Source organism: Microtus oregoni, unplaced genomic scaffold (assembly GCF_018167655.1).
Source record: "Microtus oregoni isolate MIOR12 unplaced genomic scaffold, Mior012 000006F_ref0000085, whole genome shotgun sequence".
NCBI classification, from domain to species: Eukaryota; Metazoa; Chordata; class Mammalia; order Rodentia; family Cricetidae; genus Microtus; species Microtus oregoni.
In genome coordinates, this window is record NW_024543065.1 from 38,740,887 (window position 1) to 38,853,583 (window position 112,697).

The window sequence follows — 112,697 nt, forward strand, 5'->3', positions numbered from 1 at the left end:
AGATATGTCAGCTATTGGAAAGTCCTAGCTCCTTTAGGGCTTGGGCAGTTGAACTTTTTTTTCACCCTACAGGTAAAAGAGATCCTGAATTCAAAATGTCAGTACTTAGTACAGGTACTTTTACCTGTTCCCAACAATATAATATAATGGGGAATTGGATAATGTGTGCAAAAACTTTAATTTGGGATGGGGCAGGAATACAGAAGGAAGAGTGGGAGGATGTGGTTGTTTTAACAGAAATGGTCCCCATAGATTCATGTTTTGAATACTTGACTATAGGGAGTGGCACTATTAGGAGATACATTTAAGTCAGAATTAAGCTTGTGCATATATGCTTAGTAACACTGTGCTATAAATGAATGGGACATTGGATAATGTGTGCTAGATATTAAACTGGGGATGGGGTAGGAATAAGTGAAGAAGAGTAAGGGGGTTAACCAAAAGGAAGGATGTATGAAGAAGCCTCTTGAAATCCCACTGTCTTACAGGTTAATAGTAAATATGATTTTAAAACTTTGAACAGAGGTGTCCCACATGTGTGAATAATTCTGCTTCCAGACGCCAGGGCTACTAAATGAAACTCCTTGTTCCAGATACTCCTTATCTGCCTAGGAATTCCTGGTCAGGGAGGCCTGAGAGACATCTGGAACAAAGCAGCGGCCAGTGTTCTTGCTTTGGCACCCTAAGAACATGGTGTTGCTGTAAACACCAAACACTTTGGCTTCAAGAGCAAGAGAGAGCAACTTGAACTTACCAGGAATTTCTCCCAACTGGCTCCCTTTCATAGAACTGTAAGGTGATGTGAGGGCTGATGGCAAAGAAAATAAGTTAATATTCTTACCCATGGGCTCTACATCGTACAATACCAACCTATTGGACAAAATGTGTATGCAATACTGGCACAACTGAAAATTGGCATAGCCCACCACTCTTCATTGGATTTGAGTCATGCTCCATAGAGAGGAATTCATGCCTTTCACAAACCAAGGCTTCGAAGTATATGTCCAAAGACAGAAACTATGTTTTATTAATGATGATATTGTCAATCTGCCACCTAAATATTCATATCTATAATGATCAATTTTTCTACTCTCAACTTTGAAGAAAGAAGTCTCCTCTTGTAGTAGGTACTTGGTAATGCAGAGACTCATAACTGTTCAAGAAGTATTAAGAAAAAGTAACTGTGTAAAATTAGGGCAATTAAAATTTCATCATGACTGGGGGATGGTACCATGAGCCTCCTTTACCTCCATGAAGGTCTGTTGACAGTAAATGAAAGCTATGTCATTTTCTTATTTGTGTCCAGCAAATACTTTTCTTCAGTAGTTCAAAATTCATGCCCCGAGGGATTTCTTTCTTTCCTTTTTTATTGCTTTACTCTTTCTTTGTATAGTCCTTGCTCTGTTGGGAATTGCACTGTGGACCAGGCTGAACTCAAAAAAGATCCACATGTTTCTGACTCCACAGTGCTGAGATGAAAGGGATACACCACCAAGCCGAGTCTTAGAGATTTCTAAGCTGTTTTTGATAAGCCTATGATGTCACAGTCAGAGCCTATCTCTTTACAGTTTCTCACTTTCTTGCTACTTGTAAGGTTTCAGTCTTAGTGTAAAGATTATTGAAAGTGAACAAAAGATGAGACTGAATTAGAACATTCTCTTTCAAGCTGAAGTTGCATTGATGTTGGCAATTTCAGCAATAGGTAAAGGATTTATCAAATTCAATTTATTTGGTGGGCAAAATTTCCAATGAACAGAAGATATGGGGATTACATATGGTATCCCTTTACATGTTTTCTCAGAATTATGAAATTTGTGGTATACGGAACAATTAGAGGTCTTTGTCACATTTTTTGAAAAAATAATCAGCAGCATTTATTCCATTCATGTCATGCACTACTAACTCATTTCATTGCATTCATCCCTGCAGTGAAAACCCAACTAGCAGTTATTTTCCTTTGTCTCTGTTCCCAGGCTCTGTCAAGTACTAACTCATTTTCCAACCCCACTTATTTTTTTTTTTTTAAGATTTATTTATTTATTATTATTATGTGTACAGTATTCTCAGTATTCTGTCTGCATGTATGCCTGCGGCCAGAACAGGGTACCAGATATCATTACAGATGGTTGTGAGCCACCATGTGGTTGCTGGGAATCGAACTCAGGACCTTTGGAAGAGCAGGCAGTGCTCTTAACCGCTGAGCCATCTCTCCAGCCCCCCAACCCCACTTATTATAAATATTTTATTTAAAGAGAACAGAATACATGATGTATTGTTTCTGAATTTTCACTCAGCATATCTTCAAGTTTTATCCATTTTATTACATATATTAATATTTCATTTCTTTTTCATCTTTGGATAGTTATAATTCTGCTACTCATATTAACACACCCATTGTTTTTTTACTGTTTATTTATTAAAGATTTCTGTCTCTTCCCCGTCACTGCCTCCCATTTCCCTCCCCCTCCCCCAACCAAGTCCCCCTCCCTCATCAGCCCAAGGAGCTATCAGGGTTCCCTGCCCTGTGGGAAGTCCAAGGACCACCCACCTCCATCCACATCTAGTAAGGTAACACACCCATTGTTTTTTGAATACTTGGAAGCATTCTTAGTACTATTAGAATGCTAGGTCATGTGGCAACTTGAAATTTTACTTTCTAAGAGATTTTCAATCTTTTTTATCATAACACTTTTATTCTGCAGGTTTAAGGATTCTAGTTTCTTGGCATTATCACCAATATTTTGCTATTTTATATTTACTAATATGATTGCCCTTCTATAGAGTAGCAAGTGATATCCCATTGCCATTTTTATTTATCTTTTTATAATGACATTGTTCATCTTCCATTTGTATTTTTTTAAAGTTACTAGATTTTGTCCTTATTATGATTTATTTTACTTTCTTAAAGACAGGGTTTATGTATACCTGGCAGTCCTGGATTTCACTATGTAGACCAGGATGGTCTCAGACTCTTAGAAATCTTCTAGCCTCTGCCTCCTGAGTGCTGGGGGAAAAGGTATGCATCACATAGTCTGTCTTTATTATGAATTCTTAAATGCAGAACATTTTTTTTTGTTTTGTTCTTTGAGAAAAGATTTCACTATGAGCCTGGTGGTGGTGGCGCACGCCTTTAATCCCAGCACTTGGGAGGCAGAGGCAGGCTGATCTCTGTGAGTTCAAGGCCAGCTTGGTCTAGAAGAGCTAGTTCCAGGACAGGAACCAAAAAGCTATAGAGAAACCCTGTCTCAAAAATCAAAAAAAGAAAAGAAAAAGAAAAAATAAAATTTCACTATGTAATAGCCTTAGCTGTTGTGGAACTAGCTGTGTACACTAGGCTGGCCTTGAACTCACAGGTATCCACCTGCCTGTCCCCTGAATGTCAGGATTAAAGACATGTGGCACCACAACACGCAAAGATAAGTGACGTTATTATTGCATTTCCCAGGAGCTGGAGCCAAGGTAGTTCTTAAAGAGCCCTGGTGCCCTTTTAGAGGACTGGAGTTCGATTCCTAACACACACTGAAGAGATCACAACTATCTGAAAATCCAGCCTCGTGGAATCTTATGTCCTCTGCTGCATTCCCAGGCAACTGGCAAGCATGGAGTTCAGAGAAAGATTAGCAAAGCAACTCTTTACACATTGGACAAAGCACCCATACATGTGAAAAAAAATTCACACTGTTACTATGGTAAAATTTTTTAAAATATAAACATGGTGATATCTTCTAAGATTTAAAACTTCATAACAGGTTTTCACAAGTTTCTTATCTCTATGTTTCTATTTATTGTAGTTTGTCTTTTTGGTTGGACTTTCTTTGGACCCACAGCACCCAAACAATGACACAATGACGTATTATAAATTATGAAACCTTGACCTTTATGTTTGTTCCCAACTAGCTCTTATAACCTAAGTAACAGGTTTCTATTAACCTACATTTTGTCAACTGGCTCTTTACCTCTCTTCCATTTTGTACATCTGATGTCTCCCATGTCTTTTTGGCATCTGCTGCCACACCAGATTCATCCCAAGTTCCTTTCTCTCCTGAGAAGTTCTGCCCATTTTTTCCCACCTAGCCACTGGTCATTCAGCTCTTTATCAAACTAATCAGAAGGAACTTTGACAAAGACACATCTTCACAGTATACAAAAAATTATCCTGTAGCATATTATATATGCTGTTAGGCTTATAGGCAGAGAACACCTAAAAAAATGCTATGACACATTATGAGAATGGTGTTTTTCTCTCCAGTGCCAACTCTCTGATGTGTTTTAAGATTTGAAAGACAGATATAGGGTATGCTAGTCATTGTATTTGTTGTTTCTCTCTAGTATGAATGTTCTGATGGGCTTTGAGGTGGGAGTACCTAGTAAAAGATTTGTCACATTCCTTACAACTATATGGTCTCTCTCCAGTATGAATTCTCTGATGTGTTCTAAGATGTGACATGTCAATAAAGGATTTATTACATTCCTGACATTTGTGAGGTCTCTCTCCAGTGTGAACACTCTGATGTCTTCTAAGAGTCGAAATACGGAGAAAGGACATGTCACAGTCTTTGCATTTGTGAATTTTCTCTCCAGTATGAATTTTCTGATGTTTTCTGAGGTCCGAGCACGTAGTAAAACATTTGCCACATTCCTTACAACTGTAAGGTCTCTCTCCAGTGTGGACTCTCTGATGCGTTCTAAGATATGAGTTATGGGTAAAGGATTTCTCACATTCCCTACATTTGTAAAGTTTCTCTCCAGTATGAATTTTCTGATGTGCTCTAAGAGTTGAAAGTCGGGTAAAACATTTGTCACATTCTTCACATCTGTAAGGCTTCTCTCCAGTTTGTATTCTCTGATGTACAGTGAGGCTTGAGGCTGCACTGAAGTATTTCCCACATTTCCTAGATTGGTATGCTGTCTCTCCAGTGGAGAATTTTTGTTGCAAGAGACTGTAAGTAGAGGTGAAATAGTAATCATATTCTCCTTGCCTGTGTTCTGATCTTGCAGTGTAGAGTCTCTGATCATGAGTAATGTTGGGATACAAATTTAATGATTTCTCACAGACTTTAGATTTGCAAGGTTCTTCTCCAGTGTGCATGATGTCATGTCTATCTGGGTTTGATGAGTCAACAGAGTCATCCCTGTGATTACTGCATCTGTAGTTATTAGAGTTTTTTGTAGTTTCACTTGTTCTATAAAGTGCACATGTGGATGGGTCATGAAGCATTTTTCCAAGGTCATTATACTGAGAAGACTCCTTTTCTGTCTTCACTTGTTGATAGACAGGATCACAAATGCAACAGTTCTCTGAAAATGAATACAATTCAGATTAATAGGGCTTGATACAACACTAAACATTTGATAAATGGCTGTCTTCCTAAGTTCTTTCTAAAGATAAATGAATCAGAAACTAATTAGGCATTTATCTTCCATCGTAATTGAATGTATTCTCACAAAAACAGACAGACAGGCTCCAAGGGTCTGAGATATAGCAGATACCTCATCCTTATCGAAAATGTCTAATGGCAGAAGATGGATCAGGAAAGTGAGGCATAAGCAATTTGCTGTGGGACAGCGCTCATTGACTGATTATATTAAGAATACATGTCTCTATTTTTAAACATTTCATCTCAGAAGATTGCTGATGAATACTGTTAAGAAGGGCCAATTCCTTTAAATATTAAAGTCTTACTTAAAAATATCAAATGGTTTTTCTTTCTAGAAAAATATATTAGATTCTTTCAAATTAATGGATGGAAAGCTAGTATTCTGCCAGACAGCAGAGGCTCAGATCATTTGATGCAGGTTTGAAATGGACAGCTATTGCTTATTTCTACCTTTCCCGGTCTTAGCTTCACATACTACTGTGTTTCCTAACTTTCTTCATATGCTTATTTCCAAGTCTATTCAGCCCACCGACTTCTGAGAGGGTGTCTTTGTATTCTCCACTGGACAAAATATGTAATATGAAGACAGACATGCAAGGAAGGCAATTTCAGACTAATACTAATTCATGGATTCACATTAGGCTTATAATTTGTAAAATTATTCCAATCTGATATCAGCATAGTTAAATAAAATGCATTTTGTGCCCGCCGGTAATGGCACATGCTTTTACCACAGCACTTGGGAGGCAGAGGTAGGTGGATCTTTGTGAGTTCGAGGCCAGACTTATTTACAAGAGGTAGTTCTAGGACAGGCACCAAAGCTATAGAGAAACCGTGTCTCGAAATACAAAAAAACTAAAACAAAACAAAACCAAAAAATTACATTTTGTACTGATATTAAGTCACCATAAATCAGGTGCAATAAGACACAATACCTTGTAACAGTTACAACAGGCAGGATGCATCTTGGGACCAGAATACTCCACTAAGTTCAATGATGAGGCATTCTTTCAAATGGAATTGAATATAGCAAAAGCATTCTCAGCTCTTGCTTTCTCTTTCACTGGAAGCCATCACTGTTGTCCTGCTTATTCACAAGCCCACCCTGGTTTTGACTACTCTCTCTTCTCCACATTCCAGGGCAATCTCATTTGCTCAGGACAGGAGACCAGGCCTATCTTGCATACAATAAGCCACATGTTCTGTGAGGTAGCCAATGACCCATGCTAGAATTTTTAGAAAGAATAGAGACATCAAACAAAATATTGTGCTCTGTACATCAAGAGAACATAAAGTAGAAGAAACTAGAAATGATTTCCAATTGCTACTTCTTGCCAGAATCTTTTAGCATATTTAAGGAAAAATTTCAGATCGCCTATCCTGAGCTTTTTCTCACAAAACCATGAGAGTTATAACGATGGAGTTGAAGCTTTAAGATATATATGGAAATATATATGGAATTTATTTTGGAAACACAGTGAGGTTTACAAGACACCATTAACACGGAAATGAAATAAGAGTCAAATTCCATGAAAAAGTTATTTCTAGTACCAAACTTTCCTGCCTTCCATTGTTTCTAGGACAGCTTAACAGAGTTTAAAGGTCAGTATATACAAAGAATGATTTAGGAATTCTACAATAAAAATGCTCTCACCCACAAAAAGCAGGCTGCTGTAATTCTCCAACATCACATCAATGTACAAAGCCCTCTGAGCAGAGTCTAGGCATTCCCACTCTTCCTGGGAGAAGTCCACAGTCACATCCCTGAATGTCAATGGACCCTGAAACACAAAAGTACAGTTTGACCAGGTGATCCCATAAAGAGGCTTTCCTTGAGATAAGGAGACTTGAGGAAATTAGGGATGTAGATGAGTGAATACAATTACTCAAAGCAATGATTTCTGATATAGTCACACATTATAATGAATGTTCCAAGTCTTTGAAATCAAGATGACAAAGTAGTTTCACAAGCACATCCATGAAAAGAGACACACATTTAAGGTCTGGACACAGTTGTCTACTTGGTATGGATGCTGTGCTTATGTCCCATGGATTACAGTATATATGTCTCAGAAGGCAAATGGTGATGAGGAAATGTGCTAAAGTACCAACAGTGAATCAATCCTGTGCAGTTTTCAGTCTCACACGATTGCATTCCTAACATGCTCAGTTTGCATGTTTAAATTCCACCAACTCCATTCCATTAAAGAGAAAAGGAATGAATATGGAGGACAGAATTCACAATTGAATCTATAGGTAAAGAGCTGTTTTTCCCCCACAGTAACAACGAGTGTAACAGCAATGTATACTGTCAATTTTAACATTACAACATAAGTGGGATTACTTTTATCAGAATATCTGAGTTACTGGCAAGCCGATAGAAAAATGTACATCAGCCATATTTGATATAATCTAAAATTTTACTCAAGGATAGGCATAAGGCAACTAAAACAAATAATTTTAGAAGTTCTGGGGACTATTTCACCCACAAAGAGTTATAAAAATTGGGGTAAGTCCCAAACCACATCAAATAGTTTCTGAGTAGCAGCTAAGCATGTACATGTAAGTATAGTAACTATGGATACATTCAGAAGTGACATAGATTTCCTGAGAAAATGATTATACTAAGTTCTGTGAGAATTACAGCCACTGTTCAGTGCTGTGCAAATATAATAGAGCTCAAAGAATGGCTCAGGAGAAAACTTTAGCTACTGTATCTGAATTTTGTGGTTATCTGCATGCTCCCTTTTAGTACTTATGCTGTACTGCTTATCACACTTTAGGTTAGTAGTGTTCATGATTCTTCCTTTGTTTCTGTGGAAATAAAAAGTGTTAACATAATCTGTCTGAGTCATGAGTCAGGAATAGAAATACCAACCAGAGCCCTTTTCCTAAATCTCTACGTTAAAACACTGCAGGTTCATGGTAGGGGAGCCGAGCCATGACTCTCACAGGAACAGACTAGAGGAAAAGAATCATGAGGAAAGGTTCTGCATCAAATATGATGGGTTATGCACACCAATTAGTCAATGCCCTCCATTCCTGATGAATTCCACAATAATGACTCCCAACCAAAATGGCTGCACAGTGGGATCCTGTATTTTGTGTGTGTGTGGTGGCGGGGAGGTTAGAGAATAAAATATACTGATCTCTCAGGTTTAGGAAGCTACCACTGAACATCCTAATCAAGTAGGTGATGTGATCAGCAATTCTCCTGAGACAAACAGATATCAGGTGTCAACAAACACATGGACATGTCATCACTGTTGTGATATTAAACACCAAAGAGAAATATGGGTAGAGTACAATCTGAATCTACGCTCAAGAACATCAGTTTATGGCAACATCAACCCATGTTCTGCACTGTTGAGTGTGCTTACATTTTTAGTAGTAGGATCCAAGTTTTACACAGCATTAAAAATCAAGATATGTCTCTTTCAATTCCACACACTGCTAAGATGTTGTGACAGCTATTCCTTGTGATTCAATATGTGCTTTTCATAACCATGATTCAAGGAAATGTGACAGACCTCACCAATGGAGCCTACATAGCACAGGAGTCCTACACATTAATATATAAAGATATAGTTCGATACTCTAAGGCAATTGGGCTTCAATGCATATTTTGTTCATGCGTTAGAGTGGATATATTTTCAAAATCAAAGATCATAAGTTCATGTGGGATATTTATCCTCAAATAATTGGGGGAGAGTAAAACTGAGAAAAGTGCTATACAGGAGATGTAGACATATTGAGTTACAGTGTACAGGTGTAATCATAACAGAATACTAAGAGGCTCCAGAAAGAATACTGTAAAGCCATGCCCACTAAATATTTACTAATGGAGGCAAAAAGATAAATTAGAATAATATGGCCTTTTCACCAGATGGTGTAGGCACACCTGGATCCAAGTAGGTGAATGAAATTAGATTCTTATCTTTCATTTGTAAAAAAAAAAATCCATTAAAATGGATCAAAAAATCTTATTTGAAACAAGAAACAGAAACCTAGAGAACATAGGGAATATCCATGAGGATATTGGGATGGGCAAGGACTTCTCGATTAGAAAGAACAGCAACAGCATAGGATTTGGTTCCAGAGGATTAGCAAGTAACCCTTGTTGGTCATGAGCCCCCACTGGGCCATATCTGGCTTAGCTCCAGAGTTTTCACTCAGTCCCTAATCCATCATTTGTGTTAAAGATTTCTTTTGTTACCCTATGTTAATCTTATCTGAGAGGTTCCCATGGATAAAAAGCCTATGTAAAACTTGGTTTAGAGAAAACCAGAAAAACCCAAGTACCTCATCAATCAGGTATTTGCACCTGGCACTGTATTTTCAAAAACTTCATTCAGTTTTTGTTGACATATGAAAATCTACTAGCGAAAGTGGAAATATATGAAAAAATAGAGGCCAAGAGGCAAAGGGAAAGTGCTTCAGTTCACCAAGACTACGCCACCTGCGGCCACAGAGGCTAAGTTCATTCTCATGTCTCTAATTCGTCATTTCACCAATCTGCGTGATCCCACATACCTATTCTGCTACACACGTGACAATTAACTTTTTTTTTTTAATTTTATTCTTTTGTTTTTGGAGACAGGGTTTCTCTGTAGCTTTGGAGCCTCTCCTAGAACTAGCTCTTGTTGACCAGGCTGGCCTCAAACTCACAGAGATCCTCCTGCTTGTCTCCTGAGTGTTGAGATTAAAAGCATGTGCCACCACCGCCCAGTTTACAAGCGACAGTTAAGTGCAGTTATATTATACAGTGTCAAAAGGAAGGAAGGAAGCACATTTTCCCTCACATGCATAGTCTAGACACAGTATGTGTCTATGGAAACAGTGTACATGTGCACACAGTAGAACATGGAGAGAAGAGGACAAAGAACATTAACTATCAGGGTTCAGTTAGGACTGAATTGAGGTAGTGAACATAAGTTATGAAAAAGGATATAAAGCTAATTTCTTTTCCAGTTTAATTCTGTCGCAGCTTTTCTTTCTTTTTCATGATTCACAAGTTCACATAAATATATTCTGTAATGAAAATATAAAATCCCTTGTGAGGCCGCAGAGGTTCTGATTCCAATGACTAACTGCATAAAAGTACATTGAGTTGCATACTCTTTGGGTCTGGATATTTTCAGTGTGTAATTGTCTGCTTCTTTGTCTGCAAGGTTTTTCATAGTAATGTTAAAAAAGATAACCAGAAGCACAATTTGAAGGCTTCTAATGTCTCAAACAACAACATTCCTATAAAAAAAGGGGGGGGTGAGACATGAGCACTGACCTGGGGCCTGTTTACTGGAGAATCAGCCATTTCTGCTTGCTTCTCTTTTTTGAGTTTCTCTTTCAGGAACAATGAATAGATGGTTTGTTGGCCTTTTATATAAGGAGGCAAAAAGAAAAAGTTAATACTGAAAGTGGTTAAAGAAAAATGACCACTTGAACAGACCCAAGAAACACAATATGACCAGGTGTTTTATCAGTGATTCCCAAATCAGGAGAGCAGGGAATGACATTTGAAGCTTGCAGAGAAAAATCACTGTCAACCATATTGTTTTATCTAGAAAACTTCTACCTTAAAATTGATGGAGATCTAAGTGCAGTTCAAGATAATTACAAAGTAAAAGAATTAATACTGTTATGAAGACATGACTAGTGATGTCAATGAAAAGGACAGCATCACTCACATGCACACTCAAATAAAATTTTACTTGACTCCATTTTCAGTTCTTCTGTAGAACCAGTTCTCGTGCCTATAATAGGACAGTCCTGAGATCTTTCTCAGTGGACGTCTCCAGAATCATTTCTAGTGACACAGAATGTGGCACACTGATTTCATGTCCCACTCACACATTCACTTGAGTCCCTTGCAGTAATCACAATAGATTTAAACATCAGTGGGAAGCAGGAATGCCACACAATGGTACTCACATAGGAGGTTTAGTGGAAGAAGTGAGACAAAGGGCAGAGAAGGGGACAGAGAGAGGGGTCAGAGACTGGTCCCTGGGGATTAGAGTGGAGGAAGAGAAAGAACGAGAGAGGGAGAGAGACAGAGAGAAAGAGAGAGAGGAAAAAAATAGAGTGGCAGAGAGAAAGAGAGAAGAAAAAAAAGATATGGGAGGTGGGCAAGGCCCACCTTTTAAAGGGGAACTATAGGAGGGGCTCTTAGTGGCTGCAGATGGGGACCTAGCTTGTCAGGACACCAAGTATAGGCCAGTACATCTGAATACTAACAGACACCCCTTCACCAATCCCTCCAAATACCTCGATCCTGAACTACTGTCTCATCCCTCTTCACCTTCCTGGCCTCTTTGTCCCGCTGCACAGGAGAGCACATCTGGGTGATCAGTGAGCCCTGCACATGAGAAAGAGATTCTTCAGGAAGCACCTGGATTTCTAACACAGTACTGTGCTCAGTAGATGAAGAGAGGAATCTAGAAGTATTCCCCCAATTGTCAGGCAGGGTCAGAATACTGAAAACATTTAGGAATCATTTTCAGTTAGTGTGACTTGAATCCCACTTCCAGTCACAGGACAGTCAAATCTCAGCTGCAGAAATGGAACTGAAAGATTGGGATGAGAATATCACACACTAGTGACATAGACCCAACATGATGAAAGTCTCACAGCTCTCAAAGGCACAAGCGCTTTCAGAGTAAGAGAAAGACAGTCTGAAGGAGAGCACTCTGAGGAGGAGCAAGGGAGACTGCATGCAAGCAATTCTTACCCACAGCAATCAGACTGCTACAATCCTGCAACATCAAGTCTCTGCACAAAGCCCCCTGAGCAGGGTCCAGGCACTGCCCCTCCTCCTGGGAGAAAGTACACAGTCACACCACTGGCTGTCAACAGACCACGAAATAAAAAACAACAGTTTGAACAGTTGTTTCAGCGCACACCTTTAATCTTAGCACTAGGGAGACAGAGGAGGGTGGAACTCTGTGTTTTCCAGGCCAGCTTGGTCTGCTTGGTGAGTTTGGTCCAGATATAGCAACACATGAATTCAGGACTCAAACAGAGCAAACACAGGAATCAAAAAATAACAACTTGATTTTGAGCCCATGGACAGAATGTTTTTCTTTGACCAGGAAGACAAAGATTTCTCTAGACATTTTTTCTGATATAGATGAGTTATTGTAATTATTTGGAAGATGCTTTCTTTATTATGTTATACCATAATATTTTTTTCATTGCCTTTTTTTCCCCTCCTGATACAGGTTTAATCTGTGTAGATTCGGCTGTCCTTAAACTTTCTCAGTGGACCAGAATGGGAAGGAATTCTCAGCTCCCAAATGCTGGGATTAAATGGTTGTGCCACCACCACTACCACGTGGCTTATAACTCCTTTTCTAGCTGTGGAAATACTGTGATCTATAACATAAAATAGCATCCTGTCCTTTCCCGGCTCTAAGTTGCACATTAAGAACTCAGCAGAAAAACACACATTTCTTTTTTTGAGACAGGTCTCACCATGATACTCTGGCTGTCCTAGAACTCATTAGGTAAACTAAGCTGGCCTCAAACTCACTGAGAACCACCTGCCTCTGCCTTCCCAGAGGTGGGAATAATGGTGTAAGTCACCAAATCTTTCAAAGATTCTTTTAAAAGCAATCTATTTACATGACAAAGTGTCAGACGAAATTTTAACAATGGACAAAATGTTTTCTTTTAAATGTTAATGTTTTCAACCATATCCATGGAACTCTCAAAATAATATAATTTCAGATTAAATTCCTTATCCTGGTGTTCATTTCATAGCCAATATATAAAAGGTCTCTGTGAGTCAAAATCCCTAGTTCTATGTGCCATTCTCTTTAATGGCTAAGAGGTTTAGCAAGAAAGTTGGCGTGGAGGAATGTAAATTTGATGAGTTTTTTTTCCTTTCCAACACACAAAGAGAACCGACCGTCTTTGCAAACAAAATACATAAATTCAAATATTCTAGTAGGTCATTTTTATGAGATTATTTTGGCACTCAGATCATTGAAAAAATATCAGGATCGTTCGAGTTTAAGTGACCTAAAATTTACCGAAGACGGTAAGACACCACAGCCGACTTTCAGAGTCTTATGAGCAGCAGAGAAACTGCTTGCACCCCTGGTCCCTTCGCTCCGGGGTCCCAGCCCCGCGGCTCCTCTGAACCTCCTGGGAGGTTTCAGGGTTGCCGCGCTGCTGTCCGGTCACTTTCCCAAGACGCCTTTTGCTGCGACTGAGGCTCCGGAAATTTCAGATCCTGAAATACCTGCCAGGGTCTCCCTCACCCAGTTCCGTACCACGCAGCTTCCCACAGTGCAAGGCCCAGAGCACCAACAGAGAAGCAGCATTAGGCACTTCCGGCTTTGGCTCCTCAGTCCACTTCCGGGTCCTCTCCCTCACTAGTTTCCCAGCTTCTGTTTATGTCACTCCTCTAACTCCTCCCACTTGTCCATCATTCCACCTATACTCACCCAAATAAACTCTAGCACCCTCCCAACTGCTGTTCCTATTAGAGAGTCTCCGCCCATTGAACCGTCCCGCCCACTCCGTCTCAGGCCGCCTTCCACACAGCTCCAGCTGTCAAGCTGCCCTGAACCCGCTCTGCACAGCTCCCCACAAGCTTCCATGCTTGCTGCCAGAACTGGATCTAGGGAGACATTGCACTCAGGTACCTGACCCCCATTGTGAGTTCTGAAACCTTCAGTTAAAAGACAGGCAGCCTAACCTCGGCTTGACTCCCAGCCTCCAGGACTGAGCTCATTCTGCGCTCGTCTGCTCTCACCACTAGATAATGGTTTTGTGATTTTGGTAACTCAGAAACACGTTAGGTTTCTGTGACTCACGCTAAAGGTGCTTTTTAGATAAAATATAGAATTTTTTAAAAATGCAATGGTGAATTCAGAGAATATTGCGGTCTCTGATGCATAATAAAAGGAAGGTATTTGGTACCAGCCCTACAAAAGTCTCTGGGAACATTAAGGAAGAGGAGTTGAAAGGGAATTATCAGGGAAAGATGAGGAAAGGCTAATACATGCCATTCTCTAGACTCCATTTTCTAGATTGCTGTTGTAATCAGTAACCAACAGCAACTGTATTTACCTGCATTGACCTCACTCTAGACCACAATCAGTCTAGGAAAGGGAAAGGCTCACAGGACCAACTCTTTACCTCTCAAATGTTGGCTCTGGGTGGATTGTAGGAAAAGATTCACTGCCTTTAGCTGTCTGTAGTCCTCTGCTGAAAACACCAGACTCCAACACAGCTCCAAACCCACAGTCCACAGTCTCCCAGAAGTCCCTGGTTAATCACAGTTGGTCCCAAGCAAAATGAGTAGAGAGAAACAACGGGGAAATTTGTTGGAATTGTAGACCAGGATAGTACAGAGGTAGGAGTGTGAATGGGCAGTGTTTGAGGTGTGCATGCACAAACACAAACAGAATGCAGAATGTGAGCATATACATAATTGGTGTGTGAGTATAAAAAAGCTAATAATAGATTTTAATTTTTACAGCAGAGTTTCTTTGTGTAACCCTGGAACTAGCTTCTTTCTTTGTTTCTTTCTTTCTTTGTTTCTTTCTTTCTTTTTTCTTCCTTCCTTCCTTTTTCTTTTTCTTTTTCTTTTTTGAGACAGGTTTCTCTCTAGCTTTGGAGCCTTCCTGGAACTAGCTCTTGTAGACCAGGTTGGCCTCAAACTCTCAGAGATCCGCCTGCCTCTGCCTCCTGACTGCTGGGATTAAAGGCGTGCACCACCACTGCCTGGTGATCAGAATTTTTAAAAAATGGATGTATGAATCTGTAGTTTCTTTTCGGTTGTATCATTTTCTGGTGGTTTTACGTATTTATTTATCTCTCTATTTATGCATCATTTTTTCTCAAGATGGGGTTTCTCTGTGTAACAGCACTGGTTTGTCTGGAACTCACTTTGAGGTCAAGGCTGGTCTCAAACTCGCTGAGATCTACCCACCTCCACCTCCACAATACAGCGGTACTACGATGCTCATTTCATTATCTGGTGTAACATCACCTAGTATTTAGAGTCAAGAAGTCTTCCTTTCTTGTCAAGAAGTATTTTGAATACCAGCTTTGCTGTTAGTTTTTCTCTGCAGTTCTGATAGAATCCTGTCAGTCCAGTCATGGGGTTGTTTAAAGGTGGCAATTTATAACTGCTTTATTTTCATTACTTCTTTTTTTTTCTTTTTTTTTCATTACTTCTTATAGTTATGTTTACCTTATTTATTTCTTTCACGTTGTTTAAATTTGGTATGTTACAGGTTTTTATTTCAATTAGAGTTTCCAATTTAGTATAAGAGAAGTCTTTCAATAAACAAGAGATCCAGTTGATCACACCCTTCTGTCAAGTAGACTGTGCAGTTATCTTGGGTAATTGTCAAGACATGATAACAGGACAGGTCATAGTGACACACACCTTTAATCCTAGCACTCAGGATGCAGAGGCACAGGCATGTAAATCTATGTGAGTTTAAGATAAGCCTGGTCTACAGAATGAGTTCCAGGTCAGCAAACACAACACAGCAGAACCATGGTTCCAAAAACCACAAAAGAGAAAAACCTGATAAAGAAAAGTTGTGTAAAGTTTGGCAAGGCCAAGCAAGCCATTTAACCAGCACTCAGGAGGCATGAGCAAGGGGAACTAAGTTCAAGGCCAGCCAGATCTACATATCGAATCTCAGATGGCTATAAATAGAGACCTTATCTCAAAATAATTAAATTGATCCCTGAGGAATAATTTTCGTGATACCAGAAGCACCATACAAGCTTCCAAAGGAGGGAGTCAACAAACAGTCTTAGACAACTATAATGCCTATTGTGGAGGCCCAAAAATGTGAGCCTATTTCCAACTTGTCTGAAGTCCAGAAAGCTTTAGCTTGTTCAAAGTTTCTGGAAACAAGTTTGGCTAAATACCCTGACATAGGGTGTTGTTACTTGATCTTTTTGACATTCAGTAGCCCATATAGGTAGATCCACTCCACCCTGACCAATGGTCAGGAAATTCAAGCATACTTCTGCTCCTTCTTTTGAAATAGGAGTTTGACCTTGGGAATGGCTGTTTTCAGGATACTTTGTCTAGAATGGGTTCACTGCTTAAACAACAAAATGCTAATGACTTGATGCCTCAAGTAATGAAGCAAGTAACTGTTTTAGTTGTCCTTGGTATCATGTTAACGCTGTCTTTTGCCTTCTTCCCTCTGCTGGTTTGGGATATAAAAGAGTATGGAAAATTAAACGCAGAGAGATTTCAGTATTCACTAGAACTCTTTCCTAGTACTACCCTATGTTTTCTGTTTTATTTTCACCCGTGTCTTCTCCTTTACCAACTCTTCTAATCCCCATGCTCCTACCCTGATAAGTGGTATTTTTGTTGGAGCTGGTCTCTGACAGTCTATGAACCACATCAACTCTCATCCTGGCACAATAGCCCTAAGGATGTACTAGTGGCAAGCATACCATGGTCAAAACGTCTCTTTCATTGAACTGAAGACCCTCTTAACAAAATTTCAGACACCATGACTGTTACTGGAAATCCAGCTTCCTGCTATTGCTGGTGAAGACAAGAATCTTGGAGGATAACAACCACCATTTTACTAAACCGTCATAATCCCTAACAAATAACGAAACATTTTTCTTGTACTCACAAGTAAGCTTAATCTTTGCCCCTCATAAAAGAAACATCTCTTTTCAACAGAGACCATTGCAAAAATTAACAAATCATCAAAATGGAGAGCCCGGGCTCAGTAATCATGTTTGAAAAGGGGCTATCAAGATTAAAGAGGCAGAAGATCAGGAAGTTTGTTGTGAGACTGTATCTTCTAGTGTACTACCCAGAGTTCTCTAGAGTAACAGCACTTATAAAATGAACATACACATATTATATGTATAAATATATATACATACAACCACATATGTATAAATAAAATGGAGATTTATTGGATGACTTACAGGATGATATCCAGGTCATCCAACAATGGGTGACTGTAGCAGAAAGTCCCCAAATCTAGTCGTTGCTTAGACTACAAGGCTGGATATCTTGGCTGGTCTTCACTGTATGCTGGAATTCCAAAGAGAGAGGCGGCACTGCCAGTGAAGCAATGGCTGTGCTATCAAGAAAATGAGACAACAAACAGGCAATGAATAAAATGATTCCTATCTTCATGTCATTATATAAGCTTCCAACAAAAGGTGTGGTCCAGATTAAAGGTTTATCTTCCAACCTCTCACTCCTGATCAGAGGTGTGCACCTTTCAGTCTCAAGTTTGGATTAATGGCATTTGTCTTCCTATCTCAAAGTTCTAGACTATAAGAGGATTCAGTCACTTCAAAATAAGCAAAAATCATCTTAGAGGTCTTTCCTCCGTTTTGGGGATTGTAGGTCATTCCAGAGGTAAACCAGCTGACAACCAAGAATAACCATCACACCTAGCAATGACAGAAGCTTTGTTTATAAAATCTTATCAACACAACCTCCCAAACCTGTGTTGGATAAAGATAAGAACAAGGGGCATACCAAAGGCGATGGGGGAAATTCCCACAAGCCTTCAACCATACACAAAGAACTACAGGCAACTGGAGGATGCTGGGAGCAGGAGAGTCTCCCCCAGGGAAGCACACACCTACTGCTTACTCAAAACCAAATAGTTAGCATTGAAGATATGCATATATATTGAATATGTTATTTATAAACATATATGTATACATATAGACACCTTTGTATGTAATAAAACTTAATGAAAAAGGTGCCATGAATTTGAAAGTTAGCAGGGAGAGTATATGGGAGAATTTATCTATAGGAAAGGTTTGGAGGCCCAAAAATGTGAGCCTATTCCACCTTGTCTGAAGGTCAAATAGTCTGAAGTTGTTCAAAGTTGTTGACAACAGCTGTGGCTACACACCCTGACGTAGGGTGTGGTTACTTGGTGTTTTGGACATTAACATGGCCCATAGAGGTATATTCTCTCCACCCTGACTAAAGGTCAAAGAGTTCGAACTTACTTTTTTTTCAAGGTTATTGTCTGTTTCTTCCTGAGGTAGAAACTAGAGGTTCCACCTACCTAATTTTCTGTTCTATTAAAGGGCCAAGGCAGTTTCTTTATTTAACCAATGAAAGCAACACAAAGCAGAAGACTCCCACATCAAATAACCATTTATTATTCTCAATTCTGAGCTAGTGTGGGATTTCTTTTAAGTGTCCTTCTTCATCTGGTGCCCACACCTACTGGGTGGATGGCCTAAAGGCCTAGCCATTCCACGGCCCAGAATTTTTCTCAACCCTGCCCGCTTGGCTTGCTTTTAACTAAGCGCCTTTTTTTGTAGAACCCCTGCCACAGCAGAGCTTACTGCATGTGATAACTGGAAAATTTCCCAAGTGCACTCATGACTGCTACGTTCCCTGGCACAGTTTTTTGCCTCGTGGTGACTTGTACAGCTTCCGGTTTCTGTTCCCTGCCCGTGACTTCTGGGTTTCTTGCTCCATGTGTTGCTTTTAATTTGTCAAGCAAAGTATATTTCTCAGTATTTAACTGGTATCAAGTCAGGAAACTAAAGTGGCTCAGAAACGAAAGTGGCTGAGGCACATTCCTGTTGCCACCGCAACTCTGCAACCACAACATCTGCTGGACAATAAAGATTATTACATCTAAAACAATTTACTGGATCTCACAACAGGTAATTAATAAATCAACATGGCAAACTACATTAATTTTGAAACTTTTCATAACTTTTTTGCTAATACTATGGATTGTATTTTGTGACACTTATATGGTTATGGTGATACTTTAATTTATTGGGTATTGGGACTCAGTTTTTTCTTTATATTCCATCATTAAGAAAGAATATGGCACTTTTAGGAATGATACAGCCTTTTATTTTAAAGATTTATTTATTATGTATACAATATTCTGTCTGCATGCATGCCTGAAGAGGGCACCAGACCTCATTACAGATGGTTGTGAGCCACCATGTGGTTGCTGGGAATTGAACTCAGGACCTTTGGAAGAGCAGACAATGCTTTTAACTGCTGAAATGATACAGTCTTTACAGACTAATAATGAAAGCTAGTTGGCAGTATTAATATCATTGAAAATCAAAAGTTATCTGAAAAAATTAATACTATTAAAAGGGATAACATTAATTTGACAGACAAAATTTAATTCATATCTAAGGGTACCGAGAAATTATCTGAAAGAATTCATACTGTTGAATTTGATAATCAAAATTTATTAAAAAGTTATGATGGATTAGCAGGTAGAATATCTCTCTGGGAAGGCAATCTGCATGCTATTCAAGTAAAGTCCAAGGATAAGGTGTTATCTTTAAAGAAGAAACTTCAGACCTTGGAATCACATGTGCAGAATGAGGACCAGAGACTAGGTGCCTCAATAAAATTACTAGAAATATATACAGGCCAGGAGAAACACCACATGACTGGATTCAGTTAGTTTCAGCAGTCCTGGATGATGGGACTCAACTAATGTTTAAGTATTATTTCAGAGAAGAAGCAAAAATTTAGGAACAACAGGGAAAATCAAAAGGCCTTGAGACTTCCCAAGATCAAATTCTGGGTGAAGGCTCTTATGATGACCCACAGATTCAAGCTCTGTACGACGAACAAATCTTGTCACTATGCCCCAAAGCAGCCTTAAATGCTTGGGACAGGACTCAAGAACTAAGAAAATGAATTGAATCATATACCAGGGTTAAACAGGGCCAGAGTGAACACTTTAGTGAAGAATAACTAAGGCTGTACAAATAGGACTAACAGACACAGATGCTAGATGAGTACTTATTGAATCTCTGGCTTTTGAAAATGCCGGCATAGAATGCAAAAAGATGCTTGGGCCTTTAAAAGTTAGATCAGCACCTATGGATGAATGCATCCTACATACAATGAACATTGAGACATTTGGCTATAATATTGAATCTTCGGTAGGAGAAGCAATTTCCAAAGGAATGAGGAGACATCAAAATGCCAAATGTTTAAATAGTGGTAGATTAGGACATCTGAGAAGGGATTGTATACAAGGAATTCCTAGGTGTATGTGACGTATTAACCAGGCTAGCTTAATATGAAACAGCAAATTTTAATGAAGGGATAGCTTACAACACCAAGGATCCAGCGATGGGCAGGAAATACAAAAGGGGCTGGCGGGGCTCACACCCACCAGATTTATATGTAAACATTAGCCTGAGGCAAACACACTCCCCATTGGGCTGGGCTTACCCTACACCTAGGAATAATATCTCTTTTGGGAATGGCAAGAATGGGAGGACTCAGCCTTCAGGTATATGTAGAAGGTATGGCAAATGCTGACATAAGACCAATGAATGCAGATCAACAAAAGACAGAAAAGGCAACTTGATACCATCAGGAAACTCCTTGAGGGGCCTATCACAGGCCCCTATGCCAAAAGTGGCCCAATCATTCCTAGTCACTGTGGAGGATATGTCTCACCATGAAAATTAAAAAATCTAGACCCTTCTGTAAAAGACCATCCTGTTCTATATGATGGCATACTCATGGAGGATAAGGTAAAAATTCTGATAGGAAATAGGAAATGTATATTCTGGCAGACTTCTATAAATGATCAAAGACCAAGGCTAAGAGACAAGGCTAATGGCATTGTAATCATTGGTTTGATAGACACAGGTGAGGATGTGAGTATCATTATTCCAGAATGTTCGCATCCAAATTGGCCTCTTCAAAAGGCAGATGGTCAATTATTAAAAATTGGAGCCTTCTCTATTACCAAAAGGATGGCCTCTTATTGATTTGAAAGACTGTTTCTTCATTATACCTTTACAAGAAAAGGATATAGAAAAATTTGCCTTCACAGTGTCTACTTATAATAATTCTCAGCCTACTAGGAGATATCAAAAAGTATCCTCCCACAAGGAATGCCCAATAACCCTACTCTGTGCCAATATTTTGTAAGTCAGCCATTAGAAATAATACAAAATTCCTAAGTCTATAATTTACCATTACATGGATGACACTTTACTCTCTGATTCAAACATAGATACTTTAGAAAAAATGTTTGAAGAAGAAAAGAAAGTTTTGCCAAAATGGGGATTACAAATTACTCTAAAAAATACAGAGAGGAAATTCTGTCATTTACTTAGGTTATAAAATAGGTTTGCAGAAAATTAGGACAAAAAGGACACAAATTAGGAGAGACTGGTTGTGCACTCTTAATGACTTACGAAGATTGTTTGGAGATATTTCCAGTGTACAACCAGCTATTGGGATAACACCCGATCTAATAATTCATTTAAATAGGACCTTAGATGGTGATAAAACTTGAATAGTCCTAGACAATTAACAGTTTAAGCAGAAAAGGAATTGACAGTTGTTGAGGAGAATTTACAGGAGGCACATGTGGATACGGTGGATCCAAATCCTAATTGTATTCTAGTCATATCGCCTTCCAGAATTTCTCCTACAGCAATTTTAATGCAGAGGGACAATATTATCTTAGAATGAATTTTTACCACATAAACCAAGTAAAAAATTAAAAACTTATGTGGAAAAAGTCTTTGAATTAAATATAAAATGTAAATTGAGACTTCATCAATTAGTAGGTATAGACCCAGCGGAGATTATATTGCCTTTCACTACTGATGAAATAAAAAAGTTATGTGAAGACAATGAACCATGGCAAGATATTGTGCTAATTTTTGGAGAAATTAATAGTAATTATCCCAAAAGTGATAGACTTAACCTTATAAAGAGAACTTCTTGAATTCTTCCCCAAATTATATGTGATGCTCCAATAACTGGAGCCCTTACATTTTATACTGATGCAAATAAATCAGGGAAGGAAGGATACAAATCAGAAGAATTAAGTAAGGTGGAAAAAAGCCCTTACAATTCTGTCCAGAAGGCAGAATTATATGCTATTCTCATGGTGCTAATGGATTTTAAATAACCTCTTAATATAGTTACCGATTCACAATATGCAGAAAGAGTTGTCTTGCGTGTTGAAACCACTAAATTTATACTAGATGATACAAGATTGACTTTATTATTTATACAGATGCTAGACATAATCAGGAATAGGCTTTGTCCTATATACATAACACACATCCAATTACATAACTGGTCTACCAGGTCCTCTAGCACAAGGTATGCTAATTGATTAATTATTATTATTAATTATTTATTGGAAGCATGTTACAGGCCTCAGAATTTCATAAAGCACATCATGCCAATAGCAAAGGTTTAAAGAAAGAGTTTTCTATTACATGGCAGCAAGCTAAGGGGCTTATAAAGAGATGCCCTACTTGCTCTTTCTATAACCAAGCACTGCTACCTGCAGGGACTAACCAAAGGGTACTCAAAGGAATGAAATTTAGCAGATGGATGTGTTCCACTTTACAGAATTAGAAAATTAATATATGTACACCACACAATTGACAATTATTTAGGTTTTCAGTGAGCAACTGCTTTAAGCTCAGAAAAGGCTGATTTGGTAATCACACATTTATTAGAAGTTATGGCCATCATGGGTATACCTGCACAAATAAAGACAGATAATGGTTCAGCATATGTCTCTAAGAAAATGAAACAGTTTTTTTTTTTGCTTACTACAATAGTAAGCATATTACAGATATACCACACGATCCTACAGGTCAGGCAGTTATAGAAAGATCAAGTCGAACTATAAAGGATATGTTAAAAAACAGAAAGGGATGGAAAATACCCCCAGAAACAAATTACTTAATGCTTTATTAACCTTAAATTTTCTTAATGCTAATGAGAAAGGGACAACAGCAGCAGATAGAGATTGGAGAATAGAAAAGTCTTCTGAAGTAAATCAGTCAGTTTATTTCAAGGATGTTTTGACCTGACAATGGAAGCCAGGAGATGAGCTATGTTGGGGAAGGGGTTTTGGTCTTGTTTCCACAGGAGAAGAAAAACTATGGATACCATCAAAATTAACAAAGATTTGGTTTGAAAAGGAGAAACCTCCTGAGAAAGAGAAATGACAACTCATCCACAGAGGTAACAACCATACAAATGGAAAGGAAACCTCATAAGGGTTGGGGAAGGGTTCTGTTCTTGTCTTTGCAGAAAAATACACATCTTCAAAAATTCAAAAGACCCTGGATATTTGAATGCTGATAGATGAAAAAATAGCTATCCATGAAGAATCATTGATAAAAAGGAACATGATTTATAATGTCAGGTGACTGATACACATACATTTAAGCATATATATGTATAAATACATATATATATGTGTGTGTGTACATATATATATGAATATATAGAGCTGGTTTTGGAGTTGGACAACAGCTCCATCCTTCACTATATTCAAGCATGTTGTTCAAAAGAATTCAGAGTTTCTGTTTCATGTCAAGAGCTGTTTGGTATGTAACAGAAAGAAAAAAGAATTTAGAAATTTTACCTTTCTTCATACCTCTTTTTGTCTTCATCATACCTTTCATTGAATACTCAGAGACATTTGCAATTATACCAGACAGTAATGTTGAAACTTATCCATCATTTTACTTTCACCGGATTCCATAGAAAAACCATCACCCTTATGACAGATGGAATCAATTTTAGAAGACGACATCCCCTCTCCCAAAAAAGTTTGTCTTCAGGGTTAGAGACACCATTTAGGGATTGATTATAATTGTTATAGGGTGGGGGTTTGGAGGGGAAATTTTATAGGCTCAGAGATCTCTTTGAATAAAAAAGGAAAGTTGGATGGGATAATAGATTAGTGTGAGCTTACTCACGCTAATAATAATAGTGAGTAATAGAGTGAATACTCGTGAGCTATTATTTATAGGCAATTACATTGGTATAGATTCATGTCTCTTGATACAAAGTTAAATTATACTGAATATTTCCTATTTTTGTCCACCATATTTGTATACCTAGGCAAATTTACTTTGTCATATTGTATGCATGCATGCATGCATGATTGCCCAGGTAGCCAGTTGTCTCTGTCATTTGTTACACATTTTGCAAGTTGCTTGATTGCACTTCCTGCTTACTCAAGTAATACTATTTCCCTTCTCAGAACTTCAATGCGGTTGAAGACTAGATAGCGGTTGTCACTTTCCTCTCATGACTTGTCCCAGTTATTTACTATAGAAGACTTAAACTAGTTAGGGTAGAAAAATTATTGAATATATTTATTCTTATTGTATATAATTTTGTATTAGGCTTAGAACTCTCTTATTTAAACAAAAGGGGGATGTGCTGTAGGAAATCCTACAGCTAGTAGTTACCTGCCCACTGGGGCATGGGCTCTTATACTATTTATGCCAATGTTGAGCATGCGTTCGGCCTCTTACAGCTTCAGAATTCGGTTTCTGTTCTCTGTTCCAGCAGAGAATTTTGATTTGTGAGTTTACCCCTAAATAAATAACTGTCTATTATTCTCAATTCTGAGCTAGTGTGGGATTTTTTTAAGCATTCTTCTTCAACAAATTCCAAGTAGAGTGTCTTCCGTGCTCAACATTCTCTCAGGAGTAAATCGGTGCTGCTAGGAGCAATTGTGTCTCAGCTCAACAAAACTCTAAGTTATTTAAATGCTATGTTCTACAGACCTTTGAAATGGTTGAAGATGCAGAATACAATCTTTATGTATCTAAAGCACCTCAATAGTCTTACTATAACAAACATGATGACTGTTGACCTATAATACTTAATACTTCTATAACTTGAAGACAAAGACTTCTTATCAGAATATTAAACTATCTTTAAACTGTGCAGTAAATGATAATGACCTCAAAATGTAAACAATGTATAAGTATCTTGATCAGAGATAGAAACATATAATGCAATATAATATATACCAAAAATTGTATCAATATACACAATGTCTTAAACAGAGATAGAAACATACATGCATACAATCTGACAAAATAACTTTGCATAGGTGTACAAATACTTTAAACAGAAATAGGAGCATATTCAAAATAGCAAATATAATTTGAACTTGTATCAATATACAAAACCTATACTAATGTAAATTGTCAATAAATAATAGCTCACAAGTATTTACTCTGTTACTCACTATGATTATTATTATTATTAGTGTGAGTAAGCTCACACTAATCTACCTATTATCCCGTTAAGTTTTCCTCTTTTTTCATGGAGATCTCTGGGCCTACATAATTTCAAACCCAGCCCCCAACCCTATACCAGTAATAATCAACCCATAAATGGTGTCCCTAATCCTAACAAACTTTGTTAGGAGAGGGAACATCGTCTTCTAAAATTCCTTCTAGCTGTTATGGGGGCAATGTTCTTTCTATGGGATCCTGTAAAAGTAAAATGATTGTTTAGTGTCAAGATTATTGTCTTGTATAATTGCAAATAGTCTCTGAGTAGCTAATAGGGTTTTTCTGAAGTTCTTATTTAGACTTCTGGCCAGAACATTGTAAGAAGGTATACCATGTCAGCAGCTGGTATCCAAAAGCTGGTCTCATAGTAGCGCTATTAGCGTCATGAAATCATATCAACCAGATGGAGTCATTTATTGTAGGACCCTATCTTCTTCCTGGAAACTTCAAAGATTATGGTCAGAAAAATCTACTGTTCATTGTGAAAAGCTTAAACATTATTCATATAGACATATATTCAGTGAAAACTATGATATAGGCAAACTAGTCATGGAGAAAAGTAAGATATTTCCTTAAAATTTATCTTCTTTCTGTCCCATACCAGATGAGATGGCTCTTGACATGAGACAGAAACTCTAAATTTTTGTTTTAACAAAATGCTTGAATTTAGAAAATAGCCATTGTCCAATTCCAAAGCCAGCTTTTATATATGTTTGTGAAATTATTTTTTTGATGATCTGGTCTTATAAGTCATATTCTTCTTTGCTTGGTGATCCTTTGTGGATAGTTATTTTTCCTCTTTAGGCATGCAAATGTCCAGACTCTCTTGACTTTCTAAAGATGTGTATTTTCCTGTAACAACAAGAATAGAACCCTGCCCCAACCCTTATGAGGTTTTTTTTTTTTTTACCACCTGATGGTTGTCACCTCTGTGGATGAGCTGTCATTTCTCTTTTTCAAGAGATTTCTCTTTTACAAACTGAATTTTTATCAATTTCCATAGTATCCATAGCTTTTCTTATCCTGTGGAAACAAGAGCTAAACCCCTTTCCCAGTGTAGCACATCTCCTGGTTTCCATTCTGAGGTCACACATTCTTGAATTACACCAACTGATTTAAATCAGAAGCTTTTTTTATTATTCAATGTCTCTCTGCTAACATTCCAGTCTCATTAGAGTTGAGTAAATTTAAGGTTAATGAAGTATTATGCAATTATTTCTGGGGGTATTTTCCATCACTTCCTCTTTGTTTAACATATCCTTTATAGTTCAATTTGATCTTTCTATAACTGCCTGACCTGTAGAAGTGTTTTGATATAGCTATAATGTGTTTTATACTATAATAAGCAAAAAAATCTGTTTCATTTTCTTAGATACATATGCTGGACCATTGTCTGTCTTTATTTGTGCAGGTAAAGCCATGATGGCCATAACTTCTAATAAATGTGTGATTACAAAATCAGCCTTTTCTGAGCTTAAGGCAGTTATCCATTGAAAACCTGAAAAAGTATCAATGGTGTAGTGTACATATTTTAATTTTCTAAATTCTGTAAAGTAAAATACATCCATCTGCCATATTTCATTCCATTGAGTACCTTTTGGGTTACTCCCTGCAGGTAATGGTATTTGGTTATAGAAAGATCAAGTAGGACATCTCTTTATAATCTCCTTATCTTATTGCCATATAACAGGAAACACTTTCTTTAAACCTTTGATATTGACATCATGATCCTTATAAAATTATGAGGCCTTTAGTGGTGTGGGACAATGGTCTGTATTCTGTAAATTATATTTTAAATAAATGCTGACTGGCCAGTAGTCAGGCAGGAAGCATCAGCAGAACAACCAGACAGGAAGTAGAGGTGAGTCAATGAGAACTGGAGAATTCTGGGAAGGAGGAAGCCCATTCCTCTGCAGTCCTAGCCCAGTAACAGAAGAAGCAAGATGTGATTACCTCACTGAAAAAGGGACTGAGCCATGTGGCTAACACAGAAAAGAATAATGGGCTAATATAAGTTGTAAGAGTTAATAAGAAGCCTGAGATACAAGGCCAATCAGTTTATAACTAATATAGACCTCTGTATCATTTCTTTGGGACTAAATGATTGCAGGACCCAGGCAGGACAGAAAACTTCAGACAACACTTTAGCATACTTTCAATCAATAATTAATTTCTGCATTAACTTGTGCTAGAGGACCTGGCAGACCAGTTATGTTACTGGATGTGTATTATGTATATAGGACAAAGCCTATTCCTGATTATGTCCTGAACCTGAATGAATAATGAAGTCAATTCTGTATCATCTGGTATAAATTCAGCAGTTTCGATAGGCAAAACAACTCTTTCTGCAAATTGTGAATCAATAACTATATTGATAAATTCTTTAAAATCCCTTAGTACTGTCATAATAGCATATAACTCTGCCTTTTGGACAGAATTATAAGGACTTTCTTTCACCTTACTTAGTTCTTCTGATTTGTAACCTACCTTTCCTGATTTATTTGCATCACCACAAAATGTACCATCTTCATTCATTGGTGTGTCACCTACAATTCAGGGAAGAATCCAAGTAGTTCTCATTATAAGTTTAATTCTATCACTTTTGAGATAATTGCTATTAATTTCTCCCAAAAATTTAGCATAAGTTCTTTGCCATGGTTTATTGTCTTCCCATAATTGTTTAACTTCATCAGTAGTAAAAGGCACTATAATCTCTGCTGGGTCTATACCTGCTAGTTAATGAAGTCTCAATTTTCCTTTTATAATTAATTCAGAGTATTTCCCACATAAATCTTTAATAGTTTACTTGGTTTATATGGTTAAAAGATCCTTTCTAAGCAAATATCTACCCTCTGCTTTAAAATTCCTGTAGTGGAAATTTTGGAAGGCAATATGGTTAGAATACAATTAAGATTTGGATTCACCCTATCCACATGTGCCTCCTGTAATGTCTTTTCAATGATCATAAATTCATTTTCCACTTCAGCTGTCAATTCCCTGGGACTAATTAGGTCTTTGTCAACATGTAAGATTTTGTTTCAATGAATTATTAGATCAGGTATTATTCCAACAATTTGTTGTAGACTGGAAATGTTTCTAACAATCTTTGAAAGTCATTAAGAGTCTGCAATCAGTCTTTCCTAATTTGTGCCTTTTATGTTCTAATTTTCTGTAAACCTATTTTGTAACCTAGGTAATTGACAGAATCTCCACTTTGTATTATTCAGGAGCAATTTGTAATCTTCATTTAGGTAAAACTGTCTTTACTTCTTCAAAAATTCCTTCTAATTTATCTGCATTTGAATAACAAAATGTCATCCGTATAAATTAAAGACTTAGGAAATCATTTACATATTATTTCAATAGCTGACTTACAAAGTATTGGCACAGAGTTGGATGGACAATTAAGCATTCTGTGTGGGAGGACTGTCTATTGATATTTCCTAGTAGGCTGAGAATTATTGTAAGTAGGCACAGTGAAGGCAAATTATTCTCTGTCCTTTTCTTGTAAAGGTATAGTGAAGAAACAATCTTTTAAATCAATAAGTATAAGAGGCCATCCTTTTGGTAATAGAGAAGGCAGATGAATTCCAGATTGTAGAGGGCCCATAGGTTGAATTACCTTATTGACAGCTCTGAGATCTGTCATCATTCTCCATTTACCAGATTTCTTTTTTACAACAAATACAGGAGAATTTCAAGGGCTGGTTGATTCTTCAACATGGTGAGCATCTAATTTTCCCATACCAGCTGTTGTAAAGTCTTTAATTTCTCTTCTGTTAAAGGTCATTTTTTTCTTCCATATTGGTTTCTCAGGTAATCGTTTTACAGCCAGGGACATTTGTATTTCTGAAGGTTTGCTAGTTTCTTTGTGTTCTTGTATATGGTGAATGGCTGGTGACCTTTGTTTGTAATATCTTATAATATCCTTTCCAGAAAAATGAATTTTTGGACTGCAAAAATGCTAATCTTGGCAATCCTTTGCTGCAACAAGTCACAACCCCATAAATTCATTGCAATATTAACTACATATGATCTGAACTTTTCTTTCTGTCTTTCTGGCCCTATGTATTCAACCCATCTCATGCTTTGTTTCACATGAGATAGGGTTCCAATTCCCAAGACTTGAATTTTTACCTCTTGAAGAGTCCAATTTGGATGCCAAGATTCTTGAGTTAATGATTCTTATGTCCACACCTGTACCTATTAATCCATCAATTACAATGTCATTTATTAGCTGTAGTTTTTGATCATTTATAGAAGTCTACCAAATATATGTTTTTTACTTCCTACTGGTTTTTTTTTATAGATCCTCCATGTCTATTCTATCATCCAGAACATTATGGTTTTTTACAGTAGGCTCTGGATTTTTAAATTTTTCCTGGTGAGACATGTTCTCCACAGTGACTGGGAACGACTGGACCACATTTGACATGGAACCCCCAGGAGTTTTCCAATGGTATCAGGTTGCCTTATCTGTCTTTTGTCTATCTACATTCATTGGTCCAATGTTGGTCTTTGCCATACCTCCTACATATACCAGAACGAGACCTAGAATTCCTATTTTTGCCATTCATAGAGGAAACATCATCCCTAGGAATTCCTTGTCTACAATCCCTTCTCAGATGTCCTATTCTACCACAATTAAAACATTTGGCATTTTGGTTTCTCCTTATACCATTGGAAATCTCTTCTACACAAGAGTCAGTACTGTAGTCCAATGTCTCAACATTCATGGTATATAAGATCCATTCATCTACTGGTGATGATCTAACCTTTGAAGGCCCAAGGATCTTTTTCCATCCTAAACTGGCATTTTCTTTTTTTTTTTCACTAATAAATTTCTAGTTTATTCAATATAAGTGTACATGAAATTTCAATAGACAATAGAAATGTGCATGACATCTTGGCTTAGAAGTAATCAGGAACTAAACTGGCATTTTCAAAACCCAAAGATTCAATAAGTACACATCTAGCTTCTGATTGTCCTACTTGTACAGCCTCAGTTAGTCTTTGTAAAAAGCCACTAAATGGTTCTCTCTGGCTCTATTTAGCCCAAATATATGATTCAATTCACTTTCCTAGTTTCTGAATACTTCCCCAAGCATTTAAAGCTGCAGTGCTACTCAGGGACAAAGTATGTTCATTGTAGAGAGCTTGGTCCTGAGGATTGGGGTAATGGCCCTCACCAAGAATTTGATCTTGGGAAGTCTCAAATCCCTTTGCTTTCTCCGGTTGTTCTAAAATTGCCTCTTCTCTCCAATAACACTTCCAAAGCAGCTGAGGTTTGTCTTCTAGGACCATTGTACTTAATTGAAGCTACTAATGTGGGGTAGCCTTATTTCTTGAAACAGATATTTTCACCATTTCCCAAACAAATTGTGAATGTAGTCCATAAGATACTATTGCTTAATATCTTTTAGATCACTCATATGTATTGGTTCACAGATATATTCTGTGACTACCTTAGGGTACTTTGTGGCAATTGTTTTTCAGAGGGAATTACTGGATCAGTAGTTTAAGACTCTGGGTAAGTCATCCCAGAGTATGGCATGTACTGATGAGGCTAAATTCTGTCCTTGCACCTTTTCTCCCTGCTTACCAGTTTAGAAACATTCCTCAATCTTTTCAAATCTTTTTACTACTGTCTTTTGTAAAGTCTGAATCTGCTGTCCAGTGTTCTGTTCTAATGTCCTCATTGAGGATTCAAAGGTATGAAATTTGTCTAGTAAAGATAACATCTCATCCTTGGACATAATTTTGATGCTGTGGATATTACCTTCCATTATCTGTTAATCGATAGTAACTTTTCAACATATTCTGATTATTAAATTCAGCAGCACTAAATCTCTCAAATAATGTCTCAGCACCCTTAGACACTGACTGCATTTTGTCTGTCAAACTGATGATATCCATCTCCAAAATGTTGATTTCCCCAACTAGCTGTCCATTATTAGTCTGTGAAGATTACATCATTTCCCAAAGTGCCTCATTCTTGGCTGTGTTATCAAACCACATTTAATGTGATAATTTGAAAATCAAAACTAAGCCTTTGATCCAATTAAAGGGATATATCAAGAAAATCACATAAGCATTGCAAAAGACCATCTATAGCATATGCGAAATAATTATTGAACTCTTGGATAGGTATGTTATTGGTAATTTTTGTAGCTTTTCATATCTTACCTGTCATGAGTCAATTACAGTGAATTGGAGTATGTGTAATAATCACTATTGGTCAGCAGGTGTTGCAGTTGCATGACCGAGGAATGCAAGTAGCAGTGGACAATCCCAGTTTTTGGTTTTGCACATGTTAGATAAAGAAAACCCAAAGCTTCCTGTCAGTGTGTTTCATGGACTGTGCGTGCCACGAGGATCATATAGGCAGCAGTATGTGGGCCAGTGTGTAATGTACTGAGCAGCAGTGTATGGGTCATGAGCTGGGGAATGCTGAGCAGCAATGTGCTGTGTCTAAGTGCCAGCTGGAGCCATGGGCGTGGATAGTCAGTGCAGCTGGTAATAAAAAGGGTAGACTGGTTCCCATGGTTGGGCGCCAGATGAAGATGGACGCTAAAAAGAAATTCCACACTAGCTCCAAATTGAATATAATAAAGGGTTATTTATTTAGAGGTAGACTCACATATCACAGTCCTCTGCATGAATGGGGAACAGGAACTGAATCCAGCAGCCGGAAGAGAGGAAGTGTGTGTTTTATCTTAGCATTTACAGGATAAGAGACCATGTTGGTATCTTAGAGGATATTGGCTGAAGGGGTTCTTACAGCACCAACTAGCTCTTATAACTTAAAATATCAGGTTTCTATTAACCTACATTTTGCCAATTGGCTCTTTACCTCTCCTCCATTCTGTACATCTGACTCTTCCCAAGACTTGCTGTCATCTGCTGCCACACCAGATTCATCCCAAGTTCCTCTCTTTTCTGAGAAGTTCTTCCCATTTTCTCCTGTCTAGTTATCAGCCACTCAGAGCTTTATTCAACCAATCAGAGGAAAATGTGGCAAAGACCCATCATCACAATATACAAAAATTATCCTGTAGCATATTATATATGCTGATGGAATTTATAAGAAAAATATCAAAAAATGTACATTATGAGAATGGCATTTTTCTCCCTAGTGTGAACTTTCTGATGTATTCTACAATTTGAAAGATGGATATATGATATGTTAGTCATTGCATTTGTTGTTTCTCTCTAGTATGAATGTTCTGATGGGCTTTGAGGTGGGAGTACCTCATAAAAGACTTTTTACACTCCTTACAACTGTAAGGTCTCTCTCCAGTATGATTTCTCTGATGTGCTCTAAGATGTGACATGTCAATAAAGGATTTGTTACATTTCTGACATTTGTGAGGTCTCTCTCCAGTGTGAACACTCTGATGTCTTCTAAGAGTTGAAATTCGGAGAAAAGACATGTCACAGTGTTTGCATTTATGAATTTTCTCTCCAGTATGAATTTTTTGATGTGTTCTGAGGTCCGAGCATGTAGTGAAAGATTTGCCACATTCCTTACAACTGTAAGGCCTCTCTCCTGTATGAATTCTCTGATGCGTTCTAAGAGTTGAATGCCGGATAAAGGATTTGTCACATTTTTCACACTTGTAAGGCTTCTCTCCAGTATGAATTTTCTGATGTGCTCTAAGAGTTGAAGGCCGGGTAAAAGATTTGTCACATTCTTCACATCTGTAAGGCCTCTCTTCGGTATGTATTCTCTGATGTACAGTGAGGCTTGAAGCAGCACTGAAGTATTTCCCACATTTCCCACACTGGTGTGGTGTCTCTCCAGTGGAGAATTTTTGTTGCAAAAGTCTATATGTAGAGTCATAGTAGTCATCATATTCTCCCTGCTTGTGTTCTGATCTTGCAGTGTAGAGTCTCTGATCTTGAGTAATGTTGGGATACAAATTTAATGATTTCTCACAGACTTTAGAATTGCAAGTTTTTTCTCCAGTTTGCATGCTTTCATGTCTATCTGGGTTTGATGGGTCAATAGAAGCACCCCTGTTATTACTGCATCTGTAGTTATTAGAGTTTTCTGTAGTTTCATTTGTTCTATAAAGTGCACATGTGGAGGGGTCCTGAAGTACGTTGTCAAGCTCATTATACTGAGATGACTCCTTTGCAGTCTTTACATGTTGACAGATAGGATCACATATGCAATAGCTCTCTGAAAATAAGTATAATTCAGATTAATAGGGCTTGATCCAAACTAAACATTTAATAAATGGCTGTCTCCCTGAGTTCTTTCTAAAGATAATCTTTAGATTATCTTTAAGATAATAAACAACTTCTTAGATATTTTCTTTTCACTGTAATTGAATGTATCCTCACAAAAAACAAACAGACAGGCTCCAAGGGTCTGAGATATAGCAGATACCTCTTCCTTATCGAAAATGTCTAATGGCAGAAGATGGATCAGAAAATTGAGACATTAGCAATTAGCTGTGGAATGGAGCTCATTGATTGATTATATTAAAAATACATGTCTCTATTTTTAAATATTTTTTTCTCAGAGATTGATGAAGTATAGTTTAATACAATCCCAGGTTCAGAGAATTTATATTTACTAAGTGAGAGGCAATGAGTACTGTTCAGGAGACCCAATACCTCTAAAGATTAAAGTTTTAATTAAAAGCATCAAATGTTTTTTCTCTCCGGAAAAACATATTAGATCCTTCCAAATTAATGGATGGAAAACATTTGTTTCTGCCACATACCAGAGGCTCAGATCATTTGAGGCAGGCAACTACTGTTTATTTCTATCCTCCACAGTCTGAACTCCACACACTACTGTGTTTTCTAACTTTCTTCATTTGGCTGTTCTCAAGCTGGCACACGACAGACTCCTAAGAATATTTTCCAGAAGGGTTTCTGTGTATTTGCCACTGGGACAAAATATGTAATATGAAGATAGACATGCAAGGAATGCAATTTCAGAATAATCCTACTTCATGGATTGACATTAGATTTAAAGCTTATAAAATTATTCCAATCTGATATCAGCATAGTTAAATAAAATTGCATTTTATACTATTATTAAGTTATCATAATTCAGGTATAATATAACAATGCCTCCTAACAGTTACAATAGGCAGGTTGCATCCTGGGACCAGAACCACTCTGCTAATGATCAAGGCATCCTATCAAGTGAAATCGAATATAGCAAAAACATTTCCAGTTCTTGTTTTCTCTTTCACTGGAAGCCATCACTGTTGTCTTGCTCATTCAAGGGCTCACCCTATTTATAGTTACTCTCTCCTCTCCACATTCCAAGGCAATCTCATTTGCTCAGGACAGGTGACCAGGCCTATGTTGCACACAATAATCCACATGTTCTGTAAGGTAGCCCATGACCCATGCTAAAACTTTTAGAAATAATACAGACATCTAACAAAAAAATGTGCTCAATACACAAAGAGAACACAAAGTACAAGAATCTAGGAAGTATTTCCAATTGCTATTTCCTGTAAGAGTCTTTTAGCATATTAAAGAAAAAATTTTAGATCACCTATCTTGAGTTTGGTTTCTCACAAAACCATTTAAGTTACAATGTGGAAACTGTTTTTAAGGTATGTATGGAAATATATGCTACTGGGTTTCTGAATTCATTTTGGAGGCAAAGTGAGGGGTGAATGACACCTTTAACATGAAAAGAGAGTCAAATTCCATGAAAAAGTTATTTCTACTACCAAACTTTCAGGCTTCCCTTTGTTTCCAAGACAGCTTAATGAAGTTTACAACCTATAAATTAGGTACATAAAAAGGGTGCTTGAGGAATTCTACAATAAAAATGCTCTCACCCACAAAGAGCATGCTGCTGTAATTCTCCAACATCACATCAATGTACAAAGCCCTCTGAGCAGAGTCTAGGCATCCCCATTCTTCCTGGGAGAAGTCCACAGTCACATCCCTGAATGTCAATGGATCCTGAAACAAAGTACAGTTTGACCAAGTGATCCTGGAAAGAGGCTTTCCTTGAGATAAGGAGACTTGAGGAAATTAGGGATGGAGATGAGTGAATACAATTACTCAAAGCAATGATTTCTGATATAGTCACGCTTTATAATGAATGTTCTAAGTCCCTGAAATCAAGATGACAAAGTAGTTTCACAAGCACATCCATGAAAAGAGACACACATTTAGGTTTGGACACAGTTGTCTACTTGGTATGGATGTTGTGTTTGTGTCCCATGAATCACAATGTACAAGTCTCAGAAGGAAAATGGTAATGAGGAAATGTGCTTTAATTGTTATACCTATAGATCATGCTAAAGTACTGACAGTGAATCAATCCTGTGCATGTTTCAGCCTGATATGATTGTACTCGAACATTCTTAGTTTGTATGTATAAACTCCCTTCCATCAACTCCATTCCATTAAACAAAAGGAACAGATATGTATGGAAGACAGAATTCACGACTGAATCTATAACTGTTTTTTTCCTCCGCAGTAACGACGAGTGTAACAGCAATGTATACTATCAATTTTAACATTACAACATTCGATGAAGATTACTCTTATAAGAATATCCGAGTCACTGGCAAGCAGATAAAAAATCTACATCAGCCACATTTGATAAAATCTGAAATTTAACTCAAGGATAGGCATAAGGCATCTTAGGCAATTAACACTTTCAGAAGTTCTGGTGAATATTTCATTCCCAAAGAGTTATAAAAATTGAGGTAAGTCTGAAAATACATTAGGTAAGCATGTTATGTGTGGTAACTAGATGGATTCAGAAGTGACATCGATTTCCTGTGAGTAAATGAAGACATTAAATTGTGTGAGAATTATAGTCCATTTTCAGTGTTTTGCAAATAAAATATAGCACAGAAGAATGGCTCAGGAGAAAATCTGAGCTACTGTGTCTGAATTTTGTAGAGCTCAATGCATTCTTTTTAGTGCTTATGCTGTATTTTAGGTTAGCAGTTTTCATGACTCTTTATTTGTCGGACACATTCTGTCTGAGCCATGAATCGGGAATAGAAATGCAAACCTGCAGGTCCCAGCCCTTTCCCCAAATCTCCATTGTGAAACACCGCAGGTTTAGAGTAGGGGAATTGAGTCATGGCTGCCAGAGGTCCCAGCCCTTTCCCCAAATCTCCATTGTAAAACACTGCAGGTTTAGAGTAGAGGAATTGAGTCATGGCTGCCAGAGGAACTGACTAGAGCAACGCAATCACGAAGAAAAGTTTTCTGCATCAAATGCGATTGTTGATGCACACCAATCAGTCAGCACTCTAAGACTTCATTCCTGATGTATTCCATGAATTGTACATAATGAGTCCCAGCCAGAAAGGGCTGCACAGTGGGCTCCTGTTTGGGGGGTAGAAAAGATAAATAAAAAGTACTGAACTCTTCTCATTAGTTCAATGAGCTTCCTAACAAAGTGAGCAGCAATTCTTCTGAGACAAACAGATAGTCAGTGCCAACAAACACATGGACACGTCATCACTGTTGTGATATTAAGCACCAAAGAGAAATATAGGTAGACTACAATCTGAATCTACGCTCAAGAACATCAGTTTCATGGCAACATCAACCCATGTTCTGCACTGTCTAATGTGCTTAAATTTTTAGTACTAGGATCCAAGTAATATACTGCATTAAAAAATCAAGATATGTCTCTTTTAATTTGACAGATTGTTAAGATGTGACAACTAGTCCTTGTGATTCATCAATGTGCGCTTTTATAACCATGATTGAAGGAAATACAACAGACCCCACCAATGGAGCCTATATGCCACAGACATCCTCACACACTAATAAATAAAGATATAGTTACATCTTCTACAGCAATTAGGCTTAAACATATTTTTGTTCATATGCTAGAGTAGAAATTTTCAAAATTAAAAGGTCATAAATTCACGTGAGATATTTATTCCCAAATAACCCGGGGAGAGTAAAGTTGAGAAAAGTGCTACAGGAGATGTAGTCATAACTGAGTTACAGTGTACAGGTGTAGTCCTAAAGAGAGCCTGGTATAGGCAGACAATTGTACAGGAATATAACAGAATACTATATATATGTGTGTGTGTGTATACATATATATATATATATATATATATATATATATGATCCAGAAAGAATACTGTATGTCCACTAAATATTTAATAAGGGAGGCAAAAAGATAGATTAGAGTAATATGGTCTTTTCACCAAATGGTGCAGGCAAAACTGGATCCAGCAGGAAAATGAAATTAGATTTTTATCTTTACGTGTACAAAAATCCATTAAAATGGATCAAAAGCCTTATTTAAATCCATAAACACAGATACTAAGGAAACACAGGAACTACCCATGAGGATATGGAGACGGACAAGGACTTATTGATTAGAAAGAACACCAACAGGAACTGACCCAAGTATCAACAGATGGGACAACATGAAAACAAAGGGTTTCTGTACATCAACAGAAACAATCAGCAGAGCACACAGACACCCACAGAATGGGAGAGAATCTATACCTGCGACACTTGGGATAGGGGCTCAAACACAGAATTTACCAAGAGTTACAGAAATTAAGTAACATGGAAATAAAACTGCCAACAACAAATGGGCAAATGAACTGAAGACAGACTTTCAAAGACAAATATACAAACAGCCAATAATTATTGCAAAAGTGTTTAGGATTCCTAAAATGTCATTATGGGAACACAAAATAAAACTACTTTGAAATACTGCCTCACCTCAGAAAAAAGAACCCTTATTAACTGTTGGTATGTTAGGGAAAGTGTAAATCAATACAGCCATTCTGGGAATCAACTTGGAGATTATTTAAAAAAAAATGAAGAGAGAACTAAAGTAAGACTCAGCTTCTCACTCCTGGGCATTACATAAGGTACTCTGCACCCCAATTTAGAGATATTTACATCCCATGTTTACTGCTAAAGTATTCACCATAGCAAACTATTGTAATCAACCTAACTGTCAATCAACAGGTGAATGGATAATGAAAATGGTATACATATAAAGTGAAATACTATTCAGCTGGAGATGCATGTAATAAAAATTTGCAGGAATGGATAGACTCAAAATATGTGATATTAAGTGAGATAATACAGTTTCAAAAAGAAGAAACTGTATTTTCCCTCATATGCAGAATCTAGTAAATAATGTGTGGATATGGAAATAATGTATATGTGGGCACAGTAGAGCATGGAAAAAGAGAACAAGAAACATTAAGTATTAGGGTTGAGTTAGGACTAATGCAGGTAATGAACACAAGTTATAAAAAAGGATTAAATTAATTTCTTGTCTAGTTCTAATTCTGTCAATTTTTTTTCTTTTTCATGGTAAACATGTTCACAAAAATAAGTTATACAACAAAAACATACAATCCCTTGTGAGGCTGGAACTCTAACTGCATAAAAGTGCATTGAGTTGTATAGACTTTGGGTCTGGTGAATTTCAGTGTGTAACTTTTGTCTGCTTGTTTTTTGCAACATTTTTCATAATGAAGTTAAAACAATTAAAGGCTTCTGGTGTCTCAAACTATAACAGTTCTACCATAAATAAATAAAATAAATAAAAAGGGACATGACCACTGACCTGGGACAAATTAACTGGAGAATCAGCCATTTCTTATTGTTTCTCTTCTTTGTGTTTCTCTTTCAGGAATAATGAATAGATGGATGACTTGCTGCCCTTTCAAATAACGGGTCAAAAAGAAAAAAAATTAATACTGAAAGCAGTTAAAGAAAAACGTCAAAACATATGAAAAGACCCAAGGAAGAGACTACGCCCAGGCTTCTAGTCAATGATCCCAAATCCAGGATGGCATGAAATGACATTTGAAGCTTGGGGGGGAAAGTCACTGTCAATAATATTGTTGCATCCAGAAAAATTCTACCTTAAAATTGGTGGAGATAAAAGTACAGTTCAAGACAAAATACAAAGTATAGTTAGTACAAAGTAAAGCAATTCATTTCAACAAAGCAAAACCACAGACAATACACCAATGGCAAAAATTGTACGGATGAGTCGGAGGAATCACCCATAAGAACATGGGAAAATATAAATTTCATGTGAAGAATAGATAAAAACAGGAGAAATGGGAAGTAACAATCCATGTTTGTTTGCAAAATGGGGAGTTTTCTGATTATGCAGACCCCAGAGAAATAAATGTATGGTTTTGAGAGAAAACTTTGAAGAAAGGTGGGTAGGGTCATGCCATGACAGGTGAGTCCCAGTAAGAAGAGTCTTCCTTGCGTCCCATGGATTGTGGTACCAATTGGGAAGATTCTGATAAATTTCTTAACTCAGCTCTGGATTCAAGATGTCACAAGTATATTCATTGCCCTATATACCGGAGTCTATACAGAGGAAATAGGAATAGTGTGGGTTGATGAAAAAGAAATGAGATGCCAGGGTCTTCCTTTCTGGATGTGTATGAAAAGTACAGGCCTCTACGATAGAACTGAGGAACAGAAAAATATTATAATCAGCCAGTTAAATGATTATTATGAAATTTTTTTTTTTTTTGATTTTCGAGACAGGGTTTCTCCGTAGCTTTTGGTTCCTGTCCTGGAACTAGCTCTTATAGACCAGGCTGGCCTCGAACTCACAGAGATCCGCCTGCCTCTGCCTCCCGAATGCTGGGATTAAAGGCGTGCGCCACCACCACCCGGCTTTATGAAATATTTTGAACATCAAATGATTCTACATGCAACATGGTTAAGGTAAAAATTATTTCAGACTGTCTAACATAACTGCACGAGCACCTAGCCTACACACAGGCTGCACAAGTAGAGAGAGAACAAGAAAGCTGCTGAACCTCCAGATGTGCATTCATCCCTTTCTTTCCCCCTTGACTCCACACCTCCTCTTTGGGAACTGAACTCCCCTGAAGCTGTTCTTTGGGACTGCTGAGAAGACTTGACAGCCTACTCCACAGCATGGGTGAGCAAGGGCTCACCCATGTTCACTGCTGCTATACTCACAACAGCTATAAAAGGGACACAACCCAAATGTCCTTCAGCTGACAAAGGGATTATGAAAATGTGGTGTATATATACAATATGAAATCGTATTTACCTGTAAAGAAAATTGAAATCACGAGCTTTGCAGGTAAATGGATAGACCTAGAAAAGATCCTATTGAATGAGGTAACCCAGACCCAAAGACAGGCATTGAATGATCTCTCTCATAGGAAATTCCTAGTTCCAGGACAGGCTCCAAAGCTATAGACAAGCTAAAGAGAAACCCTGTGTCGAAAAACCAAACCAAACCAAAACAAAACAAAAACCCCCAAAACAAAACACAACAAATGGCACTGCAGAGCCACATAAACAACCGCATCACGGGAGTGGGAGAAAACTGACGAAACAGCTTAAAGTACAACAGTAGCAGATGCAGAACCTGTCCAATAGCAATGACCATGTGAATGTCATCAAAATACCACAAACAGATGTTTCAGACAAGGGTAATACACTCACACCAGAACTTCAGAGCCTACTTCCTTCTGAACAGCAGAGAAACTGCTTGCACCCCTTTGCGCCTTCCCTGCTGGGTCCCAACCCCTCAGCTCCTCAGACCTGGGAGGTTCCAGGGCCGCAGGGTTGCGGTTCCCGCCGCTGCGCTGCTGACTTTCCCAGGCCGCTCGGCGCCGCCACCGCGTCGCAGCGACACCCGCCTACTCCTCCGCTCCCAGGTCTGCACCTCAGGATTCCGCAAGTGAAACAGGGAATGTTGAAATTGCAGTCACTTCAGCTTGATTCCTCCCAGCTGTTCCTCCTGTCCCCGCCCCAAAATACCTCCGCTTCCGGGTACCTGGTTTCCCCCCCTAAACCCGCCTACCACGGGCATCTCTTCTAGTTTTCCAGTTGCACCATTCTTTTCAACTAATCTTCTCTGATTGACAGGTGTTCCGTCCCATTAGAGACCTGTAAACCCCACTCCGTCTCAGGCTGCTTTCCACACAGCTCCAGCTGTCAGGCTGCCCTGGACCCGCTCTGCACAGCTCCCCACATGCTTGCTGCCAGCCACAACCAGAACTGGATCTAGGAGGACGCTGCATCCCGGTGTCTGACCTCACAGTGAGTTCTGAACCCTTCAGATAAAAGACAGGCAGCCTAACCTCTACTTGAGTAGTAGGCTCTTGGTGAACAACATGCTTACACCTGAAGCGCAACCCAAATTACTTTTATCAATAAAAACCTGAAGTCAGATATCGGGAGTGAACATTGAAGGACCAGAGAAGCAGAGCAACCAACCACCAGAAAGTTCTTACATCTAGGAATACTCAGACCGAGTGGGACCGAGATCTTGTCTCCTCCTGCCTTATATTCCTGTCATCACCTCCCTAGTGCTGGGATTAAAGGCATGCACCACCACTGCCCAGCTGTTTCTCTCTTTTTGACTGGTTCTATCTCCTGTGGCCCAGGGTGTCGATGAACTACTGATCTCCCTGCTTCCTCCTTCCAAGAGTTGGTATTAATGGTGGGTGCCACCTCTGCATGTCCTCTATAGCTATCTTGGCACTCAGATCTCCACACAAGCCTTATTTGTCAGAACACAAACAAAATATCACTCAGCGTAACACCAAACCATAACAGGCTAAATTCAGATTCTAGCGTCCCATCGTGAACATACAAACATGAGAAGCCGAAACCAAATACTTCAATTTTGCCTTGGGGAGAGACAGTACAGGAACTTGAATTTTGAAAAGAATTGGGTGTCTCAAGAAGTCAGAGTTCATTGCTAACATCCCTGGGCTGAGTTCCTCCTGAGCTGTACTGATCTCACCCCTAGATGGTGGCCTTGTCATTTTACTAACTCAGAAACAAGTTAGGGTGATACATGCTAAAGGTGATTTAAGATAAAATATAGAAAAATTCTTTGAAGTAAAAAATGCAGTGGCTAATGCAGAGATTCTTGCTGTCCTGGTTGCAGAAACAGTAAGTAAGTAATGTGGTTCCAGCAGTGAAAATGTCAGTTACACCATCCTGTCTATGGCTCTGGGATCATTGACGAAGAGATCTAGGGAAGGGAATGAGAAGGAAAAGAGGAGGAAGAGGTAAGACATGCTGCGCTCTAGACTCCACACAGCTGCTGTGTAACAACTGTTGCTCAGTAACCAACAGCAACTCGATTTACCTGCATTGGCCACACAATCAGTGTAAGAAGCACGACCCTAATTAGTTTTTTTCTTTTGGATTTTCGAGACAGGGTTTCTCCGTAGCTTTTTTGTTTCCTGTCCTGGAACTAGCTCTTGTAGACCAGGTTGGCCTCAAACTCACAGACATCTGCCTGCCTCCGCCTCCCGAGTGCTGGGATTAAAGGTGTGTGCCCACCGCCTGGCTATAACACTAATTAGTATTATCAACAAATACCTGGAGTCAGATATCGAAGTAAATGCTGAAGGACCAGAGAAGCAAAGGAGCAGTCACCAGTGTCTTTTGACTTCTTCCGATCCTCTGACCGAATGGGGACTAGAATCCTGTCTCCACTTGCTTTCTATTCCTGTCTCCATCTCCTGAGGGCTGGGATTAAAAAAGCATGAGCATCCCAAGTGCTGGGATTAAAGGTGTGATCCTCCAGTACCTGATTCTTTTTTTTTAATTAGTTAATTTATTTATTAAAGATTTCTGCCTCCTCCCCGCCATCGCCTCCCATTTCCCTCCCCCTTCCCCAATCAAGTCCTCCTCTCTCATCAGCCCAAAGAGCAGTGAGGGTTCCCTGCCCTGTGGGAAGTCCAAGGACCTCCCATCTCCTTCCAGGTCTAGTAAGGTGAGCATCCAAACTGCTTAGGCTCCCACAAAGCCAGTACGTGCAGTAGGATCAAAACCCAGTGCCATTGTTCTTGACTTCTCAGCAGTCCTCATTGTCCGCTATGTTCAGCGAGTCCGGTTTTTATCCCATGCTTATTCGGATCCAGTCCATCTGGCCTTTGTGAGTTCCCGATAGATCATCCCCATTGTCTCAGTATATGGGTGCACACTCGTGCTCTCTCTCTGCTCCTAATTTGGACCTTGGGATTTCGGTCCAGTGCTCCAATGTGGGTCTCTGTCTCTGTCTCCTTTCATTGCCTGATGAAGGTTAACATCCAGGAGGATGACGATATGTTTTTCTTTGGGTTCACCCTCTTATTTAGCTTCTCTACACTACCTGGCGTCTATAGTTAACTTGTGACTAACTCCACCCTCTCATCTCCAGGCAAGCTTAATTTGCCAGAACACAAGCAAAATATATAACAAGTGTAGGAAATGGAAGGCTTATAGGGCCCAAATGTTGGCTATGGATGGATTGGAGGAGAAGAATCATTGCATTTAGCTGTAGTTCTGCTGAGCCCACCAGGCTCCAACACACAGATCCAGACTCACAGTCTTAGAGATGTCTCTGATCAGTCTCAGTGGATCCCAAGAACAATGAGTAGTGATAAACACAATAGAGAGATTAGTTGGCATTGTAGACCAGGACAGTAGAGAGGTAGGAGGTGAGAGTGGACAATGTTTGAGATACAAACACACAAACATATACAGAGTGCACTTGTATTATACATATATGTGTTTGTGAATGTAAAATAGTTAATGATAGATTTTTGTTTTGTTTTGTTTTGTTTTTTGAGACAGGGTTTCTCTGCAGCTTTGGAGCCTATCCTAGAACTAGCTCTTATAGACCAAGCTGGCCTCGAACTCACAGAGATCCACCTGCCTCTGCCTCTGAAGTGCTGGGATCAAAGGCGTGCATCATCACCGCCTGGCAAAATAGATTTTTTTGAGACAGGGATTCTATCTGTAATCCTATGTATCTTGAAACTAGTTTTATAGAACAAGTTATCCTCGAAATCTCTGAGATTTGTCTGCTTGAAGAGAGTTGGGTTTAAAGGCGTGCCCAAACCTGCACTGCTCAGAGAAAAATTTAAATGACCACATCAGACTGTAATTTCTTTCAGGTTTTGCATTATCTGTTGGTTTTTGTTTGTTTGTTTTGCTGGTTTTTTTTAAAAAAAAAATGTTTTCTCTGTGTAACTCTGGTTGTCCTGGAACTCCCTGGCGGACAAGGGTGGCACTGAACTCACTGAGAATAATCTGCTTCCGTCTCTAGAATGTGGCATGTGCCATCATACCCAGTTTATCTGGTTTAATATCAGGTAATACTAAGAGTCAGGAAATGTTGTTTTTTTATGTCAAATAGTATTGTAGTTAGCTTTGCTGTTGGTTTTTTGGAGTTCTAATGGAATCCTGTCAATCTGATCCTGATGTTTATTTAAGGGGGGCATTTTATTCTTCTTCAGTCTCATTGCTACTTATACTTCTGTTTACATGATTTGTTTCATGTTTTGAAATTGGGTATGTTATATGCACCTGCAAACTCATCTATTTCAGTTAGAGTTGTTAGTTTAGTGTAATAGAAGTCTTTAATATGAATGATCAAGAGATCCAGGTGGTTACTCTTCTCTGTCAAGTAAGCTGTAATTGTCAGGTCAGGTAGTAGTGACACACTCCTTTAATCCCAGCACTATTGAGGTGGAGACAGTTGGATTTCCTGTCCAGCCTGTGATACAGATTAGGTTCCAGGTCAGCCAAGGATACACAGCAAAACCCTGTCTCAAAAAAACAAAACACTAAGACACAATAACAAAAGTGATATATAGTTGGGCAAGGCCATGCCAGCCTTTTAACCCCACCCCCAGGAGGCATGGGCTAGAAAAACTCTGAGTTCAAGGCCAGCAAGCTCTACATAGTGACTCTTGAACAGCTGAAAATACAGAGACTTTGTCTCAAAGTAAATTGCTCCCCAAGGAATAGCATTCATGGGAGCACCAAGCAAAGTTTGAAAGAAGGGAAACAACCAACAATCCTAGCCAGCTATGCCTATGAGCCACATCAATTGTCATCCCAGCATGATAGTCCTAAGGATGCAATAGTGGCAAGCACACCTTGGTGGTAACCAACATTGGACTTCTTTCATTGGACTTAAGACTCTCTTAACAAAAGTTCAGACACCATGAATGGTACTGAAAATCTAGCTACCTTCTTGTGCTTCTGAAGACATGAATCTTGGAGGAATTACTTTACTAAACCAGCATAATCTCTTAAAAAATCTAAACATTTCGGGGCTGGAGAGATGGCTCAGAGGTGAAGAGCATTGCCTGCCTGCTCTACCAAAGGTCCTGAGTTCAATTCCCAGCAACCACATGGTGGCTCAAAAAACTATCTGTAATGGGGTCTGGTGCCCTTTCTGGCCTGTAGGCATATACACAGACAGAATATTATATACATAATAAATAAATATTAAAAAATAAAAACAAACAAAAAATCTAAACATTTCTCCTTGTACCCAGAGGTAAGCATAGTCTTCACCCTTCATTCAGGAGACATCTCTTTTCATCAGTCAGAGACAAGTACAAAAATTCATAAGTAATCAAAATGCAGAGTTGTGCAGCCCAGGCCCACTGGATACGTCTGTAAACATTTCTACACCTTAGGCTCAAGGATCATTACTGAAGAGGGTGTGTAAAGATTAAAAGAGGCAGAGGACCTGGGAGTTTGCAGGGAGATTATGTCTCGTGGTGTATTAATCAGTGTTCTCTAGAGTAATAGAATACATAGAACCTATATATTGGTATAATTATAGACTGCTGTCCAGGTAATACAACAATGGATGCCTGTAAACAGAAAGTTCAAACATCCATTAGATGCTCTGTCCACAAGGTTGAATGTCTCAGCTGGTCTTCAGTATGTCTTTATCAGCAAGCATTTGAGTCCAGGCATTGAGCATCCCACCTGAGATATTCACAGATCTCCAAGGACATAGAATTACTACCTGCCTGAGCTGCTTCTCTGGTTTTACCCCACAACACCCACGATCAGAACAGTTGAGTATAGCATAGCCCAGAACTGATAATTTAGAGACCTGGGTCACTTCTTCACTTAGAATAGTAAGTCTAACTCTAGACCTAGACCCGTAGAAACTACAGTGTCTGGTGTATGTGCTGATTAAGAGCCATCAGTTTCCCCTAGGTTGCCTAGTTATCTCACAGCCTCTAGGCATACTGGGAGAAAAGAATTGGCACACTGATTTAAAATACAATTTACGCCCTATTCATAATTTTACTGAAAATAAACCTTTTAGCTCTTTTATCTATCACCTAATAATAGCACCCTAACACCCCCCGCAAGAATCCCCTGATGATTTAATTCCTTTATTAACTAATTTTCTTCATTAAGGAGTTCACCAGACATGTACTAGCCAATCCCACAGATATCTCTCTCTCTCTCTCTCTCCCTCTCTCTCTCTCTCTCTCTCTCTCTCTCTCCCTCTCTCTCTCTCTCTGTGTGTGTGTGTGTGTATGTGTATGAAAACCCTTATCTGATTTTCTAGAGTGCAAAAGAATTCCAGTCCTAGAACCTGGTAGGGACTTGCTAGTTTTATATATGACTGGGAACATTTGTAATGGGTCGAGCAAGGGACAGTGTAAGAACAATGTAGAAGAAAGAGCAAGAGAGAGCAAGGGAGAATTGATGGAAATGAGAGAGAAGAAATAAGAATAAAGAAATATGGATGGTTGATTCCTGGTGTGTGTTATTGTTTTTGTCTTTACCACCCCTAACTCAGCTCCAGAGGATCAGACTGTTATTCTTTTGGTCTCTGGTCCTTTTAAGGGACAAGCCACACCTACTCCCAGCGACTTCTGACCCCTGCCCCCCCCCCTCTCTCTCTCTCTCTCTCTCTCTCTCTCTCCTCTAAGTAATAAATGTCCAGTTCTGATTCATATGATGTGTCTGTCACATGTCCCTACCCATGCACCCGCTCGTCTTAAAGGCAAAAACCTTTAAGGCTCTCTAAAGTGGAAGTAACAACCAGTATAACATCCCGCAATTCTACTACCCACAAACTTTTTGTCTGTACAAGCAAATAGCTAAATCAGCCACACAGTGTGGAGCTGTTTGGCCTTTTTAAAACTGCAAACCTGCAGCTGAGTTCATGGCAGCTGGTGCCTGGCTTCATCTCAGAGGCAACATGTCTCTGCACTACTGTTTGGCATGGGATTGTGAGACCAGGAAGCCCAGTGTGGCTTTGTGTCTGTGCATTCAGAAACTTTCTTTTTCTTAATTTTCTTGGGCACGATGGAAATTCAAGAGCCTCAGGTTTTCATGCCAGTTTTAACTAGAGGTTTCTTTCCTGCTTGCCAGTTCCTGAATATACACTCTGAGACTTAGATTAATTATAAAAGTTTGGCCAGGCGGTGGCGGCACACACCTTTAATCCCAGTACTCGGGAGGCAGAGGCAGGCAGATCTCTGTGAGTTAGAGGCCAGCCTGGTCTACAAGTGCTAGTTCCAAGACAGGCACCATAAGCTACAGAGAAACCCTGTCTTGAAAATCATATATATCTCGGATTTACTATGTAGCTCTTGCTCCTTCCTTCCTTCCTTCCTTCCTTCCTTCCTTCCTTCCTTCTTTCCTTCCTTCCATCCTTCTTTCCTTCCTCCCTTCATCCCTTTCTTCCTTTCTTTTCTTTTGTTTTTGATTTTTCAAGATAGGGTTGCTTTGTGTAGCTTTAGTGTTGCTTTTATTTTGAATTAACCCAGTTCTATTATTTTATTTTACAATTTTACCATGAGGCTCATGGCTTGTTACCTCACATCTTGCTTGTCTGGCAGCTGCTGGCATCTCCCAGACTCCACCTTCTTTTTTTCTTTTATCTTTGCTTGGATTGGTTCCATTGGTCTCTGCAGTCCAGGCTGTCCTTGAACTCACAGATATCCACTTTCCTCTGCCTCCCAAGTGCTGGGATTAAAGGTGTGTGCTACCACAACTTGAAGTCACAGAGGTCAATCTACCTCTGTCCCTTGAAGTCACAGAGGTCAATCTACCTCTGCCTCCCAAGTGTTGGGATTAAAGGTGTGTACCATCACACCCAAACTACTCTCTTTCTTTCTTTTTTATTTTTAAGGACTTAACCCTTTTTTTAAAGCCTGCATATGTTTTTACACAGTGTAAACCATTTAGAGTTTTTTTTTAATTTCTTTTTAATGTAAATCTCTCTTTTTCTGACTACTGAGTCTTTAAGGAGAGGATTAAAGCTGTGGCTTTGATGGCTGGATCCAGCCCATTCCTTAGCTTTGCAGCCTCATGGCAGAGGTACCGCCAGAGGCATTTTTATTGCCACAACTCTGTGGTGGTTCAAGGTCCTTGCCAGTGTGAACTGTTCCACAGTCAAATGCTCTCTCTGTAGCAGGATCTCCTGCCTCAAAGGGCCAGAGTTTGCCCTGGCAGGATGGCCCAGAATGCTGGCATTTTAAAACAATGCAACTTTTTTTTTTTTTTTTTTTTTAGTTTTTCGAGGCAGGGTTTCTCTGTAGCTTTGGAGCCTGTCCTGGCACTAGCTCCTGTAGACCAGGCTGGCCTAGAACTCACAGAGATCCGCCTGTCTCTGCCTCCCGAGTGCTGGGATTAAAGGCGTGCGCCACCACCGCCCGGCACAACGCAACAACGCAACTTTTTTCCTGCTACGGCTGAAAACCAAGAAGCATGTGGTCAGCTTTTCATCAACACCATTTAAGTGTTTTGTGGCAGGACCTCTTAAAGAGCTGCAGGGTTTTGCATTTAAGGCTGAGTCAGGAAGTCTCTCATAGATGAGAGCACTTGCTTGCCTCTAGGAAGGAGAACAGACCCGGGAAACTGCTGCTACCAAGAAAACATGCTTTACTCTATTCTTTCCCAAGCTTTCTCAGGCTTTCTGTGGATACAGTCATCACGTGGGCACCATTCTGTAACATGAAGGCCAGGCTCATTGGAGTTTCTGTCCCACCCGGTCCCCCAGCCATTTAGTCCCAGAAAAAAAATCACACAGAGAGTCTACATTAGGTTATAAACGGATTGGCCCATTAGCTCAGGCTTCTTGTTAACTCTTGTAGCTTATATTAACCCATTGTTCTTATCTACGTTAGCCACACGGCTGGGTACCTTTCTCAGCCAGGTAGGTTACATCTTGCTTCTCAGGGGTCTGGGCAGGATTCAGCTTCCTCCTTCCCAGAATTCTCCTCTACTTCCTGCCTGGCCAATCAGCATTTATTTAAAACATGATTGACAGAATACAGACAATTTTCCCACACCAAGAAATAATTTTTATGAACTTTTACCTTAATAGTGACATTATTTAATAAGCTACACCCTGCTGTTTTAGGTGTTACATTTTTATAGAATTTAAGCAATAATTTCCAGAAAGGAACTTAAGCAGAACCATATTTTCAGTAATGGTAAACAAACAAGAGCATACCCAATATTATAGTTTGAAATTATGAATTTTGTTTTAAATTCTGTTGGTTCTGTTGGGGGTGCCCAAAGATGGGGACAGACCACCAAAGTCTAATAAACCAGAAGCAAACTTTATTCCAGAAACCAGATTCCAGGAAAACCAGAAGCAAACTTAAAATAAAAATTAAAAAAATACCACAGGGCACAGAAGCTTATCAGCTAGCCGACACAACTGCCAGAGATGGTGTTTGTTAGGCTGTGGTGAAGGCTGGTTTCTGAACCCATCCTTTTATAGTAGGGACACCAAACATTAGGTCTGAACAAAGGAATTTTTACAATCTCAAGGTAAAATTTAGATACAGATTGCCTTATTTTTTTTACATTAATCATAAACTGATTGGCCCATTAGCTCAGGCTTCTTATTAACTCTTATAACTTACATTAGCCCATTATTCTTATCTATGTTAGCCACATGGCTCAGTACCTTTTTCAGTGGTGTAGTCACATCTTGCTTCTTCTGTGTCTGGACAGGGCTGTTCAGATTGCCTTATTTTATAATCTCTATTAACAGAATTTTTTTAGTTAAATTAGTGTTTGCACTTAATCTATTGTCTTCCCTGGTATTTTAAGTGTTTACTGAAGCCCCATGGTCTTTCCTTTGATGCTGCCAGTTTCACATAGCAGGGATAATGCATAACACAGAGGTCCTATATCTATTTCCTAAAAGTTGACTCAGCTCATATCCATAGGCTGGCTCTCAGTTTGCAGAGAGATGCTTTGGCCTTGTAAATAGAGCTATGGATTTTAAAGTGAAATAACCCACTGTTAATAGTTAATCCTCAAGCTGCTGAGAAAGCTGCTGACAGTCTGTTCTTATTCTCCTAGGCTTACAACTTTATATTTCTTGATTTGTACACTCATATTTCTGGAATCTACATCTTTATTTTCAAGGACTCTTCAGTTCATTTATTATAAATATTAATCATTCGTTAGACAATTAAGAGAAGAGAATATCCTCCATGTAATGAGTGACTAACAACTCTGGTAATTCAAACAGCATTGACTTAGTACTATATGCCCTATGTATAATCATTTTTTACTAGAAGTTGGGCTTGTTTCAATTTTTTCTTTCTACCATGAAGCGCTCATTGATGAGTTATTCTCATTACTAGAGAAAAACAAAAAAAAATTTCCCATTAAGGGACCTTTAATATTGAGTTATTCTTACTCTTGAGGAAAAAACAAAAAATATTTTAACCAAAATTAAGCACATAAACAAGACAATTCTAAGCTTTGGGCTGGCTGTGCTTGCTCAGGGTGCAGCAGGGAAGTCCTGCCAGTTATTTTTCGTAATTCAGATGCCCCTGCTCTCTGCTGGCAGGCTGATCCTGAAAGAGTTGACAGACAGATGCAGCCCGAGAGTGAGAGTCAAAAAATCTTAATTTCTTTCACATTTTCCCTTTTCTATTGGGAAAAATTAAACATTTCTCCTTTCTCCATTAATTTTCTTTGTTTTTTTTTTTTTATTTTCTGCCTCACCTTTCTCTATTGTGGAGATACCTTTTAAAACTTCCTTCCCCCCATTTCTCTACTGGAAAGATTCTCTTTCCTGGATTTATCCTTTGTCTCAAGACCCATTTTATTTGTTGCTGCTCCTGAGATGGAGATTTTAAGTTCTACATGTTCCTGCCCTACCCTGGTGTCTTGCCTACTACTTTGGGCATATGTTATCTCCAGTCTTGGGGTACCTGGACCCTTCTTTCCTCGTGTACCACATCATTGGTCACCAAATGCTAGGGTGCACCAAATAGTCAGTTGAAGAGAAAAGGCACTCCAAGATGAAATTTAAGGGCAGTTTGGTAGCAGAAAGGTCCAGCCTCTTCTGATGGATTGAACCCAGAACAGCTGTACAAAAGTGTATTTATTGAAAGTTACACCAAGTATTTCCTCATATCAAGGTTCCTAATATAATTTACACGCATACCCCAAGGACTCTAGTACACTTTATTATGTATCCTTTGCAATGCACAATAATACAAGAGCCTCAGGTGTACCCGAGGCATCTTATGACCAAAGTCATGGGATGGCTCCAAGGCCCCTCCAGCAAACAATCACTGTATTCCACGAGGATTCTTCAAGGTCAGGGTGCTTCTAGAAAACAGCTCTTCATTCCAGTATTTACCCCATATAGTGATTCTGCTAAATTTCTTCAACAAAGGCAGGCACCACCATCCAGAGTGCTTGGGATTTCTAAACTGTTTGTCATGCCTGTAATGTTACATGCACAGCTTCTGTCTTTACAGTTTCTATCTTCTGCTATTTGTAAGGTGTGACACCAGGGTGAAGAATTTTGAAAGTGAACAAAAAATGAGACTTTATTAGAGCGTTTTCTGTTTTCTTTTGTGGGTATAGGACTTTACAAATTCAATGCATTTGGTGACTGTAATTTCCAAGAACAATAAGACATACAGATTAAGTAAGGTATACTTTTTTATGGTTTCTCAGTGTAATGGTCTGTTATCCCTTTAAGAGGCAAGCCCTGCATACTCCCCCTCCCTTTCTGTTTCTTTCCTTGTCCCCCTTCTCCTTCCCTAATCCACTAAATAAATATCCTACTTCACTCTGCATAGCATGCCTATCCATGTCTCTGTCTCTTACCTGTTGTATGGCTCCCTGCCAGGGACTTGCTCCCTGCCTGGAACTGGCTGCCTTTGGGACCTGCTGCCCACTGCCTCTGCTGCTCAGGGACCTGCAGCATGGTCTCATGACCCTCTGCCTGTTACAGGAGGTCCTCCCACTCCTCCAGCCTATCGGCAGCTGAGATACCAGCCCATTGGGGAGTGGTCTCTCTCCCTTTAAAAAAGTGGCCACTTCCTTCTCCTCTCTCTCTTCACTTCCTGCTCCACCAGCGACTAGACTCCCTTCCTGGTTGCGCAGAGGGCTGAGGGTGATCTGTAAGTTTTTTCCCCTTTAAATAAATACCACCCTATTAATCATAATTCCAAACTGGTGTGGCATTGTTTATGACTTACGCCTACATCTGCCCACTACCACCACTCAGGGACCTGCAGCATTTCTGTGACTGCGCACCTCAGGAACAGGGAAGCACTTTTATTTTTACCATTACACCCAGAACTATTAATTTTGTGATATACAGCACATTTAGAAGGAAAACTAAAGTCACATTTCTTTTACATTAGTAATTTCATCATCATCATTATCATCATCAACAACATTATTGATACAGGGTCTATGTAGTCCTGGCAGTCCAGGAACTCACTATGTAGCCCAGGATGACCTCAGACTCAGAGATCTTTATTCCTTTGCCCCTTGAGTGCTAGGATTAAAAACATGCACCACCATGCTTGGTAGTATTATCAATTTTCAGATTTTTGAACAAGGCAAATGTTTTTTTTATTACAGCTATTCCCACGGACTAGAGAAATGGTTTGGAGGGTAAGAAGACTGCTTTGTGTCCAGAGTGTTGTGTTCAATTTTCAAAACACAAAATTCCTCACAACTGTCTAAAACTTCAGTTTCCGGGAATCTGATGCCCTCTTCTGGCCTCCATAGGCATCAGACAAACATGTAGTACACAGAAAGTCTTGTAGACAAAGCACCCACAGACATTAAAAATAATTCATAGCTGTGATGGTAGATACTGGCAGGATTTGGTGAAGGGGGTGGAGGGAGGAGGATCATGTGTTTGAGGCCAGCCTAGGCTACACATTTTTTAAAAGCTGGGTAGTGGTGGCATATGCCTTTAATCCCAGCACTTGGGAGGCAGACACAGAGTCTGGTCTACGGAGTGAGTTCCAGGACAGGCCCCAAAGCTACAGAGAAACCCAGTCTCAAAAATCAAATCAAACAAAAATTCAGACAGTTACTATTGCAGAATTTTATTTGTGATATTTTACAAGATTTAAGACTTCATTAAAGGCTTTCACAAATTTCTTGTCTTTGTTTCTATAATGTATATTCTTGGGATTTGTAAGTAAACAATACCATATAAATGCTATGTCACATGATTTACAACAGTATTTTCCTCTTCAGTATGAATTCTCTGATGTCTTCTAAGATTTGAAAGGTGGGTATAGGATATACCACAGTCTTTGCACTTGTGAAGTTTCTCCCCAGTATGAATTTTCTGATGTGCTCTAAGATATGAGCAGCCAGTAAAAGATTTGTTACATTCCTTACATCTGTAATGTCTCTCTCCAGTGTGAACTATCTGATGTGTTCTAAGATTAGACATGTAGGTAAAGGTTTTGTCACATTCCAGACATTTGTAAGGTCTCTCTCCAGCATGGACTTTCTGATGTGTTCTAAGATCTGAAATCTGATTAAAAAATATGTCACAATCTTTGCATTTATAACGTTTCTCTCCAGTATGAATTTTTTGATGTATTTTAAGACTAAAATTCTGGAGAAAGGACATGTCACAGTCTTTGCATTTGTAGACATTCTCTCCAGTATGAATTTTCTGATGTGCTCTAAGATATGAGCATGTGGTAAAAGATTTGTCACATTCCTTACAACTATAAGGTCTCTCTCCAGTATGAACTCTCTGATGTGTTCTAAGCTGTGAGTTATGGGTAAAGAATTTATCACATTCCATACATTTGTACAGTTTCTCTCCAGTATGAATTTTCTGATGTTCTCTAAGAGTTGACCGTGTAGTTAAATATTTGCCACATTCCTTACATCTGTAAGGTTTCTCTCCCGTATGTACTCTCTGATGTGTTCTAAGATTTGAACGTTGGATAAAAGACATGTCACATTCTCCACATTTGTAAGGTTTTTCTCCAGTATGAATTTTCTGATGTTCTCTAAGATATGTGCATGTAGTAAAAGATTTGTCACATTCTTTACAACTGTAAGGTCGCTCTCCAGTATGAACACTCTGATGTCTTCTAAGATGTGAGTCCCGGGTAAAGGATTTGTCACATTCCATACATTTGTATGATTTCTCTCCAGTATGAATTTTCTGATGTGTTCTAAGAGTTGAATTCACAGTAAAGGATTTGTCACATACCTCACATTTGTAAGGCTTCTCACCAGTATGGATTCTATAATGTCTGTTAAGATGTGATATTTCAAGAAAGGACTTACCACATTCTTTGCATTTGTAAAATGTCTCTAGAGAATGAGTTTTCTGATGCCATCTAAGTGATGAATAGTGAGGAAAGGATCTGTCACACTCATTGCATTTGTAAGGCTTCTCTCCACTATGGAGTCTGTAATGGCTTTTAAGATGTGATAGCTGATGAAAGACCTTGCCACATTCTTGACAACTGCAATGTTCCTCATCAGTATGGATTTTCTGATGTCTCCTGAAACTGGAACAGTGGGCAAAGGATTTGTCACATTCCATACATTTGTAAGGCTTCTCTCCTGTATGCGTTTTCTGGTGGCTTTTAAGTGCTGAGAACTGAGGAAAGGACTTTCCACATTCTTTGCATTTGCAAAGTTTCTCCCCAGTATGAAGTCTTTGATGTGTTTTAAGATTTGCCCACTGGTTATAGGATTTGTCACAATCGTTGCACTTGTAGGGTTTCTTTCCAGTATGTATTCTCTGATGTACAGAGAGGTGTGAGGCGGTCCTGAAAGATTTCCCACATTTCTCACACTGGTATGGTGTCTCTCCAATGTAGATTGGTTGTTGCAAAAGACTGCATGTAGAGCTGAAATAGTCATCGTATTCTCCTTGCCTGTGTTCTTTGTTTGCAGTGTAGAGTCTCTGATCTTGAGTAATGCTGGAATACAAATTTTGAGATTTCTCACAGTCTTTAGATTTGTAAGGTTCTTCTCCAGTGTGGATGCTTTCATGTCTATCTATGTTCGATGAGTCAATAGAAGAATCCCTGGGGTTAGTGCATGTGTAGTTACTGGAGTTTTCTGTAGTTCCACTTGTTTTATAAAAAGCACTTGTGGAGGGATCATGAAGCACTTTGCCAAGTTCATTACACTCAAAAGACTCCTTTTCGGTCTTCACATGTTGATGGGCAGGATCACATATGTAATAGTTCTCTGAAAATGAATACAGTTCAGTTTATAGGACTTGTTTCAAGATTAAACATTTAATAAATGATTAAGTTCTCTCTTAAGTCAATCAGCAACTACTTAAATATTTTTCTCTCACTATAATTTTATCTATTGTCACAAAGCAGTCAGACAAGCTTCAATGGTATGTAATTAATAATAGATATCGCATCCTTATAGAAAATGTCTAATGGGACAAGATGGATCAAGAACTTAGAAATCATTAATTAGCTTTGAGATAGAGCTCACTGACTAATTATATTTAGAATGTATGACTCTACGTTTAAGTGTTTCTTCTCAGAAACAGATGAAGAAGAGTTTAATCCAATCCCAGGTTCAGAGTATTTACACTTACTAAGTGACAGACAATAAGGAGTACTGTTCTGAAGATCCAATTCCTTTAAAGATTAAAGTCTTATTTAAAAGCACCACAGGGTTTATTTCTTTCTTGAGAAAAAAAAAACATTATTCTTCAAAAGTAATGGATGCAAAGACAGTATTCTGACAGACATAGCTCAGATTGTTTGAGGCAGGGCTGTCATGGGCAGCTATTGCTTATGTCTATTCTCTACTGCCTGACCTCCACACACTGCTGTGTTTCTTAAATTTCCTCATAGGACTATTCTCAGGTCCACTCTGTACACTGACTCCTGAGATTATTTCCTAGAAGGGTGTCTGTCTGTGTATTTTCCACTGGCAATAAAATGAAAGATGTAACACAGGGATAATAATACAAGGATGGCAATTAAAGAATAATCCTACTTAATGGACTCCCATTAGATTTAAAATTTTGTAAAATTATTCCAATCTGATGTCAGCATTGCCAAATAAAATTGCATTTTGTACTAGTATTATCACCAAAATTCAGGGGCAATAGACACAATGCCTTTTAACAGTTATTACAACAGATGGGTTGCATCCTGGGACTAGATGCTATACTAAGTGAAATGATCAGGAATCCTTTTAAAAGGAATTGAATATTGCAAACACATTCTCAGCTCTTGCTTTCCCTTTCACTGGAAGCCATCACTGTTGTCCTCCTCACTCACGAGCCCATTCTAGTTGTGGCTACTCTCTCCTCTCCATATCCTAGGGCCATTTCATTTGCTCTAGAGGGGTGACTAGGCCTTGCATACAATAATCATGTTCTGTGAGTCAGCCTATGACTCATGCTAGAATTTTTAGAAAAAATACAAATGTCTAACACAATATTGTACTTAGTACATAAAGAAAACACAAAGTAGAGGAATCCAAGAATGACTTCCACAGAGAAACCCTGTCTCGAAAAACAAAACAAAAAAAACAAACAAACAAACAAACAAAAAAAAAACAAGAATGACTTCCAATTGCTGTTTCTTGTCACAATCTTGAGCGTATTTAGGGAGAACTTTCAGTTTGCATATCTCAACTTTTTCTCACAAGTAAAATCATGGAACTTTAAGATATGAGTATAAACTTTATACCATACTAAGTTTCTGAATGCATTGTGGAACCGACTGAGGTGTGATGCACGACACCGCTAACATGGAAAAGAAAAAGAAAAAGTTAAATAGCATGAAAAAGTTCTTTCCTACTACCAAACACTCCCTGGGCTCCTGTTATTTCCAAGAGAGCTTAACAAAGAGTTTATAACCTAACTCAGTAGGTACATACAAAGCACGAAATTATGAATTCTAGAAGCAAAATGTTCTTACCCACAGAGATCAGGTTGCTATAATTCTCCAACATCACATCAATGTACAAAGCCCTCTGAGCAGAGTCCAGGCATTCCCACTCCTCCTGAGGGAAGTCCACAGTCACATCCCTGAAAGTCAACAGACCCTGAAACAAAAAAGTACAGTTTGAGCAGGTGATCCTGGACAGAGTGCTTTCCTTGACTTAAGGAAACTTGAGATGAGTGAAGACAATTCCTCAGAAAGATGACTTCTAATATAGTCACATTCTATAACGAATGTTCTAATTCTGTGAAAATAGGATGACATAATAGTCTCACAAGCATATCCTTGCAATAAGACACACAAGATCTAGACAAGGTTGTCTATCTGTTATGCATCCTGTGTTATATTGCAGAGGATCACAGTGTACAAATCTCAGAAGGAAAATTTGTGAGGAAGAAATATGTTTTAAATGCTGGACCTGTAGACCATGCTAAAAATACTGACATGAATCAATTCTCTCCGTACTTGGGCCTTACATGACTATATTCTAACAGGCTCAGTTGGGATGTTTAAACTCTAGATCCAATTTCATCCTATGAAAAAGAAAAGGGGCACGTATGGAAGACAAAATTTATGATTGACTTTATAGGCAAAGAAATTTGTTGGTTTTTTTCATAATAACAGAGTGCAACAACACTGCCCACTGTCAGTTTTAACATCAACATGCTAAGTAGTCTATGGGATTATTTTTATAAGAATATTTGAGCCAGTAGCCAGTAGATAGAAAAATCCACATCAGCCACATTTGATAAAATCTAAAATTTTCTTAAGAAATTGGCCTCAGGAGCTGGACTGTGGTGGTACACATCTTTACTTCTAGCACTTGGGAGGTGGCAGCAGATGAATCTCCGTGAGTTCAAGGGCAGCCTGTCTACAAAGGGTGTAGTTCCAGGACAGCCTCAAAAGGTACAGAGAAGCCCTGTCTTGGAAAACACACACACACACACACACACACACACACACACACACACACACACACAAAAAAAAAAAAAAAAAAAAAGAAAGAAAGAAAGAGACCTCAGGCAACTTAGAAAACTAACAATTTCAGAGGATTTGAAGAGTATTTTACTCTAAAAGTGTTGTAAAAATTGAGGGAAGTCCAAAAACATCAAATAATATTTAAGTTTCAGCTCAGCATGTACACATAAGTGTAGTAACTTTGGATGCAGTCTGGAGTGCATCAATTTCCTATAAGTTAATGAAGATATTAAATTCTATAAAATTATTGTCACCTTTCAGTGTTCTGCAAATGTAATGGCTCATGAGAAAATCTGAGCTACTGTATCTGAATTTTGTAGTCTTCAATGTGTTCTTGTTATTACTTATGCTGTACTGTCTAACAGATTTGAGGTTATTAGTGTTCATGGTTCTTCCTTTATTTCTCTAGAGATGGAAAGTGGTGATATATTCTGTTTGAGCCACGATTCAGAAACAGAAAAGCAAACCTGAGGGTCAAAGGCCATTTCTGAGATCTCCACTTTAAAACATTGCAGCTTCAGCGGGGGACAGAGCCATTGCTCTCAGAGGAACTGATTAGGGCAAAGTAATCATGAAGAATGTTCTTTCTGCCCCAAATGTGATGGATTATGCACATCAGTCAGTCAATGCCTTAAGACATTATTCCTGATGAATTCCACATAATGCTTCATAATGAGCTCCAGCCAGAAAGAGCTGCACAGTGGGATCTTGTTTGGGGCAAAAAAGAAAAAGAGAAATAAAAAATCCTGATCTCAAGCCAGGTACTTGCCTTTAATCCCAGCATTGGCAGCAGAGGCAAACCTCTCAGCCTGGTCTACAGTGCTAGTTCTAGGAGCAGCCAGAGCTACACAAAGAAACTGTCTCAGAATGACAAAAACAAAAAACTTCTGGTTTGGGAAGTTATCATTGAGCATCCCAACCAAGTGAGTGATGTGAGCAGCAATTCTCCTGAGACAAACAGATGGCAGCTGTCAACAAACACATGGTGATATTAAACACCAAAGAGAAATGCAAGCAGACTGCAATCTTAATCTACACCCAAGAACATCATTTTTATGGTACAACCAAGTCAAATGTGCAAGCCATGTTTTGTACTTTCTAGTGCACTTAAATTTTTAGTATTAGAATCCAAGTATTATTTAGCATTAAAAACCAAGCTTTATCTCTTAATTGCACATATTGCTAAGATGTTGTGACAACTATCCCATGTGTTTCAGTATGTTCCCTTTATACCCAATATTCAAGGAAGTGAGACAGTTCCCACAAATAGAGTCTATATGTCACAGGAGTCCGCACTCACTAATAAAGATATAGTTTACCTTCTACAGCAATTAGGCATCAACATATGTTTTGTTCATGTGTTAAAGTGGAAATATTTTCAAAATTACAGGTCCTAAGTTTATGTGAGATATTTGCCCTTGGGAAAAAGTAACTAATATGGGAAGGATAGAATGGAGAAAAGTACTATAGGTGTAGATTTATGGAATTATATTGTATAGCTGTAGTCATAAAGACAGTCAGGTTTAGTTATACAAATAGACTGGAGAATAACATAATATAATAGAGATCCCAGAAAGACTACCATAAAGCTATGCAAAAAGCTTTGACAAGGGGCTGGTGAGATGGCTCAGTGGTTAAGAGCACTGACTGCTCCTCCAGTGGACCCGGGTTCAATTCCCAGCACCCACATGGTAGCTCGCAGCTGTCTGTAGCTCCAGTTCAAAAGAATCTGACATCATTATACCAATGCGCATGAAATAAAGTTAAATAAAGTTTAAAAAAAAAGCTTTGACAATGGAGGCAAAATGATACAATACAAAAATATGGTCTTTTCCATGTCTGGGTCCATGGCTGCTGTAGTTGAGGTCTGTGGCATGTGTTACTACAGGGGCCCATGCAAACTGTGCCTGTTGAAGTCCAAGGGCTGTGCTAAGCCAGCAAAGCTCCTCACTGGCCCTGTTCTTCAAAGGCCCTGGAGTAGAGTCCTGAGGAACATGGCTCTGCCACTCATAGTGGAGACTCCCCGCCCCAACAATTGGGAAAGCTGGCCCCACCCATTACCTGAGAGGGGTGGTACCAGAAGTCTGGAGTGAGAACAGAGCTACCTCCCAGGCACACATCTAGTGCTTTGAGTTGGCCACCCCAACATCTACCCTCTATGCTTTGCTGGAATGAGTGAAGGGGGTGGACCATAAACTCAGGATCACCATGACGTTGGACAGTGTTTTGGTGAAGGTCTAATACCGATGGTGTACCAGAATAAATATAACCAACAACCCAATATAGAATGAACAACTGCAAATAAAGCTGTTTGGACAAAAGGGTCTACTAAGTGCCACAGCACAGCTCCCAATGCCACAAGACAAATAAAGAGATGATGGAGAGGTGGGAAAGATGGAGGACCAAAGTGTTCTTTTCTGTTTGTTTGTTTTTGCATTATTATTATCATTACTACTGCTTTTTGTTTTGTTTTTAGAGACAGGCTTTCTCTGTAGCTTTGGAGTCAGTTCTGGAACTTGCTCTGTTGACCAGGCAAGACTTGAAATCACAGAGAGCAACCCGTCTCTGCGTCCTGAGTGTGCCACCACTGTATGGCTATTATTATTGTAATTTAAATTTTTTTTTTTTTTTACTTTTCTATCTTTTATTTCTTTTTAAATTTTCCTTTGTGGGTGATGTTCCAAGGGTGAAAGGTAGATACAGAGGGACTGGGTTGCATGGTGTGAAATTCACAATGAATCAAAAAAAACTTATTTTCTTTCTTTTTTTTTTTTTCGAGACAGGGTTTCTCTGTAGCTTTGGAGCCTGTCCTGGAACTAGCTCTTGTAGACCACACCAGGCTGGCCTCGAACTCACAGAGATCCACCTGCCTCTGCCTCCCAAATGCTGGGATTAAAGGCGTGCACCACCACCTGGCTAAAAACTTACTTTTAAGAAAAAATATTGCCTTTTCAACATCTGGTGCTGGCAAAACTGGATTGAGGAGAAGAATGAAATTAGATTCTCATCTTTCATTTATATAAAAATCTATTCAAAATGTATCAAAACCCTTATTTAAAACCAGAAACACACAGAAACATTGAAAACTTAGGGAATACCCATGAGGATATTGGGATGGGCAAGGACTTATTGATTACAATGAACACCAACAGCACAGGAACTGACCCAAGTGTCAATAGATGGGACAACATGAAAAGCAAGAGTTTCTGTCCATCAAAAGGAATAATCAGCAGAGCACACAGACACCTACAGAGCAGGAGAGAATCTGTGACACTTTGGATAAAGGCTCATATATATAATTTACAAACAATTACAAAAACTAAATACCAAGGAAATAGAAGTGCCAATAAACAAATGGGCAAATGAACTGAAAGACAAATTTCAAAGACATATACACAAGTGGCCAATAAATACTGCAAAAAGTGTTCAGGATCCCTAAAATGCCATCACAGAAACACAAACTAAAACTACATTGAAATACTGCATCACTCTAGGTAGAGAATGGCTGTCATCAACCCATCCGACAAATGTTAGAGAGGATGACGAGAGAAAGGAAGCCTCATAAACTGTCGGTGTATGTGGGGGAATGTAAATTAATACAGTCATTATGGAAATCAGTTTGTACATTATTGAAAAACTTGAAGAGAGAATTAACACATGACCCAGCAACATCAATCCTGGGAACATAGCTGGAGAAATCTACACCCCAATATAGAGATATTTACACCCATGTTTACTGCTTCTGCATTCACCACAGCAAAGTATTAGAAGCCACCTAATTATCAAAAGATAAATGGATAATGAAAATGGTATTTATATAAAATGGAATACTATCTAGCTAAAGAGAAACATGTAATAAAAATTTGCAGGAAAATGGATGGACTTCAAATGTGTAATATTAAATGAGGCCATACAACATCAGATAGAAGAAACCACATTTTTCCTCATATGCAGAATCTAGCCAATATTATGTGTATATGGAAAGAATGTATATGTGGGCACAATAAAACATGGAGAAAAGAGAACAAGACAGGTTAAATACCAGGGTTGAGGTAGGATTGAATGCAGGTAATGATCACATGTTATGACACAGGATATAAAGCTAATTGCCTTTCTAGCTCTAATTCTGCCACAGATTTTTTTTTCATGGTAGATAAGTTCACAAAAATATATTCAATAACAAAAATATAAAATTCCATGTTAGGCTGCAGAGCTTCTGTTCCCAATGACGACTCTAACCGCATAAAAGTACACTGAGTTGCCTATTCCTTAGGTCTGGTTAATTGCAGTGTGTGATTTTGTTGTTGTTTCTTTGAATATTTTTCATAACAAAATTCAAAAATTACCAGAAGCAAAAAATCAAAAGAGTTGGAATATCTGAATATATAACATTTCTATTTGAAAAAAGTCGATAGGATAACTGACCTGGGACATGCTTACTGGAGAATCAGCCATTTCTTTCTGTTTTCCTTGAGTTTTTCTTTCAGGATCAAGGAATAGATGGCTTGCTGCCCTTTTATATAAGGGGTCAAAAAGAAAGTGCAAAAATTAATACTGAAAGCTGTTAGAGAAGAATGACAAACTACTTGAAAAGACCCAAGCAACAGAATATGACCAGGTGTTCAGACAATGATTCCAAATCCACAAGAGCATGGAACGACATTTGAAGCTTAAAGAGAAAATCACCATCAACAATATTGTTGCATCCAGGAAGTTATCTTAAAATCGATGGAGACATTAATTGCATTTCAAGATATTTTCAAGTTAACATGTTTGATTTCACTAAGCTTTGCAAAAAATAAATAGAGGCAAAATTTATACAGGAGAATCAGTGGATTTATCCATGAGACTATAGGAAATAATAAATTTCATGTGAAGAATAGATAAATACATGAAACCTAGGAAGTAATCATTCATGGGCAAAATAACAAATCACTAATTCTCACAGAGCAGAGAAATATTACTATTAAACCAACCAACAACATCAAAAATGAAAACATAAGGAATAAAAACCCTAGCAACAAAATATCTATCCACCCTGGAAATCATTATGGAGAATCTACAATTAAATAATATTTCCTCAAGTAAGTTAACTCAAGTGAGTTAACTCAAACACATGACCCAGCTATTTCCATTCCTTGGCATATGCTCAAAGGACTGAACATCCTACTCCACAAATACCTGCTCAGCCACGATCATTGCTGTTCTACTCACAATAACTACAAAATGGAAAGAGACTAAATGTCTTTCATCTGACAAATGGATAGTGAAAATGTGGTACATACACACTATGGAATACTATTCAGCTGTTCAGAAAATTGAAATAGTGAGCTTTGCAGCTAAATGAATGGACTTGTAAAAGATCATATTGAGTGAGGTAACCTGGACCCAGAAAGACAGTCACTGCATGATCTCTCTCATAGGAAGTTCCTGGCTCCAAATCTTCAGATGTCAGTATACAACCTGGAATGACTGTAGTAAAAAGAAAACTAAAAAGAGACCAGGTGTGGTAGCTCATGCCATTAATCCCAGCACTTGGGAGGCATAGGCAGGCAGATCTCTGTGAGTTGGAGGCCAGCCTCATCTACAGACTGAGTTCCAACACAGCCAAAGATATATGGAGAATCCCTGTCTTGAAAAAAAAAAAAAACTCAAAACAAACAAACAAACAAAGTAAAAAGAGAGTGCTGTAGAACGTGGATGAGTAATAGAGAGGGGAATAATGGAACAAGTGATGTAAAAAGGCAATGGAAAAACAGGGAGGGATTTAATTATGGAGAAGGGAAAGATGTAAACAGAGAAGGAGGGTAAAATAACAGTAAGGATGTTTAAAAAGTCATAAGTAGTCATATTATTATTCATCCACCAAATATGACTACAATACATGTAAATCTGTGTAAGCATATACATTTAGAATGTAAAGGAAAATTTCCCATCTGAGATAATAATGTTCCCACAAGATTCATAGATTTTTCTAACAAAACCACCAACACCAGACATGAGAAGTCTATTTTGAAATTGTTGATCAGATCTGTCCAAGAGATTCTCAAAACATTACAGGTTACTGCACTTGTTCATGGTTGCTTCCCAGAGGTAGAAGGTGAGTGAAAGAAGCTATGCACTTCAGTCACAGACGCCAGAGGACTCAAGATGGATCAGAATTTACGGCTTCCTGCCTGAGGACTATCTTTCATGTTTCTGAAGTTAACATGCACACTTTCAAAGGAAGGAGTCAACTGACAGTCCTATCCAGCTACAATACTTAGGACCCACAACAGAGATCTGCACTGCACAATAGCCGTAAGGATGCAAGAGTGGTACACATATCTAAATGGGAAGCAACAGCTTACTAGTTGAACTTAAGACACTTCCAAGAAGAGGGAAATCATGCCTAGTAATGGAAACCTAGCCAGTCTCATTGGGGTTAGTGGAGCCATGGATCTTGGAGAAGAAGCTATAACCACTATCCATCACTCACAGGCACTCTCCATCTTCAGCCTACAGGCACATAGTATCCATAGGCACCATTCTGTAGGCTGAAGATGGATGCTGCAACATACAGAACTTTGGGTAACTGTCCGGGCAGTGTGATGTCTCTGTCAATTCTAGTGTTTTGGAAGTTGCTTACAATGCACTTCCTGTTTACTTAGGTAATACTATATCCTTCTGGAGTCTTTGACAAAGTTTAAGAAAGATAGTTATAATTATAAAAGATAGATTAGATATAAAACTTTAGACTAACAAAGATAGGATAGATAATATTTTCCTTAATTTGACAAATATAAATGGACTAAATATTATAACTATAATTCTTGCTTGATAACTGTTTTGTTATATGTAATTTTACTATGTTAAAGTTAAAAGCTTCCTTTTTATTTAGACAGAAAAGGGGAGGTGATGTGGGATTTCCCTCTGTATGATGTGAATGTGTTTTGTTATCATTGATTAATAAAGAAGCTCCTTCGGCCTATGGCAGAGCAGAATAGAGCAAGGCAGGAATTTCAAGCAGAGATAGAGGAGAAAAGAAGGAAGAGTCAGAGAGATGCCATTTAGCTGCCAAAGGAGAGATGCTAGAGAACCTCATGGCGATACATAGATTAATAGAAATGGGTTAATTCAAGATGTTAAGAATTAGCTAGAAATATGCATGAGCTAATTGGCCAAGAAGTGTTATAATTAATATAGGTTCTGTGTAATTATATTTGGGTCTGGGCACCTGGGAAACGAATAAGCAGTCTCTGCCTACACACTAGGGCAATTCCGAGGAGATCTTTCCCAGTCTCTGGAATTTTTTCTAGTAAAACAGAATGTGGCAAACTGATTGTATGTCCCACTTACACATTATCTTGAGCCCCTTTCCATCCCTTCATCAATCTCTCCACCATACCTGGATCCTTAGCTACTCTCTCCTTCCTCTTCACCTTTCAGGCCTCTTTGTTCTGCTCCACAGGTGAGCGGGTCTGGGTGATCAGTGAGCCCTGCACATGAGAAAGATTCTTCAGAAAGCACAAAGATTTCTCACACAGAATTGCTCTGTGGATAAAGAGAAAACTAAAGAAAGGATTCTACAAATGATTCCCCAGTTGTCCTGCAGGGTCAGCACACTCAAAATATTTAGAAAGCATTTTCAGTTAGTGTCACTTGAATGCCACTTCTAGTCACAGATCAGTCAAATCTCAGGGACAGAAATGGAACTGAGTAACTGGTATGAGATTATTATACACTAGTGATGTTCACAATTTATCATGGACCCAATAGGACGGTAGCCTCGCACCTCTCAAAGGGACACACACTTGCAGAGTAGTTTGTCGAGAAACCCTAAGGAGGAATATAAGCAACTGCAAGCAAACTATTCTCACCCACAGAAACCAGACTGCTGCAGCTCTGCAACATCCAGTCTCTGTGCAAAGCCCCCTGAGCCGAGTCCAGGCATTACCCTTCTCCTGGGGGAAGTCCAGTCACACCACTGGTGTCAACAGACCACAAAATAAACACAACAGTTAGAAAGAACAGAAGAACAGCAGTTTGGTCATCTAGGGACAGTCCTTTTCTTTGAATAAGGAGAGGAGAGGAAAGACTATTGTAGACATTTTTCTGATATAGATGAGCGATTATAATTATTTAAGAGATGTATTTAGTACTATCCTAAACAATACCTTTTCAATTTTTTTCCCTCAGATGCATCCAACATAGGGTTCCTCTGTACAGCCCCAGCTATCCTTAACCTAATTCTATTCTTGCTCTGTAGACTAGGATGGCAAGAAATGCCAAGATCCACCTGTCTCTGTTTCCTAGATGCTGGAATTAAAGGCGTTGCCACCACCACCACCACGTGGTTTTTAATGCCCTTTCTAACTGTTAAAATATGGTGACTTAATGCCATAAAAACGCATAGTATGCTTTTTCAGGCTCTAAGTTGCACATTACCTTTTTTTTATTTTTATTTTTTATTTTTTTTGACATAGGGTCTCACTATGAAGCTCTGACTGTCCTAGAACTCAATATGGAAATCATGCTGGCCTCCAACTCACTGAGGTCTCTGGTCGTCTTTGCCTCCCCAGTGGTGGGACTAAAGGTGTATGCCTCCAAGCATGTCAAAACATTCTTCAGAAAGCTGTATTTACATTACAGTCCATACATCTCAGATGAAAAAAATAATGGTGGATAAAAAGTTTTCTTTTATATGTTTACAGTCATAACTATGGAAATTGCAAAAAACTATACTTTCCGATTCAATTACATTCGCAGGCGTTCTTTCCTTGATGAATATATAAAAGCGCTCCAAGAGTCAAAGTCCCTAATTCTATGCCATTCTGTTGAATAGGGAAGTGGTTTAACGTAGACGTTAGCCGGGATAAACACAAATTTTAAAAGCCTGGCCTTTTCCACCGTAGCAAAGAGAACCGTGTTTGCAAATATCAACACATAAATTCAAATACTCTACCACATTTTTATAGTAATATTTTGGAAATAAAGATCAATAAAAAAGAATCAGGACTGGTCCAGTCTTATTATGTAAAATTTATCGATAAGGGAAGACATCCACAGTAGAATTTCGGAGCCGGCTTAATTGTGCACAGCAGAGAAACTGCTCGCACCCCTGGTCCCTTCCCTCCTGGGTCCCAGCCCCGCAGCTCCTCTGACCTGGGAGGTTCCAGGGCCGCCGCGCTGCAGTTCCTCCACGGCGCTGCTGACTTTCCCAGGCCGCCCCGCGGTGACAGCGGCTCCCGGGAGTTTTCGCGTCCCAGTGACACGCGCCGCGTCCTCCGCATTCAGGTCTGCACCACTCGGTTCCACAAGGTGCAGGCCCTCTAGTAACGAGATGGAATGGACACTCGACACTTCCGGCTTTGACGCCTCAGTCCACTTCCGGGTCCTCTTACACTGTTTCCCAGCTTCCGTTTACGTCACTACTCTAATTCCTCCCACTTCTCCATCTCCATTGTTCCCCAACTCTCCTGTTCCTCACACCCTCCCAAACGCTTTTTCACTAGAGAGTCTCCGTCCCACTGAGACCGGTCCCTCCAACTCCGTCTCAGGCCGCCTTCCACACAGCTCCAGCTGTCAGGCTGCCCTGGACCCGCTCTGCACAGCTCCCCACATGCTTGCTGCCAGCCTAGACCACAAGTGATCTAGGAGGAGGCTGTATCCGGGTGTCTGACCCCACAGTGAGTTCTGAACCTTCAGATAAAAGGCCGCCTAACCTCGACTTGACTACCAGACTCCCGGGTTACATACTTAACCAAACGTTAACACGCTAAATTAAGATGCCAGCTTCCCATCACCAACACAAACATAACAAGCCCAGACCAAATTCTGACATTTTGATTTTGGGAGAATCATTTCAGGAACTTGGATTTTGAAAAGAAATGGGTGTCTTATGGTGGTGGTGAGTCTATTCCTAATAGCCCACCGGTGAGTTCCTCCCGCGCTGTACTGCTCTCACCACTAGATGGTGGTCTTGTCTTTTACTCAGAAACAAGTTTGTCTTCTGTGCTGCCTGCTAAGGATGCTTTGAGATAAAAGTTTTTTTGTTTGTTTGTTTTTTTTTTTTTTTTTTAAGGCGGTGGTGAATTCAGAAACTCCTGCCTGTGCCAGATGCAGAAAATAATTAAGCTTTGTGGTTCCTGGTCTAAAAAACGTCAGTTACACCATCCCATATATGGCTCTGGGAACACTGAGGAAAATGAGGAGGAAAGGGAATGAGAAGAGAAAGAGGAAGAAGGGCTAAGCATTCTCTAGACTCCATACAGCTGCTGTAATCAGTAACTAACAGCAACTGTACTTACCTGCGTTGACCTCACACTAGACCACAGTCAGTCTAAGAAACGGAAAGGCTCACAGGACTCACTCTTTACTTCTCAAATGGTGGCTGTGAATGGATTGTGGAAGAATCACTGCTTTCAGCTGTAGTCGTCTGCTGAGCTCCTACACATAGCTCCAAATCCACAGTATTACAGATGGGCCTTGTTAATTTCAGGGGATCCCAAGCAAAATCAATAGAAATGAACACAACAGAGACATTTGTTGGAATTGTGGACTAAGATAGTAGACATGTAGGAAGTGAAAGTATTGTATTTGAGGCGCGAGCATGCGGGAAAACACACACACACACTTAGGTGTGTATAGACACATATATATGTATGTGAGTGTGAAATAGTTAATAATAGATAAAAATTATCTTTGTTATTCCAGTTGGATTTTCTCTTTGAACCCTTGCTTTTCTTGAACTTCCTTTGTAGACCAGGCTGGCTTCAGAATCTCAGAGATCTTCTTATCTCTGCCTCAGGTATGCTAGGATTAAATTGTGACCCATCCTGCCCAGTTCAGGATTTTTTTAAAATGACCATATCAGGTAGTAATTTTTTTTGCTTGTATCAATATTTGTTGGGGTTAATTTTTTTATTTTTTCAGGACTGGCTGTCCCTGTGTAACAGCACCGATTCTCCCAGAAGACCCTTTATACACAATGATGGCCTCAAATTTACTGAGATCCACCTATATCTGCCTCCATTATGCTGGAATCAATGGAGAATGCCATGGAGGCCTTCTTATAATTTGGTTAATATTAAGTAATACTAAGAGTCAGGGGGAATCTTCTTTTTTTTGCATCAAGAAGATTCTTTTTAATCTATTTTATTTGTGACAACATTTCACTGTGTGGTCCTGACTCTCCTGGAACTGCAAATACCAGGCTGGCTTTGAACTCTCAAGTACTGAGATTAAAGGTATGTGCCACCACTCCCAGATGTCAAGAAGTATTTTAAGTATCCTTGCTGGTAGTTTTTCTCTGAAATTTTGTTATAATCCTGTCAATCTGGTTATGGGGTTGTATTAAGGGTGGTGTTTCAGTTACATTGCTACTGATGTTCTGTCTACATATTTATTTCATGTTGTTGAAATTTGGTGTGCTATTTTCACCTGGAAATCCATCTATTTCATTTAAAATTTCAATGTAGTGTAATAGAAGTTTTTAAACAAGAGATTCAGTGGATCTCTCATTTCTATCATGTAGGCTGTTCGGTTGCCTTGGGTAACTGTCAAGACATGATACCATGCTAAGTGGTAGAGACACACACCTTTAATCCCAGCACCCAGGAGGCATAGCTAGGCAGTTCTCTGTGAGTCTCAGGGCAGACTGCTCTATGGAGTGAGTGCACAGAAAACCCTATCTCAAAATAAAAACACAAAACAAAAGGCATAATAACACAAAGTTATGTATAGCTGACAAGGTCAGGCAAACCTTTTAACTCAGCACTCAGGAGACATTGCCAAGGGGAACTCTAAATTCAATGTCAGCAAAGTCTACAAAGTGAGTCTCAGACAGCTGGAATATTGGAGACCTTGTCTCAAAATAAAGTAAATTGTTCCCTGAGGAGTACTGTTCATTGCAAGGTTCCAAAGGAGGAAGCCAACCAACAGCCCTAGCCAGCTATGATGCTTATGAACCACATCAACTGTCATTCTGGCACAATAGACATAAGAATGTAGTAGTGGCACGCATACCTTGGTGGTAAACAACATCTCTTTCATTGGACTTAAGACCCTCTTAACAAAAGAGAAATCATGACTGGCACTGGAACTTCTGACTTGTGCTGGTAAAGACATGAATCTTGGAGGACAACAAGCAACCACCACTTTACTAATCCACTATAATTGCTAACAAGTAACTAAACATTTTTCTTTGAACCCACAGGTAAGCTTATTCTTCACCCCTCATCAAGGAAGCATCTCTTTTCAACAGAAACCACTACAAGAATCCACAACTAGTCAAAATGCAGAGATGTGCAGCCCAGACCCACTGAATACATCTCTTAAACACTCCTGTATCATTTTTTGAAGAGGAGCTATAAAGATTAAAAGAGGCAGAGGACCAGAGAGTTTGGTGTGAGATTGTGTCCCCTAGTATACTAGTCAGTGTTCCCTAGAGCAACAGAACTTATAGAATGAACACACATACATACATACACATCCACACAAACACGTGTGTGTGTGTGTGTGTGTGTGTGTGTGTGTGTGTGTATATATATATATATGAATGTATGAATGACTTACAGGCTGCTGTGCAAATAATCCAACAATGGCTGGCTGTAACAGAAAGTCCAAAAATCCAGTTAGTTGCTTAGTTTACAAGGCTGGATGTCTCGACTGGTCTTCTATATATGCAGGAATCCCAAAGGGGTAGGGTCCAATGCCAGTGAAGAAATGAATGTGCTACTAAGAAAATGAGCCAACAAACAGACAATGAGCAAAATGATTCCTATTTCCATGTCCTTATATAGGCTTGCAGAAGAAGGTGTGTCCCAGATTAAACATGTATCATGGAGCCTCTCTATTCTGACCAAAGGTGTGTGTCCTTTAGTTTCAAGATGTGGGTTAATGGCATTTATCTTCATATCTCAATGTTCCAAACTAGGAGTGGATTCAGTTAATTCAAAAGAAACAAAAATATCCTAACAAGTGTGCCCTCCATTTTTGAATTGTAGTTCATTCCAGATGTATTCAAGTTGACAACCAAGAATAACCATCACACTTAGCAATGCTAGATCTTTGTTTATAAAATCTTTCCAACATGACCTCCCAAATATAAGTTGAACAAAGACAAGAACAATGAACATTCAAAAGTGGATGGGGAGGATTCCACAATGCCTCAACCTTACACAGAGAATTATAGCTACTGGGGGATGCTTGGAGCAGGAGAAATAATATCCCCCAGGAAAGAGTACACTAATTGATTATTCAATCCCAAATGGTCAGCACTGAAAACACACATCCAATTGACATTATATGGACTGAGCATTTTATTTACAATTATGAATGTATACACATAGACATTTATGTATACAGGAAACATTAATGAAAAAGATACCATGAATTTGAATGCAAGCATAGATGGTATATGGAAAAATTTGTAGAAAGGACAGAGGGAAAAGAAATGTCCTAATTATATAATAAGTTCAAAATTATAAATCTGAAAAAGTGAAACTAAAATGAAACAAATGAATCAACAATTACAAACCCAGACTAAAACTAAATAAACAAACAAGTATATACCTATCAGATAAATGCGGACTAGGACTCCTTTAAGTTTCCATGCGGCCCAAGCTACAATGATAATAATCAGGAACAGAAATGATAACTACTGTTGGCATAAATGTTGGGAAAGGAGATCAAACACTGAGAATTAGGACAATTAGAGAATAAACTTATGAAGTCAGTCTGGTGTTTTCAATGACTAAAAGAAGGAAAACTAGTCTGCTATCTAATTACTGCACTGATGTGTGACACTATTTCTGTGACAAATGATGGCAACCATCTACTAAAAGAGAGAGGGAACCAATGAAATCCAAACGTTCGAACCAATAATGTCTGTCTTGGTGAACCAGTGTGATGTGGGAGTAATTTCTTTCTAATCTGTTGCTTTCATTGGTTAATTAATAAAGAAACTGTCTAGGCCCATTTGATAGGCCAACCCTTAGGTGGGTGGAGTAAACAGAACAGGATGCTGGGAGAAAGAAGCCGAGTCAGGTGGTCACCATGATTCTCCCACTCCAGACGGATGCAGGTTAAGATCTTCCCTGGTAAGCCACCTCGTGAGCTACACAGATTATTAGAAATGGGTTAGATCAATATATAAGAGCTAGCCAATAAGAGGTTAAAACTAAAGGGCCAGGCAGTGTTTAAAAGAATACAGCTTCCGTGTAATTATTTCGGGTATAAAGCTAGCCGTGCGGGTGGCCGGGTGCCAGGAATGTAGCCTGCTGCTCTTATTGCTACACCAGTGAGATTCTGTTTGTTTTCTCTATTGGGGGTGCTTTGTCTGCATGTATATCTGTGCACCATGTGTGCTCCTAGTGCTAGCAGACCCAGAAGAAGGCATTGGATACCCTAGAGATAAGAATGTAGATTGAGTGCCCATGTGAGGGCACTGGGAATTCAAAGTGAGTTTTCTGAAAGAGCAGACAGTGCTCTTAACCACTGAGCCATTTCTAAAGTCAAGTGGACCAATGAATTTTATTGGGGTGACTTTATTGGGTGTGGGTGAGGGTTTACTTACAGAAGCAGAAAGGACTCAATGTCAGCTGTTTCATCCTGTGAGGGTGATGACTAATGAAGCTGGAAACCTGGGGATCACAACACAGATTGTAGGCAGCTCAAAGGAGGTTGGAAGTGTCTTTTAAGTCACTCAGTAACTCCTCCAGGTGTAACATGAGTAATAAAAACTGAGAAAAAAATTGGTGTTGTAGGAGCTGCGGGCCTCTTCCCACAGCCTGGTTCCTGGCCACCGGCTAGCTTTACCTGAAATAACAACACACAAATTGTATTCTTTTAAACACTGCCTGGCCCATTATATCTAGCCTCTTCTCAGCTAACTCTCACACCTGGACTAGCCCATTTCTAATAATGTGTATAGCACCCCAAGGTACACTTACCGGGAAGATTCTAGCCTATGTCCATCCTGGGTCGGAGCTTCTTCGCGTCTGCCCCAGAGAGCAGAGCATGGAGTCTGGCCCTGAGAGGAGCTACATGACTTCTGAGCTCACTTTCTCTTCCTCCCAGCATTCTGTTCTGTTTACTCTGCCTATCTAAATTCTAACCTATGAGGGCCAAGGCAGTTTCTTTATTTAACCAATGACCTTCCTCCATCATATTGGGGTTCAGAAAATCAGAAGCAGTCATCCAATAGAGAGCTCCTACCTCTATAGAAACTTCAGACTGAAAAGAGTGAGTTCATGTCTCATCCCACCTTATATTCCTCTCTAGTGCTGGTATTAATGGTATGCACCACCACTGCCAGGCCTATATGGATAACTATTGTGGCTGCTGGGGTTAAAGGTGTGTTGTAGTAATATGAGTGGCGGGGCTGCGTCCCCACCACCCCGGCTGCCTGCTAGCTTATGCCCGAAATAACAACACACAAACTGTATTCATTCAAACACTGCTTGGCCCACTAGCTCTAGCCTCTTACAGGCTAATTCTCATATCCCGATCAACCCATCTCTAGTAATCTGTGTAGCATCAGTCTTACCGGGAAAGATTCTAACCTAAATCCATCCTGGGCCGGAGCTTCATCGCGTGTGCCCCAGAGAGCAGAGCTGTTGAGTCTGTCCGGGAGAGGGGAGCATGGCGTCTCTGAGCTCACTTCCTCTTCCTCCCAGCATTCTGTTCTGTTTACTCCTCCCACCTATGTTTTAACCTATCAGGGCCAAGCAGTTTCTTTATTGCTTAACCAATGAAATCAACAGATTGATATATGACACTCCCACATCAGTGTGTGCCATCACTGCCTGGTCTATAAGGCTGACTAGTGTGCCTACTTTTGCATGCTGATCTTCAAGCAAGCTTTATTTATTAAAATAAAAATAAAACATACTATATTTCCTCTTTTTGTCTAAAATTAAAAAGAGTATGATTAATATAATAAAAACTATGTACAATAAGTACAATAACTATATTCAATATATACAGGTAATAAGTACAATATCAATGCCTAATCCATTAGACAAATTTAGAGGAAATACTCCATTATCTATTCTATAATGGTGAGTCCAAGAGGTTGTATCGAATTCACTTTCTGATATAATTTCCATTATCAAATAATATTACAATGTCTCTCAACCTTTTACATTTTACATCTCTTTAGTGACTTTCTTTTCTGAGTCTTGTAAACAAGGAAAACTGTAACTATAACTATCTGGTCTTCAATGACCTCAGAGACTCTAGAAGTTAATAATATTAACTGAGTAAACAGGATATGCAAGCAAGTGATTTCCAAAATATGTGAGAAATAAGAGAAATAGCTGGTTGCCTGGACAGGCACCCACTGGTCCTCTGCAATGTTGGAGCATACATCTTCAGCCTAAAGGTCTAGAACATTTGACGGGCTTTTCTATTAAAATAGGATTTTTGGAGGATGGTTCTACCTTGTCTTGGCAAGGTTTGACAGTCACTCTCTTTTGTGTCCTGCTCGTCCAATTAGGACAGCATGCTGTCAGTAGTCAAGGCAAGGACATTTTCTTACCTAGTGGCTAGCTTTTGCCACAAAAAAGTAAGTTCCATATGGAGTTTCTTTGGTGCCCATCATTATCCCATGTAGATTGGTGCTACCAGGAACAGACATGTCTCATTGTCATAAAATGAACCTATGTTATTAAAAAATCTTAAATGCCATATTCTGTAGATCTCTGAATTGTTTGAATATGTCCTGTCTACCTAAAATATATCTCTCATTGACCTTGAAAACATACCTAATATGACTACAAGTTTAATTGTAACAGGTGACAAATTTGATAACCTACATTTTCTTATTACTCTAAAGAGTTAGTATTAATAACTTTAAAGAACTAGAAATTTATATTACATTGTTAAATAAGCTGTATAGATACGATTTCTTGAACAAGATTAGAAACATATTACAGTATGTTTTAACAAAATTAATCTCAAATTTGTATCAATATACTAAGTTTGTATATAATATACTAAAGTCCAATCCAATTTTTAATACTAATAGTTGCTTTTTAAAAGCAGATTCTATAATCTACCTTTCTATCTTATAGTATTTATAACTTCACATTTTTTTCAGAGTAGGTTCAATAATCTACCCTTTAATTCTATCATATCTATACCCCCTTTGTTCTTTTCAAAACAAGAACTCTGAATCTAATTTCCCTTGTTCAACTTTCCTCCTGACAGTAACCAATACAATTCGTAACCAACCCTGCAAAACAATTACAAATATCCATAACCCATTGAATGACCAAATACCACTCACCCTACCTCTTGTGAACGTGGACTTCATATTCTTAAATTTACTTACTGATGTCTTGGGGGAAATGGCATCTTTAGGAAATCCTGAAAAGAAAACTTTGGGCTAATTGTCAAGTCCTGGGAGAGATAGTTTTGTCATTTTTTTTTTGTCTAGTCTGTGTGTAATGGGAAAGTGCAAGCCTTGTCTCAAGTCCCACCAGAGTAGTCTGTGAGGCTGCATCATCTTAAACTAGCCACTTTGAAATCATTCTGAGCAGTTTTTAGGACAAAAGCCGATCTTTGGGTGGTGATTTTCAGATTAATAATATAGTCGTGGAGGAATTATAATTGTGGGGTCCCATCCTCCTTATGGAAACTTCAACATTCTCTGTTAAACATGGTCATGGTTCATGTCAGAAAACTATTGACAGAAACTCAAACCTGAAATAATGTACATGAGATTTTTTTCTAGAATTTGTATGCTATGTGAATTTTAATATCATAAAAAGTTTAAATATATATCAATTATATAACCTATAAAATATTTACACATTAAGAAAAGTGGTCAAAAGTCAATATATAACCAAAGTTTTATTAGAATAGTGTCTATAAAATGGCCCTTAAATACTTGTTTTTCTTCTGTCCCATATCAGGTGACTCTTCTGACATGACACAGAGATTTTGAATTACACTTTAATAAGCATTCTTGGGTTTAGAGAAGGAAAGAGCCACCCTCCATTCGAAAGCCAGCTTTGATCTTTAACTGGGCTGGGACAACAAAAGACCGCTTGCATTATATGTATGTAGAGAATAGCAGAAGCAGACATTTAGGAAGATTTATGAAATTTTATTCTATTAGAAATAGAATGGGATGGTTGGGATGGAGGAAGGGTGGATATGGGAGCAGGGAAATATATATCTTAATTAAGGGAGCCATTTTAGGGTTGGCAAGAGACTTGACTCTAGAGGTGTCCCCAGGTGTCCATGGAGATGTCACCAGCTAGCTCCTTGGACAGCTGAGGAGAGGGAGCATGAAATGGCCCTATCCTATAGCCAAACTGATGAATATCTTGCATATCACCATAGAACCTTCATCTGGCGATGGATGGAGATAGAAACAGAGACCCACATTGGAGCACTGGACTGAGCTTCCAAAATCCAAATGAGGAGCAGAAGGAGGGAGAACATGAGCAGGGAAATCAGGACCGCGAGAGGGTGCACCACCCACTGTGACAGTGGGGCTGATCTAATGGGAGCTCAACAAGGCCAGCTGTACTGGGACCGATGAAACATGTGATCAAACCAGACTCTCTGAACGTGGTGGTCAATGAGGGCGGACTGAGAAGCCAAGGACAATGGCACGGGGTTTTGATCCTACTGCGTGTACTGGCTTTGTGGGAACCTAGTCTGTTTGGATGCTCACCTTCCTAGACCTGGATGAAGGAGGGAGGACCTTGGACTTCTCACAGGGCAGGGAACCCTGACTGCTCTTCGGACTGGAAAGGGAGAGGGAGAGGAGTGGGGGGAGGGAGATGGAAATGGGAGGCTGGGAGGAGGAGGAAATTTTTTCATTTATTTATTTATTCATTCATTCATTCATTCATTTATTAAAGATTTCTGTCTCTTCCCTGCCACCGCCTCCCATATCCCTCCCCCTCCCCCAATCAACTCCCCCTCTCTCATCAGCCTGAAGAGCAGACCGGGTACCCTGCCCTGTGGGAAGTCCAAGGACCTCCCACCTCCTTCCAGGTCTAGTAAGGTGAACATCCAAACAGCTTAGGCTCCCCCAAAGCCTGTATGTGCAGTAGGATCAAAACCCAGTGCCATTGTTCTTGACTTCTCAGAAGTCCTCATTGTCCGCTATGTTCAGCGAGTCCGGTTTTTATCCCATGCTTATTCGGACCCAGTCCATCTGGCCTTGGTGAGTTCCCGATAGATCATCCCCATTGTCTCAGTATATGGGTGCACGCTCGCGGTCCTGAGTTCCTTGCTCGTGCTCTCTCTCTGCTCCTGATTTGGACCTTGGGATTTCGGTCCGGTGCTCCAATGTGGGTCTCTGTCTCTGTCTCCTTTCATTGCCTGATGAAGATTAATATCCAGGAGGATGACTATGTGTTTATCTTTGGGTTCACCTTCTTATTTAGCTTCTCTAGGATCATGAATTATAGGCTCGATGTCCTTTATTTATGGCTAGAAACCAATGATGAGTGAGAACATCCCATGCTCCTCTTTTTGGGTCTGGCTTACCTCACTCAGGATAGTGTTTTCTATTTCCATCCATTTGTATGCAAAATTCAAGAAGTCCTTGTTTTTTACTGCTGAATAGTACTCTAATATGTATATATTCCATACTTTCTTCATCCATTCTTCCATTGAAGGGCATCTAGGTTGTTTCCAGGTTCTGGCTATTACAAACAATGCTGCTATGAACATAGTAGAGCATATACGTTTGTTGTATGATAGGGCATGCCTTGGGTATGCTCAACTTCCTTAGCGGTCAGGGAAATGCAAATCAAGACAACTCTAAGATACCATCTTACACCTGTCAGAATGGCTAAAATCAAAACCACCAATGATAACCTTTGCTGGAGAGGTTGTGGAGAAAGTGGTACACTCATCCATTGCTGGTGGGAATGCAAACTTGTGCAACCACTTTGGAAAGCATTGTGGTGGTTTCTCAGGAAATTCGGGATCATCCTACCCCTGGACCCAGCAATACCACTCTTGAGGCGGAAATTTTTAATAAAAAATTAAATAAATAAAAAAACTATAAAATTTTAAGGAAAGTTTTGAGTTTGGATAAATGGAATATGAATAATAAAAACTATGCATGGTAAGGTACTACCTCCTCCAAGCAGCTTGTCTTGTCTTGTCTGGTCCAGGCAGGTTAACTGGTGTTTGCTTCATGGCTGATCTGAGCATCGTTTGTGTATCTCAGCTTGTCTTACAGTGTTGGCATACTTTATTGATTATATATGCTTTAGGCAAGTGGGCACTAGTGAAATCTTACCAGTTTTTGTGACTTCTTAGAGCTACTGTGTTTTCTGTTTCTGACTTTCTCTACAGGATGGACTATTTCACCTTCCTCTATAATTGTGATACTCAACTCTTGTGTCAGCACTCCTTTAGTGTCACATATAAAATATTCTGCATATCAGATATTTACATTATAATTCATAACAGTAGTAATATTATACTTATAAAGTAGAATAAGAATAATTTACATTATAATTCATAACAGTAGTAATATTATACTTATAAAGTAGAATAAGAATAATTTACATTATAATTCATAACAGTAGTAAGATTATACTTATAAAGTAGAATAAGAATAATTTTACATTGTGTGTACACTACAACATGAGGAACATTATCAAAGTATCACAACATTAAGAAAGTTGAGAACTACTACCTTGAATAATCCTATTCCCTTATATCTCTTAATATCCTATGTTTTCAGGAACATCCTACAAGATGAGGCATTTGAATCACATAGAAAATTGATTCACAGTAAACTCTTTTGGGCATGAAGTTTAAGGCTTTGTCATCTTACCAGTGATAACTTGCCCACCATGTTCACTGTTGCTTTATATGATTCTCTATGAGTGTATCTAGCATACAGAATCAACTTTGATGTCCATCCCCTTACACATGGGTAAATAAAAATGTGGGCCCTAGCTTTAAACTTGTTGCTTTTTGTGTTCAAGCAACATTATGTGTAGAAACCAAGAATCCAGGAATGGACCTTTTGTGGGGAAATGCAGGAAGAGAGGATGGAAAGTAGAATATAGGTGATATGAAATTAGAAACTGAGCAGAATATTTCAAATTTGTGGTGCAGGAATGGAGAAGAGAGGGGACTAGTATAAGGTCAACCCAAATGCGCTGTGCATGAAGAACGTACTTGAGAACCTATTACTTTGCAACCCAAGTAAAAAGTACAATAAGAGAGGAAAGTAGAACACAAGTGCTATAAAAGTTTGGGACAATGTTTGCTAGATGTTCAATTGGAGATGTAGGAGGAAAAGAGGTGGAGTGGATGGGTTAACCAAAAGGAAGGATGCAGAAAGCAGCCACATGAAATCCCACTATCTTACAAGCTAATAGAAAGTATAATTTTAAACATTGAACAGTGGTATCCCACATGGGTAAATAATGCTCCTCTCACTCTTGGTGGTATTAAATGGAACTCTCTGTACCAAGTACTAATTATCTGTCTAGGAAAGACCTTGGGGATTTTAAAGCTATTTGTGAGCATACCTGTGACGTTAAATGCTGGGATTTAAGACATTTATCACTTTGCGTGGTATTATTATCAATAATTGAATGTTGAACAAGGTAAATGGTTTAATCACAATTATTTTTAGGGGCTGGCAAGATGATTCAAGTGGGCAAAGCACTGGTTGTTTCAGAGGACCAGCATTAAATTCTCAACATTTACACAATAGCTCACACCTGCTTTTATTTTATTTACTCTTTCAAGGATCAGACATCAAACTGACATACAGTTCACAGAAAGTCTTATATACAAAGCACCCATGCACATAAAGAATAATTCACATAGTTCATATTGCAGGATTTTATTTGAATATAAGTTCTGTGATATTTTATAAGATTTAACACTTCATTAAAGGCTTTCACATGTTCCCTATCTTTATGTTTCTATTATGTACACTTGGAATTTGTAAGTCAAGAATACCATGAAAATGCTATGTCACTTGATGTACAATGGTGTTTTCTGTGCAGTATGAAGTTTCTGATGTCTTCTAACATTTGAAAGGTGGACAGAGGATATTCCAAAGTCAACACATTTGTGAAGTTTCTCTCCAGTATGAATTTTCTGATGTGCTCTAAGATATGAGCAGTCAGTAAAAGACGTGTCACATCCTGTACATCTCTAATGTCTCTCTTCAGTGAGAATTCTCTGATGTGTTATAAGGTTTTACATGCATGTAAAGATTTGTCACGTGTCAGACATTTACAAGGTTACTCTCCAATAGAAAGTTTCTGATGTCTGCTAAGATGTGAAATGTGGTTAAAGAATAGGTCACAGTCTTTGCTTACATAAGGTTTCTCTCCAGTATGACATTTTCTGATGTTGTCTAATATATGAGCATGTATTTAAAGATTTTTCACATTCCCTACCCAGTATCTCTTCAGTATGTATTTTCTGATGTTCTCTAAGAGTTGAATGTGTAGACAAAGATTTGCCCCACTTCTTACATCTGTAATATCTCTCTCCAGTATGAACTCTCTGGTGTCTTCAAAATATGAATTCTGGATAAAGGACCTGTCTCATTCTCCACATTTGTAAGCTTTCTTGCCAGTATGAATTTTCCAGTGTTTTCTAAGGTCTGAGACTGTAAAAAAGTCTTGTCATTTTCCTTACATTTATAAAGTTTTTCACCAGTGTGGATTCTGTAATGGTTTTTAACATGTATTATTTCAAGAAAGGACTTTCCACATTCCTTTCATTTGTAAGATTTCTCCCCAGTATGAAGTTTTTGATGTGTTTTAAGACTTGAAAGCTGGGTAAAGAATTTTTTACAGACATTGCACTTGAAGGGTTTCTCTCCAGTATGAATTCTCTGATGCTTTGTAAGAGTTGACTTCACAGTAAAGGATTTGTGACATTCTTGACATGTGTAAGGTTTCTCTCCAGTATGGATTCTCTGATGCTTTGTGAGTGTTGACTTCAGTGTAAAGGATTTGTCACATTCCTTACACATGTAAGGTCTCTGTCCAGTATGAACTCTCTGATGGCTTCTAAGATATGAGTTTAGAGTAAAGAATTTGTCACATACTTCACATTTGTAAGGTTTTTCATCAGTGTGGATTCTGTAATGGTTTTTAAGATGTGATATCTCAAGAAAGGACTTATTACATTCTTTGCATTTGTAAGATTTCTCTTTAGTATGAAGTATTTGATGCCCTTTAAGAGTTGAGGCCCGGGTAAAGGATTTTTCACAAACTTTGCACTTGTAGGGTTTCTCTCCAGTATGATATCTCTGATGCCTGGTAAGATCTGACTTTACATAAAAGGATCTGTCACACTCTTTACATTTGTAAGGCTTCTCTCCAGTATGAATTCTTTGATGCAGTGTAAGAGTTGACTTCAGATTAAAGGATTTGCCACATTTCTTACAGGTATAAGGCTTTTCTCCAGTATGAATTCTCTGATGCCTTATGAGATTTGACTTCACATTAAAGTATTTGTCACATGCTTCACATTTATAAGGCTTCTCCCCGGTATGAATTCTCTGATGTACAGTGAGACTTGAGGCAGTACTGAAGCATTTCCTGCATTTTCCACACTGGTGTGTTTTCTCTCCAATGTAGACTGGTTGTTGCAAAAGACTGCCTGTAGTGTCAAAATAGTCATCATATTCTCCCTGTCTGTGCTCTTTCTTTGCAGTGTAGAGTCTGTGATCTGGGTTAATGTTGGAGCACAAATTTAAGGATGCCTCAGACTCTTTAGAATTGCAAGGTTCTTCTCCAGTGTGCATGCTTTCATGTCTTTCTGGGTTTGATGAATCAATAGAGGCATCCCTGTACCTGTTGCATCTGTAGTTATTAGAGTTTTCTGTAGTTTCACTTGTTCTATAAAGTGCACATGTAGAGGGGTCATGAAGCATTTTGTCATGCTCCTCACACTGACAAGTCTGCTTTTCAGTCTTCATGTGTTGTTGGGTATGATCATATAGGTAATAGTTCTCTGGAAAATAAGTACAACCATATTAATGGAACTTGTTACTTGATTAACTATTTGGTCAATGATTGTCTCGCTAAGTTCTTGGTTAAAATAAGTCAACCAGCAACTACTGAGATATTTCCCGTTCACTGTAACTGAATGTATTCTCACAAAACCTTGACAGCCTTCAAAGATCTTTGAATCATAATAGATATCTGTTCCTTTAAAAAAATACCTTACACATAAGATAGATCAGAAAATTGAGAATCAAAAATTAGCTTTGGGATTAAGCTCATTGATTGATTCAATTCTTAATAAATTCAATTCTGAATCTGTCTCTCTATGTTTAAATATTTTTTCTCAGAAATTGGTGAGTACAGTTTAATCCAATCCCAAATTCACAGTATTTAACTTAACTACGTGATAGGCATTAAAGATTACTATTCAGAAGACCCAGATACATTAAACATTAAATTCTTACTTAAATGCATCACAGCATTTATTTTTCTCTCTAGAAAAACAAATGAGATTTTTCAAAAGGAATGGAGGCAAACCAAGTATTTTGCCAGACACAAGAGGCCCAGTTCATCTGAAGCATGGCTGTCATGGGCAGTTATTGCTTATTTCTATCCTTCACTATCTGAGGTCCACACGCTGCTGTTTTTAACTTTCCACATGTGGTTATTCTCAAGTCTAGTCTATACACAAACTCCTGAGAGTATTTTCTAGAAGAATGTCTGTTTATCCTCCTCTGGGAAGAAAACAAAGGATGGAATGTAAAAGTAGACATCAAGGATGTTGGTTAAAGAATAATCCTACATCATGTACCCACATTATTCATAAAATTATTCTAATCTGATGTCAGGATAGTCAAATAAAATGCATTTTGTACTAATATTAACATAATAATTCAGGTGTAATAAGTACCTGTTCTAATCATTGCAACAAACATGATGCATCCTGAGATCAGGAAACTACACTAAATTATATGATTAGAAATCCTTTCAAGTGGAATTGAATATTGCAAAAATGTTCTCAGTTCTTGCTTTCTCTTTCACCCAAAGCCATCACTATCATCTTGTTCATTCCCTAGCCCACCCTACTGTACCTTCTCCTCTCTACATTCCGGGGGAATCTCACTTGTTCCAGAGCTACCATGCCTACAATTCACGTGTCCTATGAGGTGGCCCATGATCCATGCTAGAATGTTTAGAAAAATACAGAAGTATAATACAATATTGTTCTCAGTATATGAAGAGAATGCAAAGTAGAAGAATCTAGGAATAATTTCTGTCTGGTATTTCCCTGAATCTTCAGTATTTTTGTAGGGGAATTTTAAAGTTTCACATCTTGAGATTTTTCTCACAATTAAAATCATGTCAAATTCAGGCTGGGCAGTGGTGGGACACACCTTTAATCCCAGCATCAGAAGGCAGAGTCAGGCAGATCTCTCTGAGTTCGAGGTCAGCCTGGTCTACAGAGCAAGTTCTAGTACAGTCTCCAAAGATATAGAGAAACCCTGTCTCAGAAAACAATAGAAAAGAAACGAAAACAAACAAAAAACCAAACATGTCAAATTCAACAGTGAATATGGAGCCTTAAGATATGGATGTATATATATATATATATATATATATATATATATATATGTAGATAAGATAATATATGACTAAGTTTCTAAATGCATTGAGGAATCAAAATGAGGAGTGTTTGACAAGACTAACATGGAAAATGAAAAGAAAAAAAATCAAATACCATGAAAACATTTTATTCCCTACTACCAATCTTTGCCTAGTATCCTGTTTGTTTTTTTCCCATACAGATTAGCAGAGGGTTTACAACCTATAATGCCAGTATATACAAGAGATTAATTAGTTAAGAGTTCTACAAGAAAAATGTTCTTACCCACAGAGACCAGGTTGCTGTAATTCTCCAACATCACATTAAGGTACAACATCCTCTGAGAAGTGTCCAGGCATTCCCACTCCTTTTGGGAGAAGTACACAGTTACATCCTTGAATGTCAGCAGACCCTGAAATAAAATAGTTGTTTGACAATGTGTTACCAGACAGAGTGCTCTCCTTGATGTTAGTAGGCTTGAGGAAATTGGGGATGTAAATGATGAAGACAATTACTTAAGCAGATGATTTTCATACATTTACATTTTATAATGTATTATCTAACTCTGTGAAAACAGTATGACACAACAGGCTTACAAGCAATATTCACAAAACATACATTTAAGGTCTGGACACAGTTTCCTATGTATTTTGGGTGCTGTGATTATGACCGTCGGGATTCTAGTGTACATGTCTCAGAAGGAAAATTCATTATGATGGAATGTGCTTTAGTTCCTGTACCTGTAGATCACTGCCACTCAATCATTCTGTGGATTCTATTGCCTTACAAGATTCTCAGTTTGTGTGTTTGAAACCTAGGACCCATGCCATCCCATTACATAGCAAGGTGGTAGAAAGTGGAAAGTGGAGATTTCATGGTTGAGTTCATAGGCAACAAATTTTCATTTTTTCACAGTAACAATGAATTTAATAACACTGCATACTATCGATTTTACCATTAACTTATAAGAACAGGCAATCTATGGGATTTATTTTGTAAGCATTTTTGAGCCACTATCAAGCATATAGAAAAATCCACATCATATTTTAAATATTCTAAAAATTCCAAAATAAACAGGGATATGCCAACTTAGAATGAAATAACAATTTCAGAAATTTTGAAGAATAATTCATTTCTGAAGAATTAAAAAATTGACGGAAGTCCTGTTAGAGGATATTTGTTTATACTGCATGAAGGTCTGCCTAAGGTACCTGATTGGTTTAATAAAAAGTTGAATGAGCAATAGCTAGGCAGGAGCTCTAGGGAAAGAGATGAACTCAGGAAGAATCTGGTGTGGAGGGAGACTGTTGATAGAGGTTTCTTTCTTGCCCGGTCTCGCAGTTGTTCAGTCCCAAAGAAATGCACAGAGGTCTATATTGATCATAAACTGGATGGCCTATTAATTAGCTCAGGCTTCTTATTGACCCATAATTGTTGTCTGTGTCAGCCATGTGGCTTTGTACCTTTTGTCAGTGTGGCATTCTCATCCTGCTTCCCCTGTATTGGAGTGAAGACTGACCTTTTCCTCTTCCCAGAATTCTCCTGTTCTGGTCACTCCACATATACTTCCTGCCTGTCACCCTCACTATACATCCTGCCTGATTACTGGCCAATCAGCATGTTATTAAACCAGTACAACTGATAAACCTTTATAGTGTACAAGACCATTGTCCCACAGCAGGAGACACCAAAGTGTCACAGAGCAGATTAGAAGGAAAGAAGAAAAAAAAGGTAGAAATCCACATGACAAAATGTAGATCAAATGAAACAGGTTATTTGAATTATAAGAGTTATTTGAGACAAAGCCTAAGCTAAGATCTCAGCTTTCATAATCAATAGTAATTCTCAGTGTCATTATTGAAGAGCTGGTGGTCCCAAAAAAGAAAGTTCAACTACAATGTCCAAAAACATAAGAAATGATATTTAAGTTGTAGCTAGCATGTACACCTAAGGCTAGCAATTGTAGATGCATTCAAAGTATCATAGATTTCCTGTCAGTAAAGGAAATTCTGTAAATATGTAAATATGAAATTCTGTAAAAAATTTTATCACTTTTCAATGTGTTTCAAATACAGACCTCAAAACAGACTAGGAGAATATTTTAGCTTTTTTGCATCTTAAGTTTAAAGTTTTCATTGTGTTCCTTTTCAATACTTATGCTATATTGTCTAAGAGATTTCAGGTTAGTGTTTATGATTCTTCCTTTATTTCTCTGGAAATGCATAGTGGTGACATATTTTATCTGAGTCACGAGTCAGGAGTGGTAATAGATCTTCTGTCCTCAGTGATTACGCTGCCCACATAAAAGTACACTGATTTATACAGTATTTGGGTCTGCTTAATCTTAGTGCATGGATTTTTGTTGTTTGTTAACAACTCTCATAATAAAATATAAAATATTATCAGTAGTGGAAAATTAAAGGCTTTCAATATCTGACAATAAAACATTTCCAGAAAAGGACATGACCACTGACCTGAGACATTTTTACTGGAGAATCAGCCATTTCTTCTGGTATTTCTTCTTTGAATATCTCTTTCAGGAACAATGAATAGATGGCTTTTGTCCTTTCATATAAGAGGTCAGAAAGAAAAAGGAAAACATTAGTACTGCAAGCTGTACGAGAACAAGAGAACAATGTCAGATCACATAAAAAGACCCAAGACACAGAAGATGTCCAGGTATCCAGACAGTGTTCCCAAATCCAGGAAAGCATGGAATGACATTTAAAATTTGAAGAGACAGTCAGTATCAACAATACTGTTGAAACCAGAAAGGAAATATATCTTCAAACTGATGAAAATATAAGTGCATTTCAAGATAGTCTTGACTTGACATAATCTATGTTATCAAACAGCTTTGCAGACAATAATTGGAGGCAAAATTTCTACAGGAGAATTAGAGGGGTTTTTTTCCATGAGAATAAGGGAAATAATAAATTTCATGTGAAGAATAGTAAAGTCTGGGAACCTGGAAAGAAATCATCCATGGGCAAGACATCAAATCACTAATTGTCCAAGAGAAGGCACAAAACTATTACAAATAACCCATCCAGCAACAACATCAAAAACAAAAGCACTGTGAGTAAAAATGTCACTATCAAAAATCTTGCCACTCTGTAAATTGATATGGAGAATCCTCAATTAAATAAATAGTTCTTCAAGTTAAATATGTCTAGCATGTTGACCCAGTTCTACTTCACAGATGATTGATCAGTCACATTCATTGCCACTCTACTCTCAATAGCTACAAAATGGAACCAACCTAAATGTTTCTCGACTGACAGATGAATACTGAAAATGCGGTACGTATACACTATGGAATACTATTCAGTTGGAAAGAAAATTGAAACCATGAGCTTTTCAGGTAAATAAATTCATCTAGAAAAGATCATATTAAATGAGGTAACCCAGAAAGACAGACATTGCTTGTTCTTTCTCATAGTAAGTTTCGAACTTCAAATGCTCAGATGTGGCTAAACAACCTGGAGTAACTGAAAGTAACCCAAAAAGTAAAAGGAGACCACTGTGGGGTGTGGGAGGAGTGGTTGACAGGGAAATTAGAGCGAACAGTGATCTAAAAAGGGGTAACTGGAAAACTGCTTGGGGTGTGTGCTAATTATGGAGAATGGACAGATATATACAAAGGAAGTAAAATAACAGCAAGGATTTTTTAAAATCATAAGGAATTTTTCTTTTGTCATCTACTAATATGGCCTATAATACATATAAGTCTCTGGAAGCATATACAGTTAGCGTATAAATAAAAATTTCCCATCACAGCTGAAGTTGCTCTTCACAAGAGCCATAGATTTTCTTTCTTCCTTCCTTCCTTTCTTATTTAGTTATTTATTTATTTATTAATTTTTGGATTTTCGAGACAGGGTTTCTCTGTAGCTTTTGGTTCCTGTCCTGGAACTAGCTCTTGTAGACCAGGCTGGCCTCAAACTCACAGAGATCCGCCTGCCTCTGCCTCCTGAGTGCTGGGATTAAAGGCGTGCGCCATAGATTTTCTAAGTAACCACCCCACCCACTTGCTTGGAAATTGTTGGTTACAGATGTCCATGAGATTCCCAAAACTTTACAGGCTGCTGTGGCTGCCCATGTTTGTTTGCCTCATAGATGTAGAAGGCGAGTCTTTATTGTTGAAGAAGCCATGTGCTTCTGTCATGGCCAGAGGACTTGAGATGGACCATTTTAAAAGTTTTCTCCCTGGGACCTAGCTTTATTGGTTTCAGAAGATAGCATTCCTGCTTTTAAAGGAGGGATCTAACCAACAGAGTTACCCAGCAATGGCCATTATGAACCACAACGTTTTCTCCTTAACACTATAAACATAAGGGTACAAGAGTGGGCCACATATATTTCCAGTTTCTAATTGGACTTAATACCTCTTCAACAAGAGAAAAATCATCCTTGTCCTGGAAACCTAGCCTGTTTCTGGTGATTAGTGAAGGCTGAATCTTGGAGAAGAACCTAAATCCACCATGCATCACTCACATGCATAGTCATAAGATTATGTTTGCCTCCTAGTCTCCATTCTTCTGTAGAAAGTCTTCTCAGCTGCAACAGGATAAACCCAAGATCTTTCCCAATGGAAATCTCCAGAATTATTTCTAGTGAAACAGAATATGACAAACTGAATTCTTGTCCTACAGATCCTCATCTCCCTCTCAACACTCCAGGGCTCAGTAGGTGAGCAGGATTACATGATCAATGCATCCAGCACATGGTAAAGAAATTGTTCAGAAAGCAACTGGATTTCTCATGAAGTTCTGTGCTCAGTAGATAAAGATACAGGATTCTACAAGTGATTCCCCAGTTGTCAGGCAGGGCCACAATACTGAAATACTAGAAAGCATTCTCAGCTAGTGCCACTAGAATGCCACTTCCAGTCACAGCTCAGTCAACTCTCAGAGCAGAAATGGAATGGAATAATTGGGATCACAAAAGCATACAAAAAATGAACTAGCGAATGGACCATGGACCAAATTTGATGAAAGTCTTAAATCTAGCAAAGGAAACATGCTTGAGTAGTTTTGCAAAAACCTGAGGAGGTAAAGGGAAACAGCCAGCAAACTATTCTTGCGCACAGAATCCAGACTGCTGCAAATGTGTAACATCCCGTCAAAGCTCTCTGCGTAGTCCTCAGCCATTGCGAACCTTCCTATCCACAGTCACACCACTGGCTCTCAACAGACCACAAAATAAATCCCAGCAGTATTTTTCTTTTAGCACAAATTCAAATTGGTTTTAATAAACCCCTAGTCAGATATTAGAGTAAATGCTGAAAGATCAGAGAAGTCAAGGAGCCAGTCAATGAGTGCAGCTTCTTACCTCTACTGAATCCTCAGGCCAAAAGGGTGAGATCCTGCCTCTAGGAATCCTCAGACTGAGTGGGCTTACCTTGTGTCTCCTCTGGCCTTATATTCCTCTCCCCACCAATGTCTCCCCCTCCCTAATGCTGGAATTAAAGGCTTGTGACTCTAAATCCTAAGATTAAAGGTGTGAGCTCCGTTTCTCTTTTAGACTTTTTAAATCTCACTTAGCTCAGGATGGCCTTGAACTGATCTTACTGTTTCTTTATCCCAAATTCTGGGATTATAGTTGTGTGCTACCAAAGCATGGCGTCTATGGCTAACTAGTGGCTAGCTCTACACAGTGATCTTCAGGTAAGGTTTATTTGTTTGAGCATAAACAAATTATTACCACCAGTTGGAACAGTTTTGTTAGTACACACCTTTAATTCTAGCACTTGTGCAACAGTGGTGGGTGGAACTCTACGAATTTCAGTTCAACCTGGTCTACATGACGAAGTCTTGTCCAGGTAGAGCAACACTGTTAGTTCACGTCTCAAACACGGCAAATACAAGAACCAAAAATAACAATTTGATCATGTGTCCATGGACAATGTGCTTATCTTTGACCGAGGACACAAAAGATTATTGTAGACATTTGAGTGATGTAGTTGAGTTCATATAATTCTTCAAAAGCTGCTTTCTAACATTATCCTATACCATAATACTTTTTTATTTTTTGCTTTCTTCCCCACCTTAGGGCCAGTGTTTCTCTGTGTAGTCTCAGCTATTCTTTAACTTGCTCTGTAAACCAGACTTGCAAGGAACTTCGAGATTCACCTGTCTCTGCTTTTCAAATGCTGGAAATAAAGGCGCGCACCACCACCACCTGGTTTATAATGCCTTTTCTAACTGTGAAAATACTTTGATCTGATATTAGGAAACAGCATACTCTGTTTTTCCAGGCTCTAAGCTGTAACGTTAAGAACTCAGCACAAGCCGGGCGGTGGTGGCTCATGCTTTTAATCCCAGCACTTGGGAGGCAGAGGCAGGCGGATCTCTGTGAGTTCGAGACCAGCCTGGTCTACAAGAGCTAGTTCCAGGACAGGCTCCAAAACCACAGAGAAACCCTGTCTCAAAAAAGCAAAAAAAAAAAAAAAAAAAAGAACTCAGCACAAGAAGACATATTTCTCTTTTCACTTTCTTTTTTCAATTTTTCTCTGAGAGAAGGTCTTACCCTGAAGCCCTTGGGGCTCAACCTGAAGGTCAGAAAATCCAAATAGACAGCCACTGGCACTTACCTCTAGCTCAGTCCAAAATAACAATCATGCCTCCAGGAATCCTCAGAATATGAATGACAACTGAGTGCTGTCTTCTCTGGTCTTACACTGCTCTCTAGTGATGGGATCTCTGGTCTTACACTGCTCTCTAGTGATGGGATTAAAGGCATGTACCACCTCTTTCCAGTTTCTGTGACAAACTACTGTGGCTACTGGGTTTAAAAGTATGTGTCACCACTGCCTGGTTTGTAAGGCTGACCAGGGCGACGCTTTTACTCTCTGATCTTTGGGCAGGATTGATTTATTAAAATACAAATGAAACATCACTCTACTGTACTGCTCTCACCACTAGATGGCGGTCTTGTCATTTTACTCACTCAGTAACAATTTAGTCTTGTGTGACTAGTGCTAGGGCGCTTAGACTCCTGCCCACACACGTACACTCTCTCCCCACCACCCCAGGTGGATGCAGAGACTTTTGCTGTACCCGATGCAGAAAATAACTAAGGTATGTGGTTCCTGGCCTAAATACGTCAGGGACACCTTCCTGTCGATGACTCTGGGGACACGGAGAAAGAAGAGTAGGTAAGGGAATAAGAAGGGAAACAGGACCAACGACTAAGACATACCATTCTCTAGACTCCACACAGCTCTTGTAATCAGTAACCAACAGCAACTATTTTTACCCACACTGACCACACACTAGACCACAATCAATCTAGGAAAGGGAAAGGCTCACAGGTCCCACTTTCTATGTCTCAAATGTTCTTTATGGATGAATTATAGAAGAATCACTTGTCTTTAGCTGTAGTCCTCTGCTAAGTCCAGCAGGCTCCAACACATAGCTCCAAAATCGCAGTCTCACAGATGGCCCCCGTTAAACTCAGGGGATCCCAAGTAAAACGAACAGAGAGAAACATAATAGAAAGATTTGGTTCAAATTGAGAAACAGGGTAGTAGAGAGATAGGCCGTGAAAGTAGGCTGTGTCTGAAGTGTGCATAGACAAATACACACTGTATGTAAATATACATATGTGTGTGGGTGTGAAATAGTTAATAATATAAGTTTGTTTGTTTGTTTTCTAATCAGGGTTTCTCTGTGTAATGCTGGCAGTACTGGAACTTGCTTTGTAGATCAGGATGCCCTAAAATCCCGGAGAACTGTCTAACTCTGAAGGAACAGAAGAGACTCCATTTTGAGAAAGAACTCCATTTTAGACAGGACCTAACTAAGGGGGCATGAATGCAGCCCAGCAAAGTCATAAACCTTTCCAAGAAACTGTGCCAGTCATGATCAGAGTGTTCCACAGGGTGTCCAAACATCTGTTTACATCTGTGTTGTTCCAACATCCTTGTAAGTATCTGATTAACTGCTATTTTGAAATTCCTCTTTACCCTAACCAACAAATGCAAAAGTTGTATATTTTTACCCAATCCCAAAATGCCAAGGATTGTGCTGCCCTGCCTTGTGGTTTTCCCTCTAAAATCCCCTAACCCTGAAGCCTGGGAGCCACTCTTCCCCATTCACTGTGTTGGAGTGTTGAAATGCAGTCCCAGTTAGCTAACATTTATTCAATAGTTCGTTTGTTTGCACTGGATTCTGGCTCTGTGGTGGTCTTGTTTGGGGGGGGTCCCTTTACACAGACATAACACCTCCACTATGGAAGTGTGAAATTAATGGAATATCTCATCCAGCCCTGCTTAGAAATTTATTAATTTAATTTATTTAATTTTGGTTTTTCGAGACAGGGTTTCTCTATTTTGCTTTGGCACCTGTTCTGGAACTAGTTCTTGTAGACCAGGCTGGCCTCAGCCTCGCAGATATCTGCCTGCCTCTGAATGTTGAGGAATTAAAGGCATGTGCCACCACAGTCTGGCCAAAAATTTTTTAAATGATTGTATCAGTTTGTATTTACTTTTTGTTTGTATACTTATGTTCTCTCTCTCTCTCTCTCTCTCTCTTTCTCTCTCTCTCTTTCTTCCTTTTTTTTATCTTTATGAGACAGTGTTTTTCTGATTAACATCCCAGGAGTTCCTGTCCTGGAGCTCCCTTTGTAGAAAATGATGACCTTGAAGTCACTAAGATCCACTTCCGTTTGATCTGGATTACTGGATTAATTGAGTATACCAGCACACCCTGAACATTATCTGGTTTGATATCAGGTAGAGCTCAGAGCCAGGTAGAATCCTCTATTTGTGTGTGCCAATTAGTTTTTGTCTGTTTGTTTGTTTTTGGTTGTTTTATTTTCATTTTTTAAAAAAGGATTTCACTGTGTAGTGTTGATTGTCCTGAAACTTTACAACAGGTTGTTTTGTACTCTGGAGTACTCGTATTAAAGGCGTTTGCCACCACCCACCAGATGTCAAAAGCTCTTTTAAATAACTTTTCCAATATATTTCCGCTGGAGTTCTGATAGAATCCTGTCGGTCTGACCATGGGTTGTTTTAACGGTGACAGTTTATACCTGCTTAAGTCACATTGCTACTGATATTCTACTTACATCTTTATTTCATGTTGTTTAAATTTGATGTGTTATATTCATCTGTTTCAATTAGAGTTTCCAATTTAGTGTAACAGAAGTCTTTAAAGTCAGTTAACAAGAGATCAACTTGATCACTCATTTTCATCATGCAGGCTGCGCAGTTACCTTGCATAAATGACAAGACATGATAAGAGAATGGGTGTTATTGGCAAACAGCTTTCATCCCAGCACTCAGTAGGCAGAGGCAGGTAGATCTCTGTGATTTAAAGACCAGACTGGCCTACAGAGTGAGTTCTAGGTCAGCAAAGACTACAGAGCAAACAACAACAATAACAAAAATATAAATATCAGCAAGGACATGAAAACCTTTTAACCCAGCACTCAGGGGCATAAGCTGGGGAACTCAGAGTTCAGGCCAGTGACATCTATATAGTGAGTATATAAAGATGGAAAAACACAGAGACATTGTCTCAAAATAATGCAAACTGCTTTATTAGAAATATCTTTTATGGGACAAGAAGCACCATGTAAGCTTTCAAAGGAAGGATCCAAGCAAAAGTTCTGTGATCCCTATGAACCACATCACGTGTCATCCTGGCACAAGAGCCCTAAGAATGTAGTAATGAAAAGCATAATTTGGTGGTATCATGAAGCACGATCCTACTTAGTCTTATTAATGAAAACCCTGAGTCAGCTATTGAGGGTCAAAACTGAAAGATGAGAGAAAAGGAGCACCCAGTCACCAGAGAATTCTTTCTTTTCTTTCTTTCTTTCTTTCTTTTTTTTTTTTTTTGGTTTTTCAAGACAGGGTTTCTCTGTGGTTTTGGAGCCTGTCCTGGAACTAGCTCTGTAGACCAGGCTGGCCTCGAACTCGCAGAGATCTGCCTGCCTCTGCCTCCCGAGTGCTGGGATTAAAGGCGTGCGTCACCATCGCCTGGCTCACCAGAGAATTCTTATCTTTACAAAATCTCAGATCCAGTGGTTGGGATATGATCTCTCTCTGAGTCCTCAGACTGACTGGGCTCAATATCTTGTCTCTAAGAGTCCTCAGACTGAATGGGGGACGTCCTCTCCAAATCCTCAGACTGAATGGGCCTAAGATCCGTCCCACCCACCTTATATTTTTGTCTACACCTCACTAGTGCTGGGATTAAAGGTGTGAGCCTCCACCACCTGGCTCTGTTTGTCTTATAGACTGATTCAATCTCATGTAACCCAGGGCTTTGAACTTCTGATCTCCCTACTTCCTTCTCCCAAGTGCTGGGATGAAAGGTTTGTGGCACCACTACCTAGCCTCTATGCTTAAGTAGTGGCTAGCTCTGACTACTTATCTGCAGGCAAGCTTTATTCATCAGAACACAAATAAAATATCACACAACAGTAAACAACGACTCTCTCATTAGCCTTAAGACCCTCTTAACTAAGGAGAAACCATGACTGTACTAGAAATCCAGCTGGTGCGGGTAAAGACATGAATCTTGGAGGACAACAAACAGCCATCATAATCCCTGACAAATAACTTTATCCTTGTACCCACAGGTAAGGTTAATTTTGCCCCTCATCAAAGAAACATCATTCTTTTTTTGTCCTTACTGTTTTTTCTTTTTTTTATTGATTTTTGTTTGTTTTTCGAGACAGTGTTTCTCTGTGGTTTTTGATTTTTATTGAGCTCTACACCTTTCTCTGCTTCCCTTTCTGCCTCTCACATCCTCAACCTTCCCCCAAGGTCCCCATGCTCCCAATTTACTCAGGAGAACTTGTCTTTTTCTACTTTCTACTTCCCCTGTAGATGAGATCTATGTAAGTCTCTCTTAGTGTCAATGTTGGACCCTAGAGTCCAAACACCAAAAAGGAGTCACCCCCAGAGACCATCTTTCACACCACATCTGAAGTAAAAGCATGAGGATTTTATTAATTCTGTCATGACAGGGTCCCTCAGCATTCAGGAAGCTGAGAGACCCCAAATAGCTGGTACAGGCTACTTTTAAAGGAAAAGCCACAGAAGCAAACAGGGGGTGTCTGGGGGTTCTTTTTGACCATTATGATTGGTTTATTCAAATGGGCTACTATCAATAATTGGCTGGAGAGCAGTTGCCAGATCAGATGAAGTAAGAGGTTACTTTGACCCCATTTCCCAGGGACTAAGTCAAAACATATGTGTGTGGGTAACTGTTCAGGAACTGAGTCAACATCTAAGGGTTATCTTGCCCCATTAAATAACTGAATTCTATTTGAAGAACATTCACAAGGACTCAGGGAGATGATAGAAAGTTCCCAACATTTCAGTACATGTGTGGGCAGTTGTTAGGTCCTTGGTTCCCAGGTAGGAAGGGGGAAACATTATTGCTGAGACTGAGAGTTGTCAGAAATGGCTTCAGATATGGTTCCACATCTTCATTGTTGTCTAAATTCTCTGGGATTGTGGATTGTAGGCTGGTCTTCTTTGCTTTATGTTTAAAAACCACCTGTGAGTGAGTACATGTGATAATTGTCTTTCTGTGTCTGGGTTACCTCACTCAAAAATAATGCTTTTTAGCTCTATTCATTTTCCTGTGAAATTCAAGATGTCATTTTTTCTGCTATGTAGTACTTCACTGTGTAAATGTATCACATTTTTCTTATCCATTCTCCGGTCGAGGGGCATTTAGGTTGTTTCCAGGTTCTGTAATGACAAACAAAGCTGCTATGAACATAGTTGAGCACATGTTCTTGTAGCACGATTGGTGCGGGAGAATTATCTGTATTCTGTCAATCATATTTTGAATAAACTCTGATTGGCCAGGCAGAAAGTATAGGTGGGTCAACCAGCCAGGAAGTAGAGGCAGCGAGATGAGAACAGGAGAATTCTAGGAAGGAGGAAGCCCATTCTCAATTCCTGCCCAGACCACTGAAGATGCAAGATGTGATCTGCCCCACTGAGAAAGTTACCGAGCCATGTGGCTAACATAGATAAGAATAATGGGTTAATATAAATTATAAGAGCTAATGAGTAGCCTGAGCTAATGGGCCAGCCAATCAGTTTTATAACTTACAGAGACCTCTGTGTGATTTTCTCTGGGACTAAAGGGCTGGGGGACCAGGTGGGACAGAAACCCCAATGAGCCCATCCCTCATGTTACAGAATGGCACCCACATGGATAACTGCATCCACAGAAAGCCTGAAAAATCTTGGGAAAGAATAGAGTAAAGCATGTTTTCTTGGTAGCAGCAATTTCCCAGGTCTGTTCTGCTTGATAGAGACAAGCAAGCACTCTCATTTAAAAGAGGCTTCCTGACTCAGCTTTAGCTGCAAAACCTTGTTGCTCTTTTAAGAGGTCCTGTCATAAAACACTTAAATGGTGTTGATTAAAAGCTGACTGCATGCTTCTCGGTTTTCAGCTGTAGTAGGAAAAAAACTGTGCTGTTTTAAAATGCCAGCTTTCTAGGCTGTCCTGCCAGTGCAAACTCTGACTCTTTGAGGCAGGAGGGCCAGCTACAGAGAGAGGACTTTAGTGTTGTCTGTGGACATAGTGTTGCAGCTTGCTTGCTGCTAGGGACCTTGAAACGCCATAGAGTTGTGGTGATAAACATGGCTACAGCCAGTACCTCCGCCATGAGGCTGGAAAGCTAAAAAATGGGCTGGATCCAGCTGTCAAAGCTACAGCTTTAATCCTCTCCATAAAGACTCATGTGGTCAGAAAAAGAGAGATATACAGTAAAGAGAGATTCAAAGATGAAGAAAACCTCTAAATGGATTACAGTGTGTTAAAAATATATGCAGACTAAAGGTTAAAGTCCTTAAAAATAAAAAGAAAGAAAGAGATTAGTTTGGTGTGGTGGTACACACCTTTAATACCAATGCCTGGGAGGCAGAGAGAGACAGATCTTTGTGAGTTCAAGGTGTGGTGGCAGACATAGTTAATCCCAGCACTTAGGAGGCAGAGGAAAGTGGATCTCTGTGAGTTCAAGGATAGCCTGGTCTACAGAGGGAGTTCCAGGACAAAGATACACAGAGAACCTGCCTCAAGCCAAAAGTTAAATGTAAAAAATTAAAAGAAATAGAGTTTAAAATAAAGCCACATAAAGATGGAAAACACACAGAGAATCTGGATACTGTATATTATTATGCTCTCTTTGAATTGTTTGAATGCTGAGGAAGGAACAACAGCTGCTAAAAGATACTTGCTTATAAAGGCTGTTGAATTAATCTAAGATAAGTATTTTGAAAATACCTTGACTTCAAAATTGAAGTCAAAAGGTATGTTACTTTGGAGAAGAGATTTTGCTTTTGTTTCCACAGGAAAGACTGTGGATTCATTCTGAATTAAGAAAAATCAGGTTCAATCAAGGAAGACCACCTGAGAAATCTCCAGTAGGAAGAGTTGGCCCAGATGTCTGAGTTCTACATCTAGAACATATTCAAAATGCTGCCTGAAATGATCAAGACTCACAGGATATTCCAGTCAGGACTTGATCATAACTTTAAATTTTCTTTAAGTCCCCACTAGATTATCAGCACCCCCAACCAGCAGGAAGTAACCTGGAAAACTATGCCCACATTCCCAAAAATTGTACTATGGATATTTTCCTTTGTTAAAAAAAAAAGAGGGGAAGTGGTGCAAGAGAATTGTCCATATTCTGTCAATCATGTTTTGAATAAACTCTGATTGGCCAGGCAGAAAGTATAGGTGGGTCAACAAGACAGGAAGTAGAGGCAGCGAGATGAGAACAGGAGAATTCTAGGAAGGAGGAAGCCCATTCTCAATTCCTGCCCAGACCACTGAAGATGCAAGATGTGATCTGCCCCACTGAGAAAGTTACCGAGCCATGTGGCTAACATAGATAAGAATAATGGGTTAATATAAATTATAAGAGCTAATGAGTAGCCTGAGCTAATGGGCCAATTAGTTTTATAACTTACAGAGACCTCTGTGTGATTTTCTCTGGGACTAAAGTGCTAGTGGACTGGGTGGGACAGAAACCCCAACAAACCTGGCCCTCATGTTACACGATTAAGCATCCTTTAATACCACAAAAGTGGTATTACTGGATCTTGAAAAAGGTTGTTTCCTAATTTTCTGAGAAATTACCACACTAACATCCAAAGTGGTAGTACCAGTTTGCATTACCACCAGCAATGCATAAGTGTTCCCTTTCCCCCACAACCTCTCCAGCATAAGTTGTCATCAGTGTTTTTAATCTTGGCTATTCTTACAGGTGTAAGATGGAATCTCAGAGTTTTCTTAAAGCCCACCTACCAAGGAGAGGCTGCCCCAAGAGACTACCCTTACACCACAGTTGATGAAAAAGCAAGAGGAATTTAATTTGACTGGCATATCAGGGTCCTCAGCCTCAGGAGGAGAAGGAGCCTGAAAAGCTATTACAGGCTTCTTTTAAAGAGAAAAACTGCAGAACAAAAAGGGGGAGTGCAGAAGTAGTTTGTCAACTATTGTGACTAGCTTGTTCAATGGTCAGCTATGATTTGTCATTGTTATGGCGATTGCTGGGTTGCTTGAGCAAGGAGAAACACCTGCAGGTCATCTGCAGGTCGTTTTACCCCAGTTCCAGGACCTGGGTCTATTGAAGAAAAACTACAAAGGGGATGAAAATTTCAGGGGAAAGTATCCGAAGCTCTAGTGCATGCATGGGTGATTATCAGGTTCCTGGTTCCCAGAGGAGGAGAGGCAGTAATGCTGAGCCCCAGGGTCTTTCATTTTGATTTGCATTTCTCTGATGATAAGGATGTTGAACATTTCCTTAAGTGTCTTTCTGCCATTTTAGAGTCCTCTCTTGAGAGTTCTCCATTTTAGTCTGTACTCCATTTTTTACTGGATTATGTGCTCTTTTTGGTGTCCAATTTCTTGAGTTTTTTGTATATTTTGGAGAACAGACTTCTGTCTGATGTGGGCTTAGTGAAGATCTTTCCCCATTCTGTAGGCTGTCATTTTGTCTTCTTGACCACGTCCTTTGCTTTACAAAAGCTTTTCAGTTTCAGGAGGTCCCATTTATTAATAGAAACATCTCTTTTCTACAGAGATCACTGCAAAAATCCACAATTAATCAAAAGACAGAGTTATGGAGACCAGGCTCACTGGATACATCTACCAAATACTCTTTCTCCTAAGGTTTAAGCATCATTTTTTAGGAGGGGGCAAAATGACTAACAGAGGCAGAGGACCTTGGAGTTTGTTGTGAGTTCGTGTCTCCTAGTGTAATCAGAGTGCACTAGTTTAAGAGAACTTATAGAATGGTTATGATATACATATACATACTTATATACATACACAAATATATGCAAATATACATATACATACACACATGCATATACACTGTCCAGGCTGCTGTCCAGGTAATCCAACAATGGCTAATTATAAGAGAAATTCCAAAAAAATTGTACTTATTTATTCCACGAGGATGGAGGTTTTAGCTGATCTTCAGTATATGCTGAAATCCTAAAGAAGTAGGCTTCAATGCCAGTGAAGGATTGGATGAACTAACAAGGAAATAAGCCCACAAACGGTGAGCAAAATTATTCCTATTTCTATGTCCTTATAGTCTTTCAACAGCTGGTGTGCCCCTACCTCTCTATCCTGATCATAGGTGTGTGTCCTTCAGCTTAAAGTTATTTGTGAATGGCATTGGTCTTCCTATCTCTAAGTTTTAGGCTAGAAGTGGATTACTGAATATGATACTTATAACTAGCAAAAATAATGTCTCTTGTGTATGTCCTCCATTTCTGGAATTGTAGTTCATTCCAGTTGTAATCAAGTTGAAAATCAAGAATAATCATCATACCTAGTAATGTCAGAAGTTTTGTTTATAAAAACCTCATCAATATGACCTCCCACAAAAGCTGGACAAAGAAGAGAACAATGGACAGGCCAACGCAATGTGCATGGGAAATAACCACAGGATGAGACTGAGGATCTACTGTGAGTTAAACATCAGTCAAAACTCCCTTGATCACCTGGACTCCACATGTCCCTACTTTGAATGGATGGCCACAATGTTTCTTAGGATCCCATGATATCAGCATCAATTCAGAACCAGTATCCAAGAGACCCCAGAAAGTCTTGCTGTTTTCCTCCCACGGTGTGGAGTTACCCTTGTAAAGGCTCAAAGGTTCCCCTGGGGAAAAATTGGAGAAAGGCTAAATACAAAACTTTTTCCTCAGGGAAACCTGTCTACCCCTCCATTCAAGTGGTTCTGGGTCTGCAAATTTGATCAAGTCTGGAAATAGACTCACTGGCCAAGATTGTCTTTTGCCATTATACTATGTAACCTTTCTTTCATTTGTTTGATAATTTTTTCTGCTCATACAGATCAAACAAGCACAGTAGTATTCTCAAATATTTCATGCCTGGAACACCATATGATTCATGCCACTGTAAAGTTCACCCTGCCTGTGCTGACCATGACAGCTTAGGCCACTATGAACATTGTTTTGTCTAAGCTGACCTTTATGATAACTATGATCAGCTCATGCTGTTACCTGGTCCCTGCTACCTTAGGATCCAATCGAAGCCATAGCATTTAATATGTCCAATTGAGCAAGAGCAACTCTGACACTAGGGTTTGTCTCAGAGATAAGGGTGAGAAGAAAACATTTCAAAATTGCAGGTGCCACTCTCACCATTTTGCATCTTATAGGACTTATGACACACATATCTTCTGGGTCTTCTGATTATGGGGGATTGGGTTTTACACAGAATACCCACTCTATCATTGCAATTTCCCTGAGCCTTAAAATCCCTTCATCTACACTAAGCTAAGGGATAGTCAAAATCAACAACTCCTTTTTAGTAAACTAGCTTTTGATCAATGAATATGAATTCATTGTAATGACTTACAGGTTGCAGTCCAAAATGGCTAGTTGTGAATGAAAATACCAAAACCTAATAGCGTCTCAGTTCTATGAAGATTGGTGTCTCAGTTACTCTTTTATATATGCTGGTATTGCAAAGAAGTAGGCTCGAATGCCAGTGAAGGAATAGATATGGTGGCAAGGCCGGGTCAAGCAAGCAAAGAATGAACACACACCCATCTGTCTTCCCTTGTCTTTATGAAGGCTTCCAACAGATGTTGTGGCCCATATTAAAGGTTTTTCTTAGAGCCTCAAGGTCCTGATCAAAAGCATGGTTCAAACAGACTCAAAATGTCTATCAAAGCCATATTGTATTATTGCCTCAAGATGTGGAGCACAAGTGTGCCCTCCATTTCTGGATTATAGTTCAGTTGCCAACCAAGAACCCATCCTGATGTACATAGACATGTATTCTACAATAGCAATTAATGAATAAGAAGCCAGGGATTTTTAAGTCAAGCATATTTATGATATATGGGAGAGTTTGTCAAGAGAAAAGCAACAGATGTTTTAATTATATAAAAATTCAATATTGAGTGCCGGGCGGTGGTGGCACACGCCTTTAATCCCAGCACTTGGGAGGCAGAGGCAGGCGGATCTCTGTGAGTTCGAGACCAGCCTGGTCTACAAGAGCTAGTTCCAGGACAGGCTCCAAAACCACAGAGAAACCCTGTCTCGAAAAACCAAAAAAAAAAATTCAATATTGAAAATGTAAAAAAGCAAAACAGAAATAAAACAAACCAATAATAACAAATCCAAAATAAACCAAAAGAAACAATCAAAAGTTATATACCTGTTAGAGAAGCCCAGTCTAGGACTCCTTTAAGTTTCCAGGCTGCCCTACCTATAATGTCAATTATCAGGAATAAAAATGATAACTAATGCTGGCATACTTGTGAAGAAAGGAGGTTAAGCACTGTTATGGGAGTCAGAACTAGAATATCAATGTTTGAAATCTGTGTAGTGTTCTCAAAACACTACATATTTGAAAGAAAGAAAACCACTGTGCAACTCAATTACAACACCGATGTCTGACACTATTCCTGTGAAAATGATGACAAACATCTATTTAGTCAGATTCCGAAACAAAGACCAACAAATTTGGGAAACCAAGAATATCTGTGCACCATGTGTATTCCTAGTGCTAGAAGAGGCCAGAAGAAGGCATTAGATGCCCAGGAGTGAGGTTCAGATTGAGTGCCCATGTGACAGTGCTGGGAATTCAAAGTGAGTCTTCTGAAAGAGCAGACAGTGCTCTTAAGTACTGAGTTATTTCTGAATTATAGTGGAACCAGAGTTTTATCGGGGTGACCTACAAGTGTAGGGGTAAGGGGTATGGTACTTGTAGATTCATAAAGGACTCAATAACAACTGCATAGTCATGTGACAGTGATGGCTAATGAAGCTGGAAACCTAGGAATCACTGCACAGCTGGCAGGCAGCTCAGAGGATATTGGAAAGTGCCTTTCAAACAGCTTGTTTTTCTTGTCTAACCTAGGTAGCTTAACTGGTGTCTGCTTGATGGCTGGTCTGAGCATCTTCTGTGCAGTTCAGCTTGTCTGACAGTGTCAACAGTCCTTACCAATTATATATGCTTGAGGCAGGAGGGCACTATTGAATCATATCAGTTTCTGTGACTTCTAAGAGATATTAAGTTTTTCATTTCTGAATGCCAGAGATTCTTTCCAGGATGTAATATTCATCTTTCTTCAAGAAGTGGCACTCAACCCTTGTGTCAGGACCTTTTTCTGGCCACATATAAGATATTTACTTTATATTCATAACAGAAGCAAAATTGGTTATAAAGTAGAAGAACAATAATTTTGCACTGGGGCATATTACAACATGAAGAACATTATCAAAAGTGTGAAAACATTAGCAAAGTTGAGAAATACTACCTTGAAACATTCTATATCCTTATATCTCTTTTAAAATCCTGATCTTTATGGAGCATCCTACAGGATGAAAGGGGTAAATCTCACACAGACTGATACACAATGAACACTCATGGGCATGGACTAGAAGGATTTGCCCTCTCACCAATGAGAACTGACACATAATATTCATTGCTGCTTTATTGACAGTATCTAGGATATAGAATAAATTTACATGTCCAGCAACTGACACATGATGAAATGAGAATATGAGTTCTAGCTTCAAACTTGTTGTTTTTTGCATTCAAATAACACTGTGTGTAGAAGCCAGCAAGTCAGAAATGGATCTTAACTAGGGAGATTCAGAACAAGAGGCAGCATAATAGAATATAGGTGATATGAAGTTAGTGACTACAAGGCCTAAAAAAGACCTTCCAGTAAATAAGGATACCCCCCTAAAAGTGGAGTTTCCTGGGGAAGCTTAGAAGCAGTACTCTTGGAAGAAGTCATAAATGATTTATAAGAAATTTCCCATAAACACAATATCCCCATGTTGTAAATATGTGAACATCTCCAAGCATGCAAGATGCAGATATCAAAGCCTCACATGTCATGGTGGGCATAATGCGGCTCAGCTTTGCTGGATCTTTGTCAAGATGCTTTGCTGGCTTTACGTCTTTTACCTTTCCCATCAGAAATGATTGCACCAACATAGACAGTTTCTCTGTTTACACTTTCTCATCTTCTATTTTAAGGTTTATCTCTAGTATGAAGATTTTGAAAGTGGACAAATTATGAGTCTTTAATTGTAGTAATAGGAGTGGCGGGGCTGCGTCCCCAGTACCCCAGCCACCTGGCTAGCTTATGCCCCGAAATAACAACACACAAATTGAATTCTTTTAAACACTGCTTGGCCCATTATATCTAGCCTCTTCTCAGCTAACTCTCGCACCTGGACTAGCCCATTTCTAATATTCTGTGTAGCCCATGAGGTGGTTTACCAGGGAGATTCTAGCCTATGTCCATCCTGGGTCGGAGCTTCATCGCAAGTGCCTGGGAGAGGGGAGCATGGCATCTGCTCCAGAGAGCAGAGCTGTCAAGTCTGAGCTCACTTCCTCTTCCTCCCAGCATTCTGTTCTGTTTACTTCTCCCACCTACGTTTTAACCTATCAGGGCCAAGCAGTTTCTTTATTGCTTAACCAATGAAATCAACAGATTGATATATGACACTCCCACATCATTTAATCGATCCGTTTTTATGTTTTCTTTCAGTTTGCAATTGTTTAATGTCAGTAATTTGAACATTAAGTAAAGGTTTGTCAAATTAAATGTGTTTGGTAGCTGTAATTTCTAATGGACAACAAGACATAGGAATTAAATGTGGTATAACTTTTTGTGGTTTCTCAGAAGTATAAGTTTTATGATGTAAAGCACAATGAGAGGCCTTTGTTGTTGTTATTATTATTATTATTATTACTATTATTGAGACATGGTTTTTGTAGTCCTCTGTAGTCCTGTTAGTCCTAGAATTCACTATGTAGACTAGAATGTACTCATAGAAACCCATAGAGATCTCTTGCCCTGTGCTTCCTAAGTGCCAGGAATCAAGACATTTACACTTTTCATGACATCATTATCAGTTATTAAACATTGAACAATATAAACAGTTTTATTAGTGAATATTTCCAGTTTCTGTTACTTCTTAGAACTATTAAGTTTTCTGTTTCTGAGCTTCAGAAGATTCTCTGTAGGATGGAATATTTCACATTCCCTCAGAGCAGTAGCACTCAATTCTTATGTAAAAATTCCTTTGGGGTCACATATAAAATACCCTGCATATCAAATATTTACATTATGTTTCACAGCAGTAGCAAAATTACAGTTATAGGGTTGAACAAAAAAATTATAGTTGGGGGACACTACAACATGAGCAACATTTTAAAAGGGTCACAACTTTAAGAAGGTTGCAAACTACTGTCATGAAGAATCCCATTTCCATATGTTTCTTTTAATATCCTGAGTTTGAAGGAGCTTTCTACAATATGAGATGTCTTAATCTCACAGAAAATAGATACACAGTAAACACTCTAGGGCAAAAACTTTACGAATTTGCCATCTTACCAAAGAGAACTTGTCCATCATGTTCATCACTGCTATATTGATAGTATCTAGGATATAGAATCAATTTACACCGAATGTGGGTCCTAACTTCAAACTCGTTGCTTTTTGTGTTCAAGTAAGACTATGTGTAGAAGTCAGGAATCCAGAAATGTATTTATAGTGTGGAGATTCACGAAGGGAGTATGGATAGTAGAATATAGATGATATGAAATTAGAGATTGTGCAAAATATTTCAAATATGTAGTGCAGGGATGGGGAAGAAAAGGGAATGCTGTATGACCAACCCAAATAAGCTGTCCCTGAAGAAAGGACATAGAACCTATTATTATGCAACCCAAGTAGAAAATATGATAAGAGAGCATAGTAGAACACAAGTGTTATGAAGTATGGTAAACTGACTTATTTATGTTTGATGTTCAGTTGTGAATGGGGCAGGAAGAAAGTAGGAGGGGTGGGTTTGTTAACCAAAAGAAAGAATGTATGAAGAAGCTTTATGATACCACTGTCTTACAAGTTAACAAGAAATACAATTTTAAAACACTGAACAGAAATATCCCACATGGGAAAATAAAGTTCCTCCCAGTCACCGGAGTATTAAATAGAACTCTCTGTATCAAGTACTGGCTATCTGCCTAGGATTTACTGGTCAGGGAGGCCTGAAGGTCATTCCAAACAAATGCTTTAACTCCCTAAGTACACGATGTTGCTAAAGACACCAAACACTTGGTGTGTGTGTGTGTGTGTGTGTGTGTTTGTGTGTGTGTGTGTGTGTGTGTGTGTGTGTGTGTGAGAGAGAGAGAGAGAGAGAGAGAGAGAGAGAGAGAGAGAGAGAGAGCATGCAATGTTCAAAATGTTCAATGAATCTGGAAACTCTCCCTCCTGTCTTCTTTTTTGTAGGCTGCTGCCTGAGGAAATGTATCAATGGTCTTATTGTCCCTGGACCCTGTATCATACAATATCATCCTACTAGGCAAGTTATTTGTACTGGTGCAGTACTGGCATGACGGGTTATGGGCATTACCATAATGGTAATTACCATATGGTAATAATAATGGTAATAATCTCCAGATTGGATTAGAAACCTGATTCATAGAAAGAAATTTATGCCATGGTCAAAAACTCAAGCTTGGGGATTTAAGCCCAATAATAGAACTTTCCAAGATTTTAGTAATGATGCTTTTGTTATTCTGCACTCTAAATATTCATGTTTAGAATAATCAATTTGTACTAACCATTTATCAAAGAAGTCTCCTCTTCCAGTTGGTATTGGATAATGCAGAGACTCAGAACTGTACAGAAAGTACTATGAATAAGCAACTGTTCAACTGGGGCAGTTATCATTTCATCATGGCTGAAGGAGGGTTCCATGAGTCTCCTTTACCCCAATGAGTGTCTACTGACAGTCACTGAAAGCTTTATCATTTATTAATTTTGGTGGAGGAAATACTTCTCCACTCTTTCAGTTTACATCAAAATGATATCATGTATTTTTTTTGTTTCTTTGTTGTTTAGGTGTTTGAGATGTGGTATCTCTGTATATTCCTAGTTGTTTGTAATTTGTACTATGAACGAGGCTGAACTTACAGAGATCTACCTGCTTCTGCCTTCAGAGTGCTGAGATTGTGGCACACTGAGCCCTAAGACCTTGGGGATTTCAAAGTTATTTGTGAGCATACCTGTGATGTTAAATGCTGCAGGGAGTATGCAGCCCCATTGGGTAACAGGTTTCAAGGGTAAGGGGAGGGTGAAAGAGGATTAAGTCAGACCTGGTGCTTTTTTTGTTTATGTAGAATTCAGTAAAAAGGGATAGGTTCCTGATATTCTAAAAGACTTATCATGTCATTTTTGTTTTGTGTCTTGTGTTTAACTTTCTTATGTATCTTATTGTCATCATTGATAAACTGTGAAAATAGAGTTATCTTTTACAGCCATTTTTACTCACCAATCCAATAACTCAACTCCTAGGAATCTAGCCCATTCTTAGGCTGGTAGCTCTGTGGCTTCAAGAACACTAGACAGAAAAAAAATTCAAGTCAGTTTAGGCGATTGCCATTTTCAGAGCAGTGTATATTTATATTCTTTATGATCAGCATGAACAAGGAAATTCTTCAGGCCAAAGCTGCTTCAGTTATTACTCAATTTCTGTCATGATATAGTGTTCATATCTTATATCTTCCCAAAATTTATTTACATGTCTAATCCTGGTATCTTTGTTCCTTGGTCATAAGACAATACAGTGGCCCTGGACAAGTTAACTTTTCAAAGAATGGGAGGTCCTGACACCTCATTCTTTTGTTAGTTTTTCAACATTCTTTACCCATCAGTGTAAGTCCCTGAGCAGGGCAGAGGCAACTGCAACCAATCTAACTTTGTTGTTGGGTATGACACATAACTTCCTGAATGTATAGTAGGAAGAGTCTTGTACTTTGTTCTGATTATCTTGTTTCTGAGTAAGTTGAGGTGTAATTGTTTCAAGAATATCCCAGAGCTGCAACAAAAGACCTCTGGATGCTTTATGTTCGTCATAACTCATAAGACCTAAGGAAGACCTTTAAGTAATGGGGATATCTCCCTAAAAGTGAGAGTGGCAGTATGCTCATGATTTTCCTGGGGAAGCTTAGATACAATAATCCTAGGAGAAGTCATAAATGATTCATAAGAAATTTCCCATCAATCCAATATCTCCAGGTTGTACAAATATGAAGACCTCAAAGTATGCAAGATGCCGAGATCAAAGCCTATTGTGGCACTGTGGTCACCATGGGCTCAGCTTTGTTGTATCTTAATCAAGCAGCTCTATTGGCTTTATGACTTTCACCATTCCCATCAGAAATGATTGCACCAACATGGACAGTTTCTCTCTTATGAGTCTCTTGCCTTCTTTCTATTTTAAGGTTTAACTCTAGTATGAAGACTTTGAAAGTGTATAAATGATTAAACTTTATTGGAGCATTTTGATTTCTTTTGGCTTATATTTACTTTTATGTCAGCAAATTGAATACTAGGTAAAGCATTTGTGAAATTGCGTACATTTGTTGGCTGCATTATATAATGGACAACAAGACAGCAATTATATGTGGTATACATTGATGCAGTTTCTCAGAAATAGAAGTTTTATGATGTACAGCAAAATGAGAGATTTTGGCCACCTTTTTATGTATAAATAATATATTGTATTAAGTTTCAGAATGCATTAAGGAATCAAAATGAGGGATGCCTGACACATCTAACATGAAAATGGAAAGAAAAACCAAATACCATGGAAGAGTTGTTTGACTACATGCTACCAGATAGAGTGCTTCCTTTGAGATAAGTAGACTTGAGGAAAGACAGTTATTTAAGTAGATGATTTTAATATGGTCACAATTTATTATGGATTTGCTACCTCTGAGAAAACAGTATGACACAACAGGCTCACAAACAATATTCACAAAACAACACACATTTAAGTCTGGACACGATTTATTCATAGGAATTTAGTGTCTGTCATCTTCCAATTAAGAGGTCTCTCTTAATTCGAACTTCTATCAATTTTGATAGTATCTGTAGCTTTTCTTATCCCATGGAAACCAAAGGAAAACCTCTACCCAACTTCACACATGTCCTGATTTCTACCTGTGGTCAACACATCTTTAAAGTATACCAGCTGATTTAATTTGATAATGTCTTCTATTATCCAATGTCTATTCACAGCTGTTGTTCCCCTTTCATTAGCCTTTAGGAAATTCAAAGTTACAAAAAAAGATATACAATCTATTTCTGAGGGTCCTTATCATCCCTTTCTATTTAATTTGCTTACCCTATAGGGCTTGATTTGATTTTTTTTGATGGTAAAGTGACACTTTATATATAATTATCTTCTTTTTGAGAGGTGGATACTTATTTTTTTATTATTAATTTTTTTATTAAAAATTTCCGCCTTCTTCCCACCTCCCTTTCCCCCTCTCCCCCCACTCCCCACTCCCCATTCCCCTCCTCCTCCCTCTCCAGTCCAAAGAGCAGTCAGGGTTCCCTGCCATGTGGGATTAGGATCTATCCTGGATGCATGAACTGGCTTTTTGGAGCCCATTCTTTATGGTGGCATTCCTTGCTCAGTATTGATACAGTGGGGAAGGGGCTTGGTCCTGCCTCAACTTGATATGCCAGACTTTGTTGACTCCGCAAAGAAGGTCTTACATTCTCTGAGGAGTGAATGGCGTGGGAAGGAAGAAAACTGGGGGATGTGGGAGAAGAAGAGGGAGGGGAAACTGGGGTTGGTTTACAAAATGAAAAAAAATTTAAATTAAAAAAAGAAATAAAGAAGCTGCCTGCACAATAGCTGGATGGGTAGAGTTAAGGCAGGACTTGCAGGGGGGAAAAAGGAAGAGGAGAAGTCTTTTAGAATCACAAGTAGATGTTGAGAGAAGATGAACTTACCATACTGAGAAACGGTACCAAGCCACGTGGCAGAGCATGAATAAGAAAGATGGGTTAATTTAAAATGTAAGCATTAGCTAGTAACAAGACTGAGGTTTTGACCAAGCATTTATAATTAATATTAAGTCAGTTTATGTTTATTTCAGCATAGCTGTTGAGACAGTGAAACTCTGCCGACAACAACTAACAACTGCTAAATGTGTTAGGAGAGGTGATTGATCCACATTACCATGGGGATACTGGAGTGCCTGGACACAATGCAGCAAGAAGAATAACCTCTGCAGTGCAGGAGCTCTTTTATGGTGTCTCTCTGTGCTACCATATCCTGTGATTAAAATCAACGGGAAACAACAACAGCCTAATCCAGAAAGGATGATAAAGGGCAGAGACCCATGAGGAATGAAGGAATGGGTCATTTTCCAGGAATGGATTCAAGACCTGGAGGAAATACACAATAGGTATGATGTGGGAGTGTCATATATCAATCTGCTGATTTCATTGGTTAAACAATAAAGAAACTGCTTGGCCCTCATAGGTTAAAACATAGGTGGGAGGAGTAAACAGAACAGAATGCTGGGAGGAAGAGGAAGTGAGCTCAGACTGACAGCTCTGCTCTCTGGAGCAGAGACGCCATGCTCCCCTCTCCCGGGTGGACGCGAGAGCTCAGCTCTCTGAGACACATGCGATGAAGCTTTGACCCAGGATGAACGTAGGCTAGAATCTTTCCCGGTAAGACTGAGGCTACACAGATTATTAGAGATGGGTTGATCGGGATATGAGAATTAGCCTGTAAGGGCTAGAGATAATGGGCCAAGCAGTGTTTAAATAAATACAGTTTGTGTGTTGTTATTTCGGGGCATAAGCTAGCCAGGCGGCCGGGATGCTGGGGACGCAGCCCCGCCGTTCATATTACTACATAGGTAGAAGTGGAAGGTAGTTTAAAATGCTTGTTAAGGCCATGTAACCAGTGACAGAAGGGAACAGTGACATTGACATTAGTGTTTCCACTGTATTTCTCTCAGAATGAATTTGTACAGATACTTGTGTTTTCTTCAATTTATTTATCAAGCAGTATAACAATCAACACACACACACTCACACATACACTCTGTATGTCAGTGTGTGTATATGTGTGTGTGCTTCAAATACTGTCCATACTCACTTTCTCCCTCTCAACTATCCTAGTCCACAATTCCACCAAATGTCTATTGTGTTCATCTGCATTCAGTTTTGAGACCAGCTGAGATTGGCCAAAGCCATCTGTGGGACGGTGTGTTTGAACCTATGGGTTGGCGCCTCCTGGGCTCAACGGAGGACTACAGTCAAAGGAGGTGATTCTTTTCCTACAATCAGTTTATCACCAACATTTGAGAGATAAAGTGTGGGACTTGTGAGCCTTTCCCTTTTCTAGACTGATTGTGGTCTAGGGTGAGGTCAATGCAGGTGCATACAGTTGCTGTTCATTACTGATTACAACAGCTGTATGGAGTCTAGAGCATGGCATGTCTTATCTCTTCCTCTTCTTCCCCTTCTTAGTCTCCTTCCTCCTCCTCTTTCTCAGTATTCCCAGAGCCTTAGACAGGATGGTATCACTGCCGTTTTTAGGGACTGGACCACATCCCTTACTTATTTTCTGCATATGGGACATTCAAGAGTCTCTGTATTCACCGCTGAATTTCTTTTAAAAAGCCTTTTCCTGTATTTTATATAAAAACATCTTTAGCATGAGTAACAAGTCTCTATTTCTGAGTGAATATAATGACAAGACCACCATCTAGTGGTAAGAGCGGTACTGTGCAGGATGAACTCCGCAAGGGGCTGATAGCAATGGGCTGACCACTAACTCCTTGAGAAGCCCAATACTTTCCAAAATCCAAGTTCCTGAAATGTCTTTCCCAAGTTCCTGAAACGTCTCTCCCCAAAGAAAAATTGCAATATTTAGTTTTTGCTTGTCATGTTTGTGTTAGCGATTGGGCGCTGGCATCCGAATTTAGTGTAAGTAATTTGGTGTAAGTATGTAGCCGGGAGGCTGGTAGTTAAGTCGAGGTTAGGCTGGCTGTCTTTTATCTGAAGATCCAGAACTCATCTGTGGATTCAGATATCGTAGCTATGTCCTCTTAGATCCAGATCTGCTTTAGGCTGGCAGCAAGAATGTGGGGAGGCTGTGAAGAGCGGGTGCGGGGCATCCTGACAGCTGGAGCAGGGTGGAAGGCGGCCTGAGACGGAGTGGGAGAGACCGGCCCCAAGGAGGCCGGGACATCTTCCTGAGCATTGGAGTTTAGGGAAAAGAACCGGCGCTCTGGACTTGGGAAATTAGTCAAGAAAAAGAACCACTAATATAGGCGCTTTTGCAGCGACTACGTAACCGGAAGTGGATTTTAAGTGGGAGGGTCCAGGAAGAGCGGATCCAAGGAATTTGGCAAAATTGCAGGAAATCCCACCATTCCCTGTTGGACTCGGGGAGTCGTGTAATGCAGACCTGGGAGCAGAAGACTAGGAGGTTGTCGCGGGGACTCGAAAACTCCGGAGTCGCAGTCTCCGCACAGCGCGACCTGGGAAAGTCAGCAGTCTGCAGGGCAGTGGCGGCCCTGGAACCTCCCAGGTCGGAGGAGCTGCGGGGCTGGGACCCAGGAGGGAAGGGACCAGGGGTGCGAGCAGTTTCTGTGCTGTTCATAAGGAAGCCGGCTCAGAAATTCTGCTGTGAATACCTTCTTCTCTTGGTGTATTTTAGATCATATGGAATAAGCCTGGTTTTTTTATTCAACTGATCTTCTGATTGCCAAAATATTCTTGTAAAAATAATCTAATCGAGTATTTGAATTTATCTGTTGATATTTGTAAGCACGATTCTCTTTGCTGTGGTGGAAACCACAAAGCTCTTGAAATTTACAGTCATCCATACTAACTTCCGTGTTATACCACTTTGATTCTGCGAGAGCTTTTAGATAATAGTCTTGAAAGGAACACCGGCAAATTTCTCTGAATCTAAAACTATATTTTGTGCTAGTTCCACAGTATACTTGTAAACATTAACATTTAAAAGCAAACTTTTATCCACCACTAATTTTCTGTCTGAGACATATGCACACTGGTGTAGTGATATTTCATTTGTATTTTAATAAATAAAGCTTGCCTGACGTTCAGAATAAAACAGCCACACTAATTATTCTTACAGATCAGGCAGCGATGACACACACCTCTAATCCCAGTAGCCACACTAGTTTGCCATAGAAACCAGGCAGTGGTGGTGCAATCCCTTAATCGCAGCACTAGAGAGGATTATAAAACAGGAGGAGAAAGCTCTCACACAGACAGGGTGCATTCTGACATTCCTGGAGGCAGGATCGCCATTTTGGACTGAGGTAGAGGTAAGAGCCAGTGGCTGGCTTTTTTGCTTCTCTGACCTTCAGTTTGAACC

The 112,697-nt window shown here is 39.0% G+C and overlaps 2 protein-coding genes and 1 pseudogene across 13 annotated transcripts; all 3 read right to left on the minus strand.

Annotated features, from left to right (window-relative positions):
- Nucleotides 1–2,499: 2,499 nt before the first annotated feature.
- On the minus strand, nt 2,500–41,194 carry LOC121449258 (zinc finger protein 54-like). 12 transcript variants are annotated; one of them, XM_041653571.1, is made up of 7 exons: nt 39,019–39,063; nt 35,270–35,396; nt 32,649–33,636; nt 10,391–10,409; nt 8,134–8,155; nt 4,997–5,006; nt 2,500–4,940 (listed from the first exon to the last, which is right to left on the minus strand). In XM_041653571.1, exons 1-7 carry the CDS (start codon nt 39,046–39,048, stop codon nt 4,304–4,306), a joined length of 1,833 nt encoding a protein of 610 aa, XP_041509505.1. In that variant the 5' UTR covers nt 39,049–39,063; the 3' UTR covers nt 2,500–4,303. The 12 variants fall into 12 exon arrangements, 9 of the variants coding, with proteins under 9 accessions (XP_041509505.1, XP_041509497.1, XP_041509500.1 ...); XM_041653563.1 differs by lacking the exons at nt 8,134–8,155; nt 10,391–10,409; nt 32,649–33,636; nt 35,270–35,396; nt 39,019–39,063 and adding exons at nt 7,033–7,159; nt 10,663–10,754; nt 11,643–11,733; nt 12,106–12,190; nt 13,652–13,707 and having other exon boundaries at nt 2,500–5,298; XM_041653566.1 differs by lacking the exons at nt 8,134–8,155; nt 10,391–10,409; nt 32,649–33,636; nt 35,270–35,396; nt 39,019–39,063 and adding exons at nt 7,033–7,159; nt 10,663–10,754; nt 11,643–11,733; nt 12,106–12,190; nt 13,409–13,668 and having other exon boundaries at nt 2,500–5,298.
- Nucleotides 41,195–52,643: 11,449 nt separating this feature from the next.
- LOC121449246 (zinc finger protein 54-like) lies at nt 52,644–67,760 on the minus strand. Its single transcript, XM_041653548.1, has 5 exons — nt 67,556–67,760; nt 65,799–65,889; nt 62,837–62,924; nt 57,410–57,536; nt 52,644–55,703 (listed from the first exon to the last, which is right to left on the minus strand). Exons 3-5 carry the CDS (start codon nt 62,864–62,866, stop codon nt 53,689–53,691), a joined length of 2,172 nt encoding a protein of 723 aa, XP_041509482.1. The 5' UTR covers nt 62,867–62,924; nt 65,799–65,889; nt 67,556–67,760; the 3' UTR covers nt 52,644–53,688.
- Nucleotides 67,761–80,371: 12,611 nt separating this feature from the next.
- On the minus strand, nt 80,372–89,121 carry LOC121449789 (annotated as a pseudogene).
- Nucleotides 89,122–112,697: the final 23,576 nt, after the last annotated feature.

What these genes read in the sequence shown, in the direction of transcription:
- LOC121449246 (XM_041653548.1), bottom strand. Translation starts at nt 62,866, where the DNA reads ATGGCTGATTCTCCAGTAAGCATGTCCCAG. An exon ending in CTCCAGTAAGCATGTCCCAG is followed by an intron (nt 57,537 to 62,836) that starts GTCAGTTATCCT and finishes TTTTTGTTTCAG; the next exon opens with GGTCTGTTGACTTTCAGGGA. An exon ending in TAGCAACCTGATCTCTGTGG is followed by an intron (nt 55,704 to 57,409) that starts GTAAGAACATTT and finishes ATTCATTTTCAG; the next exon opens with AGAACTATTACATATGTGAT.
- LOC121449258 (XM_041653571.1), bottom strand. Translation starts at nt 39,048, where the DNA reads ATGGCTGATTCTCCAGTTAATTTGTCCCAG. An exon ending in CTCCAGTTAATTTGTCCCAG is followed by an intron (nt 35,397 to 39,018) that starts GTCAGTGGTCAT and finishes ACTTTGTTTCAG; the next exon opens with GATCCATTGACATTCAGGGA. An exon ending in CAGCAGCATGCTCTTTGTGG is followed by an intron (nt 33,637 to 35,269) that starts GTGAGAGCATTT and finishes ACTTATTTTCAG; the next exon opens with AGAGCTATTGCATATGTGAT.